We start from the raw sequence: 121,896 nt of genomic DNA, 5'->3' as shown, positions 1-121,896 counted from the left end.
TTAAACTCATACTATATAAAACTCTTCTGCAACCTCTCTGGGTGTATGGGGTAGTAATCTGGGGTTCTGCTAAACAATCTAATAAGAGAACTATCCAGGCCTTCCAGAATATCTGCTGTCGTATAATAACTGGAGCACCCTGGTATATCTCCAACAATACAATTAACTCCGACCTAAGAATCTGCTCTGTTAACGAAACTGCTACCATATACTACAAACGCTTCCACGCAAAACTTCAATCCAACTCCAACCAGCTCATCAGGGACCTTGCTACACCAGCACTACCCGGAAATCCAACTAGACGACTCAAGCGGAACTGGTGCCGCGACTTAAAAATTTTATTAACCGTTTAAATTAAATGTTATTGTTTAAATTGTAAATGTTATTGTATAAATTGTAAATGTTATTGTAAAGCCACTAGGTGTCCCTAATGAGGGATTTCCTACCATGTTATTATTAGTTCATAGTTTTTCTTTCTCTCACCATAATTATTACTTATTGTACACCCCTGTATAGATTGTAATATTCAAAATAAAAATAAAAAAAAAAAAAAAAATTCTTCAATAACTTCTTCTGGAGTAATTTTAATATCCCTGTTGGTGGCTTAGACGACAGGCGGTGCCCGAGCAAACATAGCCTCTCTCTGAATCCGCACCTGACGCCTTTGTGGACGTCGTGTTTACGACGATGTAGGTAAAGATAATATTGCATGTTTATTCAGTTTATTGGGTAATGGGTTCTCGAATTCTCAATCCTAAGCGATCATTGCTTGGTTTGCGTCTTTGAGTTATGAAAAAATTCTCCTTTAATTTTATTTAATAAACAATTTTTATTTTTAAGAAAACTATTTTTAATTTTTTAAGAAAAAATTGATAAATGATAGGTATACAAAGTGTAAACATTTAACAATAATAATATAAGAAATTATAAGAAATATAATGCATTCATTTCAAGTTTTGAAGTACTTTAAATTGCTTCTTAAAAGATTCCCGACAAATTTAAATTAGCTATGTTTTCATCCCAAGAATCGAATATTTGTTAGGACATCATTATCGTGTACTACAATCAAACGTATGGGTGACGTCTACGCGTATGTTCTGCTCGACCACTGGTTGATGAGAACTTTTTTTCACACAGTACGCACTTGTATGGTTTTTCGCCTGTGTGTGTTCTATGATGTAAAACCAAATGTGACTTTTGCGTAAACGATCGGCCACAAACGTTGCACGCATATGGTTTCTCTCCGGTATGCGATCTTTTATGTATACACAATATGGATTTGCTGATAAACGTTTTAAAGCAGACGTCACACTCGATAGGAGTTTTTCCAGTGTGAACATTTTCGTGTCTGGATAAGCTATTGGCGTTGCTAAATTCTTTGTCGCAAAACCGACAAGAAAACAGACTTGTGTAGGCCATAGTGGGATATTCCGACTTGTAATCTTCTTGAGCAGCGAAAAATTCAAAATTATCTTCACTGTAATCACCAAAACGATTATTACTATCATATCCACATGCCTCCTCACCCGAGTCCACTGATCGAGATAAATCGTTTTTCGAATATTCTAATTCTTTATCAGTTGTCTGTCGTTTACGTTTATTTGTGTTGATCGGTGACATTATTTCCGCCTATGAAATATTAATTTAAAAAAAATATATTAGATATACTCAATACACAAATATATACACTAAATAATTTAAAATGTATAGTAAAAACTAGTATGAATAAACTAAACTATACTAACTTAATGTCTTATTAACTCTTAAATATAATTACAATTTATCATACTTTATTTTGATAAATATTTAAAACAAAGTTACGAATAAATTATAAGAAATTAGTACAATAGTACATCTACCATACATTTGTTTACATAACTTAAATGAATATAATTTGTTAAAATTGGGTATTATAATTTTATAACCATAGATAAAGAAATATAAAAAAAAGTTAATTTTATAAGATTAGAAGATTAGAAATAAAAATTATATGATAAAATAAACATATTAAATATTATTTTAGAAAACAGATTAATCAAATATATTATAATAGTATTAAAAACAAAAAATACTTCATTTAGTGGCGGATACTATAGTAAGAGAGCTGATAAAGGGAGAGCCTAGCTACCATGGGTAGAGGTTCAATTAAAAAAAATTCTGTACATAGTAGGTGTTGTATCTCAAAATTGGGTTAAATTTAAATTCAAATAATTCAATAATAAATCATAACTATCTATAAAAAATCATTTCTAAATAGCTACCATCAGCTTAAATTTATAAAAATATTTTATTATTATTACATGTTATTTATTTTTCAACTACTAATACAGTAGATTTTACTTCAACTAATTTTTGTCAAAAACAAACCATAGGTATATAATAATAATACCGTATAGTAATTATTATAATATTACTTTATTTTTTTTTTAACTATGTCTACATAGCTGTTATTAGCTTATAAGTTATTACAGATATACTGTAAATCAGAGTGAATAGGTTTATTATATAAATTAATATTATTTAGTACTTTAGTACCTAGTTTAGTAAATTATATTAATATAGGTAAACTGCAAAAAAATATTCATGTTGCTATGAATAATATATATATTTTGAATTACAACAAAATAACTAAAATTAATATTTTTTTGTTTAAATATCTAATTTTTATCAAATTGAACTAGAATCCCTTGAACGATGGCATGATGGTTAGTATGTTATATAAAAAAAAATTGTTTTAGAAAGTTATTTTAAGTATTTTAGGGGCATGCATAATTATTTAGCTTTAGCATATCAAATTGAATGATTAAAATTATAATAATAAATAATAATAATAAAATACTAAAAAAAGTGGTATACAAACCTTAATTATTATTTTCTGTTCATTATTTTGTTTTGTTGATAATTTATGAGATCTACAAAAGTACAGAATTATTAATTTTTTAATACTGTAATACAATTGTTTTACATACACGCGCAATGTGCATTTTGTTCATAATAACATATTTTTATATTTACATTATTTTGAACATAAATTATTAGCTAATTTTACTCAATTTTCATACTCACAATTTAGGGTACTTTTTATGGACTTCTGAAATACTTGGATTGTAAGAAGAGTTAATCATAGCAGTATCTATTTAATTAAAAAAATGGTTTAATAATATACAACATTTATAAACATAATATAATTATATTATATTATTTGTAATAAAAAAGAAATATTTTAAAACTAATATCTTTAGATACTTCATTCTTAAACATTTATCTTTTGAATTTATCTTAAATGTGATTTATAAAATTAATGATTTAACTGTACTATTATTAAAATAATAATCTATTATTTGTTTAAAATATAAATACAACTAAAACAAATAAAAATAACATTGACAATAACAGTGGTCTTACATAGTTACATTTTACCATTTAGTTATGAAAAAAATAACAAGTTTTTTTGTTAGATATTTAAGTGATAACACAAATACATATATTTCAATCTTTAATACTATAAACTATAAATAAATATTAGTCAGAAAATAAATGAAATCGACTAATAAATATAATAAAAACGTAGAGTAAGACCACACTAGTTATTTGGAAATCTACAATATAATGTATGAGATAAAATAACACTATAAATAAATATTATAAACAAATAATATGTTTTCCAGTATCCTGCAACCATCTGGCTTCTCGATTTATCAAAATAACCAATATCTACCAAGAAATATAAAACAATAATTTATCTACTATTTTAGTTAGCCTATCCCTGTATAATTTCTATAATTTCTATTTTTTTTATGTTTATTTAAGAAAATAATTCACAGTCCCTGGTTATATAAGTCAGACTAGCAAGGTTATTAGTATAAATTATTTACTTTTTAAATTTTAAACAAAACTTTGCATTCAAAACTATTTTTTTGTAGTGAGACTATAATATTTTAATATATTATATATGAGTATCATTAAGATAAAAAAAAAAAATTATTAAAGGTGTAAAAAAAGTGACTACCTATCTCATTTCTATTGTTAAGGTAATTTATAGAAGAACAAAATTCAAAACATTTATCTCAGAAATAACATTTGTAAGATGTAGACTTTACCATTGTAAATCTCTTGTGTATGATCTTCAAATATATCTTCTTTCAAGTATTCTATTTTTAAATTATGTTTTTGTTCAAATTCATCTTTCAACTGTATTTCTTCTTTTATTTCCATCTAAAAAAAAAATGTTCAAGAATATTAATCTAAATTTCAACAGGTTTTTCTTTTCTATAGGATTGGCAATAGTTTTCAGTCCATCTCTAACAGCCATAAAAAAAATAAAATATTTATTATAACTCAAATCAATTATAAATAACACAAAATAGTACCTTAGATTTATTGTTGTTGGTTTCTTTAGATGGATTTTTTACTCTACAACAAAAGTAGTTATTTATTCAACAATAAAATAAAATAATATATAATAATATATTAATATAATAATATTTCAATTAAAATGTGTAAAAACTATTAAAACCAAAGTAAAAACAATTTGTTTTTAAACTAGCTATATAACTAAACTTTTTCCATGAAAAAATGAAAAACATAAAATATGGTGTTAAATATATCCTATGTACCAAATTTCAAAACATTGAGTGCAACAGATTTTTTTATGGATCATTTATATACACAATCATTGCCTTTTATTAATAAAAATACTTACAAGACATTAAAACATTCTGTATCTGTAGAAGTAGTGGCCGAATCTAAAAATCAAATGTAATCAATTCACATTATCCATACAAATTTTAAGATACTAACAGTTGTGAGTTTTTGTTTTTTTAGAGAGTTCATTAAAATCCGAAAGCATTTCAGAGCATTCATTTATTTTACTATAAACTCTCTTCTTTGTATAAACTGAATCATTTTCACTTCCCAAAGTACTTATTAGTTGAACCTGTTGTGAAAAAAAATTTTCACAATCATTATACTATATCAATGAAAAAAAAAAATGAAAAATCATATTGGCATACCCCAGAAGCCTTTTTAATAATTAAACTATTGACTTCATACATATTTTTATAAACTTAAGAATATCAAAATATTATAATCTCTTACTTGTTCTTGTATATTACGGATGTCCACATGATTCAAATCAGTAAGCATTTGATTTATTTGGGTATAATTTTGAAGCACAGCTCTTGCAGTAGTATATCTACGCAATGTTTGTGCAAAGGTTCTAACAGCAGTCACCTAAAATTATAAATTATAGTAATAACAATGAATAATTGAATAAGTATCTTATACAAATAATAACTTTTATGGAGATCATTTCTTCTGGGCATCCCTGCATTGCCGAAATAAGCCATGACTCTACACCTTTGGAAAAATGTCTAATGGCTTGTGTTAATGTTTCTGTACATAATTTATTAATTGATATATCTTTAAATACACACATGAAATAAACATACTAGGAACAGGCCGAAGAACATCTGGAATTAAAACTTTCACTAAGTTTTGATAAAATAGAAAGTCAGCAGTTTTCACAAATAGTTGCAATGTTTTGCACTTAGACAATGAATATAACTTTTTTTTAGATAAACATTTTTTTTCTTCACATTCATCGTTATTATTATTTTGACTACACCAAAATTGACGCCAGAGTGACTCAACAGTGTTAAATTCTAAATTCAATATAGCACCTAAAAATGCCTATAAAGGCAGTATTATATAAATAAAAATAATAAGTTTCAAATTAAAAACAATTTAGTAGGTACTTCGTAATGTTTACGGTACAAATTTTTGAATGTATCTACATCTTTTAAAGTACAATTATCATCCAATTCTAGTTCATTCAATATAATATCAGGAAATTCTGGTACAACATTAGTACCATCGCCTAAATATTCTTGGTCTTGTGCTTGAGGAGAAGATGGAATAAAGTTTTGAGAACAATTAGTAGAATCTGAACTGTTATTGGTGTATTGATTGCAATTTTGCTCTTTCATGTTAATAAACTTAATATTTTTTGAACTACTATTTTGGTTTGTTTGATCTGGTAGGTTTTCTTCTTCTTTAAAGTCATTTAATAATGAACTAGCTTTAATTCTTATACCATAATAATGATATTTGGAATTTCCTCTAAAAAACAAAAAAAAATGTTAACTAAATAAATCAAGTAATGTAGTAAAAAAAGAAAATATAGTAAAAAATAGCACCATACCGAGTTCCAAGACGTCTTGTACGTAATCCCATAAACACAAATCGGATAATTTTACCAAATGATGGTCCAGTTACCGGATCGATTTTAGTTTTCGAGCAATGTGTTAAATAATGATTATATATTGTTGATCGAAGTAATGACACTCCTTCAGCCATTTCATAATTTTCCATCAGCCAGTTGATCTTCATAATAATATATTATTGAGTAATGAGTTATTATTATTGTTCTAAATAAAATCTATCAAATGCTTACAATTACAGGAGAAATTTTATTTGTGCGCGTAAGACTGGAGTTTTGCATTACCGTATTTAACTTGATATCATTCAATTGATCTATATTTGTGTTTGTTATGTCAGAGTCAATAGTGGTTACTGTATGATATGACATATTCTAAAAATAAAAGTAAACATAAATTGTATTAAGTAAAATGCAACAATTTATAAAAATTTAGGATATGTATAAAACAAAATACATTTAGGCATATTATAATAAAAACTATAATACCGAAGATATAGTAGAATTTGGGCTGTCTCTTTGAGAAGTAGAAATAATAGTGTGATAATTGTCAACGTTCTGTTGTACAATATAGGTTCCATTACTTATAATTTGTGCATGACATGTTGGTTGGTCTAAGGTGTTTATAACCTATAAAATTTGAACGTATTATAATTTCAACATTTTATTATAGCAATGAAATTATAATTAATTATACAGAATGATCCAGAAAACCAAACTATTAACTGTACAGATTCTTAATAAGATATAAAACAAAAGGAAATCTTAATTGGTGAAGAATTTTTGGATTATTCTGTCAGTCAAAATCATGAAAATATCATAGCAAAAATTAATCAGAATTTGTATAAATATTATAGTTACTTGTGAATAAGAATTTGTACTTGGAGTGTAATGGGTCTGACCAGCTTGATACATTGTTCCACTCTCATTCACAGTATAAATTGGGTACATCCTTAAAATTTAAAGAATATATTTTGATATATGTTAATAAAGTTAATACACAATTTATATTAAAATTGATTATAAGAAATTTACATATTTTGTTCATTTTTGAAAATTGCTTGTTTACCAGTTTCTTCAACATACTGTACATAAGTAGAATCTATGTCATCAGAATCAATAGGCTCTATTTTGGGAACTAAACAGAAAACAAACAATTAGAAAGTTAAACTTTAATATATATGCAATAAATGCATGTTATACATGTTGATGTCTTACTAAATAGTTGTAAGAAATTGAGCTAACATAAACAAAAGAATCACATAGAATCCAAATGCAATTAAATTAATTAATATTTAGCATGAAAAAAAAATCAAATAAATGTAAATATTACATACCTATTACATAAGACAAGGCTTAACTTAAGTGAAAATGTGCACCAATATGATTAATCTTTTAAGCAAAATAAAAAGTACTGTACTAGATAGTTAATATAAAATAGAATGAAATTAAGAAAATGTAAACTAATAAAAATGAAAATGAAAATGATTATAAATATTTCCCTGAGTATTACCCAGTGGCCAGTGTTGCAGGTATTGGTGTAAGGAAAGTATAATATTTTCCTTAAGTCCTTTATAAATTGTAAGTGTGTAATTTTATATTTACAATATTTGTTTAAATGCATTTTACATGAAAAATGGAGAACTAACATTGTATAAGAATAAGATAAGAATTTTAATTTTTTTTTGAAAAGAAATGTATTCATCATCAAAAAAAATTTCTCCATTATTTCTTAAATATTATTTATACAATAGTGGCCATTTAGTTGAACTTACCTAATGCTGCTACAACATAATGATCATTATTGACAGTAACTGTAGAAGAATTTCTATCTTTATGATCTAGGCAATGTTTATCATCATCCATTAATTTATTAGAAACATTATTATGAACTGTATTAATTCCACATGGCATAACATTTGCAAGTTGTCTATAACTATTGATATTCTAAAAACATAAAGATTTAAAATTTTTTTATACCTACACAATACCTATAAGATTACAAATTAATGAATTATTTATTCAATGTATGTACGCACTACAGAAGTTTGTTGTACTGGTTGTATGATACGAGTTTGACCAACCTCACCAGTTTTTAAAACAGTTATAGCATTAGTTTGAGAGCTAGTACCAGCTGATTCTTCTAATTTGATTCTACTCCTTACCGAAATCGCCATGGAATAACCTAAATCCATATTTAATTTCATAATTTTTTTAAAGTTGATAAATAATTTAAATCGAACTTGTAGTTAAAAACTACAAACAAAACAAGCACTCATGTAATATAAAATATTTTTTGTGACTTGTATAATGCAATTGAAAATTACAAGTAAGGATATTATTATACCAAAATGTGAGTTGATAAGATTAATTCTTTTAATTAGGTATTCAATAAATGAATAGTTTGCGCTATTTATATTTAAACAAAATAGGCAAATAGGTATTATTGTTTAATATTTCTAGTTAAATTATTATTATATATAGGTATATTTATTTAAGTACATATAATTTAATAAACAAATAATATAAAATTGTTATTTAATAAAACTGATAAAATATATTTTATTAAAATATTAGTGGGAAATTAGAAAACATTTATATCAAAAAGAATATCTCTTGTTGTTAAAGACATTAGATCATGAAAATGACTTTTGAATTGCAAGGAATTAATTATATATTATTGACATGTTTATCATTAGAACATATGATGTAACCATAGCAACAAATATCAAGTGTAACAAAATTTTAATTATTTATGCATTCATCATATTAATGAATTATGTCATCATAGTATAACAAAAAAAATAAATATTAAAAAATTTAATTGCTCTTAATTCTTATTCAAAGTATGATTTTTTTGAAAATAATTGTTTTCATTCATAATCAAAAAATAAAATGTATTTAAAATGTATTACAATAAAAATTAATTATAAATAGGAAAATAAAGTACCTATATATATATTATATATATTTATATCAATTTATTTAAAACATTAAAATAAATATTAAAAAGTAAACATTTTTATTTTAAATATCCCAACAAAAATAAGCTGTGCTACAAAAAAAATTAAGGCGTTTATTTAAATTAGATAGGTTTTTAAAATTGAATAATAATAATTTTAAGAGGATGTAAACGCGATATGAATACGCGTATTTGTTTTTTCACTAAGAGCCATTCAGCCACGTGCAACATAGACAATACACTTTCACATAAAAATTTTTTTTATGACTTTTGAGTAATCTTTGAGTAAAATCACCTATTACCAAAAGTTTAGAGGATAATATTTTTGAGGGAATAACATAATACATATCGGTTTTATATTTTATTGTTATTTGATTTTGTATTCGACTTTCAAAAAAAAAAAAAAATTTAATTTAAATGATGTTTAAATGTTTTGAGACAATATTTAGACAAATCCATATACGTTAAATCCTCAAAATTATTATTCTTATTATTATTATTATTATTCATTTTTTAATGATTGATTTTACTCTAAGATTACTCAAAAACATAAAAAAAAAAATGATATTGCGTAAATGCGTTTTGTCTATGTTGCAGTGCATGGGCTAGAGAGAGAAAACAAACAGAGCTTTGACATCCGCTTAAAACTAAATCTTATAATTTCAAGTAAGTAAATACTAAGTAATTATTATTTAGGTATTAAAAATGTTATGCAATAATGACTTTAATATAGGTACATAATACGGATATATTAATAACTAAATTATAATTACCTATTGTAAATAATATAAGTGTATTAATATTATGATTTGCTTATTTTAAGTTGTAATAAGAATTAAAAACTCTTTTCCACACCACTTTTGTTTTGTTCTGTCGTCAACTTTGCGTGTGTGTACAACGAACTATAATCGAACACAATATAATGCAATTGTTCGAGTTAATCGTTCACCCGAATATTGTTGACAGACAAGGCGTTTACGCATGTTTATGGTGTCTATGGCTACGGCGCTTTTCTCCCGTTGCTAGGAACACAGTCAGTCACAACAAACTGAACAAACGCGCGACCAACACAATAAAATAACATGATCAAGGAAGGGCACTAAAGTCGTAGTGAATATCGTCGGATTTTGCGCTTCTCGTAGTTGTATATACAGTTCACCTCATTTCACTGGTTGTTGATATTTGCCGCCAAAAACATAATTAATTTATTAATTCGTGCGAGCAACAATACACGATCAATAACAAAATTACCGAACTTTAGGAATGGTCAATGGACATGCCGCCGCCGACGTCGCCGTGTGTGTGCATAAGCTCTGTCGAGTGTGCGCGTGCGCGTGTGCTTCGGGCGCCACCGGTGTGTTGTACAGCTGTAAGTTGAAAATTGTAATAGACAAGAGGCGGTGTCTACTTATAGAACATTAGATACAACTAGGACTAAGTTTTTGGGTGTAGAGCTGTAGCCGTTATATTTTCTCTGATTCTCACAATTATTACATTAATCTGTGATTTCCCTACATACTACCGACTACACTCTTCTACTAAGTTAGTATATTTTAAATTTTTAACAAATAGACCAATAGACGGAATAAATATGAGTTTACATCAATATTTATCAAGTTGTCTGTAGTATTTACAATACATGAGGGTTTTGCATATACATACCCCGTTTTTTCCTTTAATATCTAATATATATATTTAATTCATATTCTAATTATTGAAAATCTTAAACTAACTTAGGACCATATTTTCAATTTGTCAATTATTTATATTTATAAGTATTAATAATATTAGCCAATGTTTATTTCTGCAGACAGCATTCTATTCCCGGGGGGGGGGGGGGGGGGGTATGGGGTATGGTACATATTTTCGATAGGTATGCGGTATGCCATAAAGTAAATAATAATAAAGGAAAGTAAAAATATCGTATACATTTTTCTCTGGGAGGGCATTAACCCCTCCCCCCCGGGCACCATTGTTTTCTAATAAAATACATACCTATCTACCTACCTAGCTGTACCTGCCAACTGTACCAACTTGGGTAGTCATCAGATAAAATACAAATTATATCTACAACTATGGTTGGGATTTTTTTTTAACTCGCAAGACACAATTTTTTGAAATGTAATATTGTAAAAAAGTCGGGATATTGACGTCCTGCTTTATTAAAAAGCGGGAATCAGGACACTAAAAAAAAAAAATAGATTAGGTATTGTGACATACACGTCCCGCTAAAAATTTGAAGCGGGACAAGTATATTACAAATCGGGACGTTTGACGTATCCCAACCCTATCTACAACAGATTTTAATTCGTCATGCAGTTTACTTGAAAACAACTTTTTAATTTTTAAAAATTGAACTAAACTATTAACGAATTCAATAATCTTTTCAGTTATTTTATCTATACTACTACTACCTATTATTATAAAAAGAGAAGTCATTTTTTGACGTTGTTAGGGGTAATCTCTGGATCTACTGAACCGATTTTGAAAATTAATTTACCAATAGAAAGCCACATTCTTTGTAAGTGTCATAGACATAAATTTAATCCGATAAAGTTAATTATAAATTACAAAATTAATTTAAAAAAAAACATATATATACATATTTACCCCATCCTTTCTTAGTACGCTCCTACATTGCTTAAGGAACCTCTGTACAAGTCTCTAGACCAGGTTCGGTCTGGGCGTTGATGAGTGAAAAAAAAAGTAAATAGATTACTTTAGAGTCCTGCAGGGATGGCCAAACTTTTTAATAAAGTTATGCTGAGAAATGAGAATATGTTTTTCCTTTGTGGAGTCATAAAAATACATGCAACTATTGGATATGGTTGACTGGAGTTTTTTTTATTAAACTAATAAATAGATATTATAACATTATTACAGTATCACACAACTATATAATAAATAATATATATTTACACTATTAAATTAATCATGCTCTTAGCTCTTACCTATATATCTTTTACTTTTCACTGTAATGTAATAAATAATCACATACATTTTTAACTACATATCTATGCTATGTTATATAACTGTGTCTGTGTGTATGGTAATGGTGGTGATATAAGCAATATCCCATTATGTCATCTACGGGTTTTAGTTGTTTTGGATTTAGAAATACAAATATAAAAATTGTTTAAATAATAAAATAATGTACGAAATATAGGTACAAACTAATTTAGCCAATCAATAGCAGTTTCAGGACAAGTCGCCAAGTAGCCGTATAGTGGATGCATTTGTAGCATATTGGAATATTAACATTGTGTTATTATTGTTATTCCTTTTAGCACCTAATAGTATTGATTATAAATACTATATAATATATAATCAATGGTAATTGGTAGTAGTTATTAATTATTATAGTATGCACTAGTACTATATGCATTTGTAACCTACTTAGTAATTATAGTGTTTAGCTTTGATAGCAGACAGCGATTTGCACTTAGATACTCTGGATGAGATAAACAAGGCCATTAAACGTAATTGAGTTGGTTTTTAGAACTTTCGACAAAAAACAAAATGGTAATATTTGATTTTTTACAGATATTAAAAAATAAAAAATTAAACATAGACTATTACTAGGGCAGTGGAGTAATAACTTAAAAAAAATAATTAGTAAGCAATTAAAAATGTGTACTCACTACTCACTAGCTATAGCCGGAGTATATAGTCTCGAATACGACAAATAATGATGAAATTATTGAAATGTAAATAAAATATTATAAACGTCACTACGTCAGATAACGGTAAATTATGTACCTAGTAGATGTACAGGTACCCATTTCATCACTATACTGTCTATAATTTATGGTCCCTATAACAACAATACTATTAATACTGTACAATTATACTATAATTTATACAGGACGTATGCCACCAATTGCCGTGATTCTGAAAGCTTCATATTGGAGAGATAAAATTATCCAAAGTGGATATGACTGATTGAAAGACTGTCAGAGTCGGAGACGTAAAACGCTCTTTTGATAGGTAAGAGATAACTTATTAAATATAATTTAGGGCTGGTCTTACAATGTTCCGTAACTGGGGTCGCTAACAGTAGGAGAATAAGGGGGCATCCAACCACCCGGACCGGTTACTGCCATCAATCTGTGTGAGCGAAACGGTAATGTTCTCTACTGGGATAGATTATAGGTATTAAAAACACATTGTCATTGTAATATTTACAAGACAATTATTAATATCAATTGAATTTAAACCAAAGTTGACTGAAAAATTACACTAAAAATATTGTTTTAATGTTTGATAAAATAAGTAAATAATAATAAATATACTATTTATAATGGATACAAAAAACATAAGTATTATAATTTGATATTTTCAAGTAAATTTATTTTAAATAAATTACAAGCTAGAAAATTATTTACACAATTTATTTATAGTTCACTGTATAAAATAGATATTAACAACAAATTGCAGTCAATATTAAAAATTGGTAGAATGAACAAACTATATTTCTGACTCTATTAATCACGACTTGATCACAGTTTTTTTTTCTTTTATCATTACGTTATTACAATTTTTAAATAATTTTACTGCATTACTTAAAAATGCGACAAATATGATATATTTTCAGTTCACTACGATCAACATTTCTGTTAACATAAGCGCAATTTAAACTTGGTGGTAAAGGTATAAGTAGTGATCTCGATTTCTGAGTTCTTAATTCTAAGCGCGGCGATTGGTTGATTTCGTTTATGATTATATTTTTGTTTTCCAAAAGATGTATTATAATGGCATTAATGACAGTTGAAAATTTACAAACATTTGAAATGAATACTACGTATGTGTTTTGTACGATGACTGCTTGTTATAAACTTTTTTTCACACTGACCGCACTCGTATGGTTTTTCGCCTGTGTGCGTTCTATTATGTACAACCAAATTCCATTTTTGTGTAAATGAACTTTCACAAACGTTGCACGCATATGGTTTATCACCGGTGTGCGTTCTATCATGTTTAACCAAACTGCTTTTTAGCGAAAAAGATCGTCCACAAACTTTGCACGCATATGGTTTCTCACCGGTATGCGTTCTATTATGTACGACCAAATGTGATTGTTGCGTAAATGATCGTCCACACACGTTGCAAGCAAATGGTTTCTCGTCGATGTGCGTTCTTTTATGATTTACTAAATTGTCCATTGAGCGAGGGTTATTGCTTTCCGAATATTCTTTATCAGTCGTCTGTCGTTTACGTCTGTTCGATTTTTTCGGCGACATTGTTTCTGCATTAACTACGGCCTATAAAATAGTAATGTAAAAATACATTTTAGTTATACGTCCACTCAATAAATACAATATACGGAATTATAATAACGATTCGTGTGACTAAATTATGAGCTATGCTTATTCTTAAAAAACTTAACCATACTAATTCAACTATAATTAAAAAAAGTCACAGTTAATAGATTAATTACACAAGTTACTTAATAGTACCTTATTCTTTGGTTCATGGTGAAAAATATTAAAAATAAAAACAGATATGTTTCGAGACTATGATTATTCACAAGAATATATATATTTATGTTAATTAGTAATTACTATATTTTGCTATGTGAAATATGAATGATCATTTTTCATATTATTGTGAATTTAAGAGGCGGAGAGGAATGGGATTGAGAATTGTAACATCACAGTAACATACTGACTGGATACTAGGTACTAAAATTATCATTGTTACAGATAAATCATACAAATATATAATGTATAATCAATTAATAAATTACACAAGAATGTCTCTAATAAATATTAAATGAAATATATTACATACAAATATAATCTTATACCTACTCTATATAAAACTAATTTTATCTTTATTTGCATTATGAAATGAATAATACTCGTAGTATTGTTATAGCAAGTACGTTCATAATATTATTTTCTAATTTCAGTCATACCGCAATCTGCTTAATTACAAACGCCTTCTGGAATAGAGAACATTTTTATTGATACTATATTGTGTATGGAGCGCATAAATGTCCATAAATGATATCATCAAGTTTTTGTCTATGACAATTATATTCATATTTGTAACAAGTCAAAAAATATTCGTAGTTCATTTTCAGCGTATCATTGGTATACGTCGTACGATTACTATCTAGTGTACGTTTTGAAATTTCGTACCATACTCAGTAATCATTTGCATGGACCAACAAACGTCATACAAAATTAATAATAGTAACGAATTTAAAAACATTGGATATGCATTATTCGTGTATGTCTTCGACAATTAGAGCTTCTTGAGAACTTTTTTTCACAATGGCCACATGCATATGGTTTTTCACCGGTGTGCGTTCTTTTGTGATCAGCCAAAGTTTTATGTATCGTAAATGATCGTCCGCAAACTTCGCACGCATATGGTTTTTCACCGGTGTGCGTTCTTTTGTGATCAGCCAAAGTTTTATGTATCGTAAATGATCGTCCGCAAACTTCGCACGCATATGGTTTTTCACCGGTGTGCGTTCTTTTGTGTTCAGCCAAAGTTTTATGTATCGTAAATGATCGTCCGCAAACTTCGCACGCGTATGGTTTTTCACCGGTGTGCGTTCTTTTGTGTACAACCAAAGTTTTATGTATCGTAAATGATCGTCCGCAAACTTCGCACGCATATGGTTTTTCACCGGTGTGCGTTCTTTTGTGTTCAGCCAAAGTTTTATGTATCGTAAATGATCGTCCACAAACGTTACACGCATATGGTTTTTCACCGGTGTGCGTTCTTTTGTGTTCAGCCAAAGTTTTATGTATCGTAAATGATCGTCCGCAAACTTCGCACGCATATGGTTTTTCACCGGTGTGAGTTCTATAATGAACAACCAAAGATGAATTTTTTGCAAATGATCGTCCACAAACATTGCACGCATATGGTTTTTCACCGGTGTGCGTTCTTTTATGTATACTTAATTTAGATTTGCTGATAAATGTTTTAAAGCAAACGTTGCACACAAGAGGTAGTTTTCTAATATGAACATTTTCGTGACTGTGTACGCTGTTAGTATTCTTTAACTCTTTACTATAATATGGACTGAAATACAAATCTGTGTTGGTTATGGAGCGATATTTTAATGTGTGATTGTCCCCAGTAACGACAATTTCAAGATTTCTTTTGCTGTTTTCACTTACATCATGAACGTTACTATTGTATGTCTCCTTATCCATGTCCATTGAGCAAGTGTAATTGTTTTCCGAATATTCCTTATCAAACGTCTGTCCTTTATGTTTGTTCGATTTTTTCTGTGACATTGTTTCTGCATAATCCGTGACCTTTAAAATAATTAGTAACTAAGAAAATACATTTTACACAATTTACCTCTAGTGAACTAAAATGCCGTACATATACGGAATTATTATATTTTATCTATAATAATAACGATTTACGTAACTGAATTACTGCAGAACACTTATTAGAACACTGAACTACACAATCATTACCATAATAGTTTTAGCAGAGCGATGTGTTTTTTTTGTGTTATATACACGACAAGTAGTTGAAATAATAATTCAATCTTTGGAAGTGGTTTCTGATAATAAATTGAATTTAGATTGTACTTTAGAGAGATTAAAATAGAAAATTTCCAGTAAATTTATAAATAATCAGGAAAAACAAATAATAAACTCAAGGATAAATGGAAACTTTACGCAAAATCAGTTTTTGTAATCCAAAAAGGAATAACTTTAGGTACCTACCTAGTTGAGATATTTGTTATAGTAGCATTTTGTAAACATTAAAATTTACTTTTTTAATCACTGTCTACAATTTTTTTTGTTTGGTCAAAAACCTAGAATATTTTCTCAAAAGTAGTTTATATGCCAATTAAGACCTAGTTAATTTGTTTTAGTTTAATAATAATTATTGTGTACATGAAACTTTTACGTACCAATATTATTATATTTTATACGTATAAAATTAAATCATGGTGAAATTTCAAAACGATAGATTAATTTTATGTTATTGCCTATTCATACCAAGAAATTATTTACAACATTTTACGGTTGGCATTTACTTAAAAATTAATAATAATATAATATTATATGAATGTGTGTATAATAATTAAAAATCAATAGCAAAATAAATGCTAGGTTTTTATTTATTTGTTTATTATTATAAATATTTTTACATAATATATAATGCTATTATACAGTAAAATATCATACTTATACGTATTGAGTATAATATTTTAGAATTAGGTATATTACAACTTTTTCTTTTAAAATTATTTTATTTAAAAATAATTTGTTTATAAAACTGTATGGATTACAATGTAGGTAATAGGTTTTAAAATAAGTAAGTTTTATGACAATGTACGTAATATGTTCTAAGTTGAGCAAAAAAATATTATTACTTATGGTCAAGCATCCAGCAGTCATTTGACCTTTACTTATTAATTTATTATAGTAGTTCACTAAGTAAATGTCTTTTTCGTCTTCTGCGTACATTATTACTGGAGAGCGAGACGGTGGATAATTCTTTAATTAATTAATGACTATGATAATTTAAATTAGTATGAATATTATAGTAATATCATTCAGCTAATTGATTAAGAATAATAATTTATATTTATGACGATTTTTATTAGTAAAATCTCAATGAGAGAATGTTACTTCTCAAAAGCTGATATTTATTTATTAATTAATTAATTAACGCCCGTTAGGTCAATTTTACAAAAGAAACAAAGATAATATTATTATTACAATACAATTATTTTATAATTGTTTAGGTACGAAATAATACGCAGAACTTAATATAATTTGGATTAAGCAGTGTTGGTAAACAGAACTATCCTACAAAAAGGCGGTGGACTCATTTCGGCGGAAGAATAAACGCCAAAATCCTAGGTACGCATAGTGTGTTCCACGGTTAATAGATAACAGGTATTAAGTAACAGATATTAAATTTAGAACTATATAGTTCAAAAACTCCAGGTCAGGTTACAATTTTACAATTGTACATTATTGTACAATGGAAGAAATACCAGAATGGTGAAATAAATCGTACCTATAGAATATGTGAAAAAAGTGGGATTTTAATTTATGATTTTATATAATATGAGTTTTTATAAGATAGCAATTTATAAATGACTACTTGCATAAAATATTAATTATGTCACATGTTAGCTATAACAGGTATACAATATTAGATTGGCGTTTATGTACTAAACATTTTGGCGCAAAGGATAGGTCATTTTTGTACCTTTGGCGCTTATGTCATATAGTAATTAATATATTTGCCAGACGCATTAAATGGTCGATTGCGACTATAATTGGAGATACGAAAAGGGACGCAAATGGAGCAACGGAGCGTGTGGAATGTTATATGATAGCTATATTGAAACATTTGTAGCGTTTTAGTACTCGAGGGCTTTGCATGTATGTTCTATTCTTTAACATAACTGGAACAAAATAACTAAAACCGTTATTTTCATTTAAATATCCAAATTTGAAATAATTTGAACTAAAAATAAGTTTTTATATGTAATATCAGAATTTTTGAATATGACTATAAGGATAATTTATTATATTTTTTGTGTTAAATGTTAATAGGTAAAAATCTATTAATAGCACAAAGGAGAAAATATATTTTGTGAATTAAATGCTTGTATGAAAATTTCAAGGCTCTATTCATACTTGAATTAGGTTCAAATTGAATTGATTTTGTCAAAAACTGATTTTACGTAAAACGTTTTTGATAATTATTTTTTAAATTGCCTACTAAGAATTTTTTACTTTTGATTCACCGAAGTACCAATTACATATATTTGATTTTCTATAAGAAACCATTCTAAAAGTTGAGATTTTGAAATTTTTCAGAATAATAATAAGTGACTACACATTCACACACAAAATACACATTAAAATTAATATAATCATTGCTCAATTTAGAATATAAATTTATGAATCATTAATGTATTTTTTGTTATTTAATGGTTAATACTAGATATTAATTTGAATTATTGAAAAAATTAATGAATATTGATAGAAGATACTATAAGCCTTGTATGTTTTTATTTGGTGGAACCAACCAGGGGAGGGCTAATAATGACACTATATTGAAAATGTTTGCAGTGTAATAGGTCAAAAAATGTCCCCTTCCCTTTAAATTACTTATAGTTTTACTATTATGACTTAATATATATACATAAAATAAAAATTGTAATAAGTGATATTCAGTCATAGGGTACATCCATAATGATTAATAAAATTAATATTAATTAAAAAAATATATATATATAACCTTTAAAGCTTTCTTCTTCTTCCTCTTTAATAATTTTTGTAATCTACAAAAAAAAAATTTATTTACATATTAACTAAACAACATAATATATTATATATAATAATATACTAAATGCACAATATAGGTAGAATAAAAAAAAATGTGTATTTTTTAGTATTTGCATTTATTATTACAGAAAAAAGATTATGAAGCTTATTGTACTCATTATTCATACTTACATTTTGGGCGGATTCTCGTGAATTTTTGAAATTCTTGAATTATAAGTATTGTTGATTATAGCAGTATCTAAACAAAATTGTAATAATGGTATAATATATATATTACAATATAATACAAAATAAAAATATATAGCAAAAAAAAATATTATTTGATAAATGAAATATAAAATTATAAAAGTGAACTTCTTGTGTTAATTTATAGAGTAATACAATTCAAAACACTTTTATAGAAAGAACAATTTAAAGTTCCAAATGTTACCCATGTTTATTTCTTTTGAATAATCTTCAGTTATTACTTTATTCAAGTATTTCATTTTTTTATGATTTTTATGTTTAGTTTTATCTTTTGACGTCTCAGTTTCTTCTTTAGTTGCAATCTTAAACAAATCATTTAACAATTAAAATCTAATTATAAGAAGGTTCATTTCTTTTGATGAAATGTCAAATGCTTTCAATGTCTGGTTCTATCACTAATAGATATTTATATATTCTTTATAATTGAAGAGTAGATGCAAGAACCAGTTATCTCCATATTTTGTAGTTATTCAGGAGGCATAAAATATTACCCAATTATTGCACAGGACTCAAAACTATATTCAGGGATGATAAATAGAAATTAGTATGCTATTAGGCTATGGAATGGAGAGAAATACTTTGAAGAATTATACTGAAATTCTGTATCAGAAAAATAAAATGCATAATCTTTAAAAACATACATTAAAAAAAAAAAAAGTGAAAAGCTGGTTTTTGCACCAGACCTTTTAATTTAAAATAATTAGAAATTAGTTAATACCTTAGATTTTTTAAATTTTTTTTTGATTTTTTTTGATTGACTTTTTAATCTAAAAAAAAAAATTCATTAAATCATTAAGTAATGGAATATGTATTAATTCCAATTTAAATGTGTATGAGACATCGAAAAAGAAGAAAATACAAATTATAATATATCAAATTATCTATATTTAAGTACTTATAAAAAACTAATATTATCTAAAATAATTTATTATACAGTGTATAGCAAATAAAGTTTATTTGCAATCATTTAACAATGCAAGTATATGATCCATATTGTTTTATTATTTTATACTTACAAAGCATTACCATAGTCTGTACACAAGGAAGTATCAGCCAAATCTAAAAGACAAATTAAATTAATCATCATTATCCATTCAAATGTGTGAAGTTACAAACAATTGAGATTTTTTTGGAAGGGTTCATTTAAATCCAAAAGCATTTTAGAGCACATATTTTTTTTACTTTGAACTCTCTTCTTTGAATGAATTGCGTCATTTTCATTTTCTAAATTATTTATAAGTTGAACCTAATGTGAAAAAAAAATTGTAAATAATTTTAATGAAACAAAAGGAAAAGTTAAAACCTGTAGATTTTTTTTCTTTTTTTTTTCCTTTTTAATTTTTTTTATTATCCTTTTCAACCTAAAAAAACAACAACATTAAAGAAAATTAATAATTATACTTGATAAGTTTATTTAGAACCATATACAGTGAAATGCGGAAAAAATAGCTCTAAATAGCAGACATTCTAGGTCACCAAAATTGTATGCTATTCAGAGGAGGTATTTTTGAAATTTATAAAAAGTAAATGTTTTAAAGGAAAAAATATGCATTATGTTAAATTTAATTATAGTGTTTTAACAATTAACAAATAAGTCAAATAAAATATAAACAAATATCCCCATTTAAAATATAATATAATACCAAAACAACATAGTTTCCTTTAAAAAAATCAAAAGATAAAAAATGTAGGTAAGTGTCGAGCAGACCACTGTAATGAATGAGTTAAATTTTAAACTCATTGTTATATAATTTTGATAAATGAACAACTTATAAGGAAACTTATATTCAATTTTCAAGAATCTTGAGTAAAAAAAATGTTTTTAACATTTAAAGATCCCAAACGTCAATAAATAGCTTGAAAAGAAAATATTTAGACATTTATTTTATATGTTGGAAATGTTAACAAAAATATCAAGTATCTATTTATGATTATTCGTTTTTGAGTTATACCAAACAAATAAAATCAATTTTATCAAATACTGGGTTCATGTAAAAATTCCATTTTTTTTTTTTTAAAACAGGCATCCGCTATTTGAATAAATAAAATATGCGCCATAATATGACCTAAAAAATCTTAAAAAAAACTTATATTTATTAACAAAAGATTATTTATGAAATAATAGGTACATTTAAAATTAATTAAAAACTACGGTTTGTTTACATTTTTAATTACTGTTCGATAGGCCACAATACGCTGGACTATTTAAAAATAGACTTTAATATAAACAAAAATATGGGTATTTTTCATATGTATTTAAAAAAAAAATAATAATAATAATAATAAAAATAAATGACAACATTTTTATAATTTTCATACCAAATAATATAAACTAGATTTATGAAAATACAAAATAAAAGGTTGCATACAAATTAGCAAAAAATAGCATCAAAATCCTAAAATACTTAAAATATGCAAAAAAATAGCATTATAAAATTTCATACTTGGAGTCACGGGTACATAAAACAAATTTATAGCTTACTCTGCTATTTCTATCTGTATTCTATAATAATTAGCAAATGCTATAAAATCCGAGCCCTGGTTATTACATTAAAAAGTAATGAAAATGTTTCCATTCCAAGAAATGGTCTATTGGGAGCAGTGGTGTATTGGTAAATAAATTTAAGGGTATAACACACTTAAAAGTTGAATATACCTAATTATACCTACTTTAAATGACACTTAGTATTAGTATTACTTAATAATAATCTTTTATTACTTTATTACAACACTTACCCTCCATGTGTATATGTATATGCAGTGGGCTCCACCCAGAAATTAATTCCTATATACGCCACTGTTTATATGTACCAAGTATCTCAGTATCAAATATATTTTTATTTTTTTAATTAATTCATTTCATAAAGATCATAAAGAATACAAATTTTTATTATCAAACTTAAAAAAAATTGTATAGTAAAATAATGGACTATATTAATAAAATAATAAACAACATTAGATAATATACAGTACTTAATGTCATAATAAAATATTATTGTATTAATTTGTACATTATTATTATTATTTTCAACTTTTGTTTGGTAATATGACTGATGATAAATTGGAGGTGTGCGTATACCCATAAAAGACTAATTGTCTTAAAGGTATACGCATAAATCCATGCGTATACCCTCCAATACACCACTGATTGGGAAGGGTCCATTAGGGGAGGTTTCACAGTAGTTATATTTTTATAAAAAGAAAACCATAAAAAACATACTACTATTATTATTATATTATAGATAATATTACTGTTGAAATGTAAAATAATTAATAAAATTAATTGTATTTATATAAATAAGTTATGAAATTATATTGATAACCAACTAACCAAGGAAAGGAATAATAATAGTAATAATAATAATAATAATAATAAGAAAAAAATGTATACTTTAGAGCTTATTGCCATCTATATTTTACAGACTTTGTCTTTGTTTTATTTATATTGTATAATTTTGGACCATTTAAGTTTTTTTTGAAGATTAAATAGTATTGTAATACATTTTGTTTTTATAAATATAAATTTTTTACATAATATAAAAAAGAAAATAACACAAAATATATCATTATCACTGAGCATAAGAGAAAATATTTTTCTTTAAAGTTTAATTATTTTAATCGTTCAATAAATACTGATTTTATTAATTTGTCAATAGTTGTTTTAGTTTTCATTCTTTTTAATCTTGGCTTAAGATTCAACTTATAATAATAAGTATAATATAAACTAAACTGAATTTGTTAATTTTATAAATACCTTGTATACTCCTCTTCATTTATAGAATTAATATTTGTATTAATGTTAGTAACAGTTTTATCTGAAAATATAATCAAATAAAAAAAGGTAAGCAAGTGGGTACCACTCTGTTGTACATTAAATGTCAAGTTGGTCACTTTAATAGGTATGTTAAATTTGAATTCAAATGATATATACAAAAAATAATTTTGAGCGGGGACAGTCTGTCAACATTTATCATTAAGAGGACGCTATACCCGCATGTGTTGTCTCTGTCTTATACACGCGTAACATAGCTAAAAACTGTCCCGCGCAAAACAGTTTTTAGTTATGTTACACGTGTATAAGACAGAGACAACACATACGGGTATAGCGTTCTCTTAAGTATATTCTATCATATTTTTTTTGATATACCTAACCTTTAAGTTTAATAATAGATGAATTGACTCTTTGACTCCAATATTAAAGCTAACAACATAAAATGGATACCATTGAACACAAATTTGCTATGTTTTAAGTTTGTAAGACAGAGACAACACATAAGGGAGGGGGGTATGACTTTTTTTTATTTTTCCCAATTTTTTAAATAAAATAGTGGAACTTATTAGTTTTAACCTTTCTTAAGTACACACTAAATCTAATTTATTATCCAAAACAACCCAAATAAACTTATTGTATATACAAACAGATACAAAAAATCAACCAATAATTGTAAAATCAATACATTCATGGCGCCGTTCAAAATCTAAAATTATGAGTATTGTAAACAATAAATGTAAATATTCAAGTAAAATAGCTTACCTTTATTAGCTTTTTTCTTGAATTCATTCAAATGAAAATCCACTTTACAGTCTTCGTTTGATAGAGTATTTTGATTTGTTTCTGTCTTTGATAAAGCTTTATTGTTGTCAAAATTATTATTATCGTGTACCTAAAAAAAAAATTACAATCTCATTAATTATTATTATTTTTTTTTTAAATTAGAATACAAACCTTTTTTTTATCTCTCATTTTTTTCTTATGTTTTTTTCTACAGTTGACATAGCAATCAAATATAATAACATGAATAAGAATTATTTAAATAGGTACATATAAAATATATCATAAAATTATAAGTTTATAACACTTATTTCATTATTTAATTTTAAGTTGCATATAGTTGACCACAAATTTAAAAACAGAAAACAAACCAATTAATTAAAATAAAAACTCTTTTTACTGTTTAGATATTTGTTCTTTAAGCACATAATAAACCCCACAAAATTTTATTTTTGTTATAATTAGGATCACATTTTTAGATTAAAAAACTTGAAATTTATTAAAATCCTCTTAAAAATGTGCAAAAAATCAAAATCAAAATATACAAATTGTTTAACAAAAATATACACTTGTATAATTGAATTTTTTTGTTTTTTAAAGCTAATAATAATTATAAAAATAGGATAGAAATTCATTGCAACACAAAAGATAAAATATTTGTAAATGTAAGTCTTATTAAAATACTTTATTATAATTTAATTTAAAAAAAAGTTAAACATTTTATGGTCCTTAAAAATGATCAAAATAATAATGTAAGTATTAAGTACATTAATTTTCATTTTTCATAGATACTTACAATGTTAATTGTATGTTACCTCTTTCTGAAACATTAGAAATAGAAATACAAGTTGTCAATTCATCTAAAAACAAAAAAAAATATAATAAATATTAATCAATGCTCGTTATAATGATTTCCACTGTTATAACACAGTAGCAAAAACGAAAAACAACTTACCTTTGGTTAAATTGGTAGCGCCTATTATGTCTTTACTTAAATTCTTGTTAATTTCATCACACGTCTCAGTATAAAACTTATTTGTCTTTAATGAAGCTTTTATTTTTTTATTTTTTTTATTATTTTTTATCTAAAAAGGTATAATATTAATTTAATAAATTATTTATAATTGTATTTATTTTTAAAATAATACAAACTTTCTTTTTATCTCCCATTTTATTCTTCTTTTTTTCTTTTAATTTTCTTTTTCTATAAATGGTTAATACATTAATATTTTTATACAGTTATATTCATTTTCAAGAAATTAAAAATAAATAAGTCATTATTAATTACAAATTAATAATTATAATAATATAACATATTTAGAATGTGACATGGACAATACTGTGATGAGCATTAAAACAACTATACAATAATTATTAATTAAAAATGTATAAAAACTGGAATACATGTTTTTATATTTAAAATAATTTATTATTGTTTTATTGGAAAAATAATTATTTATAAATTAAACAATATGTAACAAAATAAATAATTAAGTTATTTATTATTAATAATTGTATAATATAGGTTTAAATTATTCAATAGATAATAATGAAAATATTAACTCATTTTAAAGACATTTCAATTAACTTACAATGTCAATCCTTTTTCTACTTCTGAAACATTTGCAATAGAAATATGAGTTGAAAATTCATCTAAAAATTGAAACAGATATATTGAATATTAATTATATAATAACATTATATGATATAAAAAGACCTTTCAGTAAATCGGTACCTCCTGTTTTGTCAAAATTCAAATATTCGTCACAGGATGCTGTGATTTTTTTTGGTGATGTGGTGATTAGCTGAGTCTAAAAAATATAATTCAAATATATTTATAAAGTAGAAACATACCTATAATATATTATTATGCATATTATTTTATAAATTCAATAAATTACATACATTATGTTTCAATGCATTGTCCGCAGAATAATTAGATAAAATTTCATTTTTAGTTAACTGCTATAATAAAAACATATAAATATATATTATGAGTATTAGTTTTATGAATACTTTTTTAAAATTATTTAAGGCACCTTGATTTTTTTCTTTTTCTTCTTCATTTTTTGTACATCTTTTATAATCTACAAAATAAAGCATTTAGTATTTACTAAGGGATTAATTATAATTTTTTTTTACAATGAACTGAAATTATATAAAAAAAAAAATGGATCAAGGTTTTTACATTACAGTTAATAATATTAAATTTAAGGAACAAAACTGTTTTTTAACATTAAAAATCAAAGCACTATCAATAAAATTTAAATTAATAAATAACAATATTTTTTTTTATATTAAATAAATAATCAATCTTTTCAGTTTACTAGGCAAAAACTATAGGAGCTTAATAAAGTAAAGTATTACTATTAAAAATGTTTCTAATTGAAATTAAAGCACGAATTAAGACTTATATGATGTAATATATTATAATATCTAAACTATGTCAGTATGAGGGTATGTGAACAATATAATTTATAAATATAAACCTAATCATTTTTTGCTTACCCGAGTCATTTTAAATTATAAGCAGTCATGCATTGATTTTGATAATTGTCACTATTTAACAGTGTATTATATTAAAAAACGCGAATTATATATTTAAAAATATAAAACTATACATTTCTGTACTCAATATTTCCACGTGATAAAATAATAAATAAACATTGTTACAGCTATTGGATACTATATGTCTAAATATTAAAAATTATATAATAAACATTAAACACCATAGAATAGTAGATAAATTCTCATTGAAGAGAAAAGATTAGAATAATCTGGTGCAATGGCAAATCTTCATTAATAATTGGGTATGGCCATGGGACACATTTGGAGCCAAATTTTGAAAATATCATATTATCATAGATTACTGATAAATCCATATAATGATCAGTGATAAAACAATTTTTGATTATAAAAATAATTTTGGCGCGCAAGGCTTGTTTAAATGCAACTTGTCATTATTATTAATAAATTAATTTACCTGGCCAAGACTCAGTGAGCCTTGTATTGGTAGATAGAAGCTAAAATAGCTTGTAACTTGTAAGTCCCTATAATTTGAATTTAATGATTAATTATTTTGTACAAAAAACGATTCTATAAACCATAACGAGACATGATGTACCATTAAAGGGATTGGAAGCGATGATTTCCTGTCTTTATCTAACACACATGCAACATAGGATTATAGACGTGTTCTATTTCCAACGTACCGATTAATATAATGAAGTGATAAGAATTCTGAATACAGATTTGAATTCGTCATAAAGTCTACTTGAGATCGACTTTCCCACATTTTTTATTTAATCCTCCCAAAATCCGAAAAACGTTATATTAAAAAAGAGTAATTAAAAAATTGACATATTTCAATTTTTGGAGTAGTAAAATCAAAAAATCAAAAATGTGGGAAAGTCGATCTCAAGAAGACTTGATGACGAATTCAAATCTGTATTCAGAATTTTTATCGCTTCATTATATCAATTGGTACGTTGGAAATAGAACACGTCTATAATCCTATGTTGCGTGTGTGTTAGACAAAGACAGAAAATTATCGCTTCCAATCCACTGACCATCGCCACTGACCTAAAATTTAAGCGGCGCAACTGGTCCATGGCCCTTATAAACATTTATTTTTGATAAAAATACGGCCGAAAGGGAGGGGATTCAACACCCCCCCCTGGCTACGCCACTGTTAAGGATATTGTATTATATATTACATTTATTTTTCAATTTGTAGTGTTTGGAAGAAACGAGTTCCAAAAGGAACGGATTCATGGAACAAATTCCTTTTTATAAAAAAAAAGAACGACGAAATGAATGAATTCTTTTTCAATGAAAATGAACGAAATTTATTGTCGTTCCTTTCGAATTTCAATTTACATAGATATTTAAATAATTAAAATTAAAATATATTTTTAGAAGTTCATTAAAAAGTTGTGAAAGTTTTTTTAGAGTATAATACACCAAAGCCCTCAAATGCTTTTGTCGAGAGATTGTTTACTAGGTACTATATCTAATAAAATGACCAAGGCTGTGAATTTGATGCACTTAAAAACTATTAAATATGCACTAAAAACTAACAAAATATGCTCTACAATACTTAAAATATGCTCTTATTTTTCAAAAAAAGCATTTATACGATGAATATACCTAATTTATATAAACATTTATTGTAATTTTTCCTTGAAAAAAGAATTTGTTCCAGTTTCAGGAATCCGCTGCTTTTGGAACTCGTTCCTTCCAAACACACTGGCCGTTAATCGTTATAGGTATAACACTTATAATCCAATATCAACTTACCTACCATAATATTATATAGAACGGGTATAGGTAAATTCCATTTGATTTCTATAATAATTAGCACATTATCATGCTAAACACAGAACCTAAGCTCAGGTCTAATAACATAACTTAACACAGTGGCGTAGCCAGGATTTTATTTCGGGGAGGGCTGATCAATTTTTGTAAAGTACAATTTAAGATTTTTGTAACGATTATTTTCATAGACCATTAAAAATTAAAATATATTTTTAATTTTCTTGATATTTCAGGGGGGGCTACAGCCTCCTCAGCCCTCCCCCTGGCTACGCCACTACAGTTTAAAACCGTAGCCCGTATACATACGCGGTTCGAAATATATGATTCTTTGTAAAACAGTGTATTGGTACCTACCTATATATAATATATTATTCAAATCAGTTTTCACAATATTGTCGATTAACGGCACATGTGCAATAATAACAGCAATAACAATCAATTAATGATATATCATAATATATTATAGGTAAGTGTATACATATTACTGTAATCGTGCGCCGTCTCTGCATGTGCCGAACGTCAAAGTCCATCCGACTCGCTCACACTTTCGGCCGTTATCGCGCGCTCGGACAGGCGCACACGCGGCGCGCCGGAGACCAAAGTTCCAAACCACCGTTGTTGGCCCACAACTCCGCTCGCTGTCCCGTTGTCGGCATCGTACCACTCGGCAGTCGCTGCAGGCCCGTCCACACCGCTCAGTCACGCCATCGCTCGTGCGATCGTATAATAATAATAATAATAATATTATCGAGTTATTATAATAATAATCGGATATCGTCGCGGACGTACCTAACGAACGATTTATTTTATATTTTATTAAACCGTTTCGCGTGTTATTGGCGTATAATACCAATGCCCGCGGCGTGCACTCGTTATAAGTTACGACATATCGTTCGGTTCGGTCTCGGTTTTTAGTTTCTTATAACATATTATTATACCGTTTCGGCGTGTCCCGCGCGTGAAAACGACGAGCGATTTCAACCTCGAGCGGCTGTCCGCCTATAAAGTTCGAGTGTCCGCCTCCGTGTCGTCGCCATGGCCGTGCTGGTCGGAGGCCGCGACAACGTGGTGTCCATATCGGCGGCCGAGTCGCTGAAAATGTTGGCGTTCTCCGTGGTCTGGGGCTCGTGGATCGTCGTCAAGAACGCGGCCGCTCGGGCCGTCAGCCCGCTGTGGTCCAACTGCGGTGGCGGCGGTGGCGGCGGCGGCGGCAACGGCGGTGGTGGCCACAGGAACGACGTCGACGGTGACGACGGACAAACGGGTGTCGGCGCGGACGACGACGACGCCGTCGCCACTGCAACGACCGCCGTAGCCACTGCCGGTGGCCCGGCCGCCCGCCGAGCGCCCAGGGACCGTCCGCCGCCGTGTCTGTCCACCACGGTTTACGGTACCCACTCGTACGTCAAAGTCAAGGTTCCATGTTACTGCAATACCATATAATATTATACCTAACTATATATAAAAGCCCATCGTGTCGTATAACTCGTATAATAGGCTCGTGTGTGTAGGTCCCTAAAGTGATTTTAAGAATTTATTTCACGATTTTGGACAAATAGATTTTTATGTTAACACATAAAAAAAAAATATGAATACCATTCTTAACCTTAACAATATTGAATTTACATTCGATTTTTAAGCATTCGTTTTATTCGTTTTTTTCCCGTTCTTTGCGTTTATAATATAAACATGAATTATAAAATCATAAAATTAATCACCGTAATAGTGTTTGTAGTTTGTATTATATATTATGTAAACTGAAGCAAAATGAAAAACGATAGAACATAGATAAATTGACCCGGACGAAGTTGGGTAGTACAGTTATATATAGTGTTAAATAAAAACAATTAAATGAAAATCCGTATTTTTTTAAATGTACGTCATTTGGCGTTATCGTGATTGATGCAAGTCATAAATAAAATGACCTATCTATACACATAAGTAGGTAAATCTTTTGTAATAAACAGTTAACACGTATCTGCCTTTACATGACGAACATTTCGCTTTTTTGTTCCAACATCGTTTTGCAGTTGCTGTTGCTTTTGTCTGTTACCTACATTGACTTAAATATATTGTACATACATAGGTATAAACACTATAAACGTGCATACGCAATAAAAATAATACGATAAAGTATATAATAAACAAGGCCTATTTTATTTTTTCTTTATTTTTTTGGTAGATAAGTTTATGATAAATATTTATTCAAAACACGTTATCTTATAAAATGGAAAAAAATGTACTCAGTTTAAAAGATGCCCTAAAAATTCCAAAATAAAATTTGAATTATTCCAGAGTTATTAATTATAATACTGGAAACCATATCTTACAAAACAGTTTAAACTTTCAAGGTACCTTGCACGTGGCCGATTTCAATAATAGAATATTATATATTTTACTTACTTTAAATTGATATTGTGTTACCACTATACCTAATCGACCACCGATGTCGTACGATTTTTCTTATATTTATATCATTCGAATGTTTACATATTAACTTATATTATAATCGTAATAAGATATAATATTTGTATAGCCATATAGATACAGGCGGGCACTCAGTTGATTAAAAATGTTACAAATTTATAGGCATTATATAAAATGGATTAAATATTTATTGGCTATTACACATTAATCCATTATACATAATTATAATTAATTTAAATAATAATAATTCTCGTTTATTGAAATGTTTTTACAGTGTACTTTCTGATACATTATACAACAATATAATCCTAAGAAAATTGACATGTTCCATAATAAATTTTTCGTTTAAATATACAAACAATTACAAAAATATATATTTTTTTTATATAAGTATACGACTATACGGTAGGTATGGCAATATGTCAATATGGCTGATAATAGTGATGGATATATATTAACAAATGTACAATTGTAGAGATACTGTACCTTCTATATTATGTTAATCATACTATTAATCAATCATCAAATTGAAATATATTATTTATATTTATAAATATGTTTTTATCATCATCATATCTAAATGTTATTCAAGTAGGTTATACGTAATGTTATACGTATTGACTAATTTATCCGCGTTCCGAAATTTCAAATTTCAAATATTAAGAAACCATTTTTGATAATTTTGTTTATTCAAGTCTCGTCATTTAAATAAAATAAATACTAATTGAAATCACGTTTTGTTTCTAATAAAACTATTATTTTTGATATTTTTTCACTCTACAATGTATTTAAATCCACAAGTGCAAGTATTATGCAGTCCATGGCTAATGGCTTTTATTTTATTTAGGGCGTGAAATTTCATTACGTTGAATGCGGCGACCCTAAAGGAATGATTGTTCTTTTACTACACGGATTTCCATCATGTTGGATTAGTTGGCATCATCAAATTCCCACCTTGTCGAAACATTTTCGGTGAGTAACTTATAAATAATTATTGTCTGGAAGTATTTTTTAAACATGACTTATAGTATACCTACCTAAATATTGACATTCAATAATAGTCAATATTATTACCTATTGCTTTTTTATCTATTCAAACTGTAGTCCTATATAATCCACGCGTTCATTTTTATTAGGGGCATCGCGTCATACGTGTCTTATTAGTTAGTAACTAAATAGATTATTTAATAGCCTTAATTAATTTATAAGATCATAAACAATTATAGGAGTGTAGTACTATAGCCAGATGTTTTATAAAAATATTTTGAATGTATACAAACAATTGTATACTAAATGGTCATTTATAAACTATAACACAACACGTTTCCTCATTAACTATATAGATAAGAGAAAGAAAATATTTCATTAAAATTAAATTATTTACCTAGCTGCAGTTATCGAATGATCTAGGTATTTCTTTTGAGGTACTTATTCTTGATAAAAATATGTTTATTAAAGAGAGTGTATAATCTATATAATATTGTATTATGTTTAAATATCCAATTAAGTATATAACTAATATATATTGAAATATAAAATCTTGAAAGTTCTTTTTGAAATGTACGAGTACATTAATAATATAGTTTAGGCTTAAGATTTTAATACTAGTTACCTAATCAAAATTTAACCTTTGCACAGCTACCGGCCAATGGTATAATATGTTGTATATAATAAATCAATATATGACAGTTGATTTCAATAAATTTAAGCATACATAGTTCATTATTTTCAATATTAATAACGTAATAATATTCTTAAAGAAATAAAATATGTCATTATTATAATTTGTTATATTGTTTAAAATTAATTTATATTGATAATTGATAAGACAGCGTAACAATAACACATTAAGGCGTTTAACATATTAGATTCGAAATAATTGCAAATTTTTTTGTAATTTTGGAGGATTTGAAGGATTACTCAAAAGGATAGGTAGATAAGGAAAATTAATGTCTCTTCTAAAATGTTCATAATAGGTGTTTTTATTATAAATCCTTTATGGAAATCGTAAGTATTATTAGAAAGCACAAAACCATGGTTTTAAGCCATATTTTATTTCGATGTTTTTTCTTCTTAAAAAATGAATCCAAGATATGTTTAACAAATAAAACTGTTAATATTATATCACATAATCATTTTTATTTTTTTTAAATATTATTTACATATAGCATGAATTTTATTTGTCAACGTCACTAAAACTTTAAGACCTAATCAATTAGAAACACATTACACAGCTGCTATATACTGTGAATTAAACATAATGTGGTTTTTAAAAGTGTTAACTATTTACATTTGTCATTAAAAATTTGTACTAAGATTGACGATTGATTAAGATGATGCATGAATGCACTTATTTTCACTGTCTTCTCTGCGCTTAACAACAAATCTACGTTCAGAAGAATACAAAAGTTATGAATGGATACATATTATAACTATAACTTATAAGTTAAATCATGATCCGAACAAAACTTACGTTGATACATTTTTAGCTTTGAATTTTGATATTAGAGTGAATTTACCTATTATTAAACTTGATGATAAGAACATTTTAATTATTATTATTATTATTATTATTATTATTATTATTATTATTATGTGTCTACATGTTAAATATCTTACGATATGTAAGTTATAATGCATGTTATGAGTAAAATACAATATTAAACTAAATTACAAATTAAAAATTACCATTATACTACAGAAAAATTGAAATATTTATAAACAATTTATAAACACAAATAATATATACATAGGCATCCTAAATTATGATTGATAAAAGCCAATAGGTAGGTCTATTCACTCTAATAGTATAATATTATTAAAGATAATAACACAAGGTTCAAGCTGATCACGATGTAGAGAAGATATCTTCTCTAACATGGTTTAGATGAACGCAAATTTGCTATAGTTGCGCGTTGGTTAGAAAGAGAAAACAAAATATTATTGTATGCTGACATTCTTTATTCTTTAAATATAATATAATTTTAATTTGTAGTATCAATATTGTATCATCTATAAATGATCATTATGTTTTGATTTTAGCTGGCACTATTATTTTGTTGTTTCTATTTGTTTTAATTTATTTTATTGTAGCTACGGTCCACACACCTCAAAGGATAGGCTTGAGTAATAATAACAATATATCAATAAAATGTAACGTACAAATTTTAGAAGGTGTAAAAATATTTTAATGTAAAGAAGCTTTCAATAAATTTGTTTAACTATCAAAAAAAATTTAAATTGCGCTTACGATATCACCATAATAATCTGAATTCTGATAACCACATCACCGTAAATTACGAAATAAAACGTTTTTAAAATAAACTTGAAAAATTGTACTAAATATGATACGAGTTATATCATATACCTGAAATAGTAAAATGTTATCAATTTATAATATATGAACGATTAGTATTAATTTTTAAATTGTTTTTTTTTTATTAATTAATAGATAATACTGTTTATAATATACACTAATGACTAATATCCAATACTGTCTATATACCGACGTTTTAAAATTTTTATAAAGATTAAAAATATGTATACGTAGAGTAATAGTAAGTATATTGTAGTATAAAACTTTTTTTTAATTTTAGTTTAAAATGATAGACATTACTAAATGCTAATAATTATATATATTTTTTAATTCAGAGTGATTATATTTTAGTGTGATTGCTGTAGACCTAAAAGGTTTTGGCGACTCTGATAAACCGTCAGCACGTAAAAGTTATCGAGTGGAAAATCTGGTCAACGAGCTATCAGTGTTTTTGTCAATGCTAGGAGTGGACGACAATAATAAATGCCACGTGATTGGTCACGACTTGGGCGCTCTACTGGGTTGGTATTTGGTGCATCTGTGGCCAAACTGTGTCTCAAAATTTGTAGCCATTTCATGTCCACATCCCAATGTCCACTGGGAGTACTTACCTCCGTCAAGTTTCTTTAATAAAAAGTAAGTTGATCTGATAATACCACATATTTTGTGAGCAGTATAGGTAACCAGGTTTGTACATAAAATTTGAAAAATCTAAGCAAAGGGAACAAGAAGGTTATGTAAGTGTGTACTGAGTTTGATTTATATGCATGATTAACGATTATTACGTTCGTTGTTTGTTTTTCTTTTTATCACAACTGATACTGAATACATTCTAATATTCTATTACTTATTTTAAAACGGATTTTATGTTTTTTTTATTATCCATCTATTATTGACGTTTTGTCAACCTAATGGTATTTTATTACAATAAATTATAGTTCATAAAAGTAAAATAAATTAAACAATGAGATTACATCGAATAAATAATTTTTTATCATTTGAAATTCAATTTTAATATATTGAATTTTTTTAAAAACGAATTGTTTCAGAAATTTAAGTTAAAAATAATGTAAGAGTATGGGCATTTAAAAAATTACAGAATAATAATGATAAAGGAATATTAAAATATATAATTTGTTTTCAAAATAGTTTATAATTATTTACTGTTAAAATAATTATCTAACTGTTTACAATATACCTTGGTGGGCAGATGGTAGTAGGTACATTTAATTATATTTTATATAGGTGACAGTGAAAATGATGACTTATCAATTTATTATAGTTAAATATTATATATCCTTTAAACTTGAAAACCTCGAATTTTAAATACTTAAAATAGAATAATTTTGAATATATATTTCCTTGTAGAAAATAAGGGTTTAAATTGATGACAACAATACAATTAAACGTATACAATTTTGAGCTTGTTTTAGTTTGACCAAATATTATAAATGCATTGTGAAATATCGCGTTAGATAGGGATAGTGCAATATATAGGGACTTGGTAGAGGTGAAGTATACAATGAAATAGGGTTTTAGTTATAAATATAGAATCACCAAAACCTAATCAAATAAAAACAAAATTTCTTACTATAGAACTTGGTTTTTAGGTAGATAGAAATTAATAATTATTTAATACTTCATTGTTTGGAAAGAAATCACATAATCTAGAAATTTATTTTTATTTTCATAGTTGGATTTGCTTCAGTCAACTTCCTTATTTACCAGAAATGGATGCTTTGCAAAGTGATCTCAAAATAATCAACCAGTGTTATCAACACTTATCTAAAACTAATCAAAGCGATGACTTATCCTACATCGATGCATATAAGTATACATTTTCAAGAACAGGTAATCAATACTTAATACCAATAATGACGTAATAGTCTTACACTTCACTTAAGCCATTATCATACTATTTTGTAAACAAAATTACCATTATCCTCTATGGGTTATTGAAATGTTTGTGTTTTTTTAGAGGATTGGACGGGCGCAATAAACTATTTCAGAAACTTACCGTTCTATAGGATTGAGCCTCGGAATAGCAATGATTCTTTAAATAAAGAAGAAGACATGCTACAAGTTCCGTGTCTGCTCATCACTGGTAGTAAAGACGTAAGTGTGCAAATGGAGAGTTTTATCAAGTCCACAGAGTTTCTTAAAACATCTACTGTGAGAATAATTGATAACGCAACGCACTTTCCTCATCAAGAGCAACCTAAAGTAGTTAATGATCTATTGATATCATATTTAGGTAAGTTATTAATTATTATTAATTATTATTAAATGTTTAACAAATTACAGTTATACACATACAGGTAATATAGTTCCTCTCGGCTCTCTTTAGCTTTTTTTATTTATTCCCATGTTATTCAAATTACTATGATTATGTTTTTATAATTTATAATAAATATAAATATATTAGGTAAAGCTAACCTTTAGATACTTTAATACAGGTAGGGAACATGCAATAATATTATGCGTTTATGGTCTCCGAAAATAGGTACTACCTATATATCAACTGATTAAAGTTTGTTTTACCAAAAAAAACTATAAATAATAATGTATACGTTATTATTTGCATCGCAAGCACTAAATTTCGCATATTATTATGTATACTTATGAAATTTTTTTTTTTTTTTACTTATACACTAATATAGGTATATAAGTAAATATATATTATTAATATACCTATTCTAGTATCTAGTACAGTATATTACTGTAGATACCAGTTATCAGATTTATAAAAACTATATTCATCTAATTGTATATGCTACCTAAATAATGATTTAATATTTCTTTCACCTACAGTGTTAGGTATAATACCGTAGATATATTAATAGGTATGTGTATAAATTAAATATATAATACCAACGAATCAAATTGTGTTAGATTATAAATTACAATAATCTTGTTGGTGTCAATAAGGTTAGGTGCATCATTAAATAATTTTATAAATACATATTCTAAATGTATATTATATCGATAGCTTACTTAAAAATACTTATAAATTATTATCATAAAATACAAGTACAAACATAATTTTATCTAAATGTATTAAAATTTTTATTTTGTTTCAATACTTTCATGATAATGACTATGTATAATTAGTAAATACCTATAATAATTAGCAGTACCTATTAAAAAAAAGTATAATTTAGTCCTAGTAAAACAAAAATAAGTAAAATAATTTTTTTTCATTTATGTAATGTATTTATAATTTTATATAATTTTTTCATTATTTATTATTTTTATAAAATATCTATACGTAAAATGATTATAATTCGTAATAACTTGAATTTAAGATATAAAACCGGGACCTATATAACCTATAATAACTAGTGTAGGCGCAATTAATAACTAATACCTACATACTGTAAAAAAAGAAGAAATAATAACCTTCACGAAAAAATACGTAGAACTGCAACTTTTTTAACTTGTATATTATTTTTTATCTTAGTTGAATAGTATCTACTACTATATAGGTACGGCTTACCTTCTGGCGTTGATCAATATTTTATGTTTTGATGAAAAATGTAGGCATAAGAAAATAAATCGTGACTTGTCATACTATAATATTGTAAATACTTTATACTTCCTGTTGTTGTTAATTTATGATTATTTTTAAGTATAAGTACCGCAAATTACTTATTACTACCCACCCAACGACCAATCTACCAATTACTGAAAACAATTCTAGGGAATGGTATAGTTATTAAAATTATCACCACTTAAAGATTTAGTAATTATCTTATAAATTATAACTTATATAAGTATAGGTATAATATGTATGCATTTTTTATGTATTATATGTGTGCAATTGTTTTAAATTAATGTATTTCTGTCTTAGTTCGCGTAAAAGTAGTTGAAAAAGAGCTTCCACGACAGAATTCTAGTGGCTTAGTTGGACGAATGAAAGATATTGTTTCGTCTACAGTTCAGTACGGAAATACATTGAAAGACTCGGTGCAAAAGAGAAACATTTTACCAACCACAGTAATGACATCATGGCAGAATTAATCTTCTTTCATCAAAAACAACAATGCCCACATTGGTGTAAATGTATTTATTGTATTGCAATAATGATAAAATTAAGATCAATGCTATTATGTATTATACTTATTATACTTACCTATTGTTTACTAATATAATAATTTTAAAAACTTTTTAAATGGTAGGTACAGTATTATAATAGTATACACGCGTGTTATGCATTTACCTATATTATAATGATGATGGGCGATAAAATCGTTCACATCACGTGTATATCTATAACTTATAATTACTTTTGTCTATAGTGCAAGTATTGTAAATTATTATAATAAGCTAAATTTAAATTAATATAAACTATAATATAATTGTGAGCAATCTAACTAAGCTTCAACAGTTTATAATAAGTTATATAGCTATTGAATTAACAAATGTTTTTTAAAGTTTATTTTGTTATAAAACCTGAGAATTAATTTATTAATATACCTTCTAATACATTTTATTATATACTGCAGCCTTTAATATTATTATTTATAGCATTTTAATTCATCATTATAGACATCTAATGAATTTACTATATACTATAGGAAGTAAATATTAATAATAAGTGAAGCATGTATGAATCAAATTACTCATGGTCGTGCAGATGGACTGACTATAATTTCAATTATGTTCTGTTTTATATTCTAAAAACACTCAAAACTACGTCGTTATTTAAGTCTAAGTAGTCTAACATTATATGTATATATAATTCTATAGAAGTATAATCGTAGACTTGTATTTTAGATACTTAAGTATAATATTATACACGTCGTAATTATTTTAAATAAATTAACTAAATATCAGGCAAAAATAAAGTTTTTATTGGATTGACAATTTATACAATTATAATAAAATAGTAAAAAAATAAAGCAACAATAAATAATATCATGTCAAGAAAACTATAGTAAATTTATAAAACAATACAACAATATATAATGTGAAAAAATGAAAAAATACATATTATAATGGAACGAAAGAATAAAAAAAATAATAATGCTAATTAGTAAACACATGTATATAAAAATCCATTACAAAAATAAAATAATATGAAAATTGCAAAATAAGCTCATAGTTATAACTGCATTTGAAAATATAAAAAAGTGTATTTTAATAATATGTAATTGTACAAAAAAATTATTGGTTATAAAATGTATTTACATTTTAAAATATAAATAGGTATGTAATATGATAAATCACAACAATACTATTGCAAAACAAATCCAATAAAATTGGTATAGTATACCATATAATGATGGCGAAAAAAAAATACGAGATGTATAATAACAACACATGAAATAGTACAAAAATATGAATAAAAAGAAAATCGATTAATCCAAAATCATATGTGGAGGATTCCTTCTTCGGCGTATAATTTATATAGTTATAATGATGATATTATGATATCATTATATTATTATGTGTTTATATTTATATTGAGCAGTGCATTTCTTCGTGGTGTACTTTTTAAATGTTTTTCATAAATCAAAATTACGAATAAATAAATAATTTATAAATATTATACTTTGTACAACATAAATTTCATCGTTTTAAAAAATGTTGATGATTTTTGATAGAATGTTTTCATTTTAACAAGGTTAATAACCTTCACTTGCATTTAACATTTTTTTATGATTCTAATCGAGACCGAAATCCTTTTAGAGAAATAAAAATTGTATATTTTTCGTGGTCTTTTTTTTTGTTTGGAGAAGGAAAAAGGTCCGAGATGGAAAAAATTATATAATGAAATATGTATAATTAACTATATGGTCGTAACAATAAGAATATTGTTTGTACTTTACGTGGGTGTATATTATATGAAAGCTAATAGCTATACAAAAGACGCGAGTGACATGTAACTATAATATATAATAAATCTATTCAATGATGCATCATTCATAACATTATTTGTATAATATAAAGAGTTAATTTTTTTCAACTTTTAATAACTAGGGAATAACCACTAATCATATATATATATATATATAAGACTATGTTATGAATGCATTTTTAGAATAAAACGATGTAATATGATTTATATATTTTTTATTTGTAAGACTGGTTTTAACCGATACTTAAATTAGGGAACAATTAAAACTAATTATAATTAAAAATATAAAAATTCTAAAAATAGCGCCTAAAATTATTGAAATTTAACCTAAGTTCCCAAAAAAAGTTCGAAATAATACCTGAACGCTAATAGGATTTTTTTTCTGTATCTTATACGCATTTACGTCATCCACGCTGTACGGTTTATCGCCAGCTACCATCATTGACGGTTACGGGTACCGCCACCACAACAACATTGCTTTCTGCCGAAACTCAGTATTCGTCTCCCCAGTGCCGACAGAAAAGACCTGCGTTTAGGTGTTAGCGGTTCTGCTACTATTTCCGCCGCGTCGTTGCCGGTTTCCGTCGCTTCTTCTTCATAGATATTTATTTCGTTTACTTCCTCCATTATATTTTCGTCCGATGTTGTGATCATTAGCGAGTGCGAAGACGGCCTTAGCTCAGAGTCTGATGGCGACTGTTGCTTTAAGTCTGATGATTCTAATTTTTCATTACCCGTTGACCCCTTTAGCGTCGAGTACGATGCCGACCTCAGGTCCGAGTCCGATAGCCACATATCTTTCAAGTTTGACGAGCTCAATCGTTCGTCGTCCGACGACCATTTTGACTCCGTTTGTGGTAACGGCCTCAGATCTAACTCCGACCGCCACGTCCGAATGAATTCTGACGATCCGGGCGGGTCATAGTCGCTTGCCCACAATGACCCGGATGTCGATGTCGACTTTTGCTCGGAATTCGATAGCCATGTCCGCACCAAGTTTGATTTTTGTAATTGTTCGTCGTCGCTCGACCACACTGACTGCGAGTGCGTAGACGATCTCAAATCCGAATTCGACGACCGTGCTATGACTGACGGCTTCAATTGCTCATCGTCACCTGACCACTTCAATTCCGAGTGAGGCGCCGACCTTAGATCCGAGTCCGACGGTGGTGGTCTCAACTGTGAATCCGATGGCAAAGGCTGCTCTAAGAGTAAGTCCAACGACCCCATGTATACCGACTGTGATGACGAAATAGACGTGATCCTACAGACGGATCTTGTTGCGATTGTTTTTATTGCGGGATCTAATTGCATGTCTACCGAGTGCAGCTTTGTCGATTGATGCATCCACGGCGACCGGACCGGTAGTTTGTCTTTTTCATCGTCGTCGTCTGTAGAATCGTCGTCTGAATCACGTGTCACAGAAGACGATCTGCCTTTCATTAAATATTTCGATTGAATCGCTGCCGAACGTATATGATCGAGTAGCTGATTCCATCGACTGGTTTCCACTGCCAATGGTCCGTTTGCAGTAAGTTCCGTTGTCATTTCATCTCTATTGCATGAGCCAGTTTCCATGTTCGTTTGCGCATTACCGGTGGTGCTCCCAACTGCCGTTCCTGGGTCGTCCGAATACCCAGTTTGGTTTTCATTTTGTTTTCTGTTTTGCATGACTGTTTGTTTTTTGAGAGACTTACTAATTATTGTTAGAAGGCTCTTTCCGACCTTTACCAGCTTGTAATATATTGCTTTTTTACAATATTATAAGTACGATTATTACTTAACTGTTTTAAAATCGCCTTTTTACGAAAGAAATATTTATCGTTGTTAAATGATATAAAACAATTATTTTGTAAGAGAGAATGAATGGCAGGAAATCTAAATTAATACTGACGACAAACGTTTTGTGTCTTATTATAATTCGGAACCAGACGAATATATTATTATAAACATTACAGTGAATATCTCCTAGACAACAGGACAACGTACAAAATGCAGTAGGAGTTTTGTAGCCAGACCATTTTTTTCTAAGGAGATTATATATATATATATCTACTCCATATGCAATCTGCTCTATGTCAATAATTTTTATACTTATAATTTTAATCATACGATTACGTGTCTTAATAAGTTAGGTAAAATTAGATTAGACATATTTTTTTATAATTGTTTTAATCAAGTTAATTATAATTTATTTAATTAATAAAAATCATACATATATCTGATTATCAAGAAATAACATTCAGATTGTATTATTTGTTATTTATTGTATTTCCGTATTATAAATTATAATATTATACTTTGTAATGAATTTATTTTTATAAGACTCAGATGTTAATTTTAAAAGCAAGTTTGCACAACGGATCAATTTTTGGTAATAATTAGTTTAACTTCACATACTTATTGGCTATTACTATAATAAATAAGTAAATTAATATCAGTACACATTAAATATTAGGTATATACATTATCCATTATCGTTTTTCGTATATAATGATTTATTATCATAGAATACAAATTTAACTGATTCGAATACCTACCTATATTTAAGGCATTTTTGAGAAATGCGCGTTAATACCTACTTTAAAAATATTTTTTCTTTATATTTTTATTCCAGAATACTAAATACTTTTTTTTCGTTTTATCGTTATATTTAAACAAATAATATTGTAATTTTGTTTTCGTAATTTTTCAACGACTACGCTGTTATAGCAGATGACAGACAATATTATATTATATACCTGTAACTCATCATTTTCATTGTCATCCACACGATTGTGCACCTGTATTAGACTACTTAAACTTATTTCAGTATTCGATAGATAAACTCAGGCTAATCTATCGTTTCTAGAAAAAAATAATCAACGATCTTACTGATGATGATCCTGAATTTTTGTATTCCATTCCATTCTGTGTTCCCGTGTGTAGACAAAACTCTAATCTTTACATTTTCTTATGTATACAGTATATACTATAAGCAGAGGTATTCAAACTTTTTCATCCCAAGGCTCCTTTGAGTCTTCACAAAATGTTGACGGCTCCCAAATTAAAAATGACAAAAAAATCAATGTTTATATGAATGTAATTTATATTTTATACTAATTATTTATTTACCATATTACATATATAAAAAAATTATAAATAAGTAGTTATTGTAAAAAGATATATAACAAAATATTTTATGTTTAGTCTTAGGAAATATAACTCAATAAAATAACAATAATATTAAATAAACAAAATTACTTATTTTTTTAGTGAGATTGATGCGCTTGCTTATGCTTCATAATATGTTCAAATCGTGGCTCAAGTTTTAAGACTTACGCGACCAATTAAAGCTATATTTAGTGAATGATTGTTGTAGAGTGTAGACTGTAGACAATTCATCGTTTCCCAAACGGTGTGCCTCAATGATAATAATAAACGTTTTTCGTAAAAATATTTTTTTAATTAAAAATAATTTATATTAAAAATATTTTAAAATATTTATTGGTTTTCAATTATATGACGCGGCTCCCTTCGACAACTCCCGCGACGCCCCTGGGAGCCGCGACGCACAGTTTGAATACCTCTGCTATATAGGTTAGTAACAGTTATTCAAATGTCAACTTTCTTTTATACTTTATTCGATCAATCAATTTTTCTACTGATTTTTCGTTTTATCCATGTATTATTGTCTTTTTTCTATTACCTATTATTATTATTATTATTTTCTTCTTTTTTTTTCTCTTTTACCACCAAATTATTTGTTTATTAATATTAATCCTATATTTAGCCCGTTTTGTTTAGAAAAAAAAAAAATAATAATAATAAATAAATATCATATCGTAATCGTCGTACGCGCCGCCGCGGTTCCTCGGGGTTCCACCTACAGTTCGCGGTAAGTTATCGCGAGCGCTCGCTCACTTGCACACACACGCGGAGCGCCCGAGACCAAAGTGCTGAACCAGCGTCGGTCTACTCGCTGTCCGCGTCGTCCGCAATTAGTTCGGCAGTCCACACCGCGCTCAGTCAGTCGACGGCACGCCACTAGTGCGATCGTCCGAATTTTCATATTTATTTTTTTTTCGCAACGACACGTATCTCACACCCGCGTCGTTGCGTTACCGCGCCAGTAGTATATATTGGTACTATTACACCCGTTAGAATTAAAATATTTATTTTATTTAAATCGCGTCGCTGACAACATATTATAATATCGTCGCGTTTGCCTATATATACGCCTATAACAATATTATACGCACTATATACATACAGTGTTCGTCGTATGGTCGCGGGTTTGTACTTATATATAGTCGTACGTCTCCGCCGCGATTCGTGTGCCCACAGATGAGTTTCCGGTGACGTTCGTGCCCACGCGTTCGCGGTGCAGATAATAATTTACTCGGGCGGCCACCACTCGAGTCCACCGCGATGGCCGTGCTGGCCGGAGGCCGCGACAACGTGGTGTCCATATCGGCGGCCGAGTCGCTGAAAATGTTTTCGCTGTCCGTGGTCTGGGGCTCGTGGGTCGTCGTCAAGAACGCGGTCGCTCTGGCCGTCCGCCCGCTGTGGTCCACCGGCGGCGGCGGCCACGGAAACCGCAAACGCGCGGCCGCCGACGGCGGCGTTGTCAGAGACCGGCCGCCACCTTGTCTGTTCAACGCGGTTTACGGTACTCACTCGTACGTCAAAGTCAAGGTTACATACAATAAAATGCAATACTGTAATATCATACAATATACAATATATCATATATGCATAGCCTTTGCTCGTCGGTGGAATTAGTGGGGGGGGGGGTTAGGTTAACCATAATTATTATTAGGAATCAATTAAACTCGAATTAGGAAATAGTTTATGGTTTAATCTTACGTTTTTAATAATATTAAATGTGTTTTAAACACACGCACTAAACTAACATTATATTATGTGTATAATTAAATTTTAATATCGGTATCGGTATTTGTGAGAAAATCGTCGTATTACATATTAAGTATATTAATATACAACAGAGCACACTGTTATTATAGTGTTATTAAGTAATAAGTGTCATCCTGGCCGATTCTTTTTGGGCCTGTGTAGTGTGTATACAATACCATACAATAGCATGCTGCTAAAACATTTATGTAGTCATAGCTAGTATAAGTATTCAAAATTGTCTAAAAATATAAATACTATTTGGGTTTGGGATCTTGGTTATCCGATTCTATGATACTCTTAAGTGGGCAAGACTCTGTTCGCTGTCAAAAATGACATTTCGCTTTTCGCCCAAATATTTCAAAACTACTTAACCTTTTCGCCCAAGAATATTATATCACTTTTTCACCACATTTTCATATTTTTTTGTACAAAAATTTTTTTTTAAATATATTGTAATATTTTTAACACAAATCTATATATTCTATATTCTTGATACTATGTATTAAAATAAACTTATACAAATAGTTACATATGTATAAATACACAATATATTTTTGAAGAGTGATAAATGCCGTCTCCTCGTGGTACACTTTGGATAATGTTTAATGGCTTTATAAAACTAATGTACACAAATAAATAATAAAGGGATTCCTAAAATGTGTATTTCAAAAATGTGGTCGAAAAGTACTATAATATTTTTGGGCGAAAAGGTAAAGTAGTTTTAAAATATTTGAGCTAAAGCGAAAGGTCATTTTTGGGCGAAAAAGTCGCTCCTCTCAAGTAACATCCTTGTTGCCCAACTATTTAAATCAGTGCAGGATAATGAGTTACGTGATTTTTCTTTTTTAGACCCAACAAGACGATTGTGTTGTATCTCTTTTGAGTCCTATCCGAATTCGATTGCTTATAATATAGTACTTGCTTGGCTATGTGCTACAACTATCTATGTGTAATAGTTTATACACGTCTATAGTCTTTGTCTGTGAAAAAAATAACAAATATAAAATACTGCGTTGTACAGGTTAGATACCTTAATTCACGGGTAAATCGGCGTCAGTGTACTTCACTTTGTGAATTAATTCCACTGAAATAGCACTTTTTGTTTATAAAAAATTTCGATTTTAAACATCAATATCTTGTCTCTTATTTTTATTAAAGTTTTGTCATGTGTGCAAATTCAATAATTTTACACTACATTTTGTCTCCATTAAACACATTATTTTAATGCATGTTAAATACTCAAATAAGTCAAATGCTCATGAGGTATTTTTAAATCTGCAATTTTAATAATTCAAACTTAAGTTTAAGTATTATTGGTACGGTTAATGACTATTATTTTTTATTCAGGGTGTCAAATTGCATTATGTTGAATGTGGTGACCCTAAAGGCACAATTGTCCTTTTGCTGCACGGATTCCCATCTTGTTGGATCAGTTGGCATCATCAAATACCTACTTTGTCAAAACATTTTCGGTAAGTATAACTAATTTGTTTTAATTATAATCCATGGTTATATAATAATCATTACTACTACTTTATACTCGAGCTGTAAGTTTAATAATCTAAAAAAAATTGTATAAATATTAAAAATTAAATAACTTAAATATGCATTACAATTTAGCCAAATATGCGAAAAAGGTGAATGTTATGACTCTCAAAAAATATAATAAATTATTTTATTTTAATAAACCATTGTCGAGATTAAATTTTTCTAGTTCTTTTTTTACAATATTGTACTATTTATGTAACCTTTTGTTCTGTTGTTCAAGAATAAGAATAAAAATCAAATGTAGTAGATTCCAACTTAAGTAGTATTTTTTATTAATTTATAGGGAATAATTATTTTCAGCATATTTATATACAAAAAGAATATTTTTTAAATACTTATTTGTTACAATATGTTAGCCTGATTATTATAATATAATAGGTCTAGTAAAATCATACAATCATACTAAATGCACTGAATTTTCTATTAGTATATAACTATAGGTAATAATATGTCATACAACTTTTACGAATTACCTATGTCAAATTGGTAGTATAGAATATGATAATATATCAAGATTTTTTCTTAGCTTAATTTGACTTTCGGACATGTGATAATTATAATGTGGAAACATGTAAAATATGTACTTAGATATGTATGACATTTCTATTTACACAATTGGAATTACGTATTATGTGTTTATAAATTACATTTGTTTTGAGTCTAATAATTTAAACAATAACAATGTTGAACAATGGACATATTATATAATACTATTATCCTCAGATAAATGTTTATTTTTATTTTAAAATCACATTTTGCACGTTTCATGGTAGTTGGTACAATCATCTTATAATAATAATTAAATATTAAAACAAAATATGACCTCTATGGCTCATACATAATATTATGTTACAGTTCATGGTTCATGAACCTCTTATTGAAATGTACATGGTGCACGGTGCATCTAGTCTTTTGACTTAATTTATATTTCAGATTATATAAAATTATAATGATAAATGAACGTTCTAGTTAAAAAAAAAAAATAATTTCAGAAATTATATTAGAAATTGTGATTTATTAATATCTTTTATTTTTATATATTTAATACGTATATACGATACCTATTAGCTAGTAGGTACTACGTTTATTTGCTTGTATACATATTGATAAATTGTGTACCTATACCTATAATGCAGTTATGTTTAATACGGCTATAATAAACAGTTAACATCATAATACTGTAACACGGTTGATATTATGTTCAAAATAATTGGAAACATTCAATACCACAGCGAGGATGAGACAGGAGTTGCTCGGTCTTAGCAATGATTTTTTTTTATTAATGGATATTATGAAAATCATTTATTTATTTGTGCTATTCGTTTTTATTATTAAATTTTTAGACATGCGCATGCACAACTTCTTTTATTTTTAAAGAAAAAACATTTAGTTTTACATTATTAATTTTTCCTTTTTTTTTTTTTAATTTTAGCGGCTGAATTTCCTTAGGTAAAAATTATTGAGTGATAATATTTAGAATGATTAGTATTTTAGTAATTGATCGTGAAAATGGATGATTGTAAGAAAGAAAGAAATAAGTTCTACTGCGCATGTACGTTTAAGTATAATAATAAAATAAAATCATTATGCATATATTTATGAATAAAAAAAATCGTGGTTAAAATCAATATGGTTAGAATTCTGATGTTGGGTACCTAAATAATAGGGATAGTATACAGAAATTAACCAATTTTAGAATTGCATATAGCGCTGTACGATTAGGTAGTACACAATTATTATTAATATTATTATCAGATGGCATTTTTTAATCAAGACTTATATATATATGACTTGTTTATATCGACAACAATATTTATTAAATATCTATAATTTTATTTTTTTGTTTCTTATAGAGTATAGACTATAGATAATTTATGTTATTAGATGTATGTTTTATTAGTTGGAAACCACAAATACATTATTTAATAGCCTTAATTAATTTATAAATGCACAGTACAGATGTTTGTTTTATATTTAGTAGTACCTATACAAACTTTGTATTTAACAAGGTCATTTATTAACTAAAACATCTAACACGCTTCCAATTAATATGAAAATAAATTATGTGTAATACCTTTTTAGCTATTATAATTAATATATAAATGTACTCTTGATAAGCACTCGTTTATTAAAAATAGTGTATTTATTAATAGACACGTACTATATATGTTCTATACATGCAGTACCTATATGTACCTATATGTGTAATGCCTTCAATTTACCGTAATTAATATTCATATATAAAATATTAAAATTATTTTTCGAAATCTGCATGAATATGAATAATAGAAATTAAGTTTATGATTTAATACTAATCGATATTTGGCCTTTACTTGATTATAACGGCAATCAGTATATTATTATATTATGATAAATCAATAATATGACAGTTGATTTCAATAAATTTAAGCATAATAGGTAATTATTTACCAGTATATTATATTCTTCTAAAAATTACAATATATTACTATAATAAATTACTAAATTAAATTGCTTTAGTAAATAATTAATAATTATATTATTAAGAGAGCATAACAATAACGATTTTCTTTAAGGTTTTCTTCATAATTGATTCAAAAGGATTGCAAAAAAAAAAATGTAAAAAAATTGGTGCTTTACATTACATTTGTTATGCAAATTACAAATGGCACCACCATGTGCTATTATCCGCAGAATAGATTCTATTCTGCAGTAATTATACTAATAACAGCTAGGTAGGTACTATGTAAATGTAATAGTGTAATCACGGAATTCGCTGAAAAAGTTTTTTCAATGTTTTTATATTTTCCCTAATCTCTATTATGATGTATTATAATTAAATATTGCAATAATTATCTGATGTGTCATAATAATGGTAACATATCATAACCATAAATACAAAATTCAATGATTTAAAAAAATATTTATACTAAATAGGTAATATGGTCCAGATTATTCATGAAATATTTCATAAGAACGATTTATACAATTTTTTTTACATTGTATAATTATCATTATCAAGTTTACGAATAGGTTAATTGCGGATACCACCTTATTACAAGACTTCATTAAGTCATATGAAGTATGTGATATTAGGATATCATTTATCCTATGTTTTAAAAATTTTAAAGGAATAGAGAAGATATTTTAATTAAAATCTCCAATATGTGTACCTATGTGTTTACATCATTTAATATCAGTTATATAGCATGCTCGTATTTCTAATATGCTTAAATATTAAGTTGTAATAATTAGAGACTGGTGCAACTAAGATGGGAGGTTTTGGAACTCGAGTTCCCCCCTAGAAAAATACTTTTATGTTATTTTATTTATATTATTTTTTTTTTTAGATTCAGAGTGGAGGGATAAATCTATTGATTTTATTTTACCTAATATGTTTTTTTTTGTGGATGAATACACATACTGAGTTATCGATAAAATGCTGCGAATTTCACACACGGGGGTGGTTTAGATATAAAATTAGATCTTATTTGTATTTTAAAGAGGTCAAACTTAAAAATTGTCTGTGTTTATTTTTATAATCGAAAAAAAAATTAAAAATTAAAGTAAAACCGAAATTTTTAATCCAATTTTCGACAAAATTGATTTTATTTTTTTGATATAACTCAAAAATTATTAATCGTAGATAATTAAGGTACTTGAAATATTGCCAAATGTTTATGTTATCGTTTTTTATTTATGATAATATTTTAAAAATATTTCGACAATTTTTGAGCTATTTATTAGCTTAAGAAGTATTCAATTTTTTTTTTATAAATGTCGATTAAAAATAGCTACCCATATCAAAGAAACAAATCAGTTGGTTATATAGAATCTATTGGCTATCTATAGGCTGATATTTAAAAATAAATAAAATCCTTAATGCATTGTTGTAAGAACTTATACAAATAACTTATATGATATAAGTTCAAAATGAAAGCCATCATTCCATATAATAATTATGTACATTTCGTAATTCAGAGTGATTATATTTTAGTGTGATTGCTGTAGACCTAAAAGGTTTTGGCGACTCTGATAAACCGTCAGCACGTAAAAGTTATCGAGTGGAAAATCTGGTCAATGAGCTAGCAGTGTTTTTGTCAATGCTAGGAGTGGACGACAATAATAAATGCCACGTGATTGGTCACGACTTGGGCGCTCTACTGGGTTGGTATTTGGTGCATCTGTGGCCAAACTGTGTCTCAAAATTTGTAGCCATTTCATGTCCACATCCCAATGTCCACTGGGAGTACTTACCTCCGTCAAGTTTCTTTAATAAAAAGTAAGTTGATTTGATTCGATAATATACAACAAATATCACCAGGTGCGAACGCAGGAACAAATTTCTGTTTGAAAAAATGTTCATAAATATCATACTACTAATTAATATTCATACTGTATTTATTATTTGTTTCTGATTTCTGATTTCGGTGGGAGGGGGGGGGGGGGTTAAACACCCAAAACTTCCCTTTGGGTTCGCGCTGATTATCCCAAAAAGCATAAATATTTGAGGTCCTATATTATTTTAAATCTGAAAACAAATTATATTTTTACTTTTTTTTATCATTATTATTTATGATTTTTATGTTCAAAAAATTGTTTTAAAGACAATATTGTACATTTTAGATTCCGACTTTCAAAGCTAAATATTTTGTTGAGAATTAAAATATACATTGAAATTCTTTGAAAAATATTCTGCTTAGGAAAATCAAATAAAAAATAAAAGTAGTAACTTAAAAATAGTGATTGTTTACTGATATTTATCATGTAGTTTACAATACACCTAGGTATATAATTTTAGTTGTATACTTATAAAGTTGTTTAGATTCAAATATTGAAATAGATGAGTATCTCCTAGCAGTCCTAGCTTGGACAATCGTAATATAACTTTTAAAATTAAATAGATAGACAGTATAGTCCCAAAGGTTAGGGGTAAACCAAACCAAAACTGTAAATTATATTACAGACAAAGGGTTTTATAATTTATTTTTATTTTTTTAGTTGGATTTGCTTCAGTCAACTTCCTTATTTGCCAGAAATGGACGCTTTGCAAAATGATCTCAAAATAATAAATCAGTGTTATCAACACCTATCTAAAACTAAGCAAAGCGACGACTTATCCTACATTGATGCATATAAATATACATTTTCAAGAACAGGTGATCATAAATTAATACCAATAACGACGCTTATTAGTTTTACACTCCACTTAAACCATTATCTTAATATTTTGTAAATAAAATTACTTTTATCCTCTATGGGTTATTGAAATGTTTGTGTTTTTTTTAGAGGATTGGACTGGTGCAATAAACTATTTCAGAAACTTACCGTTCTACAGAATTGAGCCTCGGAATAGCAATGATTCTTTAAATAAAGAAGAAGACATGCTACAAGTTCCGTGTCTGCTCATCACTGGTAGTAAAGACGTAAGTGTACAAATACAGAGTTTTATCAAGTCCACAGAGTTTCTTAAAACATCTACTGTGAGAATAATTGACAACGCATCGCACTTTCCTCATCAAGAGCAACCTAAAGCAGTCAATGATTTATTGACATGGTATTTAGGTAAGTGTTTATGTCGTTGCCTATTATCTTAATCTTATAAAGTTAACATTTATTGATACACAAGGTGTATAACTGTAATAACACATACAGAAACCATAATTTAACTTTTTTTATTTATCCGTAAAGTTATCCAAAATAATGATTATATTATATCGTTTATAAATATATTGGGCGAATAACATATTTCACATTCCTATGCACTTACTAGTGAAATAATTTTTTTCTCGTATAACTAATAATAATTCTTGATCTAATATAGTAATAATATATAGGTACTACTGTAGTAGTAGTAGTGTAGTAGATTCTACATCAGTATTACCTAAACAGTTTTTACTTAGTGCCAATTTTGTTGTTCAAAAATCTTACACCACTCCCCTGATCAATTTTTAAAAATTATTTTTGTTGGTCTGCAATGTTTGCATGGCAAGTTATTTTAATCCAAGCGTGTCTTAAACATTCGTCAAAAAAGTACACAAATTCTGAGTATGAAGTGACAGATTAATTTATTCTACTGTCGTTGTACCTATGTGATATTAGTTTATAAGCTATAAATAAAATTGATATTATCCTAAGGAGATGATGAATGCGCCTTATTTATCTCCGAAAACCACATTTGATTACGATTTGTCGATGTGTGTCGATAGTAATTTGTGATAATAATATTAAAAAAATGTATACAAGATAACTACGTAAAATAATATAATGACAAGTAATGATGACACAATAAACTACATTAAAAATATAAATACGTGCAAAAAGATTATTATATTTTTCTTGACATGTTATGTATTTTTACCTCTCTTAATGCTAGTAACTTGCCTACCAGCATTAAAAATTATGGTTATACAACTTACTAGAAGTTTACTCTAAGCATTTTAAATTGTTAACGTTTTAATTATTATTTGATATTATATTATGCGTAGATCTGACATCTTATACAGTGTTTTTAAAATTTTATACAGAAAAACGTGTTGATAAATGATAATTCACGTATAAAATGACTAATCCTTATTTTTGTCGTATGAAATTTTGAAGAACTTGTAAAGTTGTACGATTTGTCATGTTTGTATGTTGTATTTATTATTTTAGCATATTTGTATTATCTTAAATTAATGTATTTCTGTCGCAGTTCAAAAAGTTCAAAAAGAGCTCCGACCACAGAACTCTGGTGGTTTAGTTGGACGAATGAAAGATATCGTTACGTCTACAGTTCAGTATGGAAATACGTTGAAAGATTCAATGCAAAGAAACATTTTACCAATCACGGCCAACACATCCTAGCAGAACTAATGTTATTCATTCTTAAAAACAATATATGAAAAATGTTATCATCTACAGACTGTAACAAGTTGTTAATAATAATATTGCTTAATTTTAAGATAATCTTAATAAATTTGCTAAATTAAAGGTGCAGTGAACACGTGTATCCATCTATGTATACGATCGTTCACATCACGTGTACCTAGGAAGTTAATTATATATAGTTTTATCTACGTTGTTATTATTGTGAATTATTATAATAAGGTAAATATAAATTAATAAAAGCTATAACATAATCGTATGTGACCCAATTGAGCTTTAAAAGTGTATAATCTCGATATCTTATACATAGTCCATAGTACGACGTGCGTATGAACAATTGTTTTAAAAGTTCACTTTGGAAAAAAACCGAACAAACTTCTTTGTTAATGAAGCTATTTATAAATAGATATGTTTTTAAATTGAAATGTAAAGTGTAGTCTACTCGTAAAATTATACTTCATAATTTAAAATTGATTTATTACTAGATCTCTGATAAATTTACCACATAATGTAGATATTATTATTGAGTATGAATTACTAACCACTCTTTTAAGATTTGTAACAACATTTTATAATTATTATTTATTAATTTAATTAATTAAAAATAGCAGATATTGTTATAGTTATTAATTATTACCTATCTTTAAATACATATTTTTCTATGCACCTATTGTGACTGTGTAACTTTTAAATAACTTGATAGTTTTGAATAAAAGTAATTTTAACAGATTTCTCGGGACTTGAGGGGGCTTATTATTTCAACCTCTATTAGTCGTATGGGGTTGCATGAATTTAGTTTTGTCGAATGAAAATTGCATATTTTTTTTTGTTTATTTAAATGGTTGTCACTGGTTACATATTACATGACTATTTTTGTAATAATTAGTAAAAATATGGCATATTTAAATGTCTACAAATATATTAAAAAAAAAACAAATCTTCAGATCAAATACTTATAAACAAAATTACAATGATTTTCTTTGTTTTTTGCAATCATTACTTGCATTCTCAATTTTGGACATATTTTTGATGTAAACAAATAAAGACGAATACCAATTTTACATAATTAAATCTTTTCAAATCTCGATAATCGTTCCTATTTTTGTATTTATTGAAAACTGATATATAGAAATGTGTGATTTAGTTTTTAAAATGTATATAGGTATAAATGGTATAATTAAGACTAAGATAAATGTGAAATACAAATTAAAGGGAATGGAAAAAATAGTTTATTCGTCATACTTTTTTCTATCGTCTTTTCTCTCCTTTAACAAACACATACTGTCCACTGTACTATAATAATACAATCATAACAATTTTATATGCTTATTATTTATGTGGGTTTTTAAATTTGATTTCTGTGCAAATGATTTTTTACATATAGCACAATTAAATGGTTTATGGAATTCGTGAATAATTTTGTGCGCATATAAAGTTGATAATCGAGCATAAGATTTATTACAAATTAAACATCGGTAAGGTTTTTCTCCCGTATGGACTTCCATGTGAATTTTCATATTTCCTTTCCACGAAAAAAACGTATTACAAATATAGCATTTGTATGGTTTTTCTGAATTTTCTTTTAAGGTTCTGAATTTTTTTTTAGTTGGAATAAAAGTTTTAGTTGAGTCTTTAATGTTAAGATGGCAATTATTGTTTCGATTGTTTTTGATACGTGAGTTAATGCCATAACATGTGGAGGACACAACTGATGGCACATAATTGTCATCACGCATAAAAAAACTTTCATACATTGTATCGTCAATTATATCTATTTCAGTTTTTATTTGAGTATTCTCTTCGTATGTAATCGTTTTGTGTTTAGTTGGTGTTAAAGTCTTAGTCGAAGCTTTAATGCTATGATTGAAATTTCTTGGATTTATTTCAACGTGTGACTTAATGCCACATGTCGTAGACTCAACTGATGGTCTATATTTGTCATTATGAATAACGTGATTTTCAACTACGGCATTGTCAATTACATTCACTTCATTTTTTATCTGGTTTTTTTGCTCAGACATCACTTTGTGTTTAGTTGTTGGCATATAAGTTTCAGTTGAGGATTCAATTTTAAGATCGAAATTCGTATGTTTGTTTTCAATGTGTGAGTTAATGTTATAACATGTTGAGGACGGAACCAATGGCACATAATTGTTATCACGCATAAAAAAACTTTCATACTCGGAATCGTTAAATACATCCACTTCAGTTTTTATTTGAAATTTAATATTTGCTCTAGTATTGTTAAAGTCTTTCGTGTAACTGAAACAATAAAGTAACAAATAAATTAATAACTCATTTTAATATATACACATATAGACATGCAAAGCACAAAGCTTTAAGAATTTAATTAAATTATAACAATTAAAAATTATAATAATTTACTTCAATCTCAAGAAGAAACTATAAAAAAAATGAAACTATCTGATTTAAATTTTTTTCAAAGATTATTTAATATTGATGATATATATAAAATGTTTTCAATGTAATACAATTTTTCATAAATCTGATTAATCTTATATTCTATACAAAATGTATACCTATACTTTTTATTGTATGTTATCAATTATTATATACCATTTTAAATATATTATTTTTTTTTAATAATTATGGTCAATTACAGTATTATTAGTTACTAATTATGCAATTTATTATTGACTTAAACTTATTGAGTTTTAACACTAAAAAGTTATACAAATTTGATTATCAAGTTGTTAGAAAACATTTAATTTTATCATATTATTGATTAAATTTTGAAATATATGATTATTAATTTTACAGAATCGGAGCCTGTTTAGTGACACCTTCGTTATTTGGCAAATATGCACAATTATGCAACCAACTTTTTAAATTCTGCCCATATCTATAAGAAAATATAATGTTTTTGTATCAACAAAAATAAACAATGAATAGATACATTTAAATGATATTAATGGACAATGTTCAAATAAAGTAGGTAGTGATTGGGATATTACTATTGTCTATTACTATTATTAATTATACTTTTAACTAAATTTAAAAAAAACTTAAAACTATTAATTTTTATATAATTAGTTTAAATTATTTCAAAATATTTCATTTTTATGAAACTCATTATTAAAATTGTGTTTTTTTTCGGATTAATGTTGCCTTTCAAATGTTCTAATGTCCAAACGGTTAAATGGAAACCGTATCATGATTAAATAACCACGTACATTTACATATTTTTGTAATTGAGTATCTACAGGTTGCGGTATGGCGAAATTATTTCATTTGAGCAATGAAACTGATTAAAGACTTACTTAAACACTGCTACGTGCTCTGATGTCCTATACCAATAATATAGTACACAATAAAGGATACTACGAAGTAGGCTTCAGTACTAGGATAACAATTACCCATAATATACTATAATGACATAACGCGTAATATAAGAATATTACGACGTAGAAATAAACATCTACATGTAATGGGGAGTATCTACACACCTGGACGGTAATATGTTAGGCCTAATCGATATGAATAATAATAATAATAGGATAATTAAAAACATCTATTACTTTAACCTTCGGAAATCGGAGACGAACGAACTCCGCGACACATATAATCAAAATATGATTTAAAATTAATCTCGAGTTCTGAGAATCTCGAGCGGGGCTGACCACAGGCGCGAGGGCAGGCGTCACCGGATGTCATACATATCATCGCACGTGGCACGTGCATCCTGAAATGCGTAATAGCGCGAGAACAAATGACGCACTTAGGAATAGGACAGAGGATACACGGGTAGTAGGTCGGGGGGACACTGACTATATAAGGGGGCCCCGGAGAGGACTCCTGCAGACGTGATTTACCAGAGTTAGCGCCAGCACCTTGCGCTATATATTATATAATATAATCTTGTGTATTTAAATGACTTTTTATTATAAAAAAACTTAATTATATAATATCAGCGAAAATAAACGAGGACATTTTGGTATTGGTATTGTAATGCATTACAATATTATAAGAAAGTTTATGGAGAAACGACATAAATGAAAACTAGCAATTTTCGACAACCATAATTCACAAGACAATCAGAATCAGCAAGGACTATTCATGAAGTTAAAACATTAAAATACTTACTGCCGATTATTAGATTGACTGTCATTTCTATTATAATAAAGCTCATATTCGGTAGATTCATCAACATGTTCTTGTTTAATGTTATGTTCATCTACAACATCGTGTTCTTGTTTGATGTATTCATTAAGTTTAGGTAGTATATTTTGTGGCTCACGTTTTATCGGTTGAATCCTGAAGCTATTAGGATCTTGAGCTACCTTTTTGAACATATCTAAACAAAACATTAAAAATCAAACAATTAAAAACTATTGCGAGTTAAGAACTTAGTATTGTGATATAAAACATAGATCCAGTGTCGTAATTCTTGGGGAGGGGGGCAAGGAGAGGCACTTGCCCCCTCTGACAATTTTTTGAGAGATAAAGGTATATTTTTTAACCGGTGGGGAGGGGTGTGAGGGTTTTGACAATAATAAATATATTACATTCATTATACATTTCCCCCCTAGATTTTTTCCCAGTTACGCCACTGCATAGATCCAGTGACCTTTTGTTCAATAACATTTGTTCAATGCCAGTTCGATGTAGCTATATTAATAGTGCATTAGTGCACGAGCATCAGTCAAAACCAGTTGGATATTAGTACCTACCTGTCTTATACCTTACTCATAATATTTTGTTACATTACTGCTATTTATAAAATAAAATTACACGTGTAAACACCTAAGTGAAATTAAGTAACTGAATTATTTGAGTCTTGTGAATCAAATAAAACTTTTTCTGGAACAAAAAAATCCTAAGATATACAGTCTAATGAAATAAAAAGTTTTCAAAAAGGTAACTAATATAACCTCACAGTACCAGTATTAGCCAATAATTTAATACTACAATATTGAATTATTAATATTTTGGTTTTTTTTTTGTTTGAAAAAATTATTATAGTATTTTATACCTCTACATATTATAGTACATTAATATACATTTTAAATACGATAATTGTTTTAATTCCATCTTTGATTATTGTACCAAGATAATAAACTAACTAAAACACGCGATGTGTCAAATTATAAGTAATATGAATAATATTTCATCAATACTGTGTCTAGACCGTCGATAAACAATAATTTTACCTGTTTCTATCCATACTAACCTTAATCATCACGGGTAACTGAAAATTAATCATTAATTTAAAAATAAAAATAAAATCATTACAATATTTTATTGTTGTTGTTTTTTACAATAAAATCAGTTATAGGAGCATTGGTAATATCCATAGGTATAAATGATAAATAATTTTTAAGAATATATTATAGTCAGTTTTATAATTTGTGTAATTTTGTTTAGGAAATTGGGTAATTCTGAAACTGTTATTGATATTTTATCTATATTTTTCGATTTGTTTTTTAAATTTTTAAATTATGTTATTATTTTGTAGGTTAATTATAACTTTTCATCTATTCTTAATAATATTGTTAATCAAATACTTTCCACTATCATGCATCTATGATTCATGTTTTATCATTATATTAATTTGTAATAACGAAAAAATAAATGATATAAATAGTTTTTGTGTAATGATTGGTGGTGTGCAATCTAACGTGTGCGTGTATAATAAATCTAAAGTGACAAATGCAAGGGACACAAGCCTTGAATAAATGTCGAATTTGTGGAACCTTTTTCCCTCACTTACAAGTAAATTAAAATTATTAAAATTTACATTATTACCTTCCTCCTGATCGTCGGAGGGCTCTCGAGATCGTGATTCGAGAATGTGATCAAATACACCGTAGTAATAAAACGTAAAAAAGCAGATTATACAAATTAACGCAAATAAAATGATGCTCATGCACCTTACCTTATTCTCAATTGAATTCGCTAAGCTGTAGTTGTCTTAATAAAAATAGAAGGTGTTAATCACACGGATCCAAATACAAAACCACACTGATATGTTTCGTTGAAACGAAAAAGGTCCAGTTATCGCTCGCAGTCTCCGGTGTGGAGGGCATGCACTCTTGAAGGAGATGTTATTAAAATGGTTGGTGCTCATGCGCGCTTGAAAGAGATGTTACCCAAAAGAGTGATGCGCCTGCACTGATGAGAGAAGACGACGTGGTCAAGCCTGCCAGTGTCGCAGGCGGCTTCATCAAAGGCCTCCGCGTCTTCAGAGAAATCGGCTTTCTCCCCGACGACGGAGATGCTCATTGGGCCATCCCTTTTCTCTGGCGGCACACGAAATAGATCACACGGTTTGCGCCTTATTGTCACAATTACGTGTGAGTTCCTACGTGACCAAACAATGTAAATCGTTTCCTTCATCAGTGATTAATGGGGATTATTGGTTTTTATTGACGGTTATTTGCGTGCGACAAAACGTGCGTCATTTGTTCTCACGCTATTACGCATTTCAGGATGCACGTGCGATCATATTTTGATTATAGGTGAATATGTGTCGCGGAGTTCGTTCATCTCCGATTTCCGAAGGTTAAAGTAATAGATGTTTTTAATTCTCCTATTATTATTATTATTCATATCGACTAGGCCTAACACATTACCGTCCAGGTGTGTAGATGCTCCCCATTACATGTAGATGTTTATTTCTACGTCGTAGTATCTATTATTGTGTACTATATTATTGGTATAGGACATCAGAGCACGTAGCACATTCATATAAATAATAATTGTCAAATATACACATTTTAATTCTGTCATAATTATTTTTCAAATATCTACAACTGTTGCCATCATACTATAGTTTCGTCCGGTTTAAATTATTTGTTTCTTATTAATTTCAGATATTTTTATTCTTTTTATCTCAGATCTCGGTGTGAAATGAAATGTTCTTTAAATTTAAAAATGTTTATTTTCAATCGGCAATTTTGTGTTGGAATTCTTAGGTGTGGTTTAAAGTAGTTTATTCGTAGGTTATTTTAAATATTAGTGTTAAACATACTGACTTAATCTCATTATCTTTTACTTTGACATTTCGAAAGTTTCAAGAAATTCTAATACGCATTTACTTGGGAGTATAATATATGGAAGTATAAGTTGGTATCATCTCAACATTAAAAATATTAGGCTAAAAATGATCAATTTTTAAAATAATTAATAAATTTTAAATTTATACTCTGTTCCAAAAAATTATAATTAGTTTTTTTTATTTGTATTCAGTTGATTGATCTTTGTAGGTACTGTACATCTCTCATCAGTTACCCCGTGACAAAGTAATCATATTATATTATGGTTCTCGACTTGCTAATATATGATTCACAATGCGTAAAAGGTTATTGTTTTCTTTTGGAACAGAGTATATACGTCTTGTTTTATTTGTATGTATGTTACATATATATTTGTTATGATTACAATATAATTAGTGGTTTATTGGTTGTTGAGGGGGTATACGGTGTATAATACTCACTGCTCTATGATTTTTTTTTACTCATTAAATTTATTACGATAAACAGATATATGGTCATATGGTAACGTATATTCATTAGTATTTTCAGTGACGTAAGCAAAACATTCCATAATTATTTTTAATTTTTAATTCTCAGATGGTTAAGACGGACCTACTTATAGATAGCAAACGGTTATCAAAAAATATTTTTAATACTTTTAAATGACTTATTTAAAATTATACAGCTGAAATAGATGTTCCATTTACGCCGTAATATTATGTTTGTATGCTATATAAATTTTTAATTCACAATTTTCTTGATAATACATATTTATCACTTAAACTGTTGTCAATTTATATGATACATCCTTTATGCTTCAACTTCTTAAAAAAAAAAAAAAAAAATAATAATAAAATGTCCAAGTTCCTAGTCGTTGTACTTTGCAATTATATTTTCTAAATTTATTAAATAGTACAAAAAAATAAACGAAATATAATTCACCATAAAATAAATAAACAAGTTTACCTACTTGCGATTTAAAAGTTGTTGAAATTACTTATAATTATATAAAAAAAAATATCAATCTAGAATCATTACAATGGCCACAAACTCGTATTTTTCTTCTATACATAAAAAATCTATAACATTATGGTAAAACGATTTAAAAAATATTTAACATAAAGAGATATAAACCAAACAAAAACTTTCATTATTGATTACTTTAACTTATAAGACGTTTCCAAACCTTATAGACGCCTCCATGATTCATGCAACGCGATCCAAGTATTTTTAATTGCGCGGTATTATAGTAGTGTTATCCAAGAGAGAATTGTTATTTCTTATGAAGTTTTGATGTTTGATGACTATTGTACGGTGTTTATGTTCAGATCTATTCAGACAGCGTTCTAGAATTCCCCGCACACGGTTACACGACCATCGTGTTTCTTTTATACGATTTAAATATCAAATAAATGTGCATATTATTATAAAATATAAACCTATAAGTACGTTATTATATCGTCTGTACAAGCTACACACTCGTACAACAATAATTGTCTAATTTATTGTTTATTAGGTGTGAACAATATTGTGTAGTACTGAAATGGTTTAATATAACTTCGAAAAAACCTATGGGCAGTTACATAACCATGTAAATGTACAGCTATAATAGTACGACAGTTATTTAAGTATTAAAAATGATTGCGTACCAACGTGTAGGCAGCAGGTACAGCCATTTTATATAGAAATGATCTAATCCGTACATTGTTTTAAGTATACGCAATATAAAATACTTAATAAAATATGTACAACGATAAGTCAATTTGCGCGTACAACACATCCGTGACGGTCGTGCTAATCAATTCTTTTAACATAGCGTTTATACAGTTAACAGAAATCAAAAGAAACCTTAAGGTACGTACGTGTTTAAGAATGATGTAGAGACGACGATAAGTGTACGGTTATGTGCTGTAGTGGGAGTGATATAGTAACTAAATAGAAATAAAAGTGCACATTCCTTTCTTTTTTTCACTTATTGTACAGCACGTTAATATCGTTTTTTTTTAATAATTTCGACCCCCATAAGTGCAGCGTTTACCGTACTTATGTTCTTATGCCGTGTTTATTTTACAGGTAGATATGGACTTTATAATACTTTAAAACCTTTTCTGGTAAAATTTATTTCTAGTTTTTTTTGTAACGATATAAGATACAATGGATGTCTGCAGCTAGGTACAATAAAAACCGCACACAATCAAATACTAATCCAGAAGTCCACCACTATGGGTGTGTTAAGTTTTAATTCAATGATTAATCGTTGTATACGAAAAACAATTCTGTGCGGAGACGGTCTGTTGCTAAGTATATTTTATGATATATTATTTACATTGCTATTTAAGTAATTTAATCGACTATTGGTAAATATCGTGGATTGAATTAATTTTTGTCGAAAACATAACAAGAGTTATATTGTACATTGCTATTATAATAGTCGTTCTATATTATTGTTGTTAACTTTAAGCCAATAAAGACTTTCCGAAGAACCATTATGTGACGTACGTGTGGTATAAATAGGAAATATATTAACATTAATCTTAATTATTATTATTATTATCATTTTATTTTAAATCGTATAATATCAAAATATCCTGATTTAAATTAACCCAACGCCTTCATGATATGACGAATGCATGTTCTTGTGCAAAATCATAGATGCCTAATTTGCTAACAAATTAAGAAAATATTAATTTATGATAATTTTAAACTTAAATAGGTAGTTACAAATTTGATAAAAAGTAAGCAAAATTTTCATTCAATATTTACTGAACCCAATATTTTATGCTCTAAAGTTTTGTATTTTATTATTATTATTATTATTAATAAATCATGGTAAATATTAAAATAAAATATAAATATTAGATAATATAAAACCTTTTGAGTTATATGGGTTGATATAATATGGTATAAATATATATATTATTATAATAGGCAATTAAATACTAAATACTAATAATATAATAAATGCAATATTTAAAAAATAATTATATCAATCTATCATCATACTAAAAGTAAAATAAATTACTAGTTATATTAAAAAAAACATATCACTTTTGGTGATATAGGCTGATAGACTCTTTCCGTTCAGAATCGTTTTTCGTATATTATAATGATATATCATAGAATTAAATTTAATAGACCTATAATAGTGATCTACTCGACACCTTAAGACCTTAAGTACGATTACAGCAAAGTGGTACCCACTTACCTACCTTTTTATCATTATTATTATTATATGATGTTAAATATGGAAGTTTACCAATTGCGTCTATAATTATTTTTTTATACACCAATTATTGTTATACTGACCCTAAACGAAAATGTTGTGTTAGTTGTAATTGGTCCATGTCCGTAAATATTTGAATAAAAATAAATAATAAATTATGTAAAAATATGGAATAAAAAATTGAGTCATATTGCCAACATTCGTCGAATTTAATATTGAGTATAATCAATTATAAGTAACAACTACCTATATTATGATGAATAACCAATTAATACATAATTGGAAATACCACATTACCTATATAATATTTAGTCTTATTACCATTTTTAGTAAATTATGGCAAGCTAATATTTCTGTTTTCTTCGGTTTGCCTACAAAATTATAAACGCGAAGACTCAAGAGTGGTTAAGTTATAGTTTCAATTTTAACGGAAATATTGTATGTTTTTATGGCATTAGTATATAATTAGTTATTGCGATTTAACCAAATATTAGATTTGTAAATTTAGAAAAAAAAATGTTAACAAGTGTGTTGATATTTCGTTATAATGTTCAAGTACAACAATATTTATATTTTGTTTTTTAAATTAGGTAGCAAGCAGAGAATTATCACAGAAGATGTATAGACGGAATAACATATAATTGATTGTTTTCGACAATGAATGAAGAATTCATAATTATTACGTTGATGTATTTTCTAATAATGTATCTTATAGTTACGTCTCTTCGACAAATTTGTAAAACAAGTATGAATAATTAATTGTATTTTCATTTCATATTACCTAATATTAATTACTTATGATGTTAACACCCATGTACACAGATTTATTCCATAACTACATAGCACAATTTTTATACAAAGAAAATTCTCATTTAGATCTCAAAATAGCCAAAATAGGTACCTATATTATACATTTTTTTCACAATTCTATAGTCATTGTGCTATTTATAGCGTACGAGTTAGTTTTAGGAAAAAAATATTATAATTTATTAATTTTTTTATTATTCTATAAATATTAAATATGTATGATTACTTCATTATTTGGTGCTTATAAAATGTAATTATTGTCCTAAACACTAAATGATTGAATCAGAAATTAATTGTGTCAGAAAAACTATAAAATATTATTATTTTTATAACTTATTTTTATATTATATCTGCAAATAATAAATATTGAAATATATAATTATGTGTTAAATAACAACTGATAATTAATTTTGTTTTAGGACCTCCAATATCAAATCCTTCAAATGAAATTCAAATGGATAATGGAAATATGTACATTCAAATTCCTACACCAACACAATTATCCAGAACTAATATAACCTCTTCACATATCTCATTAGTTCCGTTGAGTTCCGGTGTAAATTATTCGGAAGATGACCCACCGCCTTCATATGAGGAGTGCATGGTCAAAACCTTGAATCCCTAATTTACCAGAAAACTTGGAAAATATTAATTTATTTCTACTCATACCGACGACATGATAAGAAGTGAACAATATTTTTGTAAAACTTTATCTAAATCCGAAGTTGTGTATGCACCGAGGTTTTGTAATTTGTTGATTGTTCAATAAAATAACTATTCAAATCACATTATAATATTAAATTACTACACTCTATATTTCTTACATTCTGTTGTATGATTATTTAATCGTTATGAGATGGTGAATATGTAAACAAAAAGTAAATACCTACTACATAATAATATTATGAATGCCGTTCCATTCGTTTTAAATAAGAATAATCTTAGGTAGCGGACTTCTGCCCACGGTGGCTTTATTGGTTTGATCGACAAGCTCTAGGGATCGTTGCTTTATTATTCAAACAACAACTTAGTTTGGATTTTGTCGACATTAACACGGTAAACATTTTTTTGGTCATTGCCGACGGTTGTAAACGAAAAGCGACGACGAAAACCAATCTAATCGATGGGTGTTGCCTGACCGAAAATCGGTAGCTATCTAAAGTTACTCGTATTTTAGACAAAGTACAGGTATGAACATTTATTTGAAGTCATAAGTAATTTGATAAACTGATATGTATATTGTATATAATATGACAGTACAATATTAGGCGGCTGACCATTTTAAATATTAAACGCTCATCATCTTAAAAAGTATAAACGTTTTTCACTGTAATACATCATTAAAAGTATAAATAAATTATAGTTATTGTGTTAAATGTTTAAAGATTTTATCAGATAGACTATAAACTGCAGTGTAGTAATATTATAGTTCGTAGCTATATACATTATATGAGTAAATAAAAATTAATAATTAATAATTATGTATTTATTTTATCTGTTTAATATAATAACTAATAATTCATTTTATTTTAGAATCTGAAGTGTCAAATCGAATTCAAATGGATATTGGCCAGACCCTTAACCAGAGCATTAACCGTGGCCAACAAAGCTGTTCAGTGCGATTAAATAATGTTTTAAAAATGTAAACATTTGAAATCGTGTATATTCCGTAGCAAAATGGACCTCGTCATCAATCATATAATGCTGCACGACTTTTAGAATTTATATTTCCACTCAACTAGTCATAATTGTATCGTTTAATTTTGGTTTGTATTGTGAGGCGCTTAATACGTCTAACGTGAACTCATTTAAAAGATCTCCGCTAGACGATCTACTATGCATTCATACGACGAGTAGGTACTTGATGATTTCAGGTCCAAAACCTCGCTAATTTCACTAGTGAATCAGGAAAATACAAGTATCAATTAATATTATTAATTTATATCAATGATAATGCTGTGAAGTGAATATTTTTATACGGCGTTGTCTAAACCTAAAATTGTATGCACAGAGGTTCAGTAAATGGTTTTTATAGGCAATGACCTCTATTTTTTTACATTTTTACCTAATATTAAATTGTTATACTCTATCTTATTAATCAATTAGTCTAATTCTTGTTCTATTATAATAAGATTATCGATATTTATTTACAAATAATACTTGCTTGACACGATTGCTTAGAATAAACTATAAACCATTGAGTATATATGTCAACATTTTTTGAATTTAATATCAAGCAGTATAATTTTTTTTATTACAATATTCATCCCTAATTAGATTTTTTCAATATCTAATATTTTATAATATTACTAAGAATTATTATGTACTTGGCAGATATATAATTTTTTGCATCACTTTAGTCTTCAATGATATTAGCTCAATATTTTATATTGGACAGTTTTGATAACTGATAATAATTTTTGTAAAATATATGTTTAACTGTTAAGATTTATTAAATTTAATATTGAGATTGGTTGTAAGTAATGAATAATGAATACGTATGGTTTATGACTAATAAACATATAGGTAGGTAATTTGTAACGTCTCTGTATACGTTAAGTTTAAATACTCATACACTAGTATGTATACAATACACTTAATGTATAAAATAAATAGAAACGCTGATGTTTTATATGTATTGTAAGTTTCGTTTGAAAGAAAACGGTATTCACCACTATGATTTAACCTAGTGGAACACACGTCCTACCCTCTTTGATAAAACTTCGACTTTAAAATTGTTTATTTGATACTATGCCGGTGGGAACCATCTTTCATTTATAATGTCGTATTCTTTTGTTTGAAAAAAAAACATTTTTTTCTATAAAATTGAATTATTTATTAATTTCTTGATAAAGTCCGAGAATAATGTTTAATAGGTAATAAATAAAGGGTAATATTTCAAAATGTACTAATACTATTTTTTTTTATTAAAATTTACAACCGTGTTTGATATCATCAATTCTTACGTCAATTCTATGGTTAATACGAGTATGTTAGGGAATAAGAATTGACAATCGAATTTTCTGTATCGATGTATTTGTCTAGTATATCGATCATAAAGCTAGACAACTGGTAATGTTATTTCCTATAATATAACTATAAGATTTAAGCAGCTGCTATACGTCAAAATGTGCCATTGATATATATTATTCCATAAAGCACTAATCTTAAGGCAAGTCGTACTGTTTTCCATAGTAAATGCATTGGACATCGACCAAAAAATTAATATAGTTAAAATGTATCGTTTTATATGAAAATTATTAAAAAAATTCAATACCTATCGTCAAAACAGGACAGGATTCCAGTGCCATAGTTTCCAGCATTTAGTACGCATGTATTTAGGATAAGACGGTCAGCAGTTTAGCAGTTTAAACTTATCAACAGGACTCGAAATTTGTAGGAGTTGCATAATGTTCTATAATCTATATGCTCTCGATGTAAAGCAGTCTAAGAGGATAGAAATCTGAACTATACGAAGGTAGGTTAAAAAAATCGAAAATTTAAAATGCACGTTTTGTCAATTCTAAGGAAAATTGCTTATTTCATGGATTTTCAAACGCATATTAAGCATATTTGATATTTTTCTTAATCTATGTATTTTAAATAATATTTAGGTAATATGAAACACAATATAATTTCACGTAGGTATTCATTATCATCGTCGCAGTGGAATATCAATTCGACGATAACGACTGTCGCAGTGCTAGACTGGATATTAATCTTTTTTGTAAGAGTATTGCTCGTTGTGGAATTTGTCACAGCCACATTCGCCGCGAGTAACTTAGTGATTCCCAGTACTAGTAATTTTTACATAGCACTCATAGTGGTTAGCTATTTTCATTTGATTTATTGTCTTAACTTGTTAATACATTATTGTAACTTATTCATACTTCAAAATACAAGTTTTCTGTAACTACTCGCTTTCTCACAACCATATCAATCCAACTGGGAACTTGCTACGTCGTTAAATAATTAATGTGTTAACTGTCGCAATATCCTACACAGCGATCACTACAGATGTGCATTTAATATAGGTAAACATTCCGCTAATATGCCGACATTTTATCTTATCGTCGATAATAGTTGACTTATCGTAAATCTGTATTTTATTCTTTTTTCGTTAATAAATTTGTTGTACACGATTGACATTTTACAGTATGTTTTTTCAATTTAAAAATGTGTTAATTTTATATTCCAGCTCCATAGTTTTCCGGATTTGGTTTATATTTTGGACGGGGTGTACCTTAGTCTCGAATAATTCAAAATTAATCAAAACTTTGAAAGTAATTATTTTAATTACGTTCTAAACGATTATCAATTGACTAGTTATTTTATATCGTTTTTTAAGTTTTTATTATATATTTTTTTTTGATTAAAACAGTTATCATGGTATTTGTATGTAATAATTACTCTGATTATTTTTGGTTTTATTTATTCTAATTATTATATTACATTAACAATGTAGGTATTACTAGTAACAGTGTAAAACGAAACATCGCCAGGCAGTGAATTATAAGATTTAAAAACACCCATCACGAATATTAAAGAGTGCTTAATCAGAATTCAGTTTATACATTTTCAATAATCTAAACAACATTATTTTACTTTTTAAAATATTTTCGTATTTTATGATTTATAAAGACATCATTTATCTCTTAGGTGCACCATATTTTGCATATAAGTAAGAAAAATATATTTTTTTATGCAAGGTGACATTTTACTAAAAATTTAATTATTATTATGATTTAATATTTTTATGCATTCATACTCTTTTAATACCATTCTGTCTCGTATATTATATTGGTTTGAAATTTATAGAAATGCTAATAACAATATTGATATTTCGTTAAAATTTTTAAAACTATTATTTATGTTATGTATTTTAGAAATTGGATAATTACCTCAAGATGTATAGATAAAAATAACATATAATTTGACTACTTTTAATTTCCACAATGTTTGACAATAAGCTTATTACGGTGCTGTATATTCTAACAATTATTGTATTTTTGTGTTGGTTTTGTCTGCAAATAGGCAGTTTAGGTAAGTATGAATATTGAAAATATTATAATATTTTTGTTTTATGTAATAGATACCTAATTATAATTATTCTATAAATAATAAAAAATGACATATTATTGATTTTTCCGGTGTTCAATAATAATTATTGTTCTTGTTCTAACATTTAATAAATAAATAAAAAATGAATTTTATCATAAAAACTATAAAATTATATTCTTATAGTATAGTTCTTACCTAGAGCTACCTATTACATTAAAATATGTACAAATAATTATATATTTTAACCAATAGTTAATATTTTGCTATAGAACCTGATTTAAATCAAATTCAAACGGATAACAACATCGATAACAATGACCTACAAAGTGATTCAGTGCCATTAAATACTGTTCTAAACGATTTGGAATATGAAAACATCTATAATCTGTTGCATACACCACCTCGTCAGCCAAGTTATGTTGCACGAGCGTCTAGAACTAACGTTTCCACTTCACCAGCCACAATTGTCCCGTTGAGTTCTAGTTTAAATTACGCGGAGCTTAATACATTTAATTTCGCTTCATTTTCAAGATCTCCGCTCGACGATCCACCGCCTTCATACGACGAGACGACGAGGGCGTGGTGAATTTCACATCGAACACATCGTTAGTGGCCATTTATGCCGATGATATGGTAAGAAGCGAGCGCGATTTTTCATACCACTTATAATGTGAATTTAACGTTGTATATGTATTGCAATTTTTAATTCATCGCACACACACACACATACACACACACACACACACACACAAACTCAAATAATTATTATCTGTAACATATGTATTGTGATTATTTTTGATATAATATAATTTAAAAATAATAATCATAATCATATTATGATTCATTTTTATATATTTTATCATGTAACTCATTACGCCAACGCTTTTTGCAATAAATTGACAGAGTTCACCCAAAAACATTTATTCTCTCCAATTATAGTGCATGTAACATATACATATTTAACTTGCAATAAGTCATTTTTTTCTTTTTAATTATAATTACATATATAATTATTGCCAATACTGAACCGTCTCACTCTTCTTATTAACTTACTGTATCGTATAATATATTATATTTTATGTTTTCTTTGTTGTTCATTAAACATTTTTGCTGATTTTGTTATTAAGTACTGTCTATATTTTTAATTATATTAACTGTAATGTAACAATTAGACTACCAACCTGTACTTTCAAAAAATAAATAAATAATTGTACATGGACTCCGATAGCAATATTTGTCATTAATAGTTGAACTATATATATTATATGTATAATGTTAAGTTTATCACTCATTATTTTTGTAAATTATCTATATAATATGTAAGTACCTAGTGAGTAGTGAATTTTATACAGACATTGAAAGCGGCTGATGGCCTGTCTCCGTACTGTCGAGTACTTAATGTAGTGAGTACCTCATAATTAATATTTTGTGTATTAAATACGTCATGCTTTAAATAATTATTAAAATTATAATCTTGACCCAGAAATTTGATATTAATAATATATTATTATAATTTTAACCTATGTATATTTATAAAATTATAAATTATATTATATAATTAAACGAAGGTAGAATGTTTGCGTCGATATAAAAAATAAATGGAAATAACATTATATTATTTAATTCTCTACAACAGCTTATATTCTATAACAGCACACACACACACACAAACACACAAAATCTATAATTATGCGTAATATAATAATTTTATATTGAGAATTTTAAAAATTGTCATACTTGTTACTGATTACGTTCGCGAAATGTAATAATAATGTGGCCGCCCAAATATATCTGTTCTCTTGTCATATCATCTGTTATATAATTATATCGTAAAATATTTCACCTTATTTGTGAGATTTTTTATCATATAGAAATTGATAAATTATAGTACAATTTTACTTTTAATTATTATATTAGGTATACGCCATACGGACTCACGTAATAATTTTTATTAATATATATTAGTTCTAATAGCCAGATTGAATATCACGTGTATTAATTATGCTCTTAATACTGTTTTTTCCCCATTATTTATACACGTGTATATTGTATAATTGTTTAAGTATATGTGTGTAAGTAGCTTGTCTGTCTCCGTATAACTAATATAGTGAGTATTCAATAATTTATTATTTTAAGTATTTAAAAACAGTAATCATATAATTTATAATCCTTGTTGAATGAAAATGGCTATATTAATTTATAATTGTATTATATACAATGAGTCATTGCATGGTCACGAAATGTTATATTATTTATTTATAAACAGTGCTGTGATGTAGAGGGGGGCAAGGAAGCCTGTGCCCCGGTCGAAAATTGTAAGGGGGTGCTAAAAAGTCAGATGTTTATGGAAGAGTCGAATATTTTTAATTTAAGTTTATATAAAATATTGATTCAAAAGGGCTGAAAATATTAATTGTGTCAATATAACATTACAATTATAATTATATAATAATATATGAGGACATTTGGTTGAGGGCAACTGGTACATTTTTAAAATGTTAAAAACAACCGTTGGGGGGGGGGGCAACTGGTCAACGCCATAATGCTGATCGGTCATCACTCATCAATACTATTTTATACGTTAAGAGGCCGGCGATCGTGCAAGCATTACATGTTTTTAAGCTCAGAGTTTACATACAACCTTAATATTATGAATCGATTCACTTAAATAATTTAAATAAATTAATATTGGAGAAAATAATCAACAAGTTGCAATTTTTTAAGTAATTGTCGAGGTATTATTTATGGTGTAGGTATTAAACTTATTTCAACGGTTCATCTAACAAAATGTAAACGCCAAGATTTAGTTTAAGAGCGGTCTAGCTATAGTCTATATGTGCAACGTTTAATAAAGAAAAATTTATGATGTTTAATGTTCATATTTTATAGTTTTATAAACAACTTTAAATTTAATTATTGTAAATCATCTAATCTTTAAGTTTATAAATTATAGAAGAACTGTTGATATTTTGTTAACATTTCAAAAATATTTTTTGTATTTTGTTTTTTAAATTAGATAGCAAACAGAGAATTATCACGGAGGATGCATAGAAAAATAACATTTAATTGACTGCTTCTGACTTCAACAATGATACAAGAAAATAATACCATATTCCTCCTGTATTTACTAATTCTTTTTTCTTTTTATTTTTGCTGTTTTTGGCAAGCATGCCGTACTACAAGTATGAATTTATTATTAGATTTTCATTTTATAGTATTTACTTATAAGTTATTCGTTATTTAATGTTCAAATATATTATACCTGGTTATTCTTCTGAGAATTTAAAATTAAAATCAGAATCGAATGGTATCAGAAAAACTGATACAGCATCGTTTCTCAACCTTTTTAGTCTCGCGACCCCCAAAACAGTTTGCAATATGGTCAATCACTTCGCCCTCCCCCCACCTCTATAATAACTATTAACTATAACATTTTTAAAATAAAAGTGTCATTTCCACTGGGAAAGCCATTAGCGGTCGAGTGCCCTTATTTATTTATGAGATATCTCATATTTACAATTTACATTTAATCGACTGATTATTTTTGTGTGTTATAAAACGATTCAATTTACACATGACAGTCGCGCGTCGCTCGTGTTTTTTCACTCATGTGCTCTATTGCGTTCAATTATTTTTTTCTGTTCAATAATACATTTTGAATGAAAAGTATTGTTTTCTACCACCCCCCCCACAACGGTCGAGAAACGCTGCTATACCGTATAATACATTACCAATAATAAATCTATAATTTAGGTACCTATATTATACTATTTTCTCTATTTAATAATTAATAATACATGTTGTTATAGACGATACTTTAATATCAAACGACGAGTTAAATCAAATTCAAATGTCTAATGACAGACACGCGATCAACAGCGACCAACAACATTCCTCAGTCCTATTAAATGTCTTAAATGACTTGGAGTATGAAAACATCTATAATCCGTCGTATACTCAACCTCGCCGGCCAAATAATGTGGCACTAACATCATCTACAATTATCGTTTCCACTCCACAAGCCACAGTCGTACCGTCGAGTTCTAGTTTAAATTACGCGGAGCTCAATACATCTAATTTCGCTTCGTTTTCAAGAGCTCCGCTCGACGATCCACCGCCTTCATACGAAGAGTGCATGGCGAGTTCATGATGTGCACAATCCCGCTAAATCCATTCATACCGATGATATGATAAAAATAGATAGAGATTTATCGTACAATATATTATATTATCATCCGAATGCGAAATTGTACGCCAGACATGTGATATTAATGATATGTTATTATAATTTTAACCTATGTATATTTATAAAATTATAAACTATATTACATAATTAAACGAAGGTAGAATGTTTGCATCGATATAAAAAATAAATGTAAATAACATTATATTATTTAGTTCTCTACAACAGCTTATCTATAACAGCACACACACACACACACACAACATTTAATATTATCCGTAATATAATATTATATTGTGAATTTTAAAAATTGTCATACTTGTTATCTACATTGCCCCTTACCGATTGTGTTCGCGCAATGTAATATTAATGTGGCCGCCCAAATATATTTGTTCTCTTGTCATATCGTCTGTTTTATCGTCAAGTATTTCACCTTATTTGTGAGATTTTTTTTTTTTACCTGGAAATTTGATAAAATATAGTACAATTTTACTTTTAATTATCATTGTAGGTAAACGGACTCCCACAATAATTTTTATTATTATATTAGTTCTCATAGCCAGATTGAATGTCGCGTGTATTAATAGTATGCTCTTATTACTGTTTTTTCCCCATTATTTATACATGTGTATATTGTATAATTGTTTAAGTATATGTGTGTACGTAGCTTGTCTGTCTCCGTATCACTAATACAGTGAGTATTCAATAATTATTATTTTAAGTATTTAAAAACAGTAATTATATAATTTATAATCCTTATTGAATAAAAAGGACCGTATTAATTATTATTAATTGTATTATATATAACGGGTCATTGCATAGTCAGGAAAAGTTATATTATTTATATTTATATACAGAGCCGTGCTGTAGAGGGGAGAAAGGGGACCTGTGCCCCGTGCGCAAATTTTAAGGGGGAGCCAAAAAGTTAGGCTAGTTAATGGAAGAGCCGTATATTTTTAATTTTGCTCCGGGCGCTACGGCACGGCTCCGTTTATATAAAATATTGACTCAAAAGGGCAAAAAATATTAATTGTGTCAATATAGCATTACATTTTTTATAATATAATCATATACTATATCAATATACTTTTTGAGCCAAAATAATATTTTTCTGTATTATTGATATTATTCTTATAACTATTAAAAACCGGTGTAAACCTATACTCGCATTCATATATTTCTCAATTAATTATCCAAAATTATGTAATATTTTTTGTTTTGAACATTGTGACATATTGTTAGTAGAGCTTAAGAGCGGTCTAGCTATATAGTCTTTATGCACAACGTTTAATAGAGAAAAATGTATTATGTTTGATATTAATTTTTATAGTTTTATAAACAACTTTAAATTTAATTATTGTGAACCATGTAATCCTTAAGTTTGTAAATTATAGAAATGCTGTTGATATTTCGTTAACATTTTCAAAAATATTATTTGTATTTTGTTTTTTAAATAAGATAGCCAACAGAGAATTATCACGGAGGATGTATAGAAAAATAACCTTTAATTGACTGCTTCTGACTTCGACAATGAAAGAAGAAAATATTTTTGCATTGCTGTATATACTAACAATTTTTTTTTTTTTTTTTTTGGTGTTTTTGGCGAACATGCCATACTACAGGTATGAATTTATTATTAGATTTTCATTTTATAGTATTTACTTATAAATTATTCGTTATTTAAATAATATAATAATTAATTTTTTCAAATATGTTATGCCTAGTTATTCTTCTGAGAATTTAAAATTAAAAGCAGAATCGAATGGTATCAGAAAAACTATATAATATAGTATGATATAACTAGTAGTTCTTACCTGAAGCATTGTTTCTCAACCTTTTTTAGTCTCGCGACCACCAAAACAGATATGAAATATGATCAATCACTTCGCCCGGCGCAACTCATTTATCGTAGTCCATTTGCGCTCCAAATCATAGGCCATATGCGCCTGATTCAGATCAGGTGAAAATCGTGCAACGTTGCCATTTATTGAGTATATTGGCATGTCACTGTAAAATCTAAAATAAAATTTGATCGTTTTTCATGCTATTCGAAACCAATATCCCAATCGATAAAGATTATATTATATAAAAATGTATTTATCAGTTGTATTTTATGTCAGTTGCATCAGTACACGAATAATGAGTAGTACTATAATATAATGGAATTTTATATAAATATTTCAAGTAAACAAAAATTTTGTTTAGTTGTTCGTTATTTTAAATATCATGTGAGTAGAAACCTTGTTTCTGGAGATATCTAAGTTGGCGTTGTGTAAAAAAAAACCTGTAGTGCATATTATGTCAAAACCAATAATTAAAAAACGAAATTAACCGAAATTAAAGACAGTCATAGGTACTTATGATCCGGAAACTGAAGAAAGTTTAAACTACTAACTTAATTTATAATTTAATGCAATATAAATAATATTTATTTATGTATACTGTGTAGTATTTATCATTATTTTTAAAATGATTATTAATTTTGATTTTACGTACGATTTTACTTTTTCAAAAGATCTTAAACGATAACTGACAGCAACGTTGCATAAAAAATGGGCGCATTTGGGCTATAAATTAGGGTGTTAAGTTTTTTATTTTGGGCGCAAATGTCCATAACTCTTGGGGTGCAAATGGAATACTGCAACTTCGCCCCTCCCCTTTTCTATATTAAGTATAAATTTTAACAATAAAAGTTTTTAAAGTTAAAAAAATATTGTTTTGTAAATAAGTGTTTTATTATTTTTGACCTACGCACCCTCTCCCCCCCAGTTGAGAAACGCTGCTATACAGTATACATTACCAATAATAAATCTATAATTACCTTTATTGTTCTCTATTTAATAGTTAATAATACAATATGTTGTTATAGATGACACTTTAATATCAAACGACGAGTTAAATCAGATTCAAATGTTTAATGACAGACACTTGATCAACAGCGATCGACAACATTCCTCAATTCCATTAAATGTCTTAAATGATTTGGAGTATGAAAACATCTATAATCCGTCGTATACTCAACCTCGGCAGCCACATAATGCTGCACAATCATCTAGAATTAACGTTTCCACTTCACAAGCCACAATTGTACCGTTGAGTTCTAGTTTAAATTACGTGGAGCTCAATACATCTAATTTCGCTTCATTTTCAAGATTTCCGCTCGACGATGCACCGCCTTCATACGAAGAGTGCATGGCGAAGTCATGTCCAACATCTCGCTATATCCATTCATACTGATGATATGATACATAATAGAGATCGAGATTTTTCACACACAATATATCATCCGAATGCCAAACTGTATGCATTGAGATTTTATAATTCGTTATTTGGACTTTGATACCTATTATACCACAGTATTAAAAATAATAATACTGTATCGTACTGTAGAATGTCATGTATGTTATGCGTACCTCTATGCCCAAATGTATATATAATATTTATTTATTGAACTATACATAGGTTTAATAGATTAATTTAATATTTAACAAGAATATAATTCATGTATTAAACATACTTAGAATATTTGCATGATATGTATTATATTTATTTTTCACTGTAAATAATATTAATTTATGGTATTCCGATTTCGAGACTACGTAATTTACCCAGTAGGCCTTATGTCCCTATACGATTGTGTTAACGTAGTTAAAACACTCTAACGGATAAGGAGCGCTAGTAATTTGCATTTTATTTTATTGTTTACTCGTGAAGCTCTATTTCTATAAAATTACCGTCAAAAATAATACCGAGATTAATAAATAGAAATTTCAAACAAATTGGTATACGTATCTATTAATCTATTTTACTACAGTAGATATAACAGCGTCTATTAGGTAAAGAAAAATTACGTGAAAATAAGTCAGTTTGCGTGTTCAGCTTATCCGTAGCAGTCGTACTAAACAAAGATCAACTCTCTTGATAACATTTTTACATTCCGTAAAAATCAAAATACTTTTAAGGTACGCACATGCTTAAAAGTAATGTAGAAACGACGATAAGTGAATGCAATGGGAACGATTATATTATAGTAACTATGTAGAATTTCACTTATTGTACAACGAACAACAAGTACTACGTTGTATACTACACTGTCTATTTTTATGTCGAAGATATCACAAGTGAACAGGTGGGTATCTACAACATTTTTTACAATTAATTTTTTAGTTAATTATAATAAGCCGCCTGTGTATGAATAATGATAAAAACATATTAAAAAAGGGCAGACAAGTGGATGCGGTGTCCGGTGTCGAGTAGGTTACTGTTATGTGTGTGTGTGTGTGTGTGTGTGTGTGTGTGTGTGTGTGTGTGTGTGTGTGTGTGTGTTTGTATGTGTGATTATTTGAATTCAATGATTTATCGCTGTATGTGAAAAACAATTCTCAATGAAGATAAACTGTCAGTTTATATCAGCATTCAGCAAGTATATTTCATGATAATATGTTCTCTTAGCTATTAGTTATTTATTTTACTACAACGGTAGGTTGATATAATTGTTTTCAAAAATATTGCATTTATTACAATAAAATAGTATTTAATTATTATAAAAATAGAATATATTTATACCATATTAAATTAACTTATATAACTCAAAATTGTAATAACATCTTTCTGTAAATACCGTAAAAGAGTAAAAATAGATCCATAATACAAATTAACAAATAAAGTCATACATTGTTAACATTCATTGAATTTAATATTGAGTATAGATATTTTTAATTCTTTGATGAATGAATATTTTTTACTATATGGCTCGTCCTCAGAGTGAATCTATTTTAAGGAAATAAAATAATACATTTTAATTTACCAAAAGTAATAACGTATATTTATGTAATACACAAATCATAGAGGGGATGACATAATTTATAGATGGCAGCACATATTTCATTTTATTTTTATTTTTTGTATGCCTTTATCAAAGTACAATCACTAAATATAACCCACGAATATACGTAATTTTTCTATGGGATTTACAAACAAAATTAATTATGTAAGTATACATCAATATTAATCAAAGGGTTAAGTAATGAGTTTTAAAAATATAATTCAAATAATTTCTTAATACGCCGATAAAATATAATAGTTATAGTACCTATTAAAAAAACTAAAAATATTATGTCATCATTAAATGTAAAACAAATCGATACAATTTACATTTGAGATAATTAGTTATAACTATTTAAAATCAAAGAATAACTGGTCTGTTTGAATCTAAAAACTTAAATGGCCAGTTTGAAATAAAACATATTTGACAATTTGTAATCTATTATATCTATTATCTTAAATTTAAATGCCTTCAAATAATTAACTACTTGTTTTAATTCAAACTTAATGTATTGGAATAATATTCTGATATTATACCTTAAATGAAATAACCAATAATTTTTAATTTAAAAATCACTTGTATCCGCCATCTAGGAATTTTAACTGCCTAACGATAGTTATTTGAATATTCACAATTATTATAGTCAATAGCTTATAATAAGTATGAATTTCCAAAAATTTCGAGCTTTAAAAGTAGAATGTCTAATAAAATATTTAATTATTATTGTATTGATTCTTACTTGAGTTTTTCTTAATTAAATAATAAATATTTCTTTATCTCTCTGGTGTGTTGTATTAAATACACCAGAGACCTAATTCATCGTATAGGTACTCAATAAAATACGCCGGGACACAGCTCATTCTATTTATTGAATTTGGATACGAACGCCACACATCAAAATTCACAAATTTAAACACGAGTATTCATTTCTTGATATTGTGTATAAATTGTATTTTGAGTTAAATAATTATTGCTATTTTAGTCGGTAAATCTCGTATTTTGAGAAACCATATGGACATATGGTTGGATACCTAGGTACGATACACATTTTTAAAACAAGATTGATTGAAACAAAATAAAATTTTAAATTCATATTCAATTATCATTAACCTAAACCAACTAAAATTGTCAATTAGGTATAATATAGTTTCTATATTCTAAAACTACCAGTGCATGTGTATATTTTTGTGCGGAGTAGCAGAAGCACACACGGTGTGCAGTAGCAAATGGCGAAAAAAAGTTTATATTTAATAGTTAGATACAACCCTTAAAAGATGTTTGCTTAGATATGCTAAAAAAGAAAAATGGTAAAGTGTGAAGTGGCAAAATTTACAAAAAATAGAAACTACTGCAGTTAGGCAAATAAATATCAAAATAAATTTATAAAGTAAGCTGCAGCCTATGATCAATATCGGCTAAAAGAAAATTATTATTACTATCGATGTCCTAAAAGTCGAATTATATATTCATATGTACCTAAGTGGATAATTAGAAAAATGTATGAACTCATCCCCCTCCTACACAAACAATCACAGTACTTGCTAGTTCTACGCTATACACTAAATGTTATTAATATTTCAATATTATTATAAATTAATATAAATAAATTAAATTCAATATGGATATTTTATTTTCATCATCATAGTTCTATTTTATTCGTGGATAATATTTTAATTTTCAAAGCAATTAATTTAATATATTGTATCTAATGCAGGTATCTAATATTTAACTATAATAATAACTGTTTAAAAATGTATACATCAAATTGTTAAAAAATAACAATATATTTTTTATTATACTATGGTATTTGTATAACTGATTTGTGTAATAGATCATGTCTTATTGTCAAAAATCAATATTCATTAAATTTGATATTGAGTATAATGGTTTTATGTGATAGACGGTAGTGTATAGTCAACTCAAAGAAGGACTAAAATATAAATGTAATGATATTATATAATAAAAAAAAAAAAAAGGCTAAAAAGGGGCAATATTTATAATCCTACATTAAGGTTTGACAGGGTTGTAATTTTATAATAATAGCAATCTAGGTAATTAAATATAATATTTAGATTTACATAAAAACACTTACATATTTGTGTCATCGCTCCACTGTGAGTCAACCAAGATCGATGGCAGGCGCCAGAATTGTTTTCTAAGTAGAGGAATCAAACAATTTTAGGTTAGGCAGTGCAAAAGTAAGAACGGCATTATAGCCTTACATTGAATAAATAAATAAATAAATAAAAACAATTAAAATGAGCTAAGTACAATTTTTTTGGCTTAATGAATATATTGCTTATGTATTAATGTTATTGCTCTTTGATATATTTTTAATTTCTCAAACAACATAAAATAGTATACGAACATATTGTATTTATTTTAGACTTATAAAAATGTATTACACAATAAGGCAATATATAACAACATATCAACGATGCGTTAATGTATTACTGCACTAGTAAATGATATAATAACACGAGTATAATGAACTAATACTATAAATTATAAACTCAGTTTTTATAATATAAAACCGATGACAAGCATAATTTCAAATATACCTATATCACAATATTATAATGAATCTTTTAAAATGTCGAACTGTATACCTACTACTACACAAAAAAAGTAAACTCCATCGACAGAGAACAACTTACAAGGCAATTCCAAGAACCAATTTCAGACATCTCAACAAAAAATAAAAAACAAGACGTATAAAACAGCTAGCATTATTAATGTTATTTTTGACACACATTTTTAATTCATTTTTAAATTTTTACTTAATTAGTAATACGATAAAGAATGTTAAATTTTTTAAATTTAAAAAAAAAATCATAAAGAAGCCTCCTTTATATTTTACACGATGGCAATAAACCCTTTTGTAATAGTGTGAAATACCATTACAATATTAATTTTTATTTTATTATACAAATGTTGGTACATAGCTTATTACAAAATCTATTTATATATAATCAAACGTATTCTGACTGACTACTAATTGATCAACGTACGTCGTACAGTCAAAAATACCGTACCAATTAATTTGAAATGTTGAAGGAATGCACTTATTACTATTTATATAGCGTACTAAGAAAAGATTTTTCAAAAGATGAAAATATGTGTAATCCGTTGCACGAATGATCACATTGGCAATATAATGTTGCACAAACGTCTTAAATTTAACTTTGCTTGCCACTTAACGAGGCTTCAGTTTACTGTTTAGTTCTGGTTTAAATTATTTGGAGCTTAATCCATCTAATATACCCTTATTTTCAAGATGGATGAGTCACCGCCTTTTCATTATTATTATTATTATAAATTGATATAAATAAATTATATTGAATATAAATTGTAAAATAAAATTTTTTTTTTTTAATAATTTAATTTTTTTTCATGGATTACTTTAATCCTCAATTAAATGAATTTAATATTTTAAATAGTAAACCTTAATTATAACTATACATTGTTAAGCATATTTTCGTCAAATCATAGTAAATTTAATATAATATCAATATTATCTTATATTATTGTATAGTTGTCAAATTTAACGAACTGAGTTTTACTGACCATTTTCAAAAATCAATATTCATTTAATATGATATTTTTATTTTTTATTTGAAAAATGTATCCACTAGGTGTAATTGTGGAGAGAACTCAAGCTCTCTCTCTCCCAGATTTTTAGAAGTTCACTCAAATTTTTCTATGTAAACATAGTGTATTTCTACACAATATTGTTAACTTTATTTTGATTGTACTCATTTTAAAATACCTATAGTGTTTAATATACACTAATACAAAATTATATTTTAATAGTGTTGTGACTGTATGAGGTTGACCCCGTGTATTATTTTACCATTAAAACGTGTTAAGAATCCAGTATTTCAAAAAATTAAAAAATTAAAAAAGATGACGATGATACAAATATTAAAAATACATTTCAAAACTGTTTTTTATGACTTCAAATTACGAGTATTTAACAAAAATACACTTTCAAAAACGTTAACACTTGTTATGATTATGTGATTATTTAATATTAAAGGAATCTTTCGATCATATAGTACGCACAAAAATCCTTCTAAACACTAGATACTGTATAACATAAAAAAAATGATAACAAATAAAGGCGACTATACAAATTTTAAAGTATTAACGAAAATTTTTGTTCAATTGTATTCAAATATAGTAAAATAAATAAATTAAGTTAATTATTCGTTTAAACAAATAAAATTACTTAAAATATTAATGTTTTTAACGAATAGTGTTGCTATAATATATTTGAGTCCGTATTTGAGTTAAGTGTAAACGTGAATAATGAAGGAATGCATATAAATATTTATAATATACATTACTATACTTTTTTGTAAAGTATCGATAAAAAATGCAATAGAAGTGCCTATTTTTATGGTGTTTTTTTATGCGTTACTGGTACAATAGTATATAATATGTAATATACTATATGCTATGGTACACCTTTATTATATAGGTATACATTTTACTTCTCATTGTATACCTGTGCAATATTTATCAACATTTTTAAAACTATAAAAAAATGTAATTATTATTTAATAATGACGAATAGTTAATAATTCACTTTTTATTTATATTGAAAATATAAATCATTTGTAGTTGGGTGCTAGTTTTTTAAAAGCAATTTATGCAAAAACAAGGTCATGGTTTGTCAATGTAAAATATTGTTATTCGATAAATTGTGTACATATCGCTGCAATCCGTCTGAGCAGTGAACACACGTAATGCTCCAAGTATGCTTATGTTAAAAATTATTGATAAAAAACATACAATACAGCAAAAACATTTTCTCATTACAGCTGTATTTTCCTACTACAATTACCGACATTGTATTATCACAGACAGTTTGCTACTATGCGCTCAGTTTATTTCGACATCGAAAGGTTCCGAATATTACAATTGTTGTAACAATACTAATATGTTCATTTCAAAAATTCCGTATACAATTGACCACTTAATTGTGTACACATATTTTGTTTTATGAACATTTTACAACATTATAATCGCTGTAACGGACTATTATCCGTTATCTCTAACATGATCTTCTTTCACGTGAGTACTCAAATGCGTCTTTTGATAATTAATGTTATGACACATGTCGTATTGGTCAGAGATAAAGTTTTATGTTTTTCATTATGACCAATTTTAAATTTGACTAAAAACGATACGAATTTAAAATAGCAATGATAACAAAAATAATAATAAATGAAATATAAATACATGTTATGTAGGTATTTAAATTATTTTGAGATGACAGTTTTTGAAGTAAAAAGTGGACTATGGTAATTTAATAACGAATAAGTGAAAAAAATTAATAGGTAACATGAACTTTTTATTGAACGAGCAGAACAGGATTACTTTCGAATATAATATTATTTGTTATTTGATTAAAATTAAAAACACATTTGAAGTGCCAAAGTCCAAATCCCAATATCGATGTACCCGACTATTTTATTTTTGTTCCTAATTGGAATTGAATTGTTTGGTAGAGATTTCGATTATCTTAATTACACTCTTATAAACGTATCAAGTCATGTACCATGTTCGAATAGTATAGTAAAATGTTTTTAGATGTCATTGTGAAATGTTTATACTTATTTAAAATATTATTGATATATTAATAACACCGCAGGATAGTTAAACACGTATACATACATCTTATGCACCTATACCAGTGATCATTTCAAACGAATATGAGTATTTTTTTTATTTCATTGATACTTGTATGGAGTCAGATGTCAGGTAAACAATGTCACACTAATAAAATATACATTTTTTATTTGTATTTTTTATTTATTCTCCAGGTGTTTATGTCGTCACCTTCTTTGTAGATGGCAAAAACGAAAACAAGTCAACGGCGAATAACGTCTCGTGTAGATCTTGTTTTTGTGAACCCGTGACAAGCCATTGTAAAGAAGTATGTATAATAACAGCGGCAAATATGTTTACATTTTTTTAATTAGATTTATTTTAACAACAGTAAGTTCTTATTCTAAAATATTCGTATTATGGTACGTTTATCACAGCCTATCTGAATAATAACATTTTCAAACAGATTATGAATATTAATGAAATAAAACGAATTAATAAAAATAATATCAAAAATTCAACAAGATAAGAATTGGTTGAGATATAAATGTAATTTTATTTTTAATATACTATAACATGTATAACTAAAAAAAAAAAACGTGCTAATTATAACTGTGAGATATTATGATTTCAAGACATAATATTGTAATTTATTAGGAAATCATCACAAATTTGAATGTTACATTAAATATATATATTATTTTTTGCTATAATATAAATAATAAAAACCATTTATAAATAATATAATATTAAGTGTTCTTAGACTTTTCTTTAAGTTTTTTAATAACAATTCACGGTAGAACACCTAAATTGATTTAATTATAAACGATTTTATCTATAATAATATATGTATAATAATTATTATATAGATCCTATTATGTAAATCGTTGCATCTGTAAATAATATGACTGGAAATATAATTCCTTAAAAGTTATAAAATGCTTATGATTTTTTTTTTTCTTAAACAAGTTTTGAACCAAAATATATATTTTAATACATTTAAAAAAAGTTTTGCAAGACTTAATAATTTCTAATCTTTTATATAGATTTTTATTTAGAAAAACAATTATGTTAGATATGTTGTAAAACGAACATCTCGTAGCTGTGGTTAAATCTGGTTCATCGCGAATCCCATACTTAAAATCATGAAATATATTATAATTTACGTTTTTAACCTATTTGTTAATTTTTAATATTAATAATTTGTAAAAAAAATCCATAACTTTATAAAAAAGAATTAAACTATGTTCAGCAAATGCGCATTTAAACTTAACAGTAATCGTCGTACTCAAATCAAAAACAGTTGTCGAAATGCACATTTGCTTAAAATAATTAGTAATAATTTGTTTATTTCTATAAGCTTTAAAATTTCTACAAGTGTTCCCTAAATTTAAATCTAGGAAATATGTACAGATCAAAAAAATATTAATTTATGCAAAAATAAAACTGATCAAGCAAATACTGAAAATCAAGCACCGTCATCAACTTATAATCTGCAATATATTGGATTTATATTCAAAATGTGTATTTGTATGTGTGTAATGTATATGTTTATAATACACGCATCTGGAGATTGCTTTGATTCAAGTATGAATAGTATTTTTATTTTACATTACAAAATTATATTTTAATTTTAATTGTTTTATAAAAATCAAAAATTGTGCGATTAATATTTTATACATTATACCTATAATAAATAAACAATAGCATAGGTGTAGTATTTATAATCAATGACAATAGCAATTTATTTACAGAATGATTCACCAAACACGCTCACCCCGATTTTTTTACTTTAATATTCAATGAATTTATTCAAATTCTGAATTTAGAATTTTTAAATATTTACTAATATACAAATATATTTATTGATAATACAACTAATTGAAAACTATATCTTAACATTTTCGAGATATTTTGTACTATCGAAGAAGTGCTCTGTGGCGATACAAACATCTATTTTTAAAATGCGAACTCCCATCTATTTATTGTAAATTATTTATTAGATAATTATTTGAATATTTGTATATAATTAATCATAAATCAAATGAGTGGTTATTCAGTTATTAAAATATTTATTTGAAGGATAATAATTTAAAAAAAAATGGTTTTACAAATATAAACAATTTAAGCATTTTTGGATCTAATATTTCTATACTTGGACCATTTAAAAAAATGATAAATCTTGATTGATATTAATTACTAACGTTTTCAAATTCATTTTATCCTTAATACACAATGTAAAATAACTTAAAAACATTAATACAAATTTTAATTTTGATACATAACAATTTTCAGAAAAATTATCCACTAAATAGTTTATAGTAGTAAAAGAAGAGGGTTGTCATTCCAAAAACAGAAGTTTGTTTCTTTACAGAGCATTCCTTATGTGATACAATAAATCGAGAATTTGAAAATAAGGTCCTTAAGCATATTTTAAAATTTTAAATAACTGCGTTGTCGAAGAAAAACAATGTGAGCATATTTGGCGAATCACATTGTGTAATCCGTATAGTTTATTATGACATGATGTAACTATGCACAAATTACTTAATACATAAATATTAAGTATAAAAATAATAATTTTACGTGTGTATTTTTTCCACCATATAGTTTCTACGAGAAGAATACATCCGAGTTTAAATCAAATGCTATCAGATGACGGCGGTCTTCCCAACACTTATAGTGACGACCGAAGTTGTGTTGTGCCGTTGAACGTCTCTGAATACAATAACACCAATGATCCGCCTCCTTCGTACCACGATTTGCAAAACACTAGAACAGACTTTTCGAGTCTTCGTTACTCGACACGACCGCCGGTGCAGAGTTCCGATTTAAACCACGACGGTAGTTATAATAACTACAACGCAAGCTTGTTTTTAACGTCCCCGGTCGACGACGAGCCACCGCCGTCGTACGACGATTTCATGGCGATCTATCGTTCGAAACTCACAAAGGTTCCCGACGATTTACCGCCGAATTATGCGAACGATCATCTGTACACGGCTATGCCGGTCGACACGATGGAATCCGCGCGAGATTTGCGAACGACATTCATCGTATCCGAAACCGACATTTTATGCGCTCAAGTCTAACGCAGACTATCACACGACCATATTATATTGTCGACCGATCCGATCCTTTGCGTTCTTTTACTATACGGTGTATTACGTTAAAAGTTATAGACTATATATATATATATATATAAAGACTTAACAAATAGAGTTACCACTGTGGTTTAACTCGCATATACAGCTGTTATATTTGTGAAAATCTTTCTGACCCAGTGAGATGATCGCTCTCTGTTTTCATAAAACGCTTTGAAATCGAACAGGTCCGGAAGGTTTTGATAAATTATATATCATAAAACATGTTTTAATGTTTATGCTGTATATCATACCTATATAGGTAGTAATTTGTTGTTTCGTGATGTCGATTTAAAAATAACGTTTTGTATTTTCAATTATTCAATTTCTAAAAACCAATACAATATAGTATTGGTTTTTAAAATTCTTTTTCGAACACGTTTTTATGAGAATAATTCGAGTTGTGAGTTTGACACTAAATCTATAAGTAGTATTTAAAAAAATCAAAAATGATTGTTTTAAATTGTAAAAATAATAATATAATAGTATTTATATATTTTAATAATCATTACTATTATTACTTAGACATTGATGTACGACGAAGTGTGGTAGGCAACAACCAAGTCGTTATATATATATATATATCGTATATTTTTATGTTAATATTAGACCTTAAAATATAATACACAATAATATGATCCTCCGAAGAATAATTTGCATGATCACATATTTATAGAATTAGTTATAAGTTAAAATGATTTTACCAAATTATTGTGCAGATAATTATGAACAACCAATTTTTAAATAATAATATTTATTTTTATATAGCTATTCTTACGCCTTGTAGTTTTTGTAAAAATTGTACCCAATATTTTTATAAAATTGTATAAATGTCATCATGTTTACTCCTATTATATTTATGACTTAAAGTTTTTGATATGTGAATATCCGTGTACATAAAGTGTTAAAATATTTTATAACAATGTCACGATTTTCACGGATACGTGAAATAGTCTTATATCTGTTCTACATGGTTAGGTTAAAACATTTCATTCGAAAATAAAATAGAACGAACATTTATTTTGAACGATACTTAGGCTTAAAAATAGTTATTCAATACTGTCATTCAAATCAAAAAAAATGTGATAATGTATTAAAATAAAGTCTATAATATCGTTTATACGCATACGATACCAATTATACAATATTATCCAGATTATCTCTACAGTAAATATTAAGTAGACGGGTTTGAGAATAGGTCTCTCTGCTTAAAATAGACGAATAGATGGCCATAAACACGACTGGTAAGAGGGAAGAACTCGGACAATAACTTTTTGTCGTCGTCAACGTGAAAAACGTTTTAAATTTTTAACATTGATTACTATATGTATATGCAACACACATAAAATATTTTTATAAAAAAACTCACATGTATCATATCATATTATTACATAAGTACTTTAAAAGTACTTTATAAAATTTAACTCAGTCACTGACTACTGTAGGTACTAACTATCAAATATTTCAATTCTTATCAATAAATGAATTTTGGTGGAAATTTATTGTTATAACTGTAACCTTCAGAGGTCACGTATTACATTAGGCATGCTTATCGCTTGCAATAATTGTAAAAATCTCATTAATGATAACAATGAAACATGAATAAAAATCATACAGATTAATCTACATGAAATGCTGCTAATCGGTAAGGAAACGGTATGTGAACCATGTATTATATTTATTACACAGTAAAAATAATTTTCCTTTCATATTTTCATATTTATTTGTCTAAATCAATTATCAAATTACGCTTTTTTAGTGTTATCAAAATCGAGCCTATTCTATTTTTTTAATCATTGTCAAATCAGAAGGACGATTACGGCTTACGAGTTTAGAAAACTGATAGTTAAATCCTTTACTTTAATAATTCCTTACAATATTTTACAACCATTTTAAAGTAGTTCCTTACAATGAGTATAAGTTTGTATTAAAATATTTAAAATGTATATGGTGTAAATTTTGTTAATGTGTACACTATTGTGTTATGTGATCAATAGCTGATAAAGTGGCAACACCCGATGGCGTGATGTGGAAGTTATTTATTTATTCGTATGGCTTAACAAATCATTAACAGCAAAATTAACAATAAAATAATAAAATAAAATATAAAATAAAATAAATTAAAATATAAACATAAACATAAAGCATAATTTAACTAAATTTAGATTAGAATGGTTAAGGTTTTATAAATATATAATATAATATGACATAATATGACATGACAATGCGTTACAGTTTACAGGTTACAGGAGTACGTCCAGTTCCCTTATCCACTTTACTGCTTCCGGTGTTATCGCGTGGATTCCTTCGATGCCCTGATTGAATTTCCTTATCTGGCATTCCTTTATTATGTGATTTATGGTTTGTCTATCGTTTCCGCAATCGCATGCTGGGCTGTCTTGGAGTCGCCATTTAAACATCATATCAGAGCAACGGCCATGGCCTGTTCGAAGACGATTTAGTACAGACCATTCATGTCTAGGCAGTTCCATACCCATAACTCCTTGATTGGGGTCCATCACCAGATTTTTGTTTCTGATTGGTAAAGTAGAGTTAGTCCATTCATCGCACCAGCACTTTTTGGTTTCAAATCCTGATCTTATTAGGTCTTTAGCTGTCTTCCAAGGCGGTTTCCTTGACTTTAGTCTGAGTGCTGGTATATCTTCTAATCTTTCGGCTAGCAGTGAGTTCCTCCTATCTTCGGCTTTTCTGATAGTATTAATAAGTTTCTGCTTTCTTCGTAGGTCTGGTGGAGCTATATTGGTTAGAACTGGTAGCCATTGTAACTGAGTGGACTTAACCGTGCCGCTAATCACTCTCATTACGCTATGCAGTTGTGTGTCAACTTTTTTCACGTGTGCACTATTACACCACACTTGGGCACCGTATTCAGCTGCACTGTATGTTAGCGCCAGTGCTGCTGTCCGTAATGTTTTAGCGCTAGCACCCCATCCTGTACCGGCGAGTTTTTGAATTAAATTGACTCTGGATCGTACTTTCTTTCCAGTTTTGACAAGATGTTCTTTAAATGTGAGCGTACGATCCAGTGTTATTCCCAAGTATTTCGGTGTGAAGTTGTGCTTTAATTGAACTCCTTGGAATGTCACTTTCAGCTCTTCTCTAGCCTAGGGGAGGAAGGTGGTAGCTTGCTCGTAGCCCTCCCTGCATACGTTAATTCGCTAAAATCCACGAGATTAAGCAAATAATTAACGTATCAATACCACCACCAGGCGCTGATGCCCAGCATTTCAAATCATTATCAGCAATGTGGAAGTGAAGCTTGTACTTTGGGTCTACATTTTTACTATTTTAGGGTACAGCATCCAAAAATGTGGATGTTTATTACCATTTTGAGAAACATTCAACTAGGTTATACATTTTATTAATAACTATAAGATGGAAATAGTTTTCAAAATAATAAAATTAAGTTAACAATTTCGATTTCGATAAAACATCAACTACAACTTTTGGCGTAAATATATATTTATACATTACTGTAGATAGATCCACGTTAGATTGTAATAGGGAAAGGATATAATAAATAATTTCAATACTTATACAAATAATTTTAATACTACTTTTATATTAATATACTATTATTTTTCTTCTTATTATTGCCTTTCACAAAAACTGAGTGCAGGTTCTAAAAAAAAAAAAATACAATAGAATTATTTATGTTTGATTAATTACAATTTTAATATTGATTTAATATTACATATTGTATAGACTTTTTCTTGATAATACTTTAAAACTATGAATGGTAACTGATTTAGTAATTACCCCGTGATCCTTCTATAACAAAATTCTTTACATATGTTAGTAATGGTTCTGAAAGATTTTGAAGTTTGTTAAATGAATAATTTGATATTACTTTAACGATACATTTTATATTTAAGTAATTATTATTATACAATTAGTTATACGAAGTCATTTAAAAACATGAATTATAAAATGTTTACAATAAAATTATTATGTTGATCAAATAACTACCAATATATTATAAACTGAAATGATTATAAAACATTCAAAATAACAACTTACCGTCGAGTTCCGAATTGACTAAATTAACAAATTAATATAACATGAATAAAATATTATTATATATCGAATACTCATTAACACGTTTTATATGGATTAAACAGGTAATTCGTATTTTAATTTTGGGGTTCATAAGAATATGTCATTTTAATATATTTTTTTTCTATTTAATAACTAATTTTGAAATACAATTTTGACTAATTGATGAATAACATTTTGTTTTGCAGATAAAATTAATAAAGTAATTTATTTTACAATAACTATTAGTAATAGAGTAGTGTACCTAATGATGTATATAATATATCATTAATAATTAATTTATTTAATTTAATTTATTTCAACATTTAACAATTTAAGTGTACCAATTATATATAATTAAATTTAACATTTTCTAATATTAATCTTAACATTTAGTATTAAGAAGATAAATAATATATTATCAAATGTCTTATACATAAATGCTTTGTAAGATGATGCAATCTGTGCCCCTGTTTAATAGCATAGGCAGCATCCCACAATTTCTCATTTAAAAGCACAAAACATACTAAATAATGCACTCAGTCGCACACCCGATCTATATCCTGTCACTGTTCATATAATCATATACTATAATATTTAGTTTGTTAAATTAAAATATTGTTTACAATTCACTTTTGTATTTCATTAATTCCTAATTCCTTCAAAACTCGAGAGGATCAGTTTAAAAAACAAGATTTGCAAGAGTTTAGGTAATATATCTATATTCAATATAATATACTCTACGCATAGTCATGTATACACATATTTTTTACATAAAAGAAAACGCTCTAATTCACACCTTTTAGTAATACGCTAAGAATATCAAATCTAAATACCATATATTAGTTTTTATATACGAGTACTTATATTATATTAGAACAATATACCTTATTTTTAACTCATTACAGTAGGTTGAATTATATTTTGCCAAAAATATTGGTTTTGAAAATATCATTGTGTATATAAAATATAATTATATACATAATAGTGAACCTACGAATAATATTGTTGAACATTAACAATAATTAATGAAAATCTTTATTCATAGTTTAAAAATTATGTAATTTTTTCCAAATCTGAATCTAAAATATTTATGAAAATAATATTGTACCGATATATTTTTTTTGATTGTTTGGTTTTGGTACGTACTATACTTATTAGATTTATTTATATTAAATTGGAATTTTCGATTTTATTACTTTTTTTTCTGACATTTCAATAAAAGATTTTACATATATTTTATATAAATATAAATTTGATTAAGTAATTATGGACATAAGAACAATTTATTTTTAATAGCATTTGAAGTTCGAATGGTGTCAATATTATTTAGGATCTTGAAAATATAAAGTTTGGTCTGTAGTTGAACATTTATAAAAATATACAATTTCCATTACTAAGGCTCAAAAATGTCATATAAAGCTCCTTATAAGTAGTTTATATTATAACCAAGAAATCTTTGAATATAATATAAGTATATAAATTTTTTTTTTATTGACATTTTAAGTTGAAATGTAATACTAATATCGAAAAACATGACATGGAAATATACTTAACGACGTAGGCACATAGATAGCCGTCACTTTCAATTATTTGTTGTATTTAACGATAAACCATTTGATTTAAAATTTCACACACCCACCAGAGTATCTCGCTCGTACCGTACAGAAGAACTACAGTTCCCCATCAGGTTTATCATTTTTAATGTACTAGATAGACCGCGTAGTGCCGTATTCATTTTATGTTTGTTTTTTTTTTACATACTATAACGGCAATGCAATTGTTTTTAGCTGATTGAACTTTGCAATATCTTTTCAGTTATTATACATCGATTTTCTTTCAACTCTGGATGCAGCTGTGATTAGTTGGTATGACGCACATACTAATCCATATAATTATAGATATAGATAGATATGATTGCTTTTAAGTTTGAAATAATCGTGTCATAAGTATCAATTTACGTTGTAAAAATCTTACTAAAATCAGTTGTCATAAATGAATACATTTTTGATAACTTATATAACTGTGATATTTCGATTTGTTTAACGCTCCTATTGGACATTAATATTATATCCTAAAATGACATTTTCACAAAATGTGCTAGAAAATATATTTTGATAAAATGCTTTGATTAACAATTAATGTATATTTGTACTTACCAAAATCTTTTAGTTTAGGTATCAATTTTGTATCTTCCAATTGATAGTACGCTATAAAAACGTGTTCGTTTTATATTGCTTTAGTGTCTGTTTGATATTTAAGGGAACAAATCCAGTTTAGCACCCCTTCGAAATGTTGCTGTTTTTTTTTTTGGAAACCTATGTATTTTAACGTTTTGAAAATTATGGGACCAAAAGTTTTTTCCAGAAATCATTAGTTTTTGAGTAATCCAGAATAATATATGCTTATACTTATTGTATTTTTAAAAAACATCAATATTTAGTATTTTTTTTTTGTAAGCATGTACGATGTACTCTCGATTATGTAATATACCGATGTGTATAATATATTATATAAATTAGCTATATAAAAATCATCACATTAAAATATTAAATATTTTAAATACAATATAATTAAGTACTAATTATATTGAAAAATAAAGGAAATATGGATATACCAATTTATTTTACTGTTAAATTGTGTGTAGTTTTCTCAATGAACCTTTCGAAAACCAAGAACATTCTCGTAGTTTATTTTTGAACAAATTGAAATATTTTGTTACTATTTTTAAATTATCAAAATACAAATTAATGTTTGTTTTTGACTTTGGTACAAAATTAATGATTAATACAGTCAACACTCAACAGCCATCGGCTAATGGTGGAATAAAGAATTTATGTATATTTAATTATATAATTGTATACTGTCCTGTGTTTTATATTTTATTTATTTAAAAAAAATGTCTGGAGATAAACTATTTATAATCAATGCTATAAATTTAAAACTAATAAATTACAAAAAAAACTTTTACCACCATAAGTTTTTAAAACGTTGAATAACATAGGTTTTCGAAAAAAAAAACAAAATTTCGAGGGGGTGCTAAACTAGATTTATACCAAATTATTGATATAAAAAATTTTAGATAACCATACTTGTAATCATCTTTTCAGAAAAAAATTCATTTTTCTCTACAAATAAAATATCGTAATGAAGCATTAAATCTGCAAAAGAAGAACGCTTAAGTCTTAATAGTGAATATTAATATTATTTGTAAAAGTATATTGTGTGAAAATGGCTAAAAACTACACTTTAATACAAATTATATAACACAACTTACAGATTGGGGATAATAATATTTTCATAACACTATATTATTATAAAGATGTAGTGGACATAGCGATACGATTATCTTTGGTGAATCGATCTGACTTTGCAGTGTAAGTGTAATCTTATTATTACAATCTATACTTAGTTGAATCATATACAGGGTGATTCTTTTATCATAAAACACTCGTTATTTCAAAAAATATTCATGTTTTTGAAAAAAAATTATTTTTATCCTTATATTTTTTTAAGCTTTTACTTTTTTGAATGACAACATAGAGTTTTAATTTCATATTCCAAAGCAGAATAATTTTCTGAGTTTTTTGATACATAAAAATCGAATTTAGGGCAAGCAGTTTATGACTTATAAGTATTTAAAGTTTTGATGCGCAGAGTGGAGAGGTATGGGGTTACCCGTTACCCCACAAAATGTTTGTTCACTACTCGGTTTGTTTAAACTTTAAGAGGACGCCATACCCGCATGCGTTGTCTCTGTCTTACTAACGTACATCATAACAAATTTTCGTTCAGCAGAACACATTTTGTGATGTTAGTTTTAATATTAGAGTAAATTTACCTATTATTAAATTTAAAGGTAAGAATATTATCTAGACAATGACATATTATGCTTTTAATGATATTATTATTTTAAAGTTAGTTACAGCTATGTAAAATATAACAACTTTAAAATGTTCATAACTCACTTTAAAGTGATAATATCAATAAGATCATAATAATATGCCATTGTCTAGTTAATATTCTTACCTTTAAATTTTATAATAGGTAAATTTACTCCAATATTAAAGCTAACATCACAAAATGTGTTCTGCTGAACGAAAATTTGTTATGTTATGATATACGTTAGTAAGACAGACACATCACATGCGGGTATGGCGTACTCTTAAATACGTATAACTCATAAACTACTCGCCCTAAATTCGAATTTTATGTATCAAAATACTCAGAAAATTATTCTACTTTGGAATATGAAATTAAAACTCTATGTTGTCGTTCAAAAAAGTAAAAAACTTAAAAAAATATAAGGGTAAAAAATATTTAAAAATATAAATTTTTAATAAAAAAGTTGTTTTTTAACAACTTGAAACTATGTAAAAAAATGTTTTCAAAATTATGAATACTTTTTGAAATAATGAGTGTTTTATGATAAAAGAATCATCCTGTATGCTACAATATAATAAACAATTAATATACAACGTACATGACAAATGGATCCAAGACGTCATCAACACTGGAATAACGGACTTTCCGTTGAAGTTTATTATTCTAATGCAATATCATTGTGTTGACTCGGAAACACTGGGTAGGTATTGTCGTATATTGGTTTAATTATTTTATCTCAAAGGACATTATTTTTATATTATATATTACACTGCCTAAATAATAAATGCAATACGTAAACATTATAATACATTGTACGTATTATTGAGAGTAAAAATGTACCACCATCAATAGAAATTATTAAGTACCACCTCATCAAGAACATTAATAACAATTAATCGTTCATGCGAGCTTACAATAATAATAACAAATTAATTTTATACAAATATAGTAATATAATGATACAGTATAAAAGTGATCATCTAAATCGGAACCCGATATATTCAAACAAGTAATGTGTGTATTGTAAAATAATAGTGAGATAGGTTATAACTTACTAATGCAATTTTGAACAACTTAAAAAAAAGGAAAAATATGTTATTGTAGATGCCAATGATAAATCATTTTATAAAATAAAAATATATATGTATTATTATAATTATTTCATTTAAAGTAAAACTGAGTTAAAAAATTTTAATTTGAAACAGTATAAGGTCTTTCGTTTATCGTGGAATAGTGACTTCTTATTTGTAATGGTATCACGTCTTATTATATTATTTTACATATGAAATCAATAATTGTTATAAATATCAAATGTGGGATACATGAACCATCCAGCTGTTGATTTTATGGTCCTGAGATGGACCGTTTTATATGGTGACGGTTGTTCCATTACAAATTTACATATATTTTCTACCCAAGATTATACACAAGTTTTAATCTAATAATATTAATATTATTAAGCTTGTAAAATAAAAATATTATACTTACCCTCTGAATAATCAGTATGTACGTTATCTACTCGTATAAAATAATAAAACACAATAAAAATCCCTAACATTTTACTAGGGTTGACCATGTTTGTAGGTAAGTACTACAAATTAATAACTTTAACTGCATTAAATAAGATAAAGTAAAAAATATGTAAAGTTGTGTTTGACAACGGTATTTAAAGGATTAATAAATCAATAGTAAAAAAAAAACCATACATTCAAAAGCAACTGAGTAACCATTTTAACAAATAAAAGTAAATACCGTTTAGGTTAACTTTGTTTAGGTGTATTCAGTAGACTAATGTCATAGTTCCAACGATTGTATGTTGCTAACTAAACCTTATCTAATACAAAATATTTAGCAAAGTATACGGGTATATCTGAAATACCAGTGACAAATTTTTTTTTAGCAGTAAACCTTTTTTTGCATGTCGAATCGGTGACTAGGGGGTGGAATTTAAGCGTTAGCTATTTCACACCTCAGCTCCATCGTTTACTGAAGAACTGAGGTCAAGGCTGATTCAGAGTCTTTGCGATGTGATGCACAGGCTAGCTAGCTTCAGTATCTATCACCTACAGCTGGTTAAGGCCAGGGTTAGCTATTACGCCGCCATCGGCATCTGGCGAAGGAGAAACGGACGGAGTTTTTTTTATTGGCCCAATTTGCACGCACATGTTGGGCCAAAAATGTTTTATCCGCCACGGCAAGATGTGTCCTCTGAGGGGGAAGCTGTAATCCTGCCATCCAATCAAACACGGTTAAGGCTAATTTTTATAACGAAATTAAGTAGACAATATTTTATGAAAACTTATTAATCTAATCCATCAATTATTTACTAAACCTCATCAACAAGCCACAGTATTAATGTACAAAATTATCTCAATAGTATTTTTCCAAGTATGGCATTTAAAGGGGACAAATAGCCAATAGGCCATGACCCCTAGATTCTAGACATCATAAACCCCCTCCCTAAAAGAAAATCACATCCGCTATTACCTTTGTCCGTGAAATATAATAAGTTTTGTCATGATTATCAATTGATAAATATAGTTGGCATCCAGATCACTTGTATGACAAACGAAAATGTATAAACATAAATATGTGTATATCCACTTTTATTCATTTAAATTCTGTTCAGTTTTTATTCAAGCGTTTATATTATATTATTTTGATTTTTAAAAAAGTTCTAATAATCAATTATTTATCAAATAAATTAAATCACTCGATTATATTTTGTATGCCTACATGCATTTTTCTATATTATTTATTAAATATGATAATATTTACTGAATATAAAATATGTCACTTGTATTTTACGCAATACAGTTCTACCTACAAAAGTATAAACACATTTCAGCTGTCGCTGAAAAAACATGCACTCAATTCGACCTAGATAATGATTTTTACCCACGATTTAGAAATTTTACGCTTACGGTGTGTTACACCTCGATTAGGAAATCGACTTCCTTTCTTTGTAAATCATCATCGGTCACTAAGAGCACATAATACGGATTTTCACAATATAATAACATGATGAAACATCACGTAATACACGTACGTAATACGGATATGGTGTAATTTATGAACTCTACAAGTTGGATATAGGAATTTCAGAATTAAAATTTAAACTAGTTATAAAGGTTATCAAACGACATGAAGTAGAAAAGGATATTCAGAGAAAAACAACACTTTATTTAATATAGTTACTTGGCTTTATTTGATATTCTTATACTTTGTTTCATTTCCATGGTTTCAGGAAAAAAAACGAATGAAGCTAAAAAGCAACTATAAATTCAGTATTTCAGTCACTTCTATATTAGGTGAACATGTAAATATAAAAGGTTGTTTTTTTCAATATGTACAATATATACACACTAAAAATAATTTTTCCTTCATATTTTCATATATAATTGTCTAAATCAATTATCAAATTACGCTATTTTAGTGTTATAAGAATATAATATAATCTAATATTTTAGCCAGTGTCAAATGAGAAGGACGATTTTACCTTACGAATTTAGAAAAATAATAGTTAAGACCTTTACCTTTATAATTCCTTACCTATGATATTTTACAACCGTTTTAAAGCAACTCTTTACAATGAAATTACCTAAAATATTTTCAATATTGGTAAAATTTATATGGTGTAAATTTTATTGATGTGTACACTATTGTGTTATGTGATCAAAAGCCGATAGCGTGATCATTATTTAGGTCAAATTGAGTGTGTGTTTTTTCAGTGACAGCTCAAATGTGTTTACACTTTTAGCGGTAGAACTATATTGCGTAAAATGCAAATAATATATATTTTATATTCAGTAAGTATTATCATATTTGATAAATAAAAATACATAATATAGAAAAATGCACGTGAGCATACAACTAATCGAATGTTTTAATTTATTTGATAAAGAATTATGTACCCGTAAATAATTAAAATAAATACCACTTAGTAGCACAAGTACAGATAGATCATTTTAGACTTGAAATTTGTGAAATCTACTTTTCGAAGATGCATGTCTCAAGAGAAACTCGAAAATGTACATAAAATCAGTTATCATCGTGGTAGCACTAAACGAAGTACGTATTATTTTATCTGAAAGAAATAAAACTTTACTCGTGGCAAAACGCAAAAGATTTTAAACATCCCTTAATTAATATAAAAAAAGATAATTTTATGAAATGTAAATGTACCAAAAAAGTGTGTTCAGCTATACTATTATGCTAACGAAATCGAATTATACAGTTCCGTCAATAAACGGAAATCACGAACATCCATAGTAGAAGCAAAATTACAATCATAATTACAAATCATGGTGCAATTAATGGCGCAGAAAAAAGTGGATTTTCGACTTTGTGGTGCCAATGAATGAAACTTACCTCGGCACTCGGGAAGTTTTCGGTTTCCGACAGCCGGACAGCGGCGGACGAACTACACGGCGGCGGCGTTGCGTTAAACCGCGAATTACCTATATATATATATGTATATGTAATATAGTACATTATAACGATGTGGACTCATCTGCCCCCTCTCCGTATCACCGGAGCAGTGACGAATTCGCCATGTCGTGTCCGATGATCAATAATAATAATAATAATATATTAGTGTAATGACGATGACTCGAGCGCGACGCTCATAATCCGCGTATACGCGACACGGCGATCGGATAACGCGGTCCGGTCGTCGTGTCCGTCGATGCGCGCGGTGCGTGTACGTTAAAAATATATGGGTAATATTATACATAATATCGTCGTCAATGAATTATACGTCACGTGTTTCCTAAAGAGGATTTGTCTGGATGGTCATTATCCGCCACCGCGCGACGAACCCGTAAAAGTCACCAAATAACACGGTGACGTGTGTCCAACCGTTATAATGATAATATTATATACGCGGGACGAAAGCGGTTAAATCGATAGCCTCGCGAGTACATACGCGATATTAAAAAAATATAACCATAAAATTAATAATGACATAATATCATTATATCGTTATACATATACGCTACACAACAACTTGGCGCGCGTATATACACATCGTGGTATAAACCATCTCGGCGTGACGCGGGTCGATTGACTGGCTTTGGTATAATTAATATGGTATACGGACAGCAGAGCAGCGGAAACTGGAAATGAACAATTATACGTATCGTTATTGTTAATAAAAACGTTTAATAGTCAAAATCGGAAGAGAAAAAAATTCGATGTTATGTTTGGCACAATCGCTATTATAACTCATATATATTAATAGTAGCAATATCGTATATTCGTATTCGTACCTATATACCTACACGCTTTGAAATCTGAATATTATTCGAATGATTTGGTCTTTTTTTGTATTAATTTTTGCAGACGTCGCGTTTTATTATTTCACATATTATTACTTTATGGACACTCGATGTTTGTTCCGCGATTTTGTGCCGGATAAAACCCTAAACCTTACAATACATAGTGTGGTATTTATAATTTTATAAATGACGCGTGTAAATGTGTAATAACCGTAAAAATAAAAATGACGGCAATAATCAATATTTACAATATACTTGGGTGATAACTGCAGGGTTAGGATGTTTATGACTTTTGCATATTTTTTCGTTTAGTCGTACACATTGCAAACCCAGTAATAAATTCGTTTCGTATGACATAGAATCAGATACATTCAATTTTATTTTGCATATTTTTGCATATTTAGGGATTTTTACGAATAAATGCATAATTTGAAAAAAATTGTAATGCATTTATCGTCAAAAAAATAACTTAAATATAATATTATAAATCCATAGGTATTGTTGGTTTCACAACTAACGAAAACGAGAAAAACGTGTAGTTTATATTATTAACTTATCTTTATTACTTATTTATCTTTACTATAACTCTACGTTTATTAATCAATCTGATCATGTTTACGAACAATGATTGCGATAGTGTGGTGATGCCGAAAGGACATAATATAATGACTTACATTATAAAATATTTAGTTAAGTGTATGGTGTGCCACGGGTAGTGTTATTGAATTGTTTTAGTATACGCGTTTTATTTTCACTAAAAATGGCAAAAGTTAAATGTTCAAATACTGCTCGACTACACAAATTTATTTAAGTTAAAACAAAATTATATTTAAGGGCATATTTTGATATATTTTATTGTACATATTTGCATCCATTTTTTAGTGTTTTTAAGGTCATAAACATCCTTACCCTAGTGATAAGATATAAATTGTGAATCTGATTATCATTTAACTTCAACAGAACGTCTCGTGCTCGTTCGTCAATTCACCACAAAAAGCATCACAATATATGCAACATCAATTACTCAAGATACCTAACCTATACATGAAAAAATTTGTACCATAAAACAACATAACAATCTTTTTAAACCGTCATTGTTATAGTTAAACTTTTTATTATTATTTTTTTAACTATTATTGTTTAAAGAAACGGAGTTATGTTTTAAGTATTTGTGTTCTAAAAAAAAAAGTCGCCTTGAAACACTAGAGCTTTGTGTATAATATGACTTTTAAGAGGGTTACCATTTACCTCGCTAAACGAATGTTATAACTAGGTACACATTATAAATTGATATCGGAATAAAACGCATACAATAGTTACTACCGACTATATAGTACAATAGTACATAATATTATATTGAATATTGTTGTTTCGATAATAACTATATTAATACATCTTATTATAATGTGCATGTTAACGCCTTTTCAACTGCAGAAGAAATTTTTATTTGTCTGTCCAATAATTATTAAACCGTTTCTGCACGTTATTATTATTATTATTGATAATGTGCCTACATCTTCGACTACACGGGACACATAATTTGAATAATACATACACACACTAATAGTAATATTAGTAGCAATATAATGTTATTAATAGTTATTACTATTATACATTTTATACACAATAACGAGTAACGACTGGAGTTACACATGTAGCATAAGCTAATGAAAGATTGCCTACACAATACTCCTTAAACCGCGTGCGACGACAAGGAAATACGTAGCATAAATTATAATAATATTATGTTTCGTGCAGGAATTATATTATGTTATGAGAAATAGTGTTGTAAAAGCTAAAAATACTTAAAAGTATAATATAATTTGATTTAAAAACTCGTTTGACATTGGCGTTAATACGGTAAATGGTTTTTGAAACATTTTACGAAAAACATTGCCTGCTTATTGAGTTGCAATAAAACAGTCGTTTGATACTCAATATCGTTAAAACAAATTAATTTTAATAACACATAAATCATAATAACAATAATAGATTAACTGTTAAACTATATAAGTCCAGCAGGTACAAAATTTGTAAATATTGAAACAAATTCTCTACCTATTTGGTAATTGTTGGTAACCTCCAAAAATGGACAACATTAATGTGTATAAAAATGTATTTAAATTATAATAATAAGATGTATAAATAGTATATAGTAATACATAAATTATTTTATTACATAGCCGCTATCTATAGTACTTATAGATATGTTTTCGCGATTTAATATACATTAGTAATAAATATCAGTTATAATTCTAAAAGCAAATTTTATAATTATTTTCTTCCGATTGTAATTCGATTATGCAATTTTAACTAATATTACCGCTTACATAATACAAAAGATATTACTGTATTGAAAATTAATATTAATTTTAAGGATGAACTCACGCGATCTGTGAATGAGTAGATGACGAATCGCTATGCGAAGATAACGACATGTATATTGTGGTAATATAGTAAGTACTTGTACGAATATTTGGTGTGCACTACCTAGTATCTACCCGTGGATTATCTGTAAATTAAATTGACGATATTCGATTATTCGTAGATCAAATACACGAGTTGTTTGAAAACCCATTTATATATAGTATAAAAATTATAATAAACACTAATATTTAACTATTTACACTGTAAAGAAAAAAATTGTTTTATTAAAATACATAACGACATAACCAGAAGTAAAATTGAATGAATCGAAAATCATATACAAAAATTACAAATATTATTAAAAAAAAACTGAATAATATTATTAAAATCATTTATTACGTCTTATTGATTAAATACTCAATAATTTGTGTTTTTTTTCACATACGTAGGTTAAAATTAGTTTTTTTAATACTAAAGCAAGACAAACGATAAATACATAAATTTAAATGTGTGTGTTTTATTTTAGTGATACAGCAAATCAGTTTTTACAACAAAGTGTCTATTTTTTATTTGGTTAGAATATTTTGTGCGCAATATGTAATATTTGACAAATTACACGCTACGTCAACACACTTTAAATTGGTAAATTATCTTTAAAATTAAATGTTTAGTTATCAGATTATATATGTTAGGACTAAACATTTTACGGAAACATCTGTTTTTATAATAAAATCTTGAAAATTGTTACGTTTACTTCATTCAGAATTCTTTGCTTTTTAAACTCATTTGTTTTATAGTGTCGAAAAAAAACATATGTTCACCACTAGTCAGCGCCAAGATAACGAATACGCGATAGGTAACGATAAAGTGTCCAACACCCGATCTCTGCTATATTACCTGTCCGACTTTTCAATATTTTAAGTGGCGTAGATATAAACCGAATTATATATTTTTAAAGCTACTTATTTAACACAAATCGTACCAATATTATACTTGTACAGGTTTATAAGTGTTTAATGTATTATTATTGTGTTAATAAATGTCTATATATACCTACGTTGATTGTTTTTTTTTTATGTTTTAAGTATTAGTAAACGATTTTCAGAGTACTATAACGTAAGAAATCATACGGATGAACGATTATATTATATTATAATATATACATTATACACATACACATTTATGTTATTTTATTTATAAACGATAATGATACAAGATTTTTATGTAGAGGATTAAATAACAATTTTGACGTTTATCCGAGGTGTACACCTACAGTTCTGAGATTTCGAATAATGTACAAGGCTATCAGATAAAGTTTGAACAACTATATAGTAATCGGTCAGTTTATAATTTTGATATTTGTATAATAATATTCTATTGGAATATCATATTTTGATGAATATATTTTGTGGTTCGAAAAATCGTTTCTAAATAGCCTGACGGGATACAAAGATCAAATGTTGTGCGCTCGTCTCGATATGAACACCTATAATTCGACTATAACACTGGTGTTCTATTAGTCTAAAACACACATATAAATTATGTATATATATATATATCTTAAAAGAAAGAAATTTCATTAGGTTTTCCGTACTTTGTGAAATAATCTTCAATAACGTTACCGTAGCTCTGTGCTTATATGTTAACGCGTAAACTATTTTAAAGATCGACAACTATCTCATCTAAGTGGTATTTACTATTTGGATAAATTGTCTTTTCTGTCTATAGGTTCTGTATAAATCGTTTAGTGATTAAATTCAAAAAAATCTTTTTTGCTGAACCAATAATTTTCTCACAATCCAAATAAAACTATTAAAGTTAACATTAGGAAATACAAGTATAAATGTAAAACTAAAATGTAAACATCAAAATACACCTTTTTACACTATTGTTTATTATGTCAAGGACGAAAATTTCTGACAAGAGACAATTATTAACATTTTTATTTCAATTTTTATTATTATCTATAGTCATAACTCATAAGCCACAGATTTAGTAAATTTATTTTATAGTAACATAATTTACAATATTTTAAAGTTTAAAGTTTAATAGATAAAATATGTACATCTTATGTACTCGAAGAAGTCATGATCGACTTTCAAAACAACAATCATGTTTTTATAATTTATTATTACTTCGAACCCAAAACGTTTTCATGCCAAATGTACTAATTGTATACATATAGGTACCTCAAGTGTAGGAGTTATATTCGTTTTTAAAACGAATGTCGTGAACTAAATGGGTTTCTCAGAAAAGTATAAATTATTATTTATTACTACAGGGAGCGCGTTTGAGTTAAACATTTCACATGTCACTGCAACCGCACACAATAACTATTTAAGCTGTCGTTAAAAAAATTGAATTCTCCCTAAACCGCCGAGCACAGGTAACAGCTACAATAACCTTTTAGACAGAATTCAGAGGGAAATGATAAATTATTAAAATTACTCAATGAAACCGGCGGCGCAGATTATTCAATTAATTACTGAACGACAATAATGCATAATATATGACGAGTTGTATAGGAGTACCATAAATAATATATAACGTCTACATTTATTATATTAAGTTAAATTTTATAAATTACTTATGGTACATGAATTTTGACGTAAATGTATAATAACAAAGACAAATCGTATAATAAAAAAATCTAACGACTTTGTCAAATTAATCAAATATTTTTATGAAGGTATATCACATTTATAAATTGTGAAGTCGGCTACCATGTCCGTTATAGGCAACATGTAAAATAGGTAATATATTTTAATATTTTCCATGATTAAACGACGTATTAACGGATAGATATATTTTTAATTGCTTTGCGTTAAATTTTAATTTCACTGTACAATATTATCAAATAATACATTATTATTGTTATACAGCACTTATACCTGTGATGATCGGTAAGTGATTGGAATGACAACTCGACTCACAGCACAGCACACGGGTGCTCCACGTGTCCTCGGCAGGCGTATGGATCGCACTATTATAGTACGATACCTATTATATACTTCGTATAGTATTAAAAAATTACTTAAAAATAATCAGTATTAATAATGATTCAGCGCAAAATCTATGCGTTATGACGAACGATACATAATGATTGTACTCGCATTCAATAACGAAGATCATGTTTTAAACTCATTAAAATCAAATTAACTATTTGTAATACATTGATTAAAAAATAATAAATATGATTATTTGCCACAGATGATGCAAAATTGCATACTCGAGGAGTAAAGAAATATTAGACCATCATCATCATTTTTTTGTTTTTTTAATATGTGATTAATATTAGGTACCTACTTTATTTATTTTACTATGCATACAATAGGTATATTTATTTTTTGAATTTTATAAAAAAAAAATCTAATACGATTAAAAATTAAAAAATAATTTTCTATTTTGTAGAATGTTTAAAATATGTAGGTATTTTATATTATTCTCATAAATTAAATGTCTATAAAATATGTGAAACTATGTATAAAGTGCGATTGCTTATGATATTTTAGGTTGATTTTTTGTAGACAAATGGTTAAGGATTAAAGTCTGCGATTATGCTAATTGAAGAATTTTATGTTGATATTAGTTACAGAATAGAACAGAAACAGAAACCAATTAACAATTTGGCCAATGGGATATAAGAATTTGGAAACCAATTCGGTGCCAGGCAGGAAAAATTCCATTTCTTAAGATAAAGGTCGTATAATATGAAAGGAATTATCATGGTTTAATTTAATTCATTATTTTGCGTTATGCAATAATAAAATAAAATTAATTTCACATTTTGCGCGCAATGAGTATAAATATACACCGTGCGTGGTGGACATATTATTATGTATTAAAATTGCAGTATCCTTACACCGAACGAATAATCGCAAGTACATAGACGAAGACGATAAATTTTATCATAAGACACTGATTATTTCATAAATTTAAAATATTTATTTTACGTAATATTTTTAGTCATATTGTAAAACAATATTTACGAAAAACGTGTTATTCTTTACAGTTTATATTTGATATTTCGAAGTGTTTAAAAAAATATTTTACTTTTAAATAAGAAATTCAAAGTGCAGGTTGTTGTTGAAAAAATTAAACAATTTGAAAAAATAACGAAACCGTAAAAACATATTGCAGTTTTCTAAATTCCAACGACTTCAAATCGCGTAATCAATGAGACGTGTTCTATATATAGTACCTACGTCAAATGGATCGCCCGGTATTATAATGATATACAAATTATACGCATAATAGTATATTACTATTTATACGCGCGTACACCGACGACGTACCTATTATGTATTGTATAACAATAATAATGGGCCGAAAGTGCGCGTCGCGGACACGCACAATGATATAATGTATGTATATATTATTATATTATAGCACCGGCGGAGGACTTGTCACAAATTGAATTCGATTGAACCGCGGGGCTTTTGTGCCGTAGCCGTTCTCCCGTCGTTATATATAATACGCGCACACACACACACACACGGTATATATATTATATGTGTGTATGTATGTGTGTGTGTGTGTGTGTATACGTGTACTGTATATAATATTTAGTTTCGGCGGTCGTCCCCCTCGTTGACATTACAGTTAATATTCCCTACAGACGGCCGTCATTTTGGGTTTATTAACTCGACTGTATTATTATTATTATTATTAATGCTATGCCGCTCGACTTTGGCGCGTACGCACACACACACAGTACAAATCACAATAATAATAATACATCATACAGGTATATAATATGTACATACCTATAACATTTTGCCGTATAATATGTATATATACATATACGCACCGCGTCTGATGGTATAATATTATAATTATTTTATTCGTCGGCATAGACGTAATATTATATTATTTCGTGCGACGTCCGCGTCTGGTCGTTTGTTGATACCCGAATAATAATAACAACATAATGTTGTGCGAACGAGAAGCTGCGGCTGCGGCTCTTATTGGTCGGATTTAACGACTTGCCGTTTTATTACCTCAACTCCGCCTCGTCCACACCGTCGATCGCCGCACGACCGCTGTTTAATATTAAAATAATAGCACTACATAGCACCTACGTCCTATATATTTATAATGAAACTCTAGTGATCCGGTAAATATAGATATATAGCAATGTAGGTTACCGTAATACCACATCGACATCGTCTACGTGTCAGAAATGTCGATAACTCGAACGCGTCTTTAGTGGCGGTGATCGGGCGGAGGAGGGCAAAGAGGAAGATGAATTATAAATACAATATTATAATATCGAACGTTAATTTAAAAAAAAAAATAAGTAAAATTTATAAATATTTTTTATCCTACGGAAAGTGACTGCGTAAATGCGATTATAGTGAACTGTCAGTTTATATAATATTAAAATAATACTAGGTTAGGGATTAAGGTATATTATAAGAGTTTACAATAATTAATATATTATATTCTAAAGATACAAGTATGTGATTATTTTATACGTATTGTGTAGAAAGACCAGATTTTAATGACATATAAAAACCAGATGCGAATTGCATGATTCTAGTATTTGTCCAATGGCCAGACTCGCCTCAATAAAAGATAATGATTATTAATCGAGAATCGGGATATATATTTACATGCACTGTTCAATTTGCTATAAATTATAGTGTCGTATAGACTATAATCTATTACATAGGTGTATTATAAGACTATTTTAAAATAAAAAAAATATACGTTAAATTACTAAACTAATTTTTATGCAACTTTTACAATTCTCCTTTTACAAGAAAAGTGATAATGGATTACAAAAATATAAATGTATGAAACTCTAGGTATCAACAAATTATTCTATTTTAATTGCTTTTAATTAGATATGAAAAAAAAACACAGAATTTAATTTTATTATCCATTATTCAGAAAGGCAATTTAAGAATCACTGCCTTTTAAATTTGAATTAATTTTCTCTCAAATATGACTCAGTTTTTCCGTCTTTTGATTATTAAAACGATCCAGTAACATTTAATATTTATGTAGGTATATAAATATATTACAAACAATATAATATGAATAGATACTATTTTTTTTTTATCTGTTGAGGTTTCAACAACGATAGTGTTATTAGTTTATTTTTAGATTAAATAACCTGCAGTAATTTATATATATATAAGTAAAACAAAATAACTTCATTTAACATTTTTGACTTAAGTTTATGTTATGAAAAAATAAATGTATTTCCCCAATATTTTCTTCGTGAAGTGCATGCTGGAGTGAGGATGCGTTAATAATGATCTCTCGTACCTTATAGTGTATTTTGAGCATTATATTTGGTTGGTTAATTTTTTTTTTTTTTTTTTATGGCACGTGTGCGTCCTATTCAGAGTTGGCAATTATTATTTCATCTCTTCTTCCGCACTATTATATGCATTAATTTGCTCAGTAAATGTAACTGTACATATGAAACTTAGGCGCGTATACGCGCAAGTGCACAACGTTTAAAATTGCATATGAATATATAAGAACTTGCGGAAAATCGTGATAATATTATATATATACCTACCCACCTATAACAGCGCAGTGTATAAAGTCGTATAATGTATCGATCTGTACAGCGTATATATCAAGCATAATATAATATTATAAACAGAGGGGTGCGGCCCTATATAAATGGAAAAGCTCTTTTTAGCGGCGGTGGCTGCTGCTGAGGGGGACACTATCAGAGGTGCGTCCCGTGCGATACACAATACGCGTATATTCCGTATATATATATATATATATCGGCGGCGGGTCGCGCGTTATTATTCAAAGCGAGTTAACGACCGTCAACGAACATCCGATCGAGATTATCATGCAAATGAAATGGGCGGGGGCTTGAAAAGGGTCGCCGTTTTTGGACGTCCCTGCGACTTCCACAGCGCTCACCGCCGAGTATATAATATACACGTACTCACACACGTACATACATATATATTATATATAGGGTGGAGATTATTAATGTATTATGTGCAATACCATTTTCGCAATGCTTTCCTATAGCTCGTACACGTACTACCCCCCCACACACACACATATATTATATGTATAGGGTGGAAACTATTAATATATTATTATGTGCAATACCATTTTCGCAATGCTTTCATCGCTCGTACACATACTACCGTCTACCACACACACACACAATGACATATATTATATTATTACGTGCTCGCCTAAAAGCACGTACAAACACACACACACACACACACACATACACACACACACACACAAATACACGAGTCCGCGAGTCATTCGTGAGGTAGAATAACCCGGATATAGGATGCATAAGGGGTGTCGCAAAAGTATTTATACTAACATGATATGCGCGCACATGTGCTCAAATTAGGAGGCGGGGAGTGCGCAAAGAGATGGATCTCGTCTATTTTTTCTTATATATTTTTTGAATGTCCTAAACATATATTATTTTACTCTGACTACGGGAACAAACGGTAAAACTAATACCCTTATTTATAACATTAGACTAGTTTGTTTACATGGCCGTACTGGCTATATTTTCTAGCTTATCTATAATGTGGGTAATATAAACAACATAAACCGCCAACAGCTGGTGACCGTGGGCCCTATATTGAGACAAATAAAATTGGCTTTTGTAACGTTTTTGTGTGCGTTTATAGATTTAGCAACACACCTTATCATTCTTGTGAAGTTTCAAAGTTTAAAACTATTACTCCTTCACCCAGATAATGCATGAAATTTAGTTTTTGTGAAAATCAGTTTTTTAAGGCTTTTAGTAGTAAATGTTTAGATAATCGCAATTATTATTGTTTTAAAAAGAAGAGTGACGTTCCGTATAACGCTCTAGCCTATTCGTATAACTTTCCCGCAAATACCCTTTATACGTTTAAAAAGACATAAAATTAGTTGGTTTTTTTTTTTAAAAAAAATCATTCATAGATGGCCGTGGCCCATATGGCCCATATGAGAAAAATACAATTGACTTTTTTAATGTTTTTTATGTGTGAATGTTGATAATATACATAATCATTGATGTAAAGTTTCAAGGTTGAAAACTTACTCCTTCACCCAGATAATGCATATATATAATGTATAGTTTTTTTTAATTGTATATTTATATTTTTATTGCCTGCTATAGTTATACGTTACTTAATACTTTGACTCTTAATTGATAATAATATACTATCATTATCTATAAATACAATTCAAACACTTATTTATCACTATAATTTATAATGATGACTAATACTATAAATTAAAACACAATTTTTAACTATATACCTTAATATAGCAGTATAAGCAATAAATTATAAAAAAAAGTTAATGTATGCTGTTAGCATGCAGTTATTTGAAAATCAATACATATATTATTTGCAGGAGTTTGTAAGTAGACGTTTTTAAATAATTAACAAAATAAAACGTGAGATTGATCTTTACCTAAACTCATCTATACTTAAATTGTTCCCATTTGTGCACTGGTGCACTACAATACTACGTATTATAAATGTATACCTATATAATATAAATAGTGTTATGCGTTATCTATATTATATATGTGTTTTTACATAATTTTCAAGTTTATTTTTATATTATATATGTGTTTTTACATAATTTTCAAGTTTATTTTTATATGTGATATATATGTGTTGTGTATAGTGAAGGTGCTTATTTTTCCACGATTTTGTCTATAGCCTTTTATTTATTAGATTTTATTTTGATGTTCTTTTAGTTTTTTCGACTTTTATACGTACTCACGTGTATTTTACTGCAGTATAGTTATTTTCTAGCACATTCATTCTCGCTGCAATAAACACCGATGGGTAATATTGTACTTAAAGTCTTAAAACACACGTATTTACGAGTGGAAATTATAATATATTTGTATTATATTATATATAGGAAAAATACTGTTTTACAAAATCTTAAATAGTATCGGTCTTAACACAGAAAAATTTGTTCATCTTTTATCTATGCGAACAAAAAAAAAAAAAATCTCTCTTATTATCTATATATATAGAGATAATTTTTCGACATAATATCTTTGTACAACGCAGTTGTGCCATATATATATATATACACACGTAATGCCTATTATAAGTGTTATATATATAAATGTGTGGGTGTGCGCGCGTATATACATATAATATGTATATGTATATAGATTTATGTGGCGGCGGAGGCTGGTGCAACACGATGATTAAAACGCACAATACCCGCGGTGTCGTGTATATATACGGATTTTTGTGTCGCGCACGCATTATTATTATTATTATTGCTGCCGCGCGGGTGGCGGCGAGGGGTTCGCAGACGACGGGGGTGACGCCATTTTATGGGTCCGCTTTTGTTCGACGGTCCCCGGGGGACGCGCCGCTCCGCCGTATATACTCCGCTACGGCCGCCGCCGCCGCCGCCGCCGGCTCATTCGGTATTCTCGGCGGCAAACGCGCGCGTCCCGGCCACTCCATTACGGCAATGGGTTTTTCCGTCTCTTTTCAATCCGAACCCGCCGCCGCGGCACCGACACGCGCTATCACCGCGCCGTATCACCGCCGCCGCCAACTCACCGGCGGCAGTTTTTCTCGCGCGCGCATTACTATACAATAATAATATATACGTGTTCGGCCGGCTCGTTTTATTTATCGCGCGCCGCGCCAATGCCGTTACCCCGGCGGAGAAGCACCCGCCGCGCCCTCGTCTGCTCGCTCGCGCACACCGCCACCGCGATTTCCACCCCGCTCCTCGCCACCACCGGATATAGCGTGTCGGTATATATATTATTATTTTGCTCTCCGCGGCGTATTCCGCGCACTTATTCTTATAATATATTATAATAGTTCGAATGGGAAACACTCTCTGTTCGCATACCTATATATATATAGGTATATACAATAATACATATACAACAGCTATACGTGACGGTTTTTTTTTCTCCCCGACGGACTATACACGCGTTTTATTTCCTTTCTTGTATATATATAAAAGTACCTACCTCCGGTTTGCGCCGCGTCGTGTACGGAAATTAGAATCCAAAAAAAAAAAAAAAACGCTCTCGATATATTATTATAATAATAAGTACACCGGCCCATTATGATGTATTATATTATAATAATGTGCGCAGTATTTGAATAATATCATTATGTACTATATAATATGCTTTTACGCGAAGTCCCACAAACGCCCATCGATCGTGTGGGAAGGGGAGACGGGGGTTGGTCGAAATATTTTCACGAATGATATATATACCGTGATTACGACGCCGGCCAATCAGAATATACGAGACAAAAAACACGATATGTACGAGAGCTGCGAACCCGACTTAAATTAACAACACGTTGTGTTTATTAAAGTATATATAGAATATAATTGTAATAGTTTTTCTATAAACCTGTAAACAGACGAAAAAAATGTTTATATTTTTTTTTACTTATATAACTCCCCCCTAGGTATATATACGTACATTGCATTATGGATTTAAGGATACATCAATTCACAGAATTAACTCAGAACTTTAGGTTTCAAAAAGCTTACAAACCGTCACCATTCATCATCAGCTACGTTTTCGGGTAGATAGTTACGTGCGGTTTAACACTGTAATACACATTATTCTGATAAGACTAATAATTAAAATAAATTGGAAACAATTTAGACTCAATTTATCTTAGAACAGTTATTGTTCACCAGAACAAAGAAGAAAATCATCTTGTATTTTGTATATAGTTACATAAACTTCAAGTAATAATACAATTAACTATATCGTCTATATCCTGAAACTTAATCTAATTTTTTTAACGTTCCTCGGTTTTCTTTACGTTTCTTTCTTTTGTTTTATATTTCAAAATTTTCGAAACCATCACAATTATTATGAATAACTATTAATATAATAGTTATCTAAGATTTCTGTATTGCAATTAATGATTTTGAATATTTTTGTTTAAAAGATTTAAATATATATTTTTTACTTATACTTTATACATAGACAATACTTGAATAAGTTCGTAAATTAAATATGTATATACTTATACATAGATTGTATTTACATAATTTTATGAATATTATCTATATGTAATTATTATATAATTTACTCGCCGTCATTAAGTTTAAAATTGAAGTATTCTTTTACTATAAATACGTGTAAACAAAGTACATACATAGGAAAAATTTTTAAAAAACATACTTTATAGTTTATTCTAATATTAATTCATTCGTTGCATCAGCTTCGCCAAGAAAAAAAAAAATTGAAAAAGAAAAATATATTTATAGCTTTTAAAAATATATATGATATTTTGTTTTCACTTATCAGACATTAAATTATAATTATGTTGTTTTGGGATTTTGATTTAAAATAAAACTTATCAGATTATTTACTATAAAATAAAATAAAATAAAATTTATATGTTTTATATACCTACACAAAATTTATTGTAAGCCACTGTAATATCCAAATCAAGTATATAATTTCACTAATTCTACCGTCCATAGACGATCTATTATAGGTATAAGCATATATATATACCTCATTGTAATTGTTTTCTGACTATGTGTGACTATGTTTGACTATATAACGCCGAAATTGTTCATGAAATCGAAAGAAAAATTGACGCGATATCATGAAATTTACAACGCTATTACTGAATACACGAAATCGGCAATTTGACTATCAAATTCACGAATCAGAAAAATTTTAATCTTCCATGAATATTAAGCAGAATTTTTTTCTGCCAATTGCTTGAATACGTTAACACATTATTTAGTTATAATTATAAATAGTAGCGTGTAAATAAACAATAATTGTACCTACGTGTGCTGATTGGTATTACCACATCACCGTTATCTTTATTACCTATGGTTATAGACGTTTAATGATACGTACGAATATTTTATATTGGTTACTTAGGTTTTTTTATTGCTCTGATAAAATAATGTAAAATTTGGTACCGTGACTAAAGAAGAGATTCTGTGCACATTGCTGGAGCGGAACAATGTGGCAGCTACAAAGTACTGTTCCTGACCATTGCAGACATTCATATACTGGAAATGAATATTCGTTACGGGAACTCGTTTGATTATGGTCAGTTATTATGATCGAATAAGAATATTGACGTTATACTTATCGTACGACTTGCATATCAAAAAAAAAAAGGCATACCTAATAGAAAAATGACATGATGTGTAATTTAGCGTGCCACCCCGGCCATATAGATATTTTATGAAAACATAGTTTGCTTGGTAAACGATTTTTCAATAACCAATTAGTAATGATTGCAACTGATTTAAATATGTGCATAACATGTTGTATAATATATTATACTGTCACGTTATTGCAGTTGTGGTATAAAGTCCAAGTTTTTTTTTTTAAATTTCCGTCACCTGCGTTCGTCGAAAAAATTCGAAATCTAAAGCACGTTTATTATGTGTGAAAAAAATTCGTTGCACTATAAGTAGGTAAAACGACGTATAGGCTGTATTACATATACAAGTATATTATATATATAATATATGTTTTACCCTTTTTTACTTATTGGAGTATATATATATAGAGAATCGATATAGTATATATATATAATACGAATCTACTGCAGTATAAGATTATATATATATATATATATGTAGAAAGAGAAGATAAATCCTGCGCTATATCTACTGGCGGCAATAAGTCGTGCGAGATGTGTGTTCGGTCGGATTAGGGGGCGAGTGAGGGTGTGATCCGTAAGTGGCGTCGACGATGAGGACGGTCCCGCCGGATTTAGTACATCGACGTGGTGGAGAAGAGCTCGACGGGCGATCAAGAGGCTCTTGAGAAAACGGAGGTAGGTACGGGAGACGCTTTTGACGTTGACGCCACAACCACCACCACCATCACCACCATCACCCCGACTGTATTTCCGCCGCCGTATTTATATATGTGCGTGTGTTTGTGTGTATACTGTATACATATATATATATATATATAGTATTCTCTTATATATAATATTATATAGTATATAGTCGAACAAGAACACGACGTGTTACATTATTATTATTATTATTATTATTACTATTACTGTATATAAAACGGAGCCAACAGATTTTTAACAGCTCCCGAGGGTGGATTCGAGACGGCGACGCGTTCTCCCGGTGCTTCGCTAATGAGCGTTTGCAACACGAGGGGTTTAAAAGCCCGACCACTCGTGAGTGTGTGCGCGTGCGCGTGGGCAAAATGGCCGAGATTTTACGCGATACGATTATTGTTATTATTATGGGAGGGCTTTTTTATATTTTTTTTTTTATATCTCTACGCGTTTTTCTTCCCAAATCTCTGGGGCATTACGCTCGTATTCGTAACTATATTTCGAATCGTCACTTAAAAAATTGACACTTTTCAACGTTCCAATATAATATATTCTCTGGTCGCGACGACAACGATTTAACATGCGCGTGAGACAAGTTATTTTTTAATTAAATTGTCACCCTCGCGCGAATACATGGAGGGTTGTTGTATAATATAGTATATATTATTTTGCAGTCTGCAGCATTATATAGTGCGCTACACATCTCGATAATCGCGTTAATTGCTTACGCATATTATTATGCGAATGCACCGGAAGACGTCATTGCGCGAATTATTGCAACGACGAAACACAAAACAGAATAAAAAATATTATTAATCATATGGTTTAGTTTTCAAGGTTGTTAGTTATTAATTTTGTTATTTTACGGTGTTTTCCGTCGAATTTAAAGAACGCTATTATTCGTAAGTTTTATACTCACGCCTCACGTCAATAGGTGTGTTATACATTTATAATAATTAATAACAGTGCATATACGTATATATATGTATATAGATAATAATTACATAATATTTAAGACCTTCAGATTTAAATTTTAAGTGATAACCTAGAAAAACGTATAATAAAATGTTATGTAAACATTGATACGTCCTGTATAGAAATGTGTTACATGTCAATATATGTCATTAATATTTAAAAACCTAAATAAACCGTTCTTAAATTGATTAATTGAAAATTCTCAATAACACAAAAAAATAAAATAAAAGTTTCACTAGTTGATAAATTAATTGGATATAGACAAAAAAATATTATAGGTTATTCATAACTATCCGTATACGTTTTAATTACTTATATAGTGATAACTAATAAGTTGTTTTAAATTTTAATACTTAGTAAATGTATAATTATAATTATAATTAAAAGTAAGTAGTGGTTGTGCGAGACAAAAAATTTAAATACTATTGTGTATTTGTGTCTGCTAATAAAATCTACATTATAAATTATATAGTTTAATACCTGCTCATATTATGTAGATGAAACAAAAGTTGAAAAGCATAACAATTGATAGTACCTATAATTTCCATGACTGAATCCATGCGTATAGTGTATAGACTTGTAAATCAATAATAAACAATAATTAACGCTGCAATACAAAATTGTAGCAATGTCCATAATAACTTCGTTTAGCTGTTTTATTCATAAAATCAAATTTCTTCTATTACCTACTAAAATATTAGTATGTCTAAGCCCAAAGAAGTAGAAATGATACAGTTTACCATCGCCTGTCTCATAATACAAATTAAATTTAACTATAATGTAATGATCATATTCATTTATAAGCAATATTTATTATGATTAAACCCTGATGTAATAAGATCAATATTTTTGTCAATTATCTGTATCTGATGAAGTATAATATATTATAAACGTCAATAACTGCAATTCCTGAAAATCATTTTTTAATGAAGACAATTAACCTTTGAGATTTCTTAAGTATAGATTAATATCTAAACACGCATAATTAAGAAATTATAAATTGCATCAAATATCGATGACTTGATAAAGTATTAAAGAAATATCTGTATACTATAGTATTATAGTGATATATAATAATATAACAACCTAATTTTCATAACATAAGGTAAGTATATGATCTTAAACTATAATATTCCTGACAATCAATTCTGCGTTAAATCTAAAGTTTAGATTCTAAACTATAATACTGTGTAGGTTTGTAATTTATATTTATAACATATACATTAGTTGTTGTTATTACCTACGTTATTCGTTTTTAAATAAAACTACAGAGTTTAACATTTTCAACGGGCCGGTCTATATAATAGCAGCTACATTGTCGATCCTATAATGAAATAAAATAGGTATTGTACACTTATGTATTTATTCGACAGCCTGCAACCCCGTCGTTTGTATACATATAGTGTTTTGTACAATATATTTTAGTAGTTATATTTTCGTCCTCGCCGAGTAAAAAAAAAAAGGAAAAATCAAATCTCGACTGTATGATCTAAAGTATTGTTCCGTGTATGATAATCACAACACTTTGGAGGCTTAACCCTAACACCGCAGCTGCTCCGGTTGCAGTACATACGTGCTCGCACAATACCTATATAACATACAACACTCACACACGCGTAGGATGGTATAGGATCACACGCGAAGCGATATTTCTCCTGTCCTGCATCACGGCATTATCGGTGGTCGTATCTATCTCGAGTGTAATTTTTCGACATATTAGTGTGTATATATCTGACCGAGAGTGAGATAAGAAGAAGAATAAGAAAAAAAACGCCATTCAGCATTACCTCGGATTCCGGGCACGACGACGTCTCGAAATAACAACCGCACCTGACCGTATACAACAATAATATAACACGACACGAACACTTATGGCGTATACGTATATACTTACTTCTATATTATACAGGGCGATTAAAATATAATATAACATCTTTGAAGTCCTGCATTTATTAATAGAAACATAACGGCACTTTGAGTGGGTTATTAATCGGTGTTAAGAGTACATATAGCAAAGTGTTGTGCAGATATCCAAAGTAACCCATATGAGGCGCACTCGGGAGTGATGACATCAACCCCATAGTCGAATTTGTTCAACACTCTCTGTAGCATTTCGGTGGTGCAACCGTCTGAATATAGCCATCATAATAGTTATTAGTTATTCGTGCTATTAGTTGCTCGACGTTAGCTGGTAAAGATGATCGAAAATCTGTACGCTTAACGTGATAATCGCAAGGTTAAGTCAGGATTTTTTGGAAGCCAGTGAAAAAACTCTGTCACTAGCTGACTGACAGACGATCCATCGTTGGGGTACTCCAATGCCTATAATATGGAGTGAACATATCTCAGCTATTATGAAATCAAATTTCAGAAATTCACCTGAACGATGATATATATAGCCATGAGCTCTTCGTTTCTTCTTTGCAGAGATCTCGATTTTCAAGGATGTGATATATTATTTTTGAACCACTCTGTACAGTATATATATATATTATATAAATAAACTAATACTCTCGTACCCTGTAGGTATAACGTATTATAATATACATTATTATTGTGTGGTTTTCGGCGGCAAACTACTTAATTCGAAAACGTTATCATCTCTAATTTCTACCGATTCTGTATATATATATTTAGGCAGCTTAGCATCCATACTGCAGGTACGCGCGTTATCCGCGTGTTTCGGACATGTCGGTGTGGGTCGCCGAGTGAGATTATGTATCCTAATAACACGAGAATGGAACGCGTTCAATGGACGAGAATCGAGCGCGCGGACGACGGACGACACAATGCACGCGGACGAGACGTGTATTATTCATCTGCGCGCGCGTGTGTGTGTGTGTGTGTGTGTGCATGTGCATGTGCACAGGCAGCGGCGGTGTCATCTCCGCGAGATATATACGAATGATTGAAATGCGGTTTCCCTACCCGTCGCCGCTGCGGGATGGCTGGGCGAGGAGAAATCAAATTTTGTGTGCAGCAAAAAAAAAAAAAGTACCATAACTATACGTAGGTACGTACCTATATAACGATATTATAATACGTTTAGGCGTAGTAGGTACGACTGCGCGTCGCTCTCGAGGTGACAATGTAACAAACGCCGATTACGATCGCGGGTATAAGTATAACAATATAATAATATAATAATACACATTATATATATATATCGTGATGTGTGCGTATCAACCGCGCACGTATATCGCCCTACACACCCGGGAATGGGATAATGGAAGTTTATTTAAAGACCGCGTATATTATATATACCTATATAACCTGCGTTTCACGTGTAGCACAATATTGTACGCCACAACCGCTGTAACCGGATCTCGTCGTGTCCTACCCCCTACCGCACGGTCGCGACCCCGCCAATCGGCAACAGCTATATAATATTATAATATGCCACCAGACATGTGACAACATCGTGTTCGAGGGATCGGGATAATGAGATTTAGGATTTTTCCTTACAATATTATTCACTCGGTCCGTTTCATTGTCGTCGCGGGTTTTACACTATATTCTATTATTGTTAATAATTTAATTTTTTTTTTTTTTTAGCATTATCCTCTATATACTCGCGTGTAACGCGAAACTTTGGTATTTCGCGAAATGTAACGCCCATTATAATATATTTACAGTATAACATTATAACAGTCATATATTGTATTTATAAAAATAATATAATAATATGTTATGTACAAAAATATAATCCATTCACGTTTTACACACACATTTTATAAGTCCACAGATTTTGGCAAAACAGCGACCTATCACATCTCATATTATGCGCACACCGTCTGCAGATCGTCATCGTTGTGTGTACCTACTCCATAATACGCAGTATTATATAAGTGCATATTATTTTATTTATGAATACCATTTTGCTTCAAAATCTGAGGACTGAGGTTATTATTTTAGCTGCACCGTACATAGTTTTGGTTTTGGTTGAAAAAATTTTATTACAATATTGATATTGATAATTAGAATTTAGATACACACAAATTATAAGTTAAAAGTGCATTCAAAAGTTATTCACGTTATTTATTTTAGTATGGAATCTAGGTTTTTTGTTTTGATGTTCTCATTGAGAGATTCTTCAATTCTTCTAGGTTGTTTGATATCGATGATGAGGTATTTTACCATTAAATGTGTCTTGAACATTTGAACATTATTAAATAATATTTTGAGTGGTTAAGGCATCTATATAAGCATTCAATTCACATATGTGTATTGGATCTATGATAATTACTAATTATTTAAATAATACGCGCAATTTATCGTTATTCTGGCATTCTAATAAATTTATAATTAATGTGTTTTCATTTCAAATCATGTACCAAACTACTCTACTTATAATCTACAGATTACTTTGAAAATTTGATAAAAGCTTGCACCACACAACGTTTTGATTAAAGCAGCTGACAGCTTACAGCATTATTACATTTATTTGACAAAAACACCTATTATTACCTATTTAACGAATATATAATAATCAATGAATGTTGTCGGAAAAGTTTTGAGCCCTAATAATTATAGGGTCTTCGTTATTAAAAAAAAAAAAACTATAATTTTAAACAGAAAAAAATGAATATTAAATCACATAACTATATATACATACTCCGATACTCGGTTGTAAAGTTCATCATAATCTAGGAAAGTATTGTAGATATATCAAAATAAATTTCCAATTATTAAATACGTAGAACGCATCAATCATATTATCAATGGTATACACAAAAATAAAAATGTTGTATTAATAATAATATATTCATTTATATTCATTTTTATATTTATTAATCAAATGTGTCCATTGCCGCGTATTAGCTTAATTCACTCAAAGCCTGGATAACAATTTTCTGCATGCAGTCTTGCTTAACGTTAAATTTGCCATTGGGTCAATAGTGAGTAAACTCATAGCCGAGAGTCTTTAGAACAATTTCACAAGTTAGGTAAAGAATGTTTTTTTGATAAGTTCCTTGTACAAAAATAATTCAACGAAAAACAATTTTTAAATAAGTTTTAATCAACAGTGTTTAATTGATTTAAATTTCCAGTTTTGACCATTACTTGCAGAGTGATCAGACAGGTGGGCATAAGTTACGTGCACTGGTCACTATAGACTATAATGAAGTACCTGCAAAAATTGTACGAACAAAAAATTACTGTAAATGTATTATACAGTGTACT

The 121,896-nt window shown here is 28.0% G+C and overlaps 9 protein-coding genes across 17 annotated transcripts; 5 read left to right on the top strand and 4 right to left on the bottom strand.

Moving 5' to 3' along the window:
- Positions 1–787: 787 nt before the first annotated feature.
- On the bottom strand, positions 788–10,541 carry LOC132930477 (DNA-binding protein RFX2-like). The gene is made up of 19 exons (XM_060996378.1): positions 9,953–10,541; positions 8,257–8,402; positions 7,993–8,164; positions 7,253–7,355; positions 7,079–7,169; positions 6,707–6,847; positions 6,455–6,592; positions 6,203–6,384; positions 5,757–6,120; positions 5,451–5,691; positions 5,297–5,394; positions 5,098–5,232; positions 4,801–4,936; positions 4,703–4,745; positions 4,371–4,413; positions 4,101–4,215; positions 3,067–3,133; positions 2,861–2,912; positions 788–1,629 (listed from the first exon to the last, which is right to left on the bottom strand). The coding sequence occupies exons 2-19, from the start codon at positions 8,392–8,394 to the stop codon at positions 1,066–1,068; spliced, it is 2,823 nt and encodes a 940-aa protein (XP_060852361.1). The 5' UTR covers positions 8,395–8,402; positions 9,953–10,541; the 3' UTR covers positions 788–1,065.
- Positions 10,542–13,507: 2,966 nt separating this feature from the next.
- Positions 13,508–29,205, bottom strand: LOC132930478 (zinc finger protein 716-like). Of its 7 annotated transcripts, XM_060996385.1 has the most exons (20): positions 29,075–29,205; positions 26,312–26,359; positions 26,178–26,237; positions 25,990–26,083; positions 25,865–25,925; positions 25,425–25,476; positions 25,228–25,357; positions 25,069–25,132; positions 24,447–24,483; positions 24,255–24,384; positions 23,475–23,535; positions 21,024–21,081; positions 20,837–20,966; positions 20,737–20,779; positions 20,439–20,487; positions 19,905–20,022; positions 19,646–19,712; positions 19,428–19,470; positions 16,319–16,459; positions 13,508–14,440 (listed from the first exon to the last, which is right to left on the bottom strand). In XM_060996385.1, exons 1-20 carry the CDS (start codon positions 29,117–29,119, stop codon positions 13,955–13,957), a joined length of 1,917 nt encoding a protein of 638 aa, XP_060852368.1. In that variant the 5' UTR covers positions 29,120–29,205; the 3' UTR covers positions 13,508–13,954. The 7 variants fall into 7 exon arrangements, with proteins under 7 accessions (XP_060852368.1, XP_060852369.1, XP_060852362.1 ...); XM_060996386.1 differs by lacking the exon at positions 16,319–16,459; XM_060996379.1 differs by lacking the exon at positions 13,508–14,440 and having other exon boundaries at positions 15,027–16,459.
- A 51-nt stretch (positions 29,206–29,256) lies between these two features.
- On the top strand, positions 29,257–38,829 carry LOC132930480 (epoxide hydrolase 4-like). The gene is made up of 6 exons (XM_060996387.1): positions 29,257–30,005; positions 31,864–31,988; positions 34,684–34,968; positions 36,026–36,183; positions 36,311–36,586; positions 38,183–38,829. Exons 1-6 carry the CDS (start codon positions 29,625–29,627, stop codon positions 38,350–38,352), a joined length of 1,395 nt encoding a protein of 464 aa, XP_060852370.1. The 5' UTR covers positions 29,257–29,624; the 3' UTR covers positions 38,353–38,829.
- A 5,267-nt stretch (positions 38,830–44,096) lies between these two features.
- LOC132930481 (epoxide hydrolase 4-like) lies at positions 44,097–53,907 on the top strand. Its single transcript, XM_060996389.1, has 6 exons — positions 44,097–44,869; positions 46,436–46,560; positions 50,613–50,897; positions 51,617–51,774; positions 51,905–52,180; positions 53,310–53,907. Exons 1-6 carry the CDS (start codon positions 44,603–44,605, stop codon positions 53,459–53,461), a joined length of 1,263 nt encoding a protein of 420 aa, XP_060852372.1. The 5' UTR covers positions 44,097–44,602; the 3' UTR covers positions 53,462–53,907.
- A 561-nt stretch (positions 53,908–54,468) lies between these two features.
- Positions 54,469–59,682, bottom strand: LOC132930482 (zinc finger protein 761-like). Its single transcript, XM_060996390.1, has 3 exons — positions 59,379–59,682; positions 57,587–57,797; positions 54,469–55,744 (listed from the first exon to the last, which is right to left on the bottom strand). Exons 2-3 carry the CDS (start codon positions 57,793–57,795, stop codon positions 54,790–54,792), a joined length of 1,164 nt encoding a protein of 387 aa, XP_060852373.1. The 5' UTR covers positions 57,796–57,797; positions 59,379–59,682; the 3' UTR covers positions 54,469–54,789.
- An 8,327-nt stretch (positions 59,683–68,009) lies between these two features.
- LOC132929064 (uncharacterized) lies at positions 68,010–71,191 on the top strand. 2 transcript variants are annotated; one of them, XM_060994118.1, is made up of 3 exons: positions 68,010–68,541; positions 69,394–69,550; positions 69,838–71,191. In XM_060994118.1, exons 2-3 carry the CDS (start codon positions 69,463–69,465, stop codon positions 70,152–70,154), a joined length of 405 nt encoding a protein of 134 aa, XP_060850101.1. In that variant the 5' UTR covers positions 68,010–68,541; positions 69,394–69,462; the 3' UTR covers positions 70,155–71,191. The 2 variants fall into 2 exon arrangements, with proteins under 2 accessions (XP_060850101.1, XP_060850104.1); XM_060994121.1 differs by lacking the exon at positions 68,010–68,541 and adding an exon at positions 68,882–69,188.
- LOC132929063 (uncharacterized) lies at positions 70,063–74,152 on the top strand. 2 transcript variants are annotated; one of them, XM_060994117.1, is made up of 3 exons: positions 70,063–70,201; positions 72,585–72,750; positions 73,378–74,152. In XM_060994117.1, exons 2-3 carry the CDS (start codon positions 72,657–72,659, stop codon positions 73,716–73,718), a joined length of 435 nt encoding a protein of 144 aa, XP_060850100.1. In that variant the 5' UTR covers positions 70,063–70,201; positions 72,585–72,656; the 3' UTR covers positions 73,719–74,152. The 2 variants fall into 2 exon arrangements, with proteins under 2 accessions (XP_060850100.1, XP_060850099.1); XM_060994116.1 differs by lacking the exon at positions 70,063–70,201 and adding an exon at positions 70,888–70,971.
- A 9,077-nt stretch (positions 74,153–83,229) lies between these two features.
- On the top strand, positions 83,230–88,457 carry LOC132929062 (uncharacterized). Its single transcript, XM_060994115.1, has 6 exons — positions 83,230–83,336; positions 83,403–83,655; positions 84,236–84,345; positions 84,408–84,520; positions 85,593–85,779; positions 86,803–88,457. The coding sequence occupies exons 3-6, from the start codon at positions 84,297–84,299 to the stop codon at positions 87,282–87,284; spliced, it is 831 nt and encodes a 276-aa protein (XP_060850098.1). The 5' UTR covers positions 83,230–83,336; positions 83,403–83,655; positions 84,236–84,296; the 3' UTR covers positions 87,285–88,457.
- Positions 88,458–89,659: 1,202 nt separating this feature from the next.
- Positions 89,660–96,901, bottom strand: LOC132929065 (uncharacterized). Its single transcript, XM_060994122.1, has 7 exons — positions 96,765–96,901; positions 96,332–96,349; positions 94,484–94,552; positions 93,551–93,601; positions 91,377–91,394; positions 91,116–91,163; positions 89,660–90,978 (listed from the first exon to the last, which is right to left on the bottom strand). Exons 1-7 carry the CDS (start codon positions 96,850–96,852, stop codon positions 90,947–90,949), a joined length of 324 nt encoding a protein of 107 aa, XP_060850105.1. The 5' UTR covers positions 96,853–96,901; the 3' UTR covers positions 89,660–90,946.
- Between the last annotated feature and the right edge of the window lie 24,995 nt (positions 96,902–121,896).

This window comes from Rhopalosiphum padi, chromosome 4 (genome assembly GCF_020882245.1).
Source record: "Rhopalosiphum padi isolate XX-2018 chromosome 4, ASM2088224v1, whole genome shotgun sequence".
NCBI classification, from domain to species: Eukaryota; Metazoa; Arthropoda; class Insecta; order Hemiptera; family Aphididae; genus Rhopalosiphum; species Rhopalosiphum padi.
This window is presented reverse-complemented; position numbering and strand designations above follow the sequence as displayed.

What these genes read in the sequence shown, in the direction of transcription:
- LOC132930478 (XM_060996379.1), bottom strand. Translation starts at nt 29,119, where the DNA reads ATGGACTTTGACGTTCGGCACATGCAGAGACGGCGCACGATTACA. An exon ending in GGTAACATACAATTAACATT is followed by an intron (nt 24,484 to 25,068) that starts GTAAGTATCTAT and finishes TGTCAACTGTAG; the next exon opens with AAAAAAACATAAGAAAAAAA. An exon ending in TTCAAAAGAAATAAACATGG is followed by an intron (nt 19,713 to 19,904) that starts GTAACATTTGGA and finishes AATTTTGTTTAG; the next exon opens with ATACTGCTATAATCAACAAT.
- LOC132929065 (XM_060994122.1), bottom strand. Translation starts at nt 96,852, where the DNA reads ATGGTCAACCCTAGTAAAATGTTAGGGATTTTTATTGTGTTTTATTAT. An exon ending in TTCTGAAAAGATGATTACAA is followed by an intron (nt 93,602 to 94,483) that starts GTATGGTTATCT and finishes ACGTTTTTATAG; the next exon opens with CGTACTATCAATTGGAAGAT. An exon ending in TGTTATAGAAGGATCACGGG is followed by an intron (nt 90,979 to 91,115) that starts GTAATTACTAAA and finishes TTTTTTTTTTAG; the next exon opens with AACCTGCACTCAGTTTTTGT.
- LOC132930482 (XM_060996390.1), bottom strand. Translation starts at nt 57,795, where the DNA reads ATGTTCAAAAAGGTAGCTCAAGATCCTAATAGCTTCAGGATTCAACCG. An exon ending in AGTCAATCTAATAATCGGCA is followed by an intron (nt 55,745 to 57,586) that starts GTAAGTATTTTA and finishes TTATTGTTTCAG; the next exon opens with TTACACGAAAGACTTTAACA.
- LOC132929064 (XM_060994118.1), top strand. Translation starts at nt 69,463, where the DNA reads ATGTTTGACAATAAGCTTATTACGGTGCTGTATATTCTAACAATTATT. An exon ending in TCTGCAAATAGGCAGTTTAG is followed by an intron (nt 69,551 to 69,837) that starts GTAAGTATGAAT and finishes ATTTTGCTATAG; the next exon opens with AACCTGATTTAAATCAAATT.
- LOC132929063 (XM_060994117.1), top strand. Translation starts at nt 72,657, where the DNA reads ATGATACAAGAAAATAATACCATATTCCTCCTGTATTTACTAATTCTT. An exon ending in GCAAGCATGCCGTACTACAA is followed by an intron (nt 72,751 to 73,377) that starts GTATGAATTTAT and finishes ATGTTGTTATAG; the next exon opens with ACGATACTTTAATATCAAAC.
- LOC132930477 (XM_060996378.1), bottom strand. Translation starts at nt 8,394, where the DNA reads ATGGCGATTTCGGTAAGGAGTAGAATCAAATTAGAAGAATCAGCTGGT. An exon ending in GTACAAATTCTTATTCACAA is followed by an intron (nt 6,848 to 7,078) that starts GTAACTATAATA and finishes CAAATTTTATAG; the next exon opens with GTTATAAACACCTTAGACCA. An exon ending in ACAGAATGTTTTAATGTCTT is followed by an intron (nt 4,414 to 4,702) that starts GTAAGTATTTTT and finishes CTTTTGTTGTAG; the next exon opens with AGTAAAAAATCCATCTAAAG.
- LOC132930481 (XM_060996389.1), top strand. Translation starts at nt 44,603, where the DNA reads ATGGCCGTGCTGGCCGGAGGCCGCGACAACGTGGTGTCCATATCGGCG. An exon ending in TCAAGTTTCTTTAATAAAAA is followed by an intron (nt 50,898 to 51,616) that starts GTAAGTTGATTT and finishes TTATTTTTTTAG; the next exon opens with TTGGATTTGCTTCAGTCAAC. An exon ending in ATATACATTTTCAAGAACAG is followed by an intron (nt 51,775 to 51,904) that starts GTGATCATAAAT and finishes TGTTTTTTTTAG; the next exon opens with AGGATTGGACTGGTGCAATA.
- LOC132930480 (XM_060996387.1), top strand. Translation starts at nt 29,625, where the DNA reads ATGGCCGTGCTGGTCGGAGGCCGCGACAACGTGGTGTCCATATCGGCG. An exon ending in ACTCGTACGTCAAAGTCAAG is followed by an intron (nt 30,006 to 31,863) that starts GTTCCATGTTAC and finishes TATTTTATTTAG; the next exon opens with GGCGTGAAATTTCATTACGT. An exon ending in TCTATTGATATCATATTTAG is followed by an intron (nt 36,587 to 38,182) that starts GTAAGTTATTAA and finishes TTTCTGTCTTAG; the next exon opens with TTCGCGTAAAAGTAGTTGAA.
- LOC132929062 (XM_060994115.1), top strand. Translation starts at nt 84,297, where the DNA reads ATGAGTATTTTTTTTATTTCATTGATACTTGTATGGAGTCAGATGTCA. An exon ending in TGTATGGAGTCAGATGTCAG is followed by an intron (nt 84,346 to 84,407) that starts GTAAACAATGTC and finishes TTTATTCTCCAG; the next exon opens with GTGTTTATGTCGTCACCTTC. An exon ending in TGACAAGCCATTGTAAAGAA is followed by an intron (nt 84,521 to 85,592) that starts GTATGTATAATA and finishes ATTTAAATCTAG; the next exon opens with GAAATATGTACAGATCAAAA.